This window comes from Chaetodon trifascialis, chromosome 13 (genome assembly GCF_039877785.1).
Source record: "Chaetodon trifascialis isolate fChaTrf1 chromosome 13, fChaTrf1.hap1, whole genome shotgun sequence".
Classification (NCBI taxonomy): domain Eukaryota; kingdom Metazoa; phylum Chordata; class Actinopteri; order Chaetodontiformes; family Chaetodontidae; genus Chaetodon; species Chaetodon trifascialis.
Window position 1 is genome coordinate 14,810,868 of NC_092068.1, and position 144,179 is coordinate 14,955,046.

The following is a 144,179-nucleotide window of genomic DNA, read 5'->3' on the forward strand; positions in this document are numbered from 1 at the left end:
ATGTACACCTGTGTTTTTCCTAATGTGACATGCTGAAGTGTCCTGTGGAAAAGGCCTGTTTATTCTTTCAGTGTTTCCATATAAACATGAAGCAACAATTAAATTATTGTTCGATGACTGTTTGACTGAATGTGGCCTAAAGATCAGCGCTTTGACAGAAAAGCATTATTCTAACATAATTGTGGGGTGACCAAACTGGTTTCTCTTCTGGTGAGTAATGAGTCTGTTTATATATTTCAAATGACAATAGTCTTTGAGTTAAGTTCTTTTTTTTTTTTTTTTAGGTCAAACCTTACTTGAAACTGTACAAAATCTGTACCCTGTGAGATTCCTATATTTAACTATATTCCCCCGTTTCTGTTACTTGTGATAAACATGCATTAAAAAATACATGTTTAATATCATTTAATTGACAATAAAATGCATATCACTCCAATTAATTATGGTATCAAATCATTACCTGCGACATTAGTCGTGGTTAAAGGTCATTCTCTGTGTGATTTTATCTGGGCCGTTCAATAATCGATCAGGCTGTCCTGTCCCTTTAAGACGCTGCTCGGGGTGGACCCCGCGTCGCGTTTGACGCTCAGGAAGTGGACCAAACCACCAAAGATTCCCGCAGATTCGCTATCGGCTGTCCCGAAACAACGAGCGTGTTCGCACTAACCTAAACCTTTGTTTGATTATTTTTAGTGGGATATTTCGAGACGATAATGCTGGATGGTTGCGCTCATGAAATTCACCAGAGATATATGCCGGCTGTTGGGACTCGGGAGCGGTAAGAAACATCCCAATGTTCAAAACTTTCTAAACTCAACCGCGAGTTCAACTGGTTCCGTAAACGGTAACGAAACGCGTGTGAAAATGAAAATGGGGTGAAATGCGACGCCTGGGTTATTAGACGATATATTTGTGGTCGTGCTTCGGCTTTGGGGTACGGGTCTTTGTCGTGAGGTTCAAACTGGGTTCTTGGTTAAACCATGAAATGTCGCTTCTTCCAGGTCCACCCTTGCTTGCACCGCTTCCAAGTTCGCTCAGTCGCTGCCAAGAAGTTGTAATAACGCACCAGAAACACACTTAAACGGAGTTTTACCTTCACGGAACCAATACTAAGTAAACTTTAAACCAAAACCTTAACTACCTGCAACCAAACTGTAGCAGGAGATGTGCCTAAAAGACTGAAACTAGCACAGATTAGAGGTACATTCCCTCGTGCATGTCGGCATGATAACAATGCTTCAAATAGGTGGTGAAAGCCCTGAAGCTCAGGACGAGCTCAGCGGTACGTTTCGAGCATCAAGTTATGTCTGTGAATTTGTCATGTGCTCACACTTTGTTCCTCTTCTCGCTTCTCCATCTGTGTGTTGTTTCCTACTTGAGCAGGTTGGTTGTGTTAAAGCGTCATCAGTTGCTGTCGAGCATCCCAGAAGAGCTCTTTCAAACGCCTCTGGTCGGGAGTGGATGACATGATCTGCCTCTTTTTGGGCTGTTTTCCTTCTGGTTTTGTGATGAAGGAGGTGTCACTGTCCGTGTATATTAGCATAGTGAAAACTCAGCTCCATGCTTGCAGCCTTGCGCTTTGTGGGTTGAAAGGCTGATGATTCACTGAGCGTGTTACTGTTTGGTCTTTGGTCACCACACTTCATTCAGCCTGGTAGTGACCGGTGTAATGATAAGGTTAGATTCTCTCTCTCTGTAATGCTGAGCTGAGGGAGGGCAAAGAAAAGGAGACGTGAAGCTGATTTCCTGGTTACAGTCCACGATGGCACACTGTTATTTTGCATTCCTGTGGAAAGAGCTCACCTTTCAACTCAACACTAATTTAAGCAGTCTCCTTGAAAGGGAGAGACAGAGACTCTTTTGTTGCGTTTGTCCACGTATCTTGTATCATTTCTGTGTTGGGAGGGTGTTCCATTCTAGTTAAGATTTAACGAAAAGTCAGATTCGGCTGATGGGATGGAGCTGGGCTTTAGCTGTGGTTGCGTCCTCACATATGAGGCGTAAGCCAGACACGGACAGCTGAAATTCTTTCCACTTCATGTGTATGTTTGGAGACACCGGCTCCATGCAATGGCAGAACTGTAGACTCTTCACAGTGCCAGACTTTGTTCAAGAGATTAAAAACATGTACATGGATGTTTGGTGTCAGGGTTAAAAAGTGACTTTCTCTAATTGTATGTTTAATGCATTTCACAGCACTGTCTCAAACGTTAGCCGGAGGCCCTGTACCCTGTAAAATATAGAGAATGAGGAAGTCCAGTGGCAGCTTGTCTTTTCGCCACAAGAGACGTAGAATGCAGCACATAGAGCAAAACTGCGCTGAGTAGCAGGAGAGCTGCAGTCACTCGCATCAATGCCTCACGAGTCACAACATGAGTCACCGACCAAGTATGAATTTGTCACTACTCTGGAGATCTTTGCTGAACAAATTGAAATCTGACACCACATAGATTCCTGCATGGTCCGGTGTTTTGCTTCCCTTTGTCTTGCCATTTGTTTGCTGCCATTGGGCCCAAATCAGTGACGGGGTCCTGGTTTGATCTGATCTGTGCCCTCCCCCCAGAATACAAACATACACACACACACATATATCCCACATTCAGGGCAGTGGTTGTTTTGTCTGTGTCATCTTCAACCTAGTTTCTGAGGTAAGATATCGTGTGTTCAAACAGCAAGTGCCCGAGGCAGCTGTGTGTTGCGTGTGGAAAAGTCGAGTAAACATGCCTGTCTTAAGACCGAGAAGAAACAACTTGAATCGATCTTGCTGAGCGGTTTTCTCTTCCTTTGTCTCAGGTCGTGCTTTCCTGCCTTTTTTTTTTTAATAACAAAGCCTTACATCATCTTTCCTGTCTCCACCCAGTGTCACTTAGAGTTTAGCTTTTTATTATCAAAGCTCGTAGCGGTTAGACTTGGATGTGAATGAGGTAGGAGGAACATGTTGGTTTACAATTCAGACAACCCTCATTTCTCCTGGGTTCTCAGGTAGGGACTCTTACAAAGGTCTTAGTCAGCATGCATGTGGATAAGCTTTTTGTTCCTTTGTCTTTATAACATGATGGAACACAATGTACATAAATAAGGACTTTTCCTCTATGCTGCTATATCTTTTTCTGAAGAATTAAGACATTTTCTTGTTTGGAGCAGTAACATATCTACTTCCCAAACACTGACAAAATTGAAGGCAGCAGTGCAACAGGGTTCTTAAGAGCAGATGTGCTGTGTGTCTCCCACCAGGCCCCCCTGTCCAGCAGCAGGAGGAGCAGATGGACTGTGGTGCTGCAACCCCTGACCCAAGTGATGATGCCACTTTGTCACAGGTAAACAAATAGTGTCAGACCGACAGGGCATTGTTAGGGCCGCAAGGGTGAAGGTACAATGTGCAGTGTTCAACTGTGTGTGTTTGTGTAGGATGCATTAAATGGAGAGGAGGACTTGAGTGAGGAGGAGAAGGTCAGACGGAAGGCAGAGAGACGCAAAGCCAAGAGGAAGGTGAGCACACAAATCCACTTGATGTACTTTTAATAAGGTCTGTTTTTACTATAAATGATGTGTTCTGATGTGTCATCTCTTTCAGCGTCGTCGAAAACGAAAGAAGCAGGAGCAGGTTAAGCCAAACGAGAGTACTGAACAGGTGACGATCACATTCCTTTCCTTCTAGAAATGCACTCTACATTTGACCGTGATTAACTGGATATATATGTATGATTCTGCACATTAGGATGATGAAGACGAAGATGGAGGTGCAGAGTCTGAACTGGATGAGAGCGAGTCAGAAGCAGAAGTCGCTGCTGAGGAGGAAAAACGAGTGCAAAAAGTGGAGGAAAGTGAGGCAGCGGCGTACGTTGCCACTCCAGTCATGCCTCCGTCAGGAATCAAAGGACAGAGGGCCCAAGCCAGATCCACTGAAGAGGTAGGGGCACTACATTAGAGAATCGCACATGTATGAACCTCCAGTCAAACATTAAGTGTCAGATCTCTAGTTAAAGTCTGTGAATCAGTTGGTAGAGTCTCTGTTGAATACGAACGCCTGCATGCTTGTATGCCTGGATGACAGGATTATCGGACTTTCTGTGTCCCGCAGGAGCCTGAGTGGGATGTAAGCAGTGCCTTCTTTGCTAATGCTGCTAGCCATATCAAACCCAAAGGATCAAGTCGCAAGTCCAAAGAAAACAAAGAGAATGAGGCCAAGAGAGAGGTGAATGAATACGAATAGATAATGTAAGATGAGTAGGAAGAGCAGGAGCTCCCGGCGTAACTGTCCACTATTTTTCTTGTGGCAGCGGTTCAAAAGTCCGATTTGTGGAAAAGTGGACTCTGGACCATAAAAGCCTTTACAACAGTTGCTGAAATGTGGGTGCGTGCGTGCGTGCGTGCGTGCGTGCGTGCGTGCGTGCGTGCGTGCGTGCATGCATGTGTGACTTACTCTATCTCAGCTGTAGGTGACGCTTTGACCTCAGGCATTTGTGCAGCGAATCAAGCCCATGCTTTATAGTTCGTTTTGTCAGCAAATGCAAATCTGAGTATTTCCTGTTGAGAATGTTCAAAACGTGATGATCAAGTACATTTTCACAGCTGTGAATTATAAACAGGTATTTTTCTTACAGACGAATGGAACTGACAGCATGAGCAAGAAAAGCACGTCACTGACAGGTGAGGAATGATTCCTACACATCAGGGGACACGGTCATCCTTTTAATTAGTTATTAACTGATTACATGTACGTTTTGGACAAGCGAGTCAGCGTGCAGCACTGCAGGCAGTGCAGCCCGGGGCGTCCACCTCACCAGAGAATTATTTACAAGCATTTTTTTCTTTCTAGCAGAAAAAGGGATCAAGCTGGTGCAAGAGGGGCAGTACGCACAAGCAGTCACTATGTTTACAGAAGCCATCAAATGTGATCCAAAGGATAACAGGTACATCACTTGTGCTCATGACTGGTTTATTATACAGAGGGTGCATACATCACATGACACATGTAACAAATTCCTGTTGTGTTTTTAAAATGACATTCTGCAGATTCTTTGGGAATCGTTCCTATTGTTATTACTGCTTGGAGCAGTACCCTCAGGCCCTGGCAGATGCTGAACGCTCCATTCAGCTGGCTCCAGACTGGCCCAAAGGACACTTCCGCCAGGGCAGTGCCCTCATGGGCATGAAGGTGGGCTCACGCTACTGTGTGCTTGTGATATAGTTTATAGTCAAAGAAAATTCTGCTGAATAGCTTCACACGTAAGCCTTTGTGATAAAATTAGCCTTTATGTTCTCGTATTTGTGGGTCTCTGTGTGTGTTGTAGCGGTACAGTGAGGCAGAGAAGGCTATGGAGCAGGTGCTTAAACTGGACAAAGACTGTGAGGAGGCTGTCATTGAACTCTTTGACTGCAAAGTGCTGCAGCTGATGGTAAATAACACTCGTAAACAAAGTGGCAAAGGTGTTTCCTGTAAAACTTTGCAGCTGTGAAGGAAAATAACCAGAGCGTCCTCTGAACTTTGCATTTTGAGAAGCGACATGTTGCTGTTAAACTAGTCATCCTGACTTAAAACTTAATATCTTTGATTGTATTTTCATGACTAGCTACTCATTTTCCACTATTCTTTCCTCAGGAGCTTGGTTTTGAAGAAGGGCAGAGTGTCCTGCTGCTGGAGAAATTTTCAACTGTGCAGGCTGTTCTGTCCTCTTCTGATGTTCCCAGGGGTAAGATCACATGCGCATATTTTCTTATTCGATAGAGAGGGCTTGTGTTTTCATACAGATGCATTATGCTTAGTGGCTGTCCGTCCATACGTCCGTCTACTCTCACCTAGAGGGAATTTCTTCTAATTTGTCACAACAATCACTTGGACTCAAGCATGAACTGATAAGACTTCGGTGGTCAAAGGTCACTGTGACCGCACATGACACGTGTTTGACCTTAACTCAAGAATCCACACACCAATCATGACAAAATTTGACACAAATGTCTCGTAGAATAAAATGATGGCATTTTATATCCCAAAGGTCAAAGGTCGGCTTCACGGAAATGTCATAATTTTCTGCTGAAACACTTTTCTGGCCATTATTGAACACCATAACTCAGGAACAGAAGGAGAGATTGTGACCGTATTTCACATTTGGTCACATACAGAGTTGCTGACACTGATCTCGGTGTTCACCTTGAAACTGAGCTGATGCTGTAGATCTTCTTTGTTGAAGATGAGTGTGAAACATCCATGTTTTACAGTTTGTAGCTTCTTTGCAGTAACATCCATATTTGAAACACTGTAGTCCACCGTAAGCTCATTGGTTCTGCTGATATTGAGCTTCAGGTGATTGTCGTTGCACCATGTGATGAAGCTCTCTATCAGTCCTCTGTCCTCCTGTAAAAATGGTCTTTAAGTGAAGACAGCATGCTTCTCAATAGAAGTGATTCACTGGAAACATACATGTCAATATAGTGCAACAGTTAACACCTTTTATTAAACTGCTTCAGAGTTTTCAACAACCATGAGGTGGTAGCTGTAGTTCTACATGAATATTTTATTGATGGAGCTCTTTTTCATTTGCAGCTTGGAGCCCAGATCCATCCGTCGTGCCACCAGGGTAGGTGACCACTTGTTTGCCTGATCAAAGCGAGGGGTCAGAGGGGTTTGCAGCGTCTCATGTGGCTAAAATATGTTTTGTTCACTTTGGTGTACACATTTGTCTGTATAGGCTGTCGTGCATGTAGTGTTCTTTGGAGGTTTCAACAGTTGATCTCAGTTGTGGTTTTAGTTGTGGTTTTATTGCTTTCAGTTACGTTCTCTTTCTCTTCCCTTCAGAAGCCCTTGTCCGTCTCTGTGGGTGGGAAACGTGACAACTGAGCTAACTGAGAAACACCTTTGGGACCTTTTTAAGACGTATGATCCTATTCCAATAAAACATTTGATACTTATTTAACTTACTGACTTAAAGTGCCAATTTCAAAGATTTCTGTCCTGGCTGATTTGATGACACCTGTTGTTACTGGTGAGAACTGTAAATGCAGTTCAATACTGCAGGTCACATAATTCTCAGGGCAGCAAAACAAACTCTTACCATTTTAATTAAGTAATCAGGCAATAATTGTCCTTATTTTCATTATTCTGTGAGCAACTGTGATCTGATTTTATGCTGCACCCTGCAAACAGCAGTGCACAGTGAAAGGAGTCAGTGACCTTGCTGAGAAGTTGGTATGCAGCCTGTCGCCTGCAGCTCTTCATCCAAGAGCTCACTGTGGCTGCTCCTTCTTGTTTCTGATCTGCTGTCAAAAAATGACAAAACTGACAACTGACAGGATTTTTGATGAATGATAGCAGTGAGTGCAAAGCTTGCTGACAAACTCATTAAAAGTCAACTTGTTTCACCAGTTAAATTATCTTAGTGTGAAGCTGCAGCAGTAGAAAATGTTTGGTTTGCATTAGCAGTAACTTACTACAGCGTTTTTTCCAGGAATGTCGAGCAGTTTGTTAATGCTGCCATTATATAAATCTGCCAATGCTTTCATCAGTGGGCCATAGGCTCAGTCACCATCATGTTACCTCATTTGATGATAGTGACTTTTTGAGATTGTAACTTTAAAGTCAGTCTGTATAATCACAATGTTCCTGTCCCTAATTCACTAAGTGGAGAGGCATTTCAGCACTTATGTACCTCTTTGAACAGTTACATTGAAACCTAACCCAGGTGGTCACTGACTTGTCTGTTAAATTGTTTGCTTGGCGTTGTAGGTATGGTGAGATAGAGAGTATCCGTGTGCTGCATGAGAGATTCTGTGCCTTTGTCAACTTCAAGAATGCAAACATGGCTGCCCGTGCCATGGAGAAACTAAATGTGAGTACTTACCTGGTTTCCCCCGCTCAATCTTTTGTCGTTTTTTTCAAAGAACATTGTTGTGGACTTAGATCTGCATGTATGCTTCCTCTCACAGGGTTATTGTATCGAGAACACACGTTTAGTGGTGCGCTATCCTGACCGTCGCACTCAGAGGGTCCTTCCCATTCCACTTAAGACCTGTCTCCCTGTCACACAGCAAGCAGGCGCGGCTGCTGGGTAAGCCTCACTTAAGAATCTCCTTACGTCACTGAAATCATCCCACAGAACTGCAGTTTTAATTGCTTTTATACGTAATATGCTTTCTCTGTTCCCTGCTGTGTCTCCATGTAATTTTCCTCTCTGCACAGACCGCGACGACGTGGCCCAGTAAACGGAGACGAGTGTTACTTCTGGAGAACAACCGGCTGCCATTTTGGGGACAAATGTCGCTACAAACACATTCCTGATCAGAAAGGCAAGGACCGGAAGCCCTGGCAGCCTTGAACTTGGCCTGCTCTCTGCTCCAGTAGTGTGCAGGAAACTAGGATGCACAGACTAAGCCAAAGGAGCCGGCACTTACTGGACCAGGTTCCTTGGGCTAAAAATATTTACTGTAGCGGAATGGACTGGAGTAGTCACAGGTTAGGAGCCAGCACTCAGGCTCCTGGGCAGGGATAGTCATACATATGCCATAAAAGTCTGGAAGTATTAAGGTCTTTAATTCAACCCAGGACTAAACTGAGCAAAATTGCTCAGTAGTACATCAACCAGTCTCTGTTTTGAATAATAACCTTTGTTATCGTAGCACTTCATGGCACAAAGTGACCTATTCCTGCTTAAGGGGATACAACCTAATGTCACAGGCAGACAACACGACTAGTAAGTGAAACTGCCCTGGTCGCTGTTGAAAAAGGAGTAATGGCTCTGTCATATACAGCAGTAATGAAAGGACTCAGTATGGATTTTTTTTTTCAGACCAAGGTTCTTTAGTGACGGTCATGGGGACCTTCCTTCTTTAGAAATCCCATCACAAAGCAGTGTTCCTCCCCATTTTTAAAGTTCACTCACTTGACTTATACAGTTTAGGTTTTTCCATGGCCCTCAACTGCTCACACCAGTCTGCAGTTCATACTGGGGCTCTGTTTCCCACTTGTTCCTGTGCCAATATGTGCACATTGTCCAGCAGACCAAAGACATACAGTACCAACAAACGAACTTGACATTTCAGTACCTCCTCTATGCAGATGAGGGTTTTCTTTGAGCTAGTAAGCTACAGAGACCCTGAGAGGTGCCTTTTAAGATGACCATATGTGGCTAAAGAGACAGCAGAATTGAACGTATAAATGCATGCAGTAGGTGTGTATGTCATTTAATTTGCTTATTGGCTGCCCTTTTGTTGAACAGTTGGATACACACACTGCATGCCTGTTCAGTTGTCCTGACAAGTTATTGAGGACTCATTGTACTTCAGAACCGTAATTGTTGGATATGGAACACCTGACGATATCATGAAGTTCAGGACAACACTGCCTTTATGAAGGCTGTAGTATTCAGTTTTTGGCGAGACTGTCAGATTTGAGGCCACGGTTTTTGGTTTGGTTGTATTACATTGTATGAAATGTCAGGTGTGGCGCTCGGTTCTGCAGACTTTTCCCTGTTTTTGTGGACTATAGGAGAACTGATTGTGGCACTGGTCTGCGCATGCAATGCAAGTGAATAGCCTTCCTGAGTTTGTATCTCAGCATTTCCTTATGAAATATGCTTTCCAGGTACATCTGCGCAGGAAGCATCACAGTGCTTTATGTCTATGCAAACTAAAAGTGTGTTTGACAGACACACCTACGACCTCTGGCACAAGTAGTCTGTTTTCGTAGGTCAATGTCTGTGACCAACGGGGCCATGTCGTTGGTAAGGTAGTTCATACTACAGGACATTGCCTTTCAAAAATTCACACTCAGTCATGTGCATACATGTGTAACGTGATCCGCTTGAAGAACTTATGAACCTTGAAAAGCAGTGTTTTTTTTGGGGGGGGGGTCTCCTTTTCAGTATTTCAGTGAACCAAAGAATGCTTCATCTGATGAACCTGCACTGAAAATAGCTTCAATCTTTCATGAGTTTCAACACTAGACAGTGCATTAAAGCCCATTGTCATGTGTCTGTATCATCCATTAGATAACAATTACATCCGGTTCAAGTCCACACTACGTTGACTAGCACACTATGCACAGCACAGTCAGAGTATTTATTTTCCTATTTATACCTAAGTTTTTTTTCTATTTCTTTTTTACAACATACCATGGGAGCTGAATACAGCTTTTAAGTCTTTCATTCTTTGTCTTTTCACTTCATGGTAGGTTAAAGAAATGTCCCCTCCTCTGTGTTTCTGGCTTTAAGAGACTAGCATTATTAAGAACCATTGGTGCAAACACTGTCTAATGCCGCACTTCCTCTTGTATTACTCTCGGTCTTACAGCTAAAACTTGTGAAACATGAATTGAACACAACACCTTAAGACTTCACTTGTCAATTAAACAGACTTGTTTCTTCTTTGACTGGTGCTGTTAACTATGGTTGCGCAGTGCATTTAATTTTGCAGACTAATAACGTGTTAGATGTCGCCATAGCATATTTTGATTTCATCTTGTGGATATTTTAAAATTGGACAGATGCAACATTTCCCTGAGTTTAATCTTATCTATTTGGCATGTTTTTAGTCGTTATACCTTGTTTCAAACTATTTGAGGAAAATGGATTTTTAATCGTGATGTACACATTGATAACCAGAGCACTGCAATCCTGTTAATCTTCCAAATATTTTGTATTATCGTTACTGCACTGCAAAAGAGTCTTTTATATTTAATAAATGTATTTGAACCACCTATACCACATATTTATGAGTCTCTACATGAGTAATGGCACAAACTGGGGGAAACATGTCTGAGGTGTGAGGTTATGCTGCTAATGTCAAAGATGGGAATGTTCTGGAAGCTGTCTGTTGGTGTCCCCCCTGCCACAAGGCGGCAGTGTTGTACACGAAAGCTTCTCACTGAAACATGTCCCCAACTTAACCAGCCAGAGATGAAACGAGGATGAATGTATACGCACTGCATAGTAGGTACATTCATCTTTTTTGATCTCCAGGAACCAAGACGTTGCTTTAAGTCATTCCTGATGCTTAAAACCCCGAAGATGTAAATCAAAGCAGACCAGACTGGTGTGGGGGGATATGGTAACCCTCTCATCACTTGTAGGAGACACTTGTGTGGCCAGCATGAAAGATGCGTTAGGGACTCCCAGACCAGTGGAAGATGGAGACATGACTAACGGTGCTCAGAATGTGTGGGAAAAGCAACCATTAGGCCACAGATGACGTTTTGAGGAACTGCAGCCTGATCCCACCTGCGTGTGCTTCATGCAAGTGTGAGATGCTGAAAAAGGAAAGGAGCACTCCACAGATTTTACATGTACACATGAAGTAAAGTTCACTCATCAAACTGAACTGCATGGTCTGTGAAAACGTGTATAGCGCCTTCCACGGTTTCAGAAATATCCCAGTAACAAAAAGGCTGCATTCCAAACGAGGCGTGGAGTTTGAAAGAAGGGAGCAGGGGTGGTCTACTAAAACATGTTTTAGGATATCACGGCCTCTGCTGCTTTGGAAATTCCCCTGCTTATGCAAATGTACATTACTGAATTGGTGGAGTACCCCTTTAAAACGGCATGAAGCATTTAAACGTATGGATTTTAGGCAGAATGAATATATGATAAAGGATTTTCAACCATTTTTTTTAATCAGATTTAAGAGGGCATGGGAAGACATTCATTATAACTCTTAAATTTTAACCTCATTTTAAATATTTTTGACCTCACAGTCAAATTTTAGCCCACCTTCTTGTTAAAAACGGCGATTGATGCTAAATCTAATGATGTCGACCTCCGTGCGCAGCTCCGTCGGCCCTCAACCTGTGCAGCACATCCTCCACACACCACATGCCTACATGCTCCTATAGCGAGTTTGAAAGTAAAAGCATTATGAAAGCTGGAGAGACGGCCATGGGGGTGAGTGTGAGGGGGTGCTGTCGTTTGAAAAAGCACTTGTTTATTGTTGGAGAGCATGTATTTATTTCATGCCTCCACAGATTGTGGGTAAGGGCAGAGCCGGCTCGGTCGGCGTAATTAGAGAGGTGGAGAGAGAGAGAGAGAGCTCTGCCACAGAGAGCTGCTTCGCTCAGATACTCTCAGCCATGTGAGCCCTCCGAGACCTTGTAACGCACTCTCACTGACACACACACCCACTGAGCTGTTAAATATTGGCACAAGAGCAGGGACACCTGTCTAGTCTAGTTTAATTAGTCTGATATGCAACAGTGCGTCAAGTTATAATGGAAGGATGTCACAGAAAGCAATGATAGTTATATTTTTAAACCCCCTTTTCCTTTCCTTTTTTTTTTTTTTTTTTCTCTCACACATCTCTCATTCCTCTCCCTGTCGGCCTTGGAGATCCCTCTGATTTGGCCCCGGTAATAGGGGGTCTGCTCTTCCTGTTCGGGTTTACCAGTCAGGGAGGGACCACCATCCTGCCACCCAGTCGCACCATCTCTGGCACACACAAACATCTCAATTACAGCTTCAAAGTTTACATGTGTGCACACAAATACACACATATGTAGCATATGATTTTTTTCCCTTCACCCTGTTAGAACTCGGCTCCACACGTGAGTGTTTTTACGGCCGTGGTTGATGTTTCAGTTCCTACCTCCCCAGTCATGATTGTAATTTTTCATGTCTATGAATAAACCTCGCTGCCTCAGAAAGGTGCCCACTGAGGTTTACATGAACACTGAAATACAGTTTATCAACACAACACCCCAAGGCCAAAAATGTCCCGCTAAATGCTAAATATGTCCCGAATCCTCCCGAAATGGCTCAAAAAATAAATAAACAAGTTTCAAACATGTAGAAAGGCCTGAGTAGACATCTAGTGGAAACCTAAGTGGGATCAGGACAGAGCACTGAAGTGACCCCGGCTGGAGAGCCGTAAGAGGAGGAGTTTTTCCTCATTTTTTTTTTATCGGGATCCGCACTGCTTAGTTAAATGTTCATGCTTTCTGTACCATGATGACAGGTTAGACTACAGTAACGCACTCCTGGGCAGTATAGCATATTCTCATCAGTCACATTCACCATGGCTACGGTGAGGCTGGGCCTATTTTAGAGTTGGTGGTTTGCGGCCATCTCAACAAGGAAATATCTACCCTGTGGTATAGGGAGCTTCTTTGAGACACTTGGGACTTGGTGTTTGAAACTATTCTGAGTCCTTCCTGTTGGTTACGTATACACACGTTTGCTCTTAAAGTTTCGTAACGCTCTCGAGTTGCTCAGCCTATCAGAGAAGAGAGGTGTAAAGAGGCCAAATCAGAGAGAAACACTTGATTCAATCATGAAAATGGGTTTCATAATGTATGACGTCCATTTCTGCTAAGGTATTAAACATCCTGTCCTGAAATTGATGAGTTTTGTGTTTGCTGGAGACAAATTTCTCAAACATTCACTGTCAGATTCATTTATCTGCGAGGACTGGCTGCCCTATGTTGCGTCTCAGAGCTCATTCAGCAATGCATAAAAGTATTCCTCCACTATTATACAAATGTCAGCAAAGAAAGGAACTTAAAATGACAAATCCTCCATCAGTGGAAGGAACCCACCACTCTGATATTTTTAGATTTGATAGGAACTTTATCATGACAGTTAGGTTGCAATCTAATGAACCAGCTTTACATTTTAGCTTTTGAGTGGAATCAAAGCCTCCATATGAGAGAAAGAGAGAACAGGAGGAAAGTGGGAGGGAGGGAGGCAGGGATATATGGAGAAGGAGGGAAGAAGGGAGGATTGACTAAGGAGAGCTTTTAGTAGACACACTCCTTCACTCAGTCATTCTCCCCTTGCCAGTGACGTCCACCACTGCAAACATTTGCTGCCTGCCAGGTGAGTGAACTTTCACCTTCCCCCTTTATGCTTTTCTTCCTAAAGAATATTTTATTTTCACTTGCTTGCTTCTCAGTTATTCTTATTTATTTCTTTATTTTTTGGTACATCTGAGTGTGTGTGTTTGTGTAACAGGTGTTTTAAGAGTTGAGATGCTTTTCTCCCCTCTGGATACTTTAACCAGATTAATTTAAAAAAGAATAGAAAAAAGCTGTTAGCTATAATGTTATAATGTTGCCAAAGTTGACACATTTAGAGGAAAAACTTGTTTGACATTTTGTTGTTACTCTGTATCAAGCAGAAAGAAAACATACAGAGTATAAGTACATAAGGCATTATGCAATACATGCTACATTTACTCACTAAGATTTACTGAGGCCCGTCTCCGTGCTTGTTGCTGGTTTGTTGCTTTGTAATTTTATCATCACAGCAGACAAACAGATTTTGTGTATTTTATGCTCAGTGTTGTCCTGTGGCCTGCCGTGATTTAATGTTGCAGCGTCTGCCTCCACCACTGCGTTCTTGTTTGCCTGTATCTCTTGTTAACCTCCAGTTAAAACCTGCCTCCTGCTTCTGTCTGCTTAGCCTTGGGGAATGGTAATTCACATCAATTGCAACACAAAAGTGCGCCGGTGTAGCTCTAATTATATGCCTATGTTTGACATGAGTGAAAAGCATTCATTTTATGTGTTTAGGCTTCCATTGCATGGCTGCAAGAAGTGATTAAAATCAAATATGGGACGATGAAACAACTTTCATGTCTCTGATTGTAAGCAGATAAGCTACCACTGCAATGGCAACTGTCTCATTTACACAACTCTTGATAACACTGAAGTGCACCAGCAGCTGAATTCTGCCTCCAGGACTATTTTGTCCAGAGGATGTCACCGTTGGGCCGTTTAATATTCAGGCCCCTGGGCTGCCTCCTGGCCGGCTGTTTGATTGACTTGTGTTAAAGGGAATTACTCAGTCTTAATGCACACAGGATGTATCTGAAAGTGATGATAGATGTTTCTCATCAAGAGAAAATTAACCCGCAGCTCTAATGTGGCTGCTTAATTGACAAGCCAGTTAAATGACTCCACTGGTCAATTTAACAGATGTGAATAAAATTACGTACAACATGGTCAAATTTAGGAAGAAGAACAGGCTGACTCATATAGTGTTTCGACCTTTGTCTGCAGACGGACCCCCTCCTCTCAGTCACGATGGCCGGCACCCTCTGCTTGAGCTTCCTCCTCTTCTTCCTGCTGCTGACTCTCTCCTGTCCCGCTCGCGCTGAACCGCGACGGACCACGACCTCCCAGCGCAGGGCGGCTCGCGCACCAGCCGCCAAGGTGCGTTTGGCCGGCAACTATGCGCGAGAACCGAACGAAGGGCGCGTGGAGGTGCTGCACAACAACACCTGGGGGACCGTCTGCGACGATCAAGTGGACATCAAATTGGCCAACGTGGTGTGTCGAGAGCTGGGCTACCAGGCTGGTGTAACGTGGGCACATAGCGCAAAGTATGGAGAGGGAGCGGGTGAGAGCACTTCCTCTACCAAATTACAATGGAGAGACTTTTGGTTGTTCGAATTTTACTGAGCAAAGGTGAAATGTCACCACTTGCTTGTAAATCTGACTTTACAATCTGACTGGATGTGTGTGACAAGGTCTTGACATGTTGACATGTCATAGCAGGACAGCCACAGGTGTAATTAATAATATTAATAAGGGCTGCAGCCCATTTAGCTTTTCGAGCCTCAGAGCGCTGCTACTGTGCATTCTGGCTCACTGACAAAACTTACTGACATACTTTATTGGACCAGAGTCATTATTAATTGTATTAATTACACCCGAGGTTTTCATGCTATGCTGCGAAAAGGCCCATTAGATTAACAGTCATTGATTATTCATTATTATTTAAGATGTCTTATACTCAGGTAGCAGGTAGCCATATTGGATCAGTTTATCCAACCTGTCTCCTTCAGAAACTTCATTTCTTCCATGTACTTGCCCCACTACAAACTATGTGTATGGCCTTATAAAACGTCAACTGATTAAGACATCCAAAATAACTAACATCATAAAGTGACAAAGATAACTTGTTGTGGGACTGGAGTCTACACCTTGTTAAGGTCTCCTGGCAGGCTGGTAGAGCAAATATATGGGCCAAAAAACAGCATTTGTTTCAGAATAATGACGGCATTCGCTTGCCAGAGTTGTGCAACACTTGCTGTGGTTTATGTACGTTCTTTACTGCTGCTTTTAAATCCAAATTAAAGAGAAGGTTGAGTGGATTCAGGGAGCAGGATCTACAGCACCCTGCCTTGTAAAGCACCGTGTATCTACATGCCGCTAAGGTGCAACCTTAAATCAGCACACCAGTAAAAGTCAAGTGTTAGGTGTTTAGGACCTGATTCGGGCCCTTGTGTAGATGCACTGCCCAGTCTGTCTATTGAACAATCAATGAAAATCACAATGAATAAAGTAATGAATTGTTCATCCTTCCACAAGGCCCAATATGGATGGATAATGTACAGTGTGACGGCACAGAGAGGTCCTTGAAGGACTGCAAACACAACGGTTGGGGGGTGAATGACTGTAAACACTCTGAAGACTTGGGGGTGGTCTGCACCACTGAGCGCAGGCTGGATCAGACAGTCAACAGAGGCTACACCGCCGCCGCCAGGCCCAATGGCAGCCCCGCACCTCAGTGGCAGGGCCAGGTGACTTCCCGTGGGCATCCGGGATATGGCTATTATGGAAACGGACACCCACATGAGATCCCGAGGTTCCAAAGACACCATCACTACCCGGTATAGCAGTTTACTTCTCATACATTTCTATGTTTTTCTTGGAAAGACATATAACAGTGGATGTGATGCGCATCTTCCCCAAGGGTCACAGTAAGGTGCAAATCCAAGAGGTGCGTCTTCGTCCCATCCTTATGGCTACCAAGAGGAAGAGCCTGATTTCAGAGGGTGTGGTGGAAGTGAAGCATGCTGGGAGATGGAGACAGGTTTGTGACCTGGGTTGGAGTCTCAACAGCAGCCGGGTTGTGTGTGGGATGCTTGGCTTTCCAGAGGCTACAAAGCACAATGTCAAAACATACAAGTGAGTATGAATTTTCTGTGCTAGCTGCACTGAGAGCAACACAATTCACCTTTATGAACAAAAAATATTACAAAACACCGGGTTGTCGACTGTAGTTCAAAAGGGCAACACGGTATGTCATTCATCCCATTGTTAAGTGAATAAAAACACATCCTGGAGAATGAAAAACAACAGTGGCATCCCATTTAGAGCCACTTTGAGTAAAGGACTTCTTTTGGGCTTATCTTCCTCCCCCAGCCACTTCTTCCCCATGTCCCCTTTATTCCCCCTCCCTTCCTCAGACTCAGGATGATGATAAAGGGATCCCTGTCCCCTCTCTACTGCCCTTTCTCTACACCCCTCTCTAGGCAAATCACCTCTGCTCACCTCATTACCTCTCTCTCACTCTCTCTCTGATGCTATCTTCAGCTTGCAGCTCTCAGACAAAGAGCCTCACTTTAACTTTTAGATTCCCATGCTGAGGTGTAATATCACTGCTGATTGTGCTTTAACTCTCCCATCGATGCCATGTGTGAGACAGAGGTAGCTATTGGAGAACGGGATGAGTGTCTTTGTGAAGCCACTCGTCTTATTGGCAGGGCAGCCTCTGCAGGCTTGAGTCAGCCATGCATCTCTTCATTTCCACATCCTGCTCCACCACTCCAATAGTGACATGCTGCCTGTGTTTACTTGGATGACTGCATAGAACAATCGTGCCAATTCATCATAAATTTTGTCTCAAGGCAAAGTAATCAAAACAAAAGTTTCCTAGACAAAGCAAACTCTAAAATCAGGTTGAATTTAAAGGACAAATGTACAAGAATGACCAAGTATCCAATACCTGATTTTGGTGCTTTTGGCACATTTTGATACTCAACGTCTGCTTAGAGGAATACTTTCACATTTTGGAAAATGTACAAATTTGCTTTCTTGCCAGGTGTTAAATGAGAAAATACGTACTGTTCTGATAGCTGTACGGTCAGTGTATAGCTGGAGCCGGCAGTGGTTGGCTTAGCTTAGCACAAAGATTGGAAACAGGGGGAAACAGATAGCCTGGCTCCTTCCAAATATAACGAAATTGTCCAATATTTTGTTTGTCTAATCCTTAAAAAAAAAAAAAAAAAAAAATCCCTGCAGTCCTAGCATGCACGCATGTATACCCTCATGCAGACACTGTTCCAGTCAGACATGCGCTTAAACGCATTATATTTAGGTGTCTCATTTTGCCCCTTTAACACAAATCTACAGCACTTCTCCCACTGAAAAAAAAAACAAAAAAACACTGACAGTGGTTTTTGGGAAGGCTCTGCTCTTAAACCACAGGAGGACCACACATTAGCAGAGAATTGCTCTATTGCTATTATAAGAATGAATAGTGTCTGACCATTCGCTGTCCTTAGTGGAACGGGGACCCAGTTGGATCTCACTGCTGGAGAGCTGTCGGCTCTAGGTGATTCACAGTTTAGCTATTCCTTCCCTCTCTTGGCCGCGGTTATTCTGACTCAACTGGCGACAGACCGCAACATCTGCTCTGAACTGTAGGTGCTAGATTCTTCGTGCTACCGAAAGGCTGAAACTGTTGAGGGCTAACTTATTTGTTTTATAGACTTTTCGAACTTTATTGTCTTTACAAACATGCCCCTACTGACAATGACTCACTGAAAGTATTTCTGCATTGCACTTGAACCAAGCGTTCTCTGCTGAACTCTGTGTTATTGGGAACACAGTGATGCTATAACTGGATTCTATTGTCGGAGGAGGGCATCATCAGGCCTCATATCTTCAGTAATAAAAGAATGAGGTGTCATTGAACAGCCCGGCCTGACTCTGTACACCATCTGTACAGGATCATTTATTAGAGCGTGGCTTCCCCGCATTGCAGGTGTGATGCTTTTCATGCTTCTTTTCGATTTTCTATCGCAGCACAGCTTCGCCACTTAATGCAAAGATCGGTAGATGAGAAGTACAAGCAGTCGTTGAGTGAGGAATTAGATGGGTAGATTTGTATGACTGCAACATTAGAGATCTGGCGGCTCACCAAGAAGTGGGATGTGACAGAGGAGGACAGGACTGCTGTAGCTTGAAGGGCTTGGAGTGAAGCCTGCAGGGAATATGCTCACTGGCTGTTTCAGGATGTTCTTTTTAAATCTCCCCCTAAGGTCAAGGAAAGGGAACTTTAACAATAGCATATATATAGTATGTTTATCCAGCGTATCTGCTTATAAATTTACAGTGAAAAGTTTGGGCGAGCGTATGCTATTGTGTTGATTTTTTTATTGTGTGTGTAAATTATACGGCTCTGGCATGGAAGCGGTCCTGACTTCATCCTGGTTTGCTGTCCTGGCTATGACCTGGTGTTTTGCTGCAGCCCCAGCAGCTGTGCTGGTCTGAACCACCATGATGTGTTTGTTTCCAAATCTGTACCTGTTTTCTATCTCCACAGATGGATATTTGTTCTCTCCCAACATGTGTTTTTGACTTCGAAGTGGTTCTAGGTGCAAACATGCGTCTTAGCTGCCAGTGATACACTCGAGTTCTTTTACAGTATTTGGTTTCTAAAATCAGGATGAAACCCTGTCTTTGTTATTGTATTGGGATGTTTATATATAACCGGCAGTTATAAACAGAAGAGTCCTGGAAATGCAGGTAATGCTATTTCAGCCTTGACTTAGGGGTAATTGTAAGGATTGCACGCTGACTGAAACTGCCACTGTAATTATAATTACAAAATGTGAGTAGAGTCACAGAGAAACAATTGTGTTTGTGACAATATGATGTTCAGTTTTCATGTAACATCTTTCACTCCAATGGTTGCCAGAAAAGCTTCGGATTGTATTGTACGGTTTATCCAAATTTAGCCAGTGACACACCCCCCCGTTTCTCCACCTTGCTCCAAGTCTCTCAGTCCATTCTTAGAAATCCCGGACCATGCCATGTCTCTCGGCTCCCTGTGTCTCTTGGACGAGACTCTGAAGATGCTGTAATTACAGGTTGGTCAGGACCAAGGCTCTCCGGGGTTTCTGCTGAGAGTGAAAAAACACCCCCAATTATAGCTGTGTGTGTGAGAGAGAGAGGGAGTAAGACAGAGTTGGCGATGGAGGAGGAAGAGAGTAACAAGAGAACGAGGAGATGAACGAACAAGAGCAGCAGTCAGATGAGCCAGATTTTCGCTTGCTCGTGTGAAATATGTTCAATTACAGCTGCAGTTTGCAGTGCAGCCCGCTGTGTCAGCAGCTGTCTGTCTTCCGCTGTCACCATAGTGATTTGGGGACTTAACCGGCATTTTATGTTTAATTACGTTTCAGATGAAATTCTTTTACGTTGAGGGTATCATTTTCAGGCTTTTGGGTGACATTTTGTGTGACCGAGTCTGGTTTTCCTGTCTGATGTCTATGTGATCTTCCTCAATGACCTTCTCTATAATTTATTTTACCATCTTTTAATTTCTGTATGCATGCCAGTGGCTATTTTTGTGGCCCGGAACAGACTGTGGAAGCCAGCTTTCCGAAGTGAGTTGAACTGAGCATAGTGATTTCTATCAGCTCTCTCAGGGCAGTATGGAAATATTTTGCAACTATTTGACATGCGAGATCCTTTTCATAGATACTTGATGTAGGACAAAATGAAATCTTCTAAATTATAATGTGTTGCATGTTCTGTGTCATTTTTTTTAGATGATCATGAGGTCCACCCTTATGATAACTTCTGGTCCTGAAGAGAATATTTTCAAACACCCTGATGCCACCTAACAGACCAAATAATGCCACAGAAAAACCTTGGAAATCAAAGTTTAATGGTGGCTTAGCATTCTCAGTTCACCTGTGCAGGATATGGAAGGGCCAGCATTTCTAGGTTTTGCTCATTTTCACAGCAATAGATAGTGAATTTATTTGAAAGGAGCTGAATAAAGTTAAATATCATACTTAAAATAAGGTTTATACTGTGATGAAATATTCCCTGCTGCTAGAAAATACTGTTCACTATTCAAACAAGGTCTCCCTGTGGTCAGAACAGCTAAGAACGTGTCTTTAGTAGTGCAGGTGGTATTTCTCAAATCTGATTTGCACCCTGATCATTGATTTTTAAGAGACATTTTCCATGATTTTTAAATGAACAATAGATATAATGATATACTTGGAAATGAAGCCAGTGAGCAGTGTGAGGGTGATGAAACCCAAACAGTGGTGTAATGCTTGTCTTTTAACAGGTGGGTGGGACTCCCTATCATTACGCTGTGTTCTGTCGGCTCCACAACATGTGCTGGATACACTGTTTGACTGAGTGAGCGTGACGAATGCTCAGGAGGTCGAAAACAAACTTTTATATATATATATATATATATATATATATATATATATATGTGATAGTTATATCCTTCATAACTAAGAGAAAGACCTAAATGTTACCTGTTTGATTTTATATATTAGAAAAGTGCCAGTTAATGCCTTTTATTTCCCTTGAATGAAGTTTCATTAACAAACAGTGCCGTAATTCAGTCAAATGAAAGACCTGAAACGATCATTTATAGCCTGTGTAGTAGTCCTGTTGGTTTCTGAAGAGGGAAAATGGTTAGCTGATTGGTCTGTGGTGAGGTCACAGTCACAGACATGTTTGCCTCATGGGAAAATGTGTGTGTGTGTGTGTGTGTGTGTGTGTGTGTGTGTGTGTGTGTGTGTATGCTCCTCGCTGTCTATCCCTGATGATATGTTCCTGCAGAGCCACATGGTAGACACATTTAAGATATTTTACAAGTGTAATTCAAGACACTGTAAAGAACAAGTGTTAAATTCTATACAGTGTGTCGCAATTTACAGCAGGTCTCGTGACATCGCATGCAGCTTTATTTAGAGGCATGCACGTGTTGTAAAATTATGGGATTTTTTTTGTATCAAGTCAAATGTTTGATATAGCTTTGGAAGACTGTTTAAGCTACTGAGATTTAATTTACAGATGTTCATAGTTTAAGAACTTCATTGAGCCCCTCAGAGCTCAGTTTGTCCTTCAGATGGGCCTGAGCAATGACATAAAGTCTGTTTGAAGAGTGTTATTTAAAAATAGCATCTGCAATTAGCAAAATGCCTCTATTTGCTAAATTTGCTGAAAGTATACCTGTTTTTCTTACTAAATGCTAATGTTTTTGATGAGAGGTCTCTTCTGGCTCATTTACGTCTTACAACATCAGAAAACAAGTTGTTATGTGATTTTGGAAAGCGTTCAGTCAGCAGTCCATGACTTCACACATAACATCATGTCAATGACAATGATCCTGTTCATTCCAACATCCTCAGTTTGTTTTGCAAAGGTTCATGTCAGAAATTCAAATATTGACTCGCGTGTGCTTTTATGTAAATACCCTGAGACAGATTTGTTTCTTTAAAGGGGAATGCTGCTGAAATCAGGTATTTTCTAATGACTTTTTTCCCTAATGTGTCAGCAGCCACAAAAATGAAAACCCTTTAAGTCTCCCACATGTGTGCTGCCATGCTGTACATGTACAGCTTCACATTAAACTTGAAAACACAGATTGTGTGTGGGCTTTGCAAGATGTTTTAATTCAATTAATGTAATATAAGGGCACCTCACCAGCTCATTTTAAGAAATGCCAGTTGTAAGTGTGCACGTTTTAGAGCCTGATAAACAGCAAGGGCTACATATTCTGGACATTTGGTGGATGATCCACATGTTGAAATGCAGGACACTGAACCTCAAGTTGCTACTTATGGTCAGGTTGCCTTGCATCAGGGCTGCCATCAGGGTGTAAATAAGTGAATGAGAGGTAAAACTGAAGCTTTGGATAATGTCTCTAAATTATTTGATGCATTATGAACAGGACTTTCTTTTTTGTCCATTAACCATGATGATGCATTTTTGGCACCACCATAATATCTGTGATATAATGTACCAATAGGCTGATATATGGCTGATATTGAGCTCTTTAAAGTAGGCAGGAGTAGGCATTTCTGGCACAACGCGCCCTATTTCCACGGATGAATGCATGGAGAAAAGTCTGAGGAGGGCACAACTCCAGCCATGCTTGTAGTATCCGCAGCTTTTTTTTGTCAAACCGTTGTCAGTCAGGCTGTAGCGTGTGTATCTCTGAGTGTTTTGGTGTAATTGATGTGAATGTCGGTGATGGTGCATGCACTTTGCAGTGGTTTGAGGATGTCCTGACATGGTCTGTGTGGCATGTCTGCTTTGCGTGTCTGCCAAGAGAACAGAAGGCTTTCCTCTCCGCTGCTTTCCCGAGTAAGCCAGCCTACTTGCTGCATAAATCTTTATTTGGTTCTGGCATTTCTCGGACGTGCAGCGCAGCATAGTGCCAGAGTTTTTGTTTGTATATCGTGCTTGGTCAAACCCTGTTTTCCCAGAAATGTTGTACATCATTGATGTTGAATGTCGTGATTTTTTTGGCTGGTGTGTGGCTTGGGAGGTTAACAACATGGTTCAAAATATATTGCTTTTTTAAATCCTTTTATAGTTCTACATCCTGTAGTTATTTACATTGCAACAAATAAAGACAAGTACATTTTGTTTAATGTAAATATGGGTAATTTGGATAAAAATGAGCCAGCGGCACATTCCTGTTGACCATTTATTCTTATGTTGGTGACAGGAAGTAGTTCACCAACATGACACTGGCGACAAGCAGCCCACAGTCCAGATGGAAATATATGCTACTGAACCTATAAAGCAAGAAAGAGAGATGGAAAGTGAAGTTGCTGAAAGAGAACAAGAACAGAACATTCTTCTTTAAACTGTACCAGTCATCACCATCAATAAGCCTAATTTTACACTCACGGCAAAGCCGCATGCACAAGTCACTCTGATTTTATATACAAAAGTTCTATTTGGAGCTTTATGATTCTTTTTTTTTTTTTGATAAAGTCAGCGTCTCAGCTGTAAGACAACCTTTTTGTATGTGTTTGTGGCATAAATCCCTCCTGTGTGGCCAGGTTACATATAAAACAAACAGCAGATGTTACAGCATATCCTCCTGTGTCTACATCTTTGCATGAGAAACTGGTCACCCAGGTCACCTCACAGGGTGATGTCAGTAACCTCAACAAATATACGGATGTTGTAGAACTAACGTCCGTCTCTGCTCTTTGTTTTTTTTTTAAAGGAAAATATGGGATACCAAGGTTGCGGATCCTTCAACAAGGTAAGATAAATACAATTATTCCTCATAATGCCATATTTTCTTGTTTTGTAAATCTGTGAGATACTGGCAGACCTGACGAGTTGAACTGAGCTTCTTTTTGAGTGATGGGGTCCAATGTGAACACATGACTTTCTGTCAAAGTTTTTACATGAGAGATTTAGAGTTCTTGTCTTTTCTTTTCTGGCTTTAAGTGGGCAGAGCTCACATTTTTGTGCACCAATCAGAGTTTAGCAACATCTGAATCAAAGTCTGATGAAAGTTGGAGGGGAGTTGTTTGCTTATGTTGCCAGCACGGTCAGTCAAGTATGATCAAACCAAACCCACACAGTCCTGAGGAGGTAGATCAGAGTTTTTTGAGTGTTGAACTCATAATAAACAATATCTATGTATGTTTTTTCTTTAATTTTGATGGTGCTAATTTAGTTGAAGAATGCATTACCAAAAGCTTTTTCTTCTTTGTAGATTGAGCCTCATGTCAAAGAAGAAGGGATTCTGGGTAGAAAAAGTTCACTGTCGGGGCACTGAGAACACACTGTCAGAGTGCCTTGCTCAGCTGTCAATCCCCCGTAGTCCCACCCCTTGTAAGAACGGGAGACATGCAGTAGTCAAGTGTGTACCAGGACCTCAGTTTGCTCGCATCTCCTCAGGAAGACCTCAAGCCCCATATCCAGTTGTGGTAAGATTTCTAAAGTTAGGGCTACACATTCACATAGTGTGTTTATGAAATGCATGTAAGCTGAGGTGTATTCTCTTTGCTGCCCTGTACAGCCTGTGCGTCTGAAGGCCGGCCCCAGGCTGGGCGAGGGTCGCGTGGAGGTGCTCAGAGAGGGAAAATGGGGGACCATCGTGGACCACATGTGGGACAGAACTGCAGCCAGCGTGGTGTGCAGAGAACTGGGCTTCGGTACTGCCAAGGATGCCCTGCAAGGAGCCTTTATGGGTCAAGGTGAGAGAAAAGTGCTGTTGCTCAGAGCAAAGGCTTTCACACAACTGAGGCTGGAAATTCTGGAAAACTCCACATTTAATCTTACTGTTTTGAGTCTGCAATTTGGTGTGACAGTGTTTATCATACGTCATGGTATTCGAGAGAAGACAGGAAGACTTTTGCAGCGTTTTGCTTATCTTTTGCTTATCTTAGAGGCCGCACCCGTCTGCCCTGCCTGATCAGATAATGTATGGGCTTGTGTGTTTGTCTGTCTGTGTATGTTACCTTGTGAAGCTGCAAATGTGTTGATTGCAGTATCTCCAGCTGTGATTACATGAGCACTGCGCCAGGCCTACCAGCTGCCCAAACACCATGCAAATGTGCATACACACACACTCTCACACAAAGTGTAATACTATAAGCTATGGTGGTTAACATTGGCATTTGGTAACTAAATCCACAGACATAATCTTGCTAGCTTCGTGCAGACTTTTCATTCATTCACTGAGTGCTGTGGTCATTTTTTCTAGGATTTTAAATTTCCAGCTTTGGTGATGCACAGATTCAGTCAGTCTCCAGCTGCGCCAGTGGTGTCTCCACCCTTACGAGATGTGAGAACGGTCTCCCCACGCCTCAGGCTAGGGTGTAGTCTGTAATCATACTGATCGAGATGAAATGTGGGATGACAGTCTGCTGGTTTAGCTGATCATACAAAGGATATTTTTGTATGTGTTGGATTAGTCGCTTTTACTTTTTAACCTCATATATTGATTTTTCTGCATATGATGTCATTCTTGCTACCTTTCTTTTTGATGAGTCCAGCAGAACTCAAAACTGGGAGACACTAAAGAGATTTATTTTGCACCAGGCCTCACACCCCATCTTGTCTGGTTTCAATCAGCACCTTTAGCCGTTGGGTCAGTGTTCAGTTTCATCTTGGTTCCAGCAGTCTGATGCAGAGGTGTTTAATTATAGGGGACAAAAAAAAGACAAAAAAAGCTTTCAGTTTTCATCCTAAAATAGGCTTTCCCTGATCTAGCCACAAAGCTACATTTGTGTATGTTCGTGTGCAAGTGCTAGCGTGTACTGTGCATAGACTGTCTAAGACGGACATAGTCTCTGAGACGTCACCCATAGGCCCCTGAAGAGCCAGTGTGAAGTTCAGTGACTTTGGCTCCAGTTGTCACCATCTTGGCAGGGTCTGACTCCTCCAAACTCATGGCTCATCCAAAAATGTACAAAGAAGTGGAGCTGAAGCTGGCCGAATGAAGCCTGGTTGTTGAAACCTAGCAGCTAACTGTCACTCAAAGCGGCCATGCCCATAATTATGCAGAACCTAAGGCTTTAATATAATTCAAACACGTGAGTTATATAAAAATTCTTCCCCTCCCCCCCGGACAGTCATGAACACTGAGCCAGCCCCAAGTGGCCATTTGAGGAACTACAGTTTTTAGATGTTCTTGGAGGTTACTGCTTGATATTGTATGGTTGTTAGTGTGTGATAAAATCATTCTCAGAAATATTAAGATGTGACTGTGTTTGATTTGACAAATGACAGGCTTACCCTGTACTTCTGTCACAACACTTCTGTCTCGCTCCTGGAAGTGCAGGTTTCCTATGCCGTGCTTCCTGGCCCTATTTTTGTGGTGGCAGCACACCCAGTGCAGGCAGCACTCCAACAGTTTGGTATTTTCCTGATCTTGAAGTTGCATTTGCACGCCAGTGTGGTATTTTGATGCCCAGCACAGAGCGCTCGGTGCACAGATGAGAACAAAGTCGGTTCTCACACGGGTGGGATGTGTAAATGCGTAGAAATAAGGCAATAATGCATAAAATGTGAATCAACAATTTTAATTAAGCACTCTGTCAATCAGTTGCTGCTCTGAAATTGGCTTGAGAAGTGCTACACCCAAGTGCAGTGCCATTATGCACAGCGTCCACTGTGTTTAGCTCTTAAATTACGTGGAAATGACACCAGGCTGCTCCAGAATAACTACACACACCTCTACATACTCATCAGACTGGTATTTTACCCATTTATGTGAGAGACATTGGATTAATCCTGTGCGTCACATCCTCATTTAAAAAAATGAGCTGTTCATGTTTTATTCTTGAAATCTATTACAAAGCAAATGCTGCTGTGTCACATTTTAAGTTATGATGGGACCATTTACAACATGAAATACAGCAGAATTCTGACTGCAATAGCATTGGATTGATGCAATCATAGAAACTGCTTCACCAAACTGTTTTTTATTATTTCCTCCTGTCATCATTGTACTAATTAACTGTTAAAAAACCCCCACCATCTGCCTCTGGCTGCAGATTTGTGGTCCTGTGTTCACACTGTGCTGCTCTGCACCATCCACTCAACAGTGTGGTTTCCTGAACAGGCATCTCTCCATTTGTTGACCATGCATCACTGTGATTGGCACAGCTGTTCCAGAGCAATAAGACCAGCGATGTGACAAGCTGAGAGTGTATTTATTAATCGCCAGACCCTTCAGATGTATATTCACCTTCACTCAACAGCCCGTTTGCACTTTGCTTTGCTGCAAAATCCCACACAGTTAGTGTGCAGAAGATATGATGCTTTGTGATTGTCCTCGCACAATTAAAATAAACTTCACATACATATACTTACGTATACACACCCATCTGCATGCACACATACATTACAGTAATCTCCCTCCATGTCTGTCATATATGCTGCCATTGCTGGTTGACTGGACTTCAAAGTCCTCTCACAGCTTCCTTTGTATAACATGCAGCCTGTTAGACATTTTACTGTGACATATAATTTTCCATGTGCTCGAACCCACATAAACACAGGCCTATATGTCGTTGGAAAAGGCCTAAATTAAACTCTTTCACAGAGCACTGAAAAAAGATATCCTGAAAGGGTGGTAAAATGTAGATTTGTATAAATGTTTAAGTTGTTCAAGTGAATTTCTCTTTAAAATCATTAGAGATAGACTGTAATACACACGTCATGCACTTGCTTTTTGTCCACAAGTGAAAAAAAAATCCTCATGGTTTCGATCAAATCTTTCAGTCAGCAGTCTGTACATGAGAGCGTTGAATTATTTCAGATGATCAAACATAATGTGATAAAGGATGTGGTCAATGGGCTGGTGGATGTGGTCTCACTCATCAGATTTGTTGAAACGCTTCCTTGCACATATGCACACTCGGAAGTGTGATGTACATGCACACACAAGCCACATTACCCTCCACTGCAATAAGTGAATTGTCATCATATAAATTGTTAGCCAGCTTCAACATCCTGTTGACAAAGAAAATATTACTTTGGTGCTAGGTGACTTCTAGCATGTAAAAGCCCACATGCAGACAGATTTGTTAGAAATGTACATGAATTTAGCAGTTGGCTAAGACGCAGATCTTTCTGATGACAGACGTTTTTGTTCGGGGCATAGAAAGAGACTTTCTTGGAAAGAAAAACACTACACACACTGCATTAATGTGCCTAAAACGGAGTGTAATTTCAGAGAGGAAAAGAACTGGGTTTCCCTTGTAACCGCTAACCAACTATTTGTGCTATTCTCAACAAGAATGCAACCAATTTAACCCTATTTCCATCCTTTAAAGTCAATTTTTTAATCTGTCCAAATGACCTGTGGCATCTGCCAATTCTAATTATATGGCAACACTTGTAAATACTGACTTTAAACTACCACATTTATATTCTCTCCTCTGTGTTGCTCTCATAGTTGTATCTGCTGTCAATCTTAGACATTTAATGTTGAAGTTCTTGGAAATTAATGTCAGGGAGAATGAATGAAAGTGATAAAAATATTCTAAGCTCTGTTCAGACTCCATCTGCCAACCCTCTAAGTCCCATCATCATTGCGTTTATCATCATCATCAGTGATTTAAATTAAAGGGACGGTGTTTCTATTTTCTTTCTTGACCAACATTGTTATTTTAAAGTGTAATTTTGCCATATACGTGTAATGCACCATACGTACAGAAGGGAGCGAAACACCCTGAGTGCCTGCACTGTATGTGTATGTGTGCATGTTAAGTGTGTGTGGCCAATTTCTTGGAATTTATTTTGGGTTTCCGTGGATTACCAAAACTAAGATTTAAATACAGCATGTCATGATCCCTCAAGTCGGCCCCGTGTTTGTCTTGATAACTTAAACAGCGGGAGTTTGGATCTAGTTTGTGGCCTTTACCATACAGATAGAGGAAGTGGTTTGGATGTGTCTTTTTCATACGTGTGAACCCACGCTTGGTGACCAGCATGGAGGCAGGCCTACAATCTACCAAAACCAACACAGAGACCGATTGGGTTTGGCTGCAATCTGGTCGCCACCATTTCAGTCATCTTCTTTTTCACCCTTCTCTCTTGGTTTTCCTCATTTTCCCCCAGCTTTAGTGGCTTTGGTTGTGTTTATTTCAATACAACCTCATTGGCAAGTTTGTTGTTTGTGCCTTTTGTTTTAAGAAAACACAGAAGCCATAGTTTGCTCTGTGTGCTCATATGCTGCCATCATGGCAGCAGCTGTTCCTCTCACAAAATCTTAAGCTTTTTTCCACCATCTTCTATGTTGTTTAGAGATTATCTGGTTCTAAGCAAATGGTACTAGCGAAAGTCTTGTATTTTGTTGAGGCAGATTTGGTCTTGTTTGCTCACCCAGGGTGGTGGACTACACACAGTGTTGTTTTTGTTGTGCCTAAAGCAACAGAATGATGGAAATGAGGTGTGACAGATCCCCAAAGTAGATGTTGGTGGTTCTTCTGCTTGGCTTGCAGGAGTGTTTGTCATGACAACTTTTCATTGTTGGTTTGGTGATAAAGTCAAGAAAGAACATTTTAAAGAGTAAAGAGTCTTTTATGTGTGTGTGCTCCTTTGCGTGATAAAGTCTGCTAATCTTATTGTGTCTATGGTGGGCGGCTCAAAGCAGTACACAAGAAATATTGCTCTATAGTTATGTCCATGTTCTTTTGGTATCTGTGTTTTCCCTGCTTTATTTTTATCAGCGGAGTCTTTAAATGTACCACATCTCCTCCTCCCTCTCCAGGCACAGGACCTATCCATATGAACAGTGTCCAGTGTATGGGGTCAGAGCGCTCCATCCTGGACTGCTACTTCCAGGAAGTCCAGCCGTGGACATTCAAACACAGCCAGGATGCCTCAGTACGCTGTAACGTCCCGAAGACTGGCATAGAGAATACGGTATGAAGACTACACGATCACAAGACTTTCATCTTTCACCGATAGCAAATCACCCATTTAATCCCTTTAATCTAATGGATTCCCAGGTGCGGCTAGCAGGTGGTAGAGTGGCATCAGAAGGCCGTGTGGAGGTGTTGATGGAGGTTGGGGGTCGTAAGCGCTGGGGCACTGTCTGTAGTGAGAACTGGGGCATCAACGAGGCCATGGTGGTATGCAGACAGCTTGGCCTGGGCTTTGCTGCTAGTGCTCATCAGGTAACAATCCCCCGACTGACACAACATCCGTAACTGAGGTGAAGGTGGCAGCAAGCGTGCCATTTGATCTCTGATTGTAGCGCCACCCCTTAACCTGAGTAATCTGAGTAAAATGACTCAACATACACCCAGCAGCTTTTCAGATCATCACTAACTTAAATTATGGGCATGGTGTCCTGATGGAACAAACAAAGCAGCTCTCCCAGCTCTCAACCAATCAGTGTCATTTTGAAAATGTCAGATAACGGCGGTCAGACGCATCATTTCTCCAAGATTTGTCAAAATCCCATCAGCAGTGTCTGAGTTATTGATGAAAAAACAAACAAAAGATGTTTAAACAAATGAGCACATGGAGGCCAATCCATAGTCACAACCCCAGTATTCACTGTGGTGGACAATGAGCTATGATACTGCTCATTGATAGAAAACCTGATGTCCTGTAACCCCACCCCCACACCCACCCTTTGACAGGAGACCTGGTACTGGTCCGGTGACCCAAATGCAGCTGATGTGATTCTCAGTGGAACTCACTGTGTGGGCACAGAGTTTTCGATTCAACAGTGTCGCCGCAACAACCACGTGCATTGTCCTCGAGGAGGTGGAAATAAGGCCGCCGGGGTCAGCTGTTCAGACAGTAAGTCGAGCTATCTTACTGCAGCTCCCCATCTCCACTGCTGCTTCTTAATCTGTGATTCCTAACCTCTTACGTCTAACCTGCTTCAGCGGCACCTGACCTCGTTCTGGATGCCCAGCTGGTCCAGGAGACAGCCTACCTGGAAGACCGACCCCTCCACCTGCTGACCTGTGCTAATGAGGAGAACTGTCTGTCCTCGTCTGCTGCCAGGATGAACTGGCCTTACGGACACCGACGCCTGCTGCGCTTCTCCTCCCGCATCATGAACCTGGGTCGGTCCGATTTCAGACCCAAAGCAACAAGAGAGAGCTGGACGTGGCACCAGTGTCACAGGTAGAGTCTATGTAGGCCTTACGTTGCTTAGGTGTGTAGGTTGCTGCAATGGAAAAAACTGTTGAAATACTTGCTATTTGTGGGATGTTGTGGTTGCCCTTGTGGTCATTCCAAGTGTTTTTTGGGAAAACTGTGGTTTAGAGTGTCCTGGACACGGGTGAACTGTGTCAAAAATATTCTGCCAAACACCTGTTCCTCGTGCTAAATTGCTCGTACATGCATCAATGACATAGCTCCCTCCACGTTGAGTAATTTGAGTTATATTTAATATAATTGCATTCAATTGCTAGCAGGAAAGAAAACATACTGAAGTGTGATCTGTGCGCCAGTGAACATATGGTTTGACGAGGGCTCTGCAGGTAGCATGCAACACGGGCATAAAACACAAGAGCCTTTGTCTGTCAGCTCTCAGCAGCATTTTGTCCATTCGCTTTAAATAGATGAAATATTGTCCCCAGGTCTGCTCTTAACACATTCCACTCTACCTCCCCGTTTGCTCCCCTCAGTAAGTTAGTTTCTTGTCAGATGACGAGAGCACTTTCAGGCCTGTCGTCATGAGAGAAGAAGGAGCCGTTTGAAGGCCACAGTATTGACTGTGTGAGATGTGTCCCTGTGAGTTACGGGTGGCCTGAAACAGTGTTGTCATCTCTTCTGATTCATTAGCCGCCCGGCAGCACGTGTCTGTGGAAATGACGGTTGAACCAATCCAGTTACCACAGGGCGGGTGTAATACAAGGGACAGGGTAGCCCATGCTCGGTCAGGTCCGCCTCAGTTTGTTACAACAACACTTCAGAGCTATGGGTGTGTGTTTCAAAGCCTTCCATTCACTCTGTATGAGTAAACAGCTCAACCAAGCTGGCGCTAAAACAAGCTTCTGTGAGAGGTGTTACGGTGACACCCACACTCGTGTTCGAGCAGTGAGGTCATTAGGCGACAAGCCATAGGGAGCCAGTGTTCAGTTAGCGTAAATACACACACTCATGGACATACAGACACACACACTTACACACTCTCACTTGGATTTTCCCTTCTGTCGTCTCAGGCACTATCACAGCATCGAGGTGTTCACCCATTACGACCTGCTGACTCTGAACGGCACGAGGATTGCAGAGGGACACAAGGCCAGTTTCTGTCTGGAGGACACATACTGCCCTGATGGTAATGCTGTTCACCACTATTCATGAGTCCCAGTAAAATACTGCTTCCCATTAGTGACAGGAAATTAATATCAATATTTCAGCTGTAGCTATTTTTACTTTGTGGTTAATGTATTAGATCACTGCTGCTGTTGTTCGTTCACTCCCCATTTACTTGTTATATCATGGATGAAATAACTCATGAAGAAGAAGTGTTCATGTAGTCAACACAATCCAGGAAGCTAAAGGCTCTGAGAAATAACAGGGAGTGCTGAGCATCAAATGAGCTTTGATGCAGTGATTGATAATGTTGCTGGTCCGTGTATGTGTGTTAGGCCTCCAGAAGCGGTTCTCCTGCTATAACATGGGTGATCAGGGCATCTCCGTGGGCTGCTGGGACACGTATCGCCACGATATCGACTGCCAGTGGATTGATGTGACAGATGTACGGCCAGGAGACTACATCTTCCAGGTCAGAAGTCATTTTGTCTTCCTCATGTCTCCCCTTTTGCAGTCTGGGTACATTTCAGAAGAATTTTTTTTCTTTGATTTTGTTCCCTTTGGACAGAGCCAGACTTGCTGTTTCCCCATTTCCAGTCTTTTTGCTAAGCTAAGCTAACTGGCTAAAGATTTATAGTTAGCATACAAGGATGAAAGTGCAATCAGTCTTCTCTTCTAATACTCAGCAAGAAATCAAGCAACATATTTCCAAGACGTTAAACTATTCCTTTAAGACCGAAATTGAGTTTATGTGAGAGATGTTCACAGGCTCTTAAGGTGGACTTCCTCATGATTCGTTGGGGTTACTGTCTATTTCAGTACACCCTGCCTCATCACAGTCATCACCTCAACCATTCCTCTGTCTGTTATTACTTTGACCAGGGTCAATCAGCCGAGTCATTGTGGCTACCACACTAAAACACATCAAGGACTCGATCTCCCGTTATCCTGCATTTGTAGTTCAGACGACACCGTGGCATGCAGCAGCTCTCAGATGTCATGCTGCCAATTACCCCGCGGCTGTGCAGGACTGGTTACAGTGCACCTCACTGTCTGATAAGTACTGCTGTTGTCTGAGAGGTCACAATGTTTGTAATTACACTTCTCTGCTCTATTGAGGATGGATTTATTTTATTTACTCTTAACAGATGTGACACAAACATATACGTGCCGACTGCATGTATTTTAAGCATGTTGAGCGGGGTGTAATTATAAAGAAGTACATTGCTGCAGGACAATGTGGAGGCAGACAGAAGGAATGATAGAGGAGGAGAGAAATGGAGACCTGGAATGTGAAAAGGTCAGGGTTACATGAGGAGACCAGCACTAAAGGGACAAACCCAGATTTAACTGAGAAGAACAAGAGAGAGAAAAAAGAAAACACGAAGTAAGCCAAGGAGGGTGTTAGTTACTCACCAAGGCTGCCGAGTTGGAAAAATACAAACATCTTTTACAACAATGCTCCTTCTCTCTGCTGTGCTCTTTCATTTATCTGGTAAAGTGCACATGATGCTTGGCTCTTCTGATCCTGGGCTTTACAGAAACGTTCAGCAGGCCTACCCTTGAACCACCCACTGCTAATGAAACACACCAATTACCCAGATTAACTATTGCCTCCCTTTAGTCAAACAGCAGCAAGTCCCCCCTTCCATTAGGAACGGCTAATTTGCCACCAAGGAATTCCTCCTGCCCTGTTTTTATTTTTATTGCCACTTTCTCACTGAGCGACACATTCTGCTACTGAACCAGCCCTCAGCAAAATCCTCACACACTCTGGTCCAACGCTGTAATTTAGCCAGAAAAATTAAGAGACAGGACTTTTTGTGCATTCACTAAGTTTTTTAAAGTTATTTTTTTCGTGCAGTTAGCCTTCTTCTCCCTGTAGCTGTTTGTAACATGTACTTAAAGTGGGTGTAGCAGTTTACAGAGCAGCTATTAGAGTAAATGGCTTCTCAGTATTATCACCAGACCAGATTAAGAGAATGGTTGTATCAGCAGTTACAGAGCTGCTCAGCAAATGACAGACTATTAGTACAGTGTATGGCAGCAGTCGGAATAAGACTGATTTCAGACATATAAACATGCCTATGCATAACAACTCTATTGCAATAGACTTCAATTTCAGACTAATTCACTCCTTATTATTGCATACCTACAGTGTGTTGGTATGAGGAGCAGAGCACATCTCTCTGCAGAAACTGGGGGCTGCACTGTGGTACAACCACATTCCACGAACTTCAGCTGTAAAGTTGCACAACCTCTTATGCAGTTAGTTATCATGTTTTGTGTGGGAAGGCGAGTCTTTGGGACATGTTTTCATGCAAGTTATAAAATATTTTACGATGGGCTTTCCTTAATCTACCAGTATGTTTCGTGCTTTGCAGAACAAATGTTAAAAGCAAGTTTTTACCGTGTTGTATTCAGTCCATATGCTTGGCTGTAGACTACCAAGTGCACATAAGTCCATGAGAACGGAGGGTATAGTGTATTTATCTTTCCAAATAGGAATACTGTATGGAAAAGTCATCGAGCCTTTTATAGATGAGAAAAGGATTGACTATAAAAACAATACCAGCCTCTAGCGCTGTTTAATAACAGGCCCTCTAACAATTTTACATTCAACTGCTCTTTATTGAAATGGGTTTCTCACTGTGTGGAGAGAGAGGAGACTCTTTCCTTGTTTGACCATGTACCCAGCCAGCTGGGGATACAGTATTCGATTAAAGTGAGAACAACAAGGTGATAAATTCTCCCTGTTTCCTAATGAATGTTTGTTGCGATGAAGTACACAGCTGTACACAGCTGCAAGTCGTAAGGCCAGAGACGTGTGCCATTGTGATATTGAGTCAGTGCTTGCTGTCAGCAGATGTTGAGCATGACGGTGTGTTTTTGCAGGTGGAAGTCAACCCCTCAATGGACATGGCTGAGTCTGACTTTATGAACAATGTCATGAGATGCCGGTGCAAATACGACGGCCACAGAGCTTACATGTATGGATGCCATGCAGGTGAGGACAGAAAACTCTATTCCTCTTTCTCACTTCATCCCCCCCCCCTCTCCAGCCACTGATAGTTTTTTTCTTTTTTCCTTACAGGTGATGCATACAGTGCAGAGACTGAAGACCTGTTTGAGCACCAGAGGCAAATCACCAACAACTTTGTGTAGCCCCTCCCAGGGCCCAGTACGAAGGCCTTCCAGTGGGGCCCAGAGACTACTCAGGGTGGGCTGAGGTCGATGGCCCCAGGCCCTTGGGACCATAGGACCCACAATAACAGAGAACACACAAAAATGGCGCCTGTTCATCTCCTTGGCAGATGTGGATAAAATATCATATCACAGCAGCGACCATCGCAAAGACTCCATTGACAACAAGAGCAGAACAGGTGCCAGATGGCTCAACGTGTTTTTTTACTCTAATTAAGAAGATATTTTGTGAATGTGGATGACTGGAAACTTAAATTAGTTATTCAAAACATATACGCATAGACCTATAACTAATCTGTCACCAAGACAACGGAGAAGTAGGTGCTGTTAGGAAGTCTCATTCCCAGCCTCAAAAATCTGAGAAAAAAAAAAATATTGTGAGTTTGTGTAATTTCTGTTGCTGATTTAATTCACATGTAGCAAAAGTACTATAATTGGCAAATTCTTTACTTATTGAATCATTTGTAACTTGCGCTTTTACATTACTTCAATATTGGTGCTCTTTAACAATACTGTATGTCATTATATTAACCTCACTACATTTCAGGTGGACAGTGTTGTACAATTCACTCTGTTTTCTTTTACAGTTAATTAGGTATTTTAAAATTGCTTTGGTTTGAACGAAATCATTGTTTTATAAATTGAGCGACAAAGTTTTTCTTCTCATCTAGAGTAGGTAAGAAAAGGTCAAATGATTTTTAATGGAACAAAGCACTTTATCTTTTAAACAGCAGTATTCTAGTTTTGGCCCCACAATTTCTTAATTAGCTACCAAAATTGACTTTTCAGGGTGTTTATCTAAAGAATGCTCTACTATGTTTTACATTTCAGGAAGTGAAATATAAGGTTTGTGTTTAGTTTTCATATACAATGTACTATTTATGCTGTAACTTTATTTATTCATGGTCTTCACACATACTGTTAGCTCGTGTTTAACAATACTGAATTTTTTTTGTTTTTCTGACTTAATAACCAGGGAGAAAGTGATGTCGCGCAGTAGTTACAGAGCATAGTATTAGAGCGTTCCCATGATGCAGATGAATAACTGTTGATTTATTTTAGTTATTAAAACAACTGTAACTGTACAGTTTTCTCCTCCAGCCTCTCTAATGGGAGGGAGAACCGGCATGACAAAACCGCAGTATTGTGGTAGGCAGGCAGGCTGGGTTTTGAGAGCATATAAAAAGCCTTTTAATTACGTCTGTTTGGGTTAGACTTAAGGTTACGGTTAAGGTTAGGGCTATAGCATGTGCTTTATAAAGAAACACTATGGATTTGTTGCTTGTTGAAATCAGGGAAAGAGCAAGAATCCGGATTTCTATCTTTACACAAAGAAAGAGTTTCTGAGAGATTCAGTGAGGGAGACGGCAATAGAAAGAAGGAACGAGAAAGTAAGACAGAGGAAAAGAAGGGGATGGAGTTTGGAGAAAGACTTATGCAGACATACAGTTTTTACTACCAGAGCTGCCTTTTTGTAGGCAGCCATACAGAGACCACAGGCTGGCATTCTCAGCTCCCCAACGAGAACAACATGTTTGTCTGGGAGAAAAAATAAACTCCTCAATTCATGCTTCAACACCGTAAACAGTGACCTTATTTTCACTAAAGCTGGGCTTGCTAAAATATATCTTTCTGTCTTAACTAACTTCTTAGCTCCACACCAAACAATGATGCAACTCCATTTTCTTTACAGCATGGAACTTGTGTTAATCATGCTGTTTTACCCCACTCGTGTGTTTGATGTGTTGGGCTTACTGTCTGAGTGGTTAAACGTGTTTGGATGGTTTTCTAATGGACAGTTTCCAGAACACATTGTGGAAAGGACACGTCACTCATTTAGACAACTGTAGACTTCATTAGTTTCTTTAGCAGATCGCCTTCCTCCTCACTGGGCCTTCATCATTTTGACTCCACGAAGAAAGAATTTGCAGCTTTTTACAAGTGTTGAAGATACAAATGTCAGAAGATAGACCTGAACATCTAAAATGAGTGTTTGCTGATGTGCTTTTCTGTTGTTTTGTACGTGTGTACAGATGCTATTGACATATTACCATGGTCTGTTCTTTGTGTTATTTAAAAGTATATATCTTTCCATAGCTTAAGTTGGTTCACATTCACCACTCTCATCACATTACTGTATTTGTACCCACAGCACTGGGACAGTGTCTGCCATGGCCAGTCATGCTTTTACTTTCTCCTTAAAGCTGAGAGTGTGAGCTACGTGGTGCTTATGTACAATCACATTCATAGAAAGCTGTGCTCTCAGGGACTTTTAACTCATCTAAAGAGTAAAAATTACATGTCATTTGATGTGATTTAGGTTGCTTTTAGCTGTGATGCATACATGATGACACCAAATGAACTGCAGCTGTATTTTTTTTGTTTTTTGTCAGTGCTATTACAAAAAGTATTCTGTACCCACGTGTTTTATTTTGCAGGTAAAATTTTAAGGTTGTGTTTTTTCCTCAAGGATAACTGGATAGACACTGACTGAGTCAGAAGCAAATTTCAGTTACAGAACAAATCACAAGCCATTCATTCATCATTACTGTGAATCAATAAAACTTCATCACTCTGCTTCCTGCCTCCTTCTTGCTGTCAATTCCTGACACCGCACAATCTTTGTTGATGAGAAAGTGGCCTGAATTTTATGTTTTCTCTGCATCGAGAAGCAGCGTTTTCCCTCCACCTGCTCTGATACATGTGAGCAATTTGTCCAAACTGGTTACTCAAGGACTTTGGGTTCTTGGTTTCAGGACACTTAACGGCCGCTGGAACATTTTTTACAAGGTTTCCCCTAAAATGACTCGGCTACCCAAAGACAACCCTTTCAAGCTGTTAGACTTTCTGTGACTTAATCCTTTGCAAATACTGCCCCTGATGGGAACTGAGAAAATCGCCGAACCATTTCAGCAACAAAAATACACAAAGTGTCCAGGAATTAATGACTAAATTCAAGCATATCAAATCTGGTACAAGTGGGTGGAGTAATCAGCTATGTCTGGAAAGGAAATTTACTCTTAACAAAAGTCTGATTTGATCACAGCTGACAAGTCCACCCAGAAAGAAAACAGAGGAGCTGTGAAGTGGTCACTCGCTGGGATGAAACAGCTGCTGGGCAAACAGGAAAGGAGTACTTGAAAGCAGAGCACCTGGGTTCACGGCGTGTACTCCCTCACATTCAGCATCCTTTCATGCACTTTCAGCATACTTTCTTCCTCTAAACACACATGCAAACACACACATACTGTAAGCAGGCACAGTGGACTTCACAGATTATCTTGACTTTTATTAGGCCTTAAAATCTTTTCTTTTTATCCTTTTGAACTTTTGAACCTTTGAAAGTGCAATCCAGAGATAAAACCACTGAAAACATATCACTACCATGGAAAGAGCTCAAATTATCTCATCATGCTGGCAGACACCAGATACTAGTGTCTGGAACTTGCTTTAAGAGAATATGATTTTGTAAGTCAGAACTTGATTACATCTCCTGGAAGACTCATTCTTGTGCAGCGTGGACGTGTGTGGACCCATACGTCCAACGTTAAACCCAAGCAAATCACTCCATCAAGATGGATCAGAATAGGAGAAAGAAAACAATATGTGAAACAAAAAGAGAGAGTTGAGAAAATAAGACCAAACTCTGTTCATAAACACTCGGCCATGCAGTTCTCATTTTATCCTTACAGGCCCACTTCCTGTTTGCAGCACGTGTTTTTATTCGGGAGGCCCCATTGCCACCCCACCCTGACCTGATGGGGACCACAGACGGCTCCACAATGGAGACTGTGTGCACTCTCTGAATGACAGACCTGTCCATACAGGCTACAAGGAACCCCCCCCCCCGTCACCCCCACCCCGTCACACACGCATACAAACAAGTGGACTGCAGAACAGGTTTTCTCTTTTGGGAGCAGTGTTCCATGGTTTATACGGCAGACAGACATGATGGAGGATTTCAGTGATCAAACTTCAGATTATTGAGCAGGAATGTCCTCGCTGGAAGCCACGTGGCAGCTTTGATAATAGAAGCTGTCTGGTTTCACTTGGCCCCCATGATGGCTTGCTTTTTTATTACGTTCAGCGTGATGAGCTACTACTGTATAATCTACGAAGCTGATGAGAAGGCTCATTAGCGCGTTCGTCCACATGTAATTGGTTTACCTGCCTTCATTATTTTGTATGTGCACAGCATGTGAGTGTGTTTCCATGCGCTAATGGATCATAAGCAGACCACCTGACATACAGGCCCTAACTCATCACCTGGGATTGTTAATATTCACTGATAAGGATAACGCTCTCCTGAATAATGAATTCATTTGCATAACTGTGCCACCCTGTTTAGTGAAAAACACATTATGAGACGCATTCAATTTCCATGTCTGGCCCGTTGCGAGAGTAAATGAATAAGCAGGGAGATACAATGACTCACAGAAGCAAAGCGAGCACTTGCAAATTAGTACAATGTCTTTTCTTAGGTGCTTGAACAATTTTATCCACTTCTCTATTTGTGTACTCTATTGTTTGAGCACTGTGTGTAAGTGAATGTGTCTTTACATGTGTGCAAGTGCTTGCGTGCACGTACATACCCCCCACCCCTCTCCACCTCAATCCTCTCCTCTCCAGATTTATTGCAAAACAGCCCTGTGAGAGAGTACACATGCTCTGCCCAGTCTCTGTACTGCACCCTGACAATTACTGCTATATATACCACTCCAAATGAGAGCCATGAACTGGCGTGATTATAGGGTGGAGCAGAGGCAAAGAGGGAGAGGGGGGAAACGAAAGAGTGAGACGAGTTGGGAGAGAAGGGGAGAGAGAGGGAGAAAGAAAGGGCGACAGGCAACACCAGTGGAAGTGACTGAAGTCTGCTGTAAATTGTATTGTGCATCTTTCGTAAATCACAGTGTATAAGACAAGCTATGTTTTAGTCTGAAAAGCTTCCTTTTCAGAATTGTGAGGATGAGATTAAAGGGCTTGAGGAGCATGTAGGGAATGAGCAGCAAAAGTCAAGATGATGACCCCTGTCTGCATACTTCTCCTCAATAAATTACACAGCAGAGCTTTCAGCGCAGGAATACTGTAGAATACGGCAGAGGTTACAATAACATTTGGTAAAGAAGTGCTGCCCTCTTCTGGAAGTGAGCGAAACCAGATAAGAGGAATATGAAAACTTCAATTTAAAAAAAAAAAAAAGTGACAACAACCGCATTTCCTCCCGAAAAGATTTCAGATTTAAATCACCGTGCTTGTTGTGTAGTGTCCACAGTACAAATAGAGAGAGGGATTTCTGGATGCCTGACAAGAAATAGACATAAAGAAGAGAATAATGTTTGACACAGCCATCCTGGTAGGTGAAGAAGCTTCCACCGGCTATAAACAGTCAGTCTCCATACTGATTCCTCATCCGTCTCTCACTTTGCCGGTGGCTGTCCAACACTCAGCTTGTCACTTCAGCGGAGTGACAAGCTGCTGTCAGTCACAGGGCTGCCCTGACTGCACCGTCACCTCCACCCCGCTGTCTGATGACATCACGTTGCCTAAAGAGAGGCATCTAAAGAAAGATTGATAACACAGGAACTGATGTCACAGCGAAAATTCCTACATATGATGTATGGAAGTGCTGGATGTAATAGATGCAGGTTGTTGCAGAGCTCAAGACCCGGTGATGAACCATTTAGTAAATAGATCAGTCTATCATATGGGGTCATGAAACTGTGGGAAAAGTGGTGAACTGGGAAGTGTTGAGTAGAGAAATGGCTGAGTGGAAACCATCCCTGTGGGAGGGGGGAGCAGCAGGATCACATTATCCACAGACCAGTTTTCATCGCACAAAAACCCACGCTCTGCCTCACTCCAGCGGCTCGCATAATTGGAAGCATCTTGGCATGAAGATAGAGTCAAGGTGGCATATCAATGGGCGCGTACTCCAAGGGCATGCAGATAAGAAAAGGCTGCTTCTCTTAACAGGTCGTGTCCATGATAGGGTCACTGGCCCTCCCTAAAAAGACAGCAGGCTGGGTGTTGACTCACATACAAATAGCTATAGCTGATCATCGGTGTGGAGCCTTGTAGTACAATTCACTCCCAGTGGTGCTCATCCCAGACACCAACAAAAAACAGTTACCAAGCCTTGTCTCATTGTGTATGCATGCACAGCTGCAGAGAATTCCTACGGCACATGATAAAGAAACCAAGTGATGAGATGACTGAAAATCAGCTCTTATGAACATTAATTTGCTGCTGTTTGTTATTCCATTACACCAATAAGAGCTGTGCATAGAAGAGGTTCTGTAACTGACCTGCACTGTCATGTCAAGCGCAGCAAGACGTCAGCATGTACAGTTTTACGAACATTTTTGAAATCAATTTCAAAATATCAAAGCGCTGCTGTAAGTTGACTTCTATACTGTAAATATATGGGCTTGAAATGGACAGAAAAAATGGCACAAATCGATGCAGCAGAGATCAAGATATCCTTACTGTTGGTCCCTTGTATGGGTCAAGCTCCAAAAACAATGATCCCACATTTCCCATAATGCAACTCACCATCAGCATCTCACCTTATAATTGTAAATAATAGTTCAGATACCCATTTTGCTAGCTTTTATTTTGTAAAACAATGAATCTGACCAGCTCTAAGTCATCCATCGATTCAGCCCTGCATAGTATCTCTCATTGGCAGCAACAAAAATGGTCAGTTCCTCTCTCTCCCGCCTGCTTCCTCTGTCTCAGCTAAGTGTCCCCCATTGCGCCGCTGCTTCTCCTCCTGTAACAGTATCCACTTTGCTCTACTTCCCTCCAGAAGGGGAGAAGAGCAGGACTTCTCTGCCTCCGCACAAATAAAACTGTGTGCCAAGCCGCATTAACCCTGCACCCTTATCGCCTTTCTGACTTGAGACATTTTATGAGCGGGAGTTGTCAGCCCCCGTCAGACTCAAACAACAAGAAGAGGCATGCTTTATGCACTGCTGCATCACTGTTTACTAGTCACCATTATCATTTAACTGCAGATACACTACGAAAGGTCACATTTTGGCCTTCAATTTATCACATCTCATTATATGATATATATTTATATATATAATGTCACTTCAAAGCTGTTCTTGAGCTGGATGTAGGTAACTCTGAGGAAAGCTGAGGTGAAGTTACACACAAACACAGTTATGTGTACACACCTAGCTGAGGCAAAAGACCTGCTGTGGCCTCTGCTGCCGGCTTAAACCAGCTCTCCGGACTCTCTTAAAGTTTCTGCCCACACAAACACTGACCGCACAGGCTCTTGCTGTTTCTGAAATAGTCGTTTCTGCTTACTGAGGGGAAAATGACTCAACAGCATGCCGGGAATGTGTGCATATTTCCACAAATATCTAAATAAAAGTGTAAAATCGTGTGAAAGTATCTAATTTTAAAACAGTGGCATGTCATATATTGGTCAACACGCTCCACCAGGCCAATTTCATTTCATGCTCCATGTCTGATGCTTTTTGCTTTTCTGTATGCATCCACTGTTGCCTGAATCAACATTTCAGAGACATCGCTCCGGCTTGCATACGACTACAGCATTAGTATATGCAAAACCTCATAACCATGCTGTGGCTTTGGCCCCTTGTGGTTTCTATAGCAGTGACTTAATTCTGCTCCACTAATCATAATAATTATAGATATTACAGTGGCCTTGGTAATTACTGTAGTGCACTGGCTCCTATCCTTTAATGGATGCTTAAACAAACAGATTTCAGATAAGTTTGGGAAGAAAACTAATTTATGGCCTCTGAGGGAGATCAATCAGGTGACAGTGTTGGGGTTGGGAGGGATGTAATAGGGTGGGGTTCAGTAATTAATACAGAATGCAGCAAGAGATGGAACCTGGCTCTTCCTTTTTTTCAATTCTGCATCCCTTTCATCCCGTCCGTGCCTGTGCCACATTATTTATCTCTGCTGTCACACCATTGTTGTGATTATGGATGTCATGCAGCTGTAAAGCGCTCCACGATCAATAGGCCTGAAATTAAACCAAAAAATGAATTTCCGCAGTGTCGGCCACATGCACTCCTGAGCAGGAATTACCTCGCAGGAGAACGCCTGATTATCCCGCTGAGGAGACAGCAGCAGAAACACAAGCGGAGGGAAAGTGTTCGACTGAGGCTCGCAGCAATGGTAGCCAGTGCAAGGATGGTTTTACTGCTTTTTTTTTTTTTTTTTTTACAGCTGCAGACCACAGAACACATGGCTTAGATGTTGATACTTTGCTCAACCAAGCCCTCAACCACCAGCTTTAATTCAGCTAAACATCAGAATTGTCATATTGAGATCATCTGATTAAGCAGAAACTGATCTGCGCCTTGACAGATATTCATTATGCTGCCAACATCACATATCACAGCTTAACAATGTTGAGAGATTGCTAAATGTCTGATTTAACAGAACAAGTCTGAGTTATTCATGATGACACAGGCCAACTACGGAGATGATGTAGTCATTTCTTCCAGGAGATCAATACACTATTAGATGTGATGAGATGAAAAGTGCTCATTACTTCTATCGTAAGGTCATTTGGAGAAGTGCAGAACGGGACTCTGGTCAGGCGGCAAGACCTCCAGTGATTACAAAATACAATACTTAAATTAAAAGCATGAGGTGTAGGACAAAGTTCATAAAGGCCACAGAGGGAGGAGTGTACTAAAGGTGCTGTGTATTTCATCAGTGTTACACACCAAATGCCTTGACAGTCTTTTTGGAAAGCGCACTATGAAACCTGCAGCTCTGTCTCTGTCTCCGTCCACACCAGCAGTTGCATCTGACATGGAGCTGCGGAGAGAAGGCGGGGATATCAGGGGAAATGTTTTCAAGAAACCTTGTGGAGCTCTCTTACACCAGCCTGCCTTCCAGCATACACTTCGCCTCTGCACATCCCTCCACCGGAGATGGACGCTTCCGTTTGTTTCTCACTTGTTTCCCTTGTCCCTCATTTAGAATCGATTTGCTATTAATGCCGGAGCATCACAGAGGGAGGGTGACAAGGGGTCGAGGTGGCTGCAGCTGCTTGACAGGCTTCTTCATCTCCGAACAGGAAGTTTGGTTTACATCAGCCGTGGGGCGGGAACTGTCATCAGGAGACCTCAGGGCTAATGGGCTGGATTTATGCGCTCCTCTCCTCCTCTCAGGGTGGACTGAGTTGGAAGAAGCTGAAGTCACTGATCTGAAGTTTTTAAATTGTTTTCAACTAAGGTTGCTCCTACGATAAGCTGTGAAATCTGAGCTTGAATTCAGAACAGTTGTGACTTTAATGATTTTATATAACATGGGCAAGCACTTCACCTAAAGTCATTTCGTTCCTTTGCCCTAACTTGACATGTCAAAACAAATTTGACTCATCACTCAAAGGAGCCTGGTGCTGGGCAATAACCACAGTTTGGTTTTCAAATCAATTTGACAAATCTTCAGCGAATTGCACAACAGTCTTGGAGCAAATAATGGCCTGACACTCTGCATTAGCAGAAAAGATATGACTCACGACTGAAGCCTAACCATGTGGCTTCTGGGTTCACAAAGAAACATCGTGCTCTGTCGCTTGTGACATTGTGGTAAGATGTCGATAAAGGTTAGCACTGTGAACACACAGAGTACAGCGATACCTGGAAGCAAAGAGTAGTATAGCTCGGCCACCAGCTTCACTGAAACGTGATGAAAACATCATGTGACTTGTGCCCTGACTTCAAACTCAAAGGACGCGAAAATGAAAAGTTGATTCTAGCAATTAACTCTGTCTGTGTGAATGATCTGAATTAACTGTTTGTATCACCTCAAATGTGACAACACGCATCTGATAATCAACTTCTGTATCGTCCCTTTTCTCTTGCTTTCCCTTCCTGTTCTTTCCTCCTCACTCCGTCTCTCTCCCATTGTGAGCAACACAGTGACTGAACTCATTCTCAACTATTTATTTGCTTTATTTCCTGAGATCAGCTATAAAGAACAAACACTATTAAGCCAGCCAATCAATAAGGGAACATCAGCGCTGTTATCCCCCCTCCGCAAAATAGATTTATATCTTCTGCCTGAGCAACATAAATCACATATTCATACATTAAATTAAAAATGTGATTGATAGCAATGCGGAGAGTGTGTACAAAACCTCATGATGTAAAAAAACAAATATTAGTTGGGGACTGTGGAGGGTGAAGAGAAAGCAAACATTGTTTTCAAGTGCAATTCTTCACAGCCTTGTGAGGACGTCCAAGCTCAGGAGATGAGTTGCTGCTTTAGGAAAAGGAAATCTGACACTTGGCAAAACTGTGGCCACAGAAGCAGATCATGTGAATAACTATCAGCGTCTGAGCTCAAATACAAACGTAGTGTTACTCGACAGTTCTCACAATGGAAACACTAGCGCTAAAAGGCTAACTCGTGGTCCAAGAGACATTTATCTTTACTTTAAAGGAGCTGGTCAGCCTCCAGCCTCTACCCTCTGCATGTCATTCTGCAAGGCGAGCTGCGTGTGGAGAAACAGGTTCATTCACAAAGTGACACTTAATGGGATATATACAGATTGTGTCATGCATTATAGGGCCCAGTGGTTATGGGAGCATTCCAGAGGAGAGAGGCAGAGAAATATGGCAGCATCCATCAGAGGCTTGGCCACAGAGAGAAAAAGGTGCGGGAACAGAGAGGGAACGAGAGCTGGGGGTTGGGGGGCTGCCAAGGACATTTAAGAGAGCTGTCAGGGGAGGCTGATCTATGAAGGACCCTGTTGGCTAAACCTATACCCCAACATGTGTGTGTGTGTGTGTGTGTGTGTGTGTGTGTGTGTGTGTGTGCTGCATAAGTGCAGTCACACCGACACATGCAGTAACACACTCACACCCTGGAGGCTAAAGCACAGCAGAGTAGTCTCAGTGCACAGGTTCAAAGATCAGAGCAGAACTCATCCACACAGAAAATCAAATGTTTTCAAATGTGTATTCTGAGCATGAAATGAAACAGAGAACAAAAAACAGGCGGATGGCAAACGCCAGAGAAACTGCTCAACTGCAAAAAAAAAAGTGCATTTGATGAAAAGTTGGAGTTTAGTTTTAGTTATAGTTATTATTGTGTCATGCGGCAGTCAAGGTAAGACACAACGTTTAACAATGATAACAAGCCAGATGCAGAATACAGCACTCCATTTGCATATGATGCCACAAAGCATCCGGCAACAGCAGCTCGAGCATATCAATTCATGTCTGCAACAAAACTCACTACAGATGAAGCCTTTTTCTAAACATCAAAACTAATTAAAAAATCCATTTAGACTTTTTTTGTGGACAAAGTATTCTTAAAATGAGACAGAAAACAACAACAAACAGCTAACACAATCTATTTTCCTCCAGAACATTTTCCACCACCCACGCTCAATAGTTAGACAGAGAGATATTCCATCTTAAAAGTGCTCCGTTGACATCACGTGTAACATTTCACACAGATACTCTAAAAGGAAAGAGTGCACACACACAAACAAATGCACATTATATACATAATCAGAATCAGAACTGTCTTTATTGGCCAGTACAAGGGATTTGACTCTGGTTTTTCATTGCCCTCAATGAGCATGAGCAGGAATAGAAATACAGCTAAGAGCAAGGACAACAAGTACAGAACATATAGAGGCAAAGAACGGGAGAGAAAGTGCAAAGAAATCTTGAATGAATGTGAATACATGGAGTGGATGATGTATACATGCGTTCAAGATTTAGACTGAAAATGACAGTACATGATGATATGTACATGTTAAAAACTGTCACTTGAAACATTTTTAAAAATCTGTAAAAATATGAGCTATAGTGGAAGTAAGATATGAACGGTATGGTCCTCACTTTCAGACAGACCTTCAAAGGACTGTGTGAAGGTTAAGACTTGGTTTTAAGGATTAGGATTAGGTTTAGAGTTTAAAGTTAGGGTCAGGATCAGGGTCAGGGTCAAGGTTAGGGGTTATACAATGTATTATATCAATGAGTGTCCTGATAGGATAATAGTATAAATATGTGTGGTTGTTTGCACATATATGTAAGTATATGTATATATATGTGTGTGTGTGTGTGTGTGTGTGTGTGTGTGTGTGTGTGTGTGTGTGTGTGTATGAACACATGTCCACTGTATGTATTGCATGCATATTTTTCATGTGAGACACAAACGCGCAGGCTTAGATAACAGATCTCGCTCCCGCTACAATAAAAATGAAAGACTAAGACGGGTCAGAGGGCGTTTGACTCAGTCTGTGTTGTGTCTGGAAGTGTTACACTAAATCACTCTTTCAAAACATCATTAACTACCATACATCACGTACAGATTCTGTTATTTTGTCATCCAAGTGTTTGAGCTGCTCATAATAATAGTGGAAAAGCTTGATTTCATTTTGCGCTACTTGGAATTGTAACAATGGTGGAATGTGACAAAGCACATTTATTCGAAATATTGTACTTAACTACCAATTTCAGATACGTATATTTGATTCTTTTGTTTTCATTCTACTTTATACTTCACTGCATTTCAGAGGGAAATATGACACTTTTTACTCCATTACATTTTACAGTACAGCTTTAGTTACTTTGCAAATTAAAATTTCTCAATTTTACATTTTCATGTAAAAACTTTTAATGGTTCCCAGCTTCACAAATTCTGCTTTTACTTTTACTTATTTCAATAATCTTAATATATTTTTAACCATTTTGAGGTTTGGACTGTTGGTTGGTCAGAACAAGCATTACTGTATGAAAGCATCATAATCTGTGACATTTTCCTACATTCAGTACCTTTAATGCTTTAAGTACATTTTCTTGATTATACTTATATATTACAGTGCATTTACAATGTAGTTTTAGTACTTTTACTTACACCAGTGGAGTATAGATATATGTTTTCTCAAAATGTCAAAAGCTGGGGGAAAAAAAAGCATTTTTCTTGCATTTTTTTAAGCTTCACGTATAAAACAAATGTGACGAGCATGCATTCTAGATCTAGCAGCTCCACTAAACATAGCTCCAGGAGGCTGACTCCTCCTCAGCTGCACAGTATCTGAGGTAGATCAGCAGCAGCAGCAGCAGCAGCAGCAGCAGTGGCAGCAGTGGGAGACTGTAGGTAGCCGGCAGGCCTGTTAGCCAGAGGAGTGAACGCCAGGCAACCCTGCCAGAGGGGACGCGGCAGTGGGACCATTACTAAAGCTTAATGATATGAGAAGTGTTCTCCTATCCACCGCGGAGGGGATTCATCATGATGCTGTAGCACTATACATCTTTCAACAGCCCCTAAAGAGGAATGGGGACATTTCTTCATGCTGTAGTAAAAGCCCCTCCCTTCCCCACTCTTCCCTTGAGCTTTCTTCACTCCTCATCTTCACTTAAAGATCCTCTATTTTAAGATCATTGCGTGTACGGAGAGGGGAGGGAGCACGACCTTGGCAAAGAGCTAGGGTGAAGTAAGGTGGTGAGAACTGCCGGATGAGCGTGTGTAGCCGATGGAGACAGTCACAAACCACAACATCTTGTCTGGGATTTGTCCCAGTGTGCCCCTGGGGAAGGAATACAATTCACTTTCCGCCTCAAAGTCACACCATACACTGTCACTGGCTTCAGCTGAGTGCTGATAGATGTCTCTTTGTCCCCTCATAAATAAAAACACTCTGGTCTCGGCTGGGAGAGACTGTAGATCAGCGAGTAAATAGCTGAAGGTATCATGCGCTGCAGTATGTCAAGCCCGGAGGATTTTCTCTTTCTTCTAACCCTTCACATTTTGCGGCCGTGTCAGAGAACTCTGCGACCTGTAAATCAAATTGGGCAGATAAACTGCAACACAACAGCAATCAAAATAAGTAAAAGCAGTGTTGACTTTGGGTCTTTAACTTAATTTTATGGCCTGCAGCCAATATGCAGTAATCACAGAATGGGAAAGCTTAACACTTCTGTTCTGGTATTTGCATTGTTTGAGTTACAGCCACCTGCCTGCAGATTTACACCAGTAGATCACAGACAATAACAGTAAAGACAGAAGTGCACTGGTTTATGACTTCAGCACTTTCAGTTTGAAGCCTTCCAGCACCAGTGAGTTTAAATTATGGTGGGAGACGTCCTTGGGATGTGAACATCTCATTTCACCAGGCTGTGCGCAACAACACACACACAACACACACACACATACACACACAACTCATTTCATTGGGGGGTCTCTGGGAGGCTGGACTCAGTGGAGCATGACATAAGAATTATACATCTGGCAGCAGTAAACCTGCAAACTCTCTCTCACACACACACGCACACACACTTGTGCCTGTTATGAGACAGAACACTAACTTTTTGTTCATCAATCTGAGAAAGAATTATTTATTATTCTGGGGGATCATTGCTATTGATGCTTGTAATGCTGCTTTATGCAAATGCGATGCTGTTACTTTGTAACTTTTATTCCTCAAAGAGAGCTGAAACAGCTCTCTGGCTCCTCTTAGATAAAGTCAAAAGGAGGCAATTTAAGAAGCCACCCTTTCCCTTGAAAGTGTGCATTTAATTACTTTAATTAACTCGTTGTCATTGGTTAGCTAATTGATGCATCAAAGTCAAAACCTTAAAGGGCCAATAAGTCGTTTTTTGCCTCTAGAAATAAGAACATTCACATATAAATTTGACATTTTGAGTTTTGGGGGATTAGACCACACAACTGCACAAGCGTCCAGATTTTTGCCCAGAAAACCTTTAATGAGTTTTGACCTGAGCTCGTGGCGAGAAGCTCAGAAATAATTTAAGTCTAAAAAAAAATGTAGAAATACATTATTTCTCTCATCTATTACTGGAGCTAGTTTTTATTTATGGCACTTATTATTCCTTATTGTTTATTTTAAAAAAGACGAAAGGAAAGAAAAAGTGAAGACAAAATAAAATGTATGATCGCACGTGGATGGGGCAGGAGTCAGCATCCCAGCTGGACCAGCTCCGCATCCCCATCCCGATCCCAGCTGCGCCCCACTGCCGTGCCATAATGAACACCTGGGGACACGCCCACCCACCGGTTCCCAGCCCTGTTATTGGTTACGTGTTTAAACATCTCGCGAGCTGTCCGGCGATTGGCTCAAATGCCACACAAGTCATTTCATAAAGCAAATCTTTTGGAAGTTGTGTAAAGGGGATAAGTGGGAAAAAACCCTTGAGATAACTGCGGCATCCGCAGCACAATTAGCCGACGGTTCCTCTCTTTTCCTCTCTCTCCTCGCTGTCAATCGCTGGAGGATTTTGTCGGGAGTTCCCGTGCGTCTCTGCATCTGTGAGTACCTGAGTTTGCTTGCTGCTGAAGCTGCTGCCTTCCCCCGCGTTCAGGATGACCGTACAAGCGCTCCGCTGGGATCCGCTGCCGATAGAAAAAGTTGATCTCCATCCTGCTTTGAACGCAACTTTCTTGTCAGAGCAAATCATAAGTTCCGAGTCAGACGCTTGTTTATCAGTTGTCAGGCAGATAGCTCGTGATGCTGTTTGATCATCACCTAAAGTAACGCCACGGATTAAGTGCGGCTTCACACAAAGTGGATTAAAAAGGAAAAGAAAAGAAAAACAACCTGCCGATGAGCAGAGAACAGACCGCAGCTTTCTCGTGTGCACACTGTTCATTGTAGCAGCTATCCCTGATTCAAAAAGATTTTTCTCTTGGTTGCACATTTCTTCTGATTATTTTTTTATTTTGAAATATTTTACGCTTTTATGATGATTTAAAGTTGTGCATTTTATCAACCTTGCATGAAAAATATGGAAGACTATAGATTTATTATTACTACACATGATCATAAATCTGAAAGTTTGCAGTTTCATGCATCATAAATTCAAGAGTGTAACTTAAACTGCCATCATTGTTTTCATCCTGAGGTTTTGTTCCTGCCATGTCATATGTTTTAATCTATTGATAAAGTGTTTTGCTGTGAAACAGATGGGGCGTTATAATGCGCTGTTGCACTGTGTGTCTCTGCTGGAATGAGGTGTTTTATTGTCTGATGTTCACTGTGGTAAATGATGGATGAACTGGAGCTTAACATTAATGGCAATTGTTGATTGTTCAGAGTGACTGCTAAGTGTAATTCACTGGCACAGCACTTTTGTGTGTGTGTGTGTGTGTGTGTGTGTGTGTGTGTGTGTGTGTGTGTGTGTGTGTGTGTGTGTGTGTGTGTTCTGCAGTGAGGGTGTCCTTCACAGTGAAGAGCTTCTGGAAGTGTGTGTTTGAAACTGAAGATGTTGCTGGCTCTTTGTCGCAGTGTTATCAGGATCAGAGCTGGGCTTGAACGCTCCAGAAAGCACATGCTGATGTTGCACGCTGTGGTAATGGCCTCTTAATGCCAACATAAATAACCACATTGAAAACATTTCTCTGCCTCAAACAACAGTTTTGTTTTTTTCCGGGGCTATTTCATGGTCTTTGACTGTTTTAGTACAAATGACTTCATTTGATGCTTCATATTCTTAGAATACAACGGCTTGTTGTTGACCCTGCAGACGTTACATAGACCCCAGTGAGTGCATCAATTGTTTTGTGAATTGTCGCTTGTAGAAAAGTCACATTGCAACTTTACTTGGCGAATGAAGAGGGGGGTTACTGCAGTGAACGTGGGGCAAAGTGGCTGTATGTCCTTGACTGGATAATGTGGTACCCCACCATTTTATCAAGCTGGGACCCAACAGCTTCAAGTACTCATCTGTCCTTTCTCGACATTCCGCTTCGATCTCGTTACCACTTATTATGGCTCGATTATTGGGAATACTTTACTTTTTCTCTGTTTTCAGACTGGTGATGAACTGAAATATGTCCACTGCTCTGGTGCAGTATAATAGAAATAAAACCCGTCTTATATTTTGTCATTTGTGCGGATGTTTAAGTTCAACTGTGCACCTGTGAGTTTGCAGTAGAAACTGTACCATCTAAATGTAGGTGTTTTGTCCCCTAATTGTCTATTTTAAAAGGATGCTCCAAGTGCATGTTCACATAAAAATATATCCACAAAGAGCGTCACCTTTCCCAACACAGTCTTCTTTTCACTTTTCAAGTTTCCTTATCCTCCTCCTTTTAATGTATACCTCACTGCCCCTATCTAACATGCACGATATGAGCAAGCCTGTAAAGCTGCCTTGTGTAGTCTGGAACCTCTCAGCTCATTTGTCATTACATCCTCTGCTAATGGGGAGAAACTCCCTCATCTTGAGCTCCCAGTGTTGTTAATTAACCCTTCTTGCAAACAGCCACAGTCTACATCGCCACCAGCCAGCGTTATCACCACGCTGCCTGCCAGGGGAGCTAGCATTAGCTGGCCATATTTTTGCAGGTGTCAGCAGAGGTGCTTCCTCTGCCTGCCGACGTTCTTTTGAGAGTATTACTCAAACGGCAATGCGGTTTTATCTCAAATTGAATTGTTGAAGGAGATGTTAAAGAGCCATACATCACCTGGACACTCGCAGCAGAAAGGGAGAATCTGCAGCGGTGTGGAAGCAGGGATGGGTACGGCTCAGTGGCATTACAGGTGCAATGAGCACTATGACGAAGGCGGCGTCCATAAATCCACAGGCAGAGCAAATCAAGTTGTCAGCTTGCAAACGCCATTTTGCGTGTGTGTATTGTGTGTGTGTTAAGTTTTTTTGCAGTGCTGCTGCTGATGAGTGTTTTGCTTTAGTCTTAAGGAGATGACCTTCCCTTCTCCCCACAGTCATGATTCTCTTCCCTCTTTTCGGTCTGATCATCAGGAACCACACCTCTACCTGCCTGCACTTCACAATTCCATTGGATCAATTCCTCTATGTTCCCCTTTTATCGACTGAGCGCTAAAAGAACACATCGCAGCCCTTTTATCCCCAAAAGAAAAGCTTTCCCAGCTTAGAGTTGGTCACCGTCTCTGAGGAAACAGCGCCTCAGGTCATCTTGGTTTCCTCTGTGCTCACTTGGCCTCTGGCTAATGCCCTGCTCCACGTATGGATTTTCTGTCCTGCATTTCCTCAGCCCGTCTGCCTGTGATGGGTTGTTCAGATCTAACCCTGCAGAACGCTGCTGATTGTGGTGGTATATCTTCATCTTTATGTCTGAGTATAGCAGAACGCTCTGCCAACGATCTGCTGATGTTTGCCTCACGATGGATGTTGAGAATTAGCAACAGCGGCATGTGTTGCAATCTGCAAGTGTATGACTTAGTTTTTATTTCATTCTCCTTTGCCTCTGCGGCCTGGACCGATGCTTGCTGCAGTCCAGTCGAAGAGTGCTGATGCTCTGGGTCGCATTGTTGTATTTTTTAGTCCAGACTTACATTATTGCTACACATATGAAATCTGTGGGGAATTCATTTGAGAAAGAAAAACTGTGGAAGGTTTTTGAGGCTGTGATGGTAGCTTACCTCAAACTCAGGCTGTTGCAAACGGTGTGTTTTTCCCTTCAGGTGAGGATGTTGTTGCGGCTGGTTTTGTTCCTGCCTGCCCTCTCCTCGGCTCAGCGATCGGAGCCCATGTTCTCAGCCATAACCAAGACCGTCCTTCCTCCCGACTATGACAACAACCCCACCCAGCTCAACTATGGCGTGGCTGTCACTGATGTGGACGGGGACGGAGACCTGGAGATGTTTGTAGCTGGGTGAGAAAGGGGGAGGCAGGTTGTGTAAAACAGTTTTGTTTCTCAAAGTTACTTTAATTCAAGCCTTGTGAATCCTAAAGCCCTTATGTCCCCTTGCTCTTTTCACAGTGTTACAAGCACACCAATTTTTTTTTTCATCACGGACAATTAGAGCAATTAATTAACCGCTGAGTAATATCTAACTCTAATCGGCGGCTAAAATAAAAGTGCACTGTCATTTACCAAGCTAAAGGTTGAAGACAAAGGCGAAAGACTAAAAGACCAGAGACAGTAAGTGCGCCCTGAGGCTCACTCAGCTGATGAAAATGGATGTGATTGGATAGTGCGCCTATGATGGGAACAGTTTGGCAAGCCTGCCTATATCCAGTGAAGCAGTAATGAATTTCCCAGTGCTTAACAGAATATAGAGGGACCAAAATGACCCTGCTTAATAAACGTCATTTAGCCTAGATATCATGTTCAGCAGTTGTCCTGGACAGGGGGCATCACAACTTCAGCGGGGATGAGAGGAATCTTAGGATGCAGTGTTTTAGTTTACACCGATGCTCTTTAGCTTCAGACTGTATGGCCGTATTAACCGTCAGAACAGAGGAGAGTGTTGACAGATCAGATTTTCACCCTCCTTGAGGCCTCTTTTCGGTGTCACTCAAAGCTTTTGTAAGTGTGTGGAACTTCAATAATTTGACAAAAATGGGTTTTGACTACAAGCTGTTGCTTCACCCACATTGCAAAAACAGGATGATGGATTTAATTTGTACCCTGAAGATAATATAGAATTTGTAGTGAGTTACAGCTATGCCAATTATAAAGACCTGACTTTGTTCTCTTGGATTGTAGAGCGTAAAAGTGGCACTCTGTGATTTAGATTCCTGCTGACAGTCTTATGTAATGAAGATGTAACAGCTTTCCATTGGTGCCTGTCGACAGCTACAACGGCCCAAACCTGGTGCTGAAGTACGACAAGGAGAAGAAAAGGCTCGTCAACATCGCTGTTGACAACCGGAGCTCCCCGTTCTACGCCCTGAGAGACCGTCAAGGCAACGCCATCGGGGTGACAGCGTGTGACATCGATGGAGACGGTCGGGAGGAGATTTATGTCCTAAACACCAATAACGCCTTCTCGGGTACAGTACATTCTTTTACACACATATATACGCTGTCATAAGAATACTTGACAAATGCATTTGCGCACACACTCTTTTGTCCCTCCTGTCTCGCGCAGAGACAAAGCAGGAGAATCAGTATGCAGATATTAAGCTTATCTCATCTGAGTCCTCATCAGATAACAGATAAGCTTTGTGCTGCTATTAATCAATCCGAGAGCTGCAGAGCGTGCACTGCCAAAACTACAACACCTCACCTCTATCATTTTTATAAAAATGTTAGAGGTCACCCGCAGCCACTGCAAGCTGCTCCTCTGCTTCCAATCACCCACGGTTCTTGTGTTGCATAACACCTCTTTACTCTCCACACAATCTTTGCCTCTCCTGAACTCTGCATCTCTCCACATCAAGGTCGGGCAACATATTCTGACAAGCTGTTTAAGTTCCGTAATGGACGCTTTGAAGATCTGCTGAACGATGACATTAACGAACACAGAGATGTAGCCAACCGTATGGCTGGGCGCTCAGTGGCCTGTGTGGACAGAAAGGTACTACAGGCACACACGAACACACGCAGAGACTAGAGTATATGCAGATCCACACCACATACACACACACACACACACAAACACACACACACGCACACACACAAACTCCCCAGAGTGTCTTCTGCGTACATGCATGGGTGCTTCTGTTTGTTTACCAGTGATAACTCATGCCCTGCCTACGCCGCCCTTCTCACCATGTGCTATGACAGTTCATTTGGGGGAATGGTGTGCCATTTTCTCTCTTCTGTCCATCGCACCAGTGTAATTACAGGAGCCAGGGCTCGTTTGTTTTATAGAACATCGTACGAGGGGAGGAGTGATGACTGCACACTACGGCTTTCTACCGTAGCATTTTCCGTCTTTCTCTCAGTCCCTTTCCTATTGTTTTCTTCTTCTTTCCACCTCCTTTACTCCCTGTTTTTCCTCTCTCTGACTGACACGCTCACGCTGTTTCTTTGTCTCTTATCTTGCACACACGCGTACAGTTCTCACTTCCAATCAGGAGACGGGATAAAGAAAGTAATAGTGGGAAGAGGACAGTAGGGATTACAATAGATTTTTTAACCACAGTCCCATCTCACTGAGCACTGATAGGTTGTGCAGCTGCCAGACCGATTGGAAAGATATCTGCCTTTAATGGCATAATGCTTTTAGAGGAAGCCAAAACCCTGATGTGTGCTCTTCCATGCTCGTTCCAGAAGAGTAACAGAGAGAGAGAAAACATTTTCCTATTGCTGAGCAAGTTTTATTAGAAGAGCTTTGGAACAGAAGGTTACATAGGCCAAAATCAACGCATGTTGCATAGTTGGATAGCTAGCTATTGTGTTCTGCTTTGCTCATAAATAAAGTGTTATCAGTCAGGAAAAAAGAGGGATAATTATTCATCCAACTGTTTCATCCCTCCCAGTCTCCTTGAAAGCGACGTCCCATCATTAGTCTTATACAAACTGATGAAGTTGACATATTGAGGGGTCTCGCACTGAACTGATGGATTGGCTTTGCACTGTGAGGCAGGATGGAGCTTCTGAGAATAAGTGGATTTTAAAAGCCAGAATAATTGAAATATGGTTGATAAAACGCACGATGTATATTTCCTTTGAAAGCAAAATTAGATTATTGAGGCTTTTCGGTGATAGCAAGTAAAGACTGATGTAAAGGGCATGCAGTCACGTAGCCCTGCACCAGCATGCACTTTGCAGGCATGCATGTCACACTATTCACGATGCCAGTCCCAGTGACAGAAATTAGCCTTGGGTGAAGACTTATTGAAAAATCATTGACTTTTAAGTTTGTTAAGTAACTGCCAGTGGCCTTCAGGTCTTTCATTGTAGTTCATTCTCATTTTGCCTGTGTGTGTGTGTGTGTGTGTGTGTGTGTGTGTGTGTGTGTGTGTAGGAGCAACCCACTCCACTCCTCCACCTCAGCAGGCCATAATGTGACACCTTATGACATTTACATCAACTAGACTCATTTAATTTTCTTGTCCTGTGAAAACAGTAAAGATATCACAAATGGTGAAATGGTGGGTATGTGTGTGCGTTTGCATGTGTGCATGTGTTTGTATTGATTGAAATATGTAAGGCCTGGTGGGAAAGCTCATTGGAATCGAGTGTGTAGTCTATTAGTGTGGTTCCGTCTGTGAGTTTGTGTCTGCAGGGACTCTGACTGATAATGGAGTGTGAAATTAATCTCCAAAGGGAGGCAGAGGAAGGAGTAGGGAGAGAGGCTGAGGAAAAGGGGGTAAAGGGTAGGAAACAGGGTAGAGGGAGATAAAGGGGAAAGAAAAGGTTGGATTGGGAGAAGGTGAAACTGTGCACAATATTCACAAAGATAGCAAAAGAATATAAAAAAAAAAACAATGGTTATAAACTATTCTCATGTTTTAGAATAACAATGCAGCAGGTAGTGCGCGTGCCTCACAGCAAGAAGGTCACAGGTTCAATTCCCGGGTCGGGCCTTTCTGTGTGAAGTTTGCATGTTCTTCCTGTGCATGCGTGGGTTCTCTCCGGGCACTCTGGCTTCCTCCCACAGACCAAAAACATGCTCATTAGGTTGATGGGTGACTCTAAATTGCCCCTAGGTGTGAGTGTGAATGGTTGTGTGTATGTGCCCTCACTCACTCACTCAGACACAAATTATCACCTGAATCTGCAGCTCCCCTCAACTTTATGCAGCTTTATAGTGACTTTCAGGTCATTGTTCAGCTGTCCAGCCACAGCTTTACTGTTTTGATTCACTCTCACTGCTCTCACAGTATTGTTTTTGGCAGCAGCAGGCGGCTGTTTTCAGCTAAAAAGCTTTAAAAACTCATCAACACGACCTGTTCAGCACCAAACAGCAGACAGACACAGTTAGAGACTACCTGGTGAACAAAGTGGAGCATTTAGCAGCTAAAGAGCCAAAGATTTCCCTCAGGAGTTGGTAGAAACCAAGAACAGAGCTAAAAGTGGTTTAATATCATACCAAATGAATGATTATGTTGCTCCCATAGACGGTATAATAAATAGTGGACAGAGCCTCTGGGATGTCACCCACTGGTTTGTGGACAGTTTGGCCATCGCCATCTTGGTTTTATTGATCCAGAAGTGACCGTATATAGATAAGATGGTGGAGCTGGGGAAGTTACACATGGCTACATATCTATCCTGAATGGATCTGACTGAGAATCTGAGAACACGCCACGTTGGCGACCTGTCAATCAGAAGGTAGCGATGCCCTAAAGCATACCCTGCTTTATGGTCTATTTTAATCGAAATGGGACCATAATTTCCAAAATGAACATCATGCTGTGTTGAAGAAGAATTAAGATTAGTGATTGAGACACTCTGTGTTCCTCACTGTTTACTGAGGAAATAAATCAAGTGAGAAGTAGAGTCATTTTCTCATAAGCTTACATACAATCAGCCTAATTTTGGCAACCAGTGGAGTCGCCCCCTGCTGGCCATTAGAAAGAATGCCTGTTTAAGCCACTTATATTATGTCAGTGGTTTCTCGTTAACCGCTGGATGTGTAAATAAACAGCTGTTTGCTGACACGTTTGCTATATTAACTTACATTTCTGCTGCCCCCAAGTTGCCAAAAAAAGAAACCCAGTTACTGCAGGTTTACATGGAGGAATATGTTCATGACCACTTTTTAAAGATTTGCATATTACATTTTTTTTTTGTCACTGGTGCTGTTGGTGTTATTGTGGTAAAATATTATTTCTAAATGCTGTGAGCACCACAAATTAAATTCTATTCATTTTCAGTAAATCGAGTGAACTGACTGTTTAAAGGTTCAGCTGAATCATCAAATGATTCATCATCTCCCATCCAGCCACAAGCCATGCCCCTGCTATCTCATTATGCTAAGTATATTAAATATATAAGCACAATATATTAATATATATATTAATAAATGCAAACCACATTTGTTTTTTCCCAGGGAACAGGCCGTTATGCCATCTACATAGCGAACTACGCAAGTGGCAACGTGGGTCCTCATGCTCTCATAGAAATGGATGAGGTAGCGAGTGACCTTTCACAGGGCGTCATCGCCCTCTCCAACGTGGCAGAGCAGGCTGGAGTCAACAAGTTCACTGGTAGGTATGAAAAAGTGACTGTGTGTGTGACGTACATGCAGGCTTTAAGATCATTCAGCACCACAGGACCTTCAGTCTGATTTACACAAACGTCTGCAGAGGAGCAAGTGCTTGTTGCTTGTACCCATAGAGTCTGAAATATAGGACTTCAGTACAGATGGAAGGTGAGAAAGGGAGAGTTGGAGGGGTGCCAGGCCAGAGAAGGAAAGAAAGAGAACATGACAAGTGTAAGCGTGAGGGAAGAAAGAGGGGACAGGAGAGAGCGAAGGAGAAGAGTTTGTGGGCTCTTTTGGCCCTGTCAGCTGTTTACTCCAGTCAAAGTCACAGGGAAGCGAAGGACGACACACACATACATCAGACCAGCTCAACGGCCCAGAAATGGCATCTATCACAGCCTGCTGTGATTCCCTCAGACTTCTGAAGCTGTGAATCTAAGTATGCGCACGCCGCTACAGCGCTTTGTATTTTATGTGCAACCAGCTCTTTAAGAGACACCAGAGAGGGAACAAAGACTGCATTTTCTGCTGCTGGTGTTATTTTATAGACAGGTCATGGAATCACTCCTGACCCTCCCACTGATTGGTTTGTAAAGGGATTTAAGAGCTCAAAACAGGAAGCATGGCAACAGTGTCAGACATTTATAGTTGGCCAATCACCCAGAATCCATCTCAGCAATCCCACATTATCCTCTCTTTAAAGATGATTCAGACTCCTGGTACAACAGGATCAAATTTCCATTTATTCCATGTGTAGTAATTCTAATTTATTCCATAAATCACCCCCACCAAAGCTGAGCACTTACTTGCTGCAGTTTTTATCTCATTGACCGTTTGTTCTGTTTAAACTGTGTAATTGTCTTCATTTTAATGTCTCCTAATGTCTTTAATTTTTAATGTGTTTTTATGATTTTTTTTTAAGATGCCTCGCTGTAAAATCTCTCGCATTTGTGGCAACGTAAAGATCTGAAGTGAACTGAGCAAAGGAATTACTTTGATCAAATGTGATATCTAAATGCTTTTGGAACTGAGATTGATTATTTACTTCAGACATAGCACTGGAATCCACACCTCAGCCCACTTCCCTTGCTTGGATCAACACTTGATTTAACCCTATGATAAATATCTCCGGTATAGAAGAGGAGGATAATAAATGCCAAAATGAACGATTTCACTGTGATCTGTTGCTTTGATGATAGATACCACTGTGAGTGAAAAATGCTGCCTGCACGGTACTTTACTGTTACCACTGAAAAGTCCTTGACGCTGATGTCCAAGTAAGTTTTGGAAGTGGGAGACGACTTTGGATCTGAGCATAATAGAATCAATCTTCATCATCTGTGGGTCCTTTTGCATGCAGGATGTCATCGAAGTCACTGGGGGGGCAGAGTGGGCTGGTCCAGAATCGCTGTGAGTGATGGACGGTAGATGGCTTTGTCATCAAACTGCCGTTAATCAGAGCAGAGGGACAGTCATTGAAGTTGTATATCTAATGGTTACATATCTCTGGAGAGACATTAGTGGTTTATGACCATAGGGGGCGAGTGATATTTGTCTGGGCTGATGGAGCGGGCCAGTAAATCAGGAGCGAGTCCTGACTCACGGCACTGACTCTGCATAGCGGAGGGCCAATCACAGCCCTTTCAACTCCATAATTAGACTCCGCTGGTCTCAGATGAGACACTTCACTTTATAGATGTCATTGAAAATCCCGGGGTGATACAGAGAGAGTGTTAAACGGCCACAGAGATCTTTTCTGGGGAAAGTTGGGGTTTTTTTTGTTTTTTTTTGGGGGGGGGGGTTGGTCAATGCAAAAGATTCTCAGTGTGTTTGTGTTTTCGTATTTGGTTGTGCCTGTTTGCGTCTGTGTGAAGCCCATCAGAGTCAGTGTCTGTGTCAGCAGAAAGACCTGCCCTGCTTAGAGGAAATGGCCTGGAAAGACAGTAATGATCTCTCGCCGTTCACTTTTGTTATGGAGCTGATCTCTCTCTCTCGTTCCACCTGCCCTGCTTCTTTTGTTCTTTCACTTCCTGACTCTCTCTTACCACTGAGCGTCGTCTCTGTCTCTGTGCAGGAGGGCGAGGTGTCGTGGTGGGGCCAATTGTCAGTCAAAGCCTGTCTGATGTGTTTTGTGACAATGAGTATGGACCCAATTTCCTGTTCAGGAACAACGGAGATGGAACTTTTACTGATGTGGCACAGCAGGCAGGTGAGAGGAACAGTTTCTAGATCAGTTCTTGTGAATCTGGTGCAAAAACAAAACAGGAGGCACATTTTATTGTATAACAGTTATAAAACTTTGGTATTTAACGACCTGGGAATGAGAACAGGTTGGTATTACCATACTCCTACAGGTGTGGAAGACCCCATGCAGCACGGCAGAGGGGTCGCTCTGGGAGACTTCAACCGTGACGGCAAGACAGACATCGTCTACGGGAACTGGAACGGACCTCACCGTCTGTACATACAACTGAATAACCGCAAACAGAAGTTCAAGGTGGGACCAAACAAACACAGAAATGTAATGTATCCACGTCAGTTTTAAGGCCTCAGGATCCTTTAAACAAACACTGAAGTGTTGAAAGTGTAAATATGACCCAAATTACAAAATACATATGTCACATACGTCTAGTGATATCTAACCGTGTAGAGTCTTCTACCTAGTTCACACAGGTGTTTGTAAAAAGTGTGTTTTTTCTCCTTCGTTCTCAAACAAAAATCCCATCCACACAAGCACTGTTTTTTAAAAAAAACACAAAAACACAACTGAAGCACTGTAGAGAGCATTTCAAACCGTCATATGGCGATCTAGCTCAAACCTTACAGCCATGTTGGCAAACCAGAAACCTAAAAAAAGCTATCACGAGTAGAACACCTGCTACTAGGAGTCTGATCCTGCACAAAACCTCCTCATGCAAACAAAGGAGATAAGAAACACTGGAGCGTAGTGGCCAAAAGCTCTGTTTCCCCAGTCTACACCACAACACTGCAAACAGAGTTTCTGAATATCTTCACTCTGGAAGGAGTTTTCCCTAAGCTCTGTTGTCAGTGACCTAAAACGCACATAAAAAGCTGCGTCTTGGAAAATACCTGTGCACATGTGGACTGCAGGCAGTCGAGCGAGGCCGTGCCTTTCTCTTCTTCTCCTTCTTCTCTCTCCAGAATCAATGACTAATGAACGAGCAGCACAAAGACAGCAAATCTCACCCATTAACTCTGTGAATCACAGTTATCGATGCTAACGGTTGGCTAGTGAATTAGCACTTGTCAGTGCTGGCACACTTTGGGACTGAGTGGGATTTAAAGACGGACGGCAGTGATTTAATGAATCCCTGAATATACACAACTCCTGTGAGACAGCCAGCAGTGTACATGTGTTTGTGCAGTACAGTTAAGAGCGGCAGAGACAGGGACGATCTCTGCTGCGTGTAAATCTTGGAGTTTCGTGCTCGGTGATCTATTTGTCAGCACCTGCGGCTGCATCTTTTACCAAAGAGATAAACGTCACAGGAGACATCTTTATAGGGGTCAAAGAAGGGGTTAATATGTGATGCTTAGCCCAGAGACAATTCCATCAACGTGACACACACACACACACACACACACACACACACACACACACACACAGAGAAGACAAATTGAATTAGCCAGCCGATGTTTTTTTCTTTTTTAAAGATTGTTAAATCACAAGCCCACAACACATTTTATACCCCTTTCCTCCACACTAGCTGACACTCCTACTAGCCGTGTTGACCTTTGGCATGCATAATGAAGCTGTTGTATCACTCCAGTAAACCGCTAATTAAATTGGGCTGAAACAGCAGCTTGCCTGGGCAGTGGAAAGTGCCGATTAGGCCTGTTTGTGCTTTAATTAAAATCTATTGCTCAGGTTTTCTTAGCAATAGGTTTAACATGCACACACACGCTAAAACACCCCCACACATATCTAATATGGATTTAAAGAGAAGGAGAAGGTCTCAACTGGAAGTTTTCCTTTCATCACGGTAGCAATTAATATACATGTATATAAATACACACACATATGAATTTGTGTGTATCTGATAAGGAGGTTGAGTTTAGAAGAACAATTATTCCAAGTAATCTCATTTTTGTCATAAAACATTGTAGTAAAATGTACTAAAAGTACACAACTAAAAATACACAAATGTACATAGTATTTGTATGTTAAAAACAATCAATTCCTTGTCATAAGATGTCTGAATAATTACCTTTCATGTTAAGATTATTATTATAAAATCAAACTACTTTTTCTGAAACTTTCTCTCCTTTTCCTCTAAATCTATATATATTTGTTTTGGTGATAGTGCCTTTCCTTTTCCTTATGGCACATCTACTCATCCGCCTAGTAATATAGTAAATTTAGAAGGGTCCCTCCCTCATGGCCTCAGTTGGCCATCCCCTCTCCTTCACCTGAGAAGCAGAAGGTCACTGTTCGTCCTCCCCCCGACCGGCTTTATGAGCCTTATAATTAAAACAGGGAGTAAATACTGAAGGGAATGAAGGGCTGCTCTATAACTCTTCCCCGACTTATCGCCGTGTCAACGAAGCGATGAGATATCCGTTACTTTCTCGTGCAAAAGCTCCTCTGCTGAGGAGACTTTTTTTTGGGGGCAGGAAAGCTGCAGTCTAGTTCTCTGATGCCCGAGGATGTGAAATGGGCCTTTGTTCTTATTTTTAGGCTTCAGATGAAAGTCTCGTCTGGGGTGACTTACAGTGAGATGACAGATCAGTGCCTAACCCAAGTACTGGATTATTGATGTTGTGTGTTGTTGAGATGAACTTGTGACCTTCGTGTTAGGGAACAGTCTCTCCAGCCATTGGCTCAGCTCGCACCACCTGCCCACATGTTGGACTGAACACAAATAGGATAACAACAGGTTCAAGTGAGACTCCTTACTTTGAGGACTTCACCTGCAGAAACACGACGGTCTCTGTGGTGTTCTTACGCTGCACCTCGAGGACTTCACTTCAATGCATCTTTTTCTGTAGATTTTCTGCAACAGTGTAGTGTTGATCAACAACCATCTCATATTTCTCATTAAAGACAAAACAAATTCCTAACTTGCATTTAATTGAATTTAGAATATGCTGTCATCAGCACACAGGGTTGTATTACTAAATCGGGCTCTTACCCCCCAAATACAAAAACACTAATTAAATTAAAGAGGACATAACTGTCCCTGTGCACAAATACGTGATGAGCATGCCAATAAAGACTGCTGCAGCACAGGTAAACCTGTGCTCAGAATTTGTTTAGACTTGTGATTGAACAATTATGATTGTTTTGTGATGTCTGCTGCTGAATATTCTGCTGCTGCTAAAAAGGCATTTCAAGCATTTCCCCCCATGGGAAAGATAACAAAACAAACCAAACAAACTTGTATTTGCGAGGGGTGTGATTGTGTGTGTGTTTCACTCATGTTTTTGTTTTGCTCTCAGGACATTGCATCCCAGAAGTTTTCCATGCCGTCCCCGGTTCGCACCGTCATCGTTGCTGACTTTGACAATGACAACGAGCTGGAGGTCTTCTTCAATAACATCGCCTACAGGGGCCCCTCCGCCAACAGGCTCTTTAGGTATTCATCCAGACAGACACACACACACACACACACACACACACACACACACACACACACACACACACACACACACGCACGTTGTACAAGTATGATGGTAGGTTTTAATAGGAGCTTGGTGATGAGCTTAATGAACTGCTCTTGTGTCTTGATTTAATATCCTAAAACTGGGCTTGAAAGCTGAGAAGAATTTCAAATTCCCAGCCAAGGATACTTATCTAGTCTGGCATCCCGCCTCCTCCTCCACACATGAATGAATCTTTCATTAAGACAGTTTTAGGTCTCTTTTTGGCTCACGGTTTGGCTTCCTCTCTAGATAATATTAATGAACTCAGCCCTGTATATGATACATATCAATTATTGGGACTTAATAGTAGAATAAACTCATCCCGTCTGAATGAAAATCTGATCTGGCATATTTTTCTGAACAGGATGCAGACGTCATGGTGAATGTTGCCATGAGCTGGTGGGTCAATTCATACTGAATATCAATAATCAGTGTAAGCCCCAGAGATTCCTGGATCAGAATATTCCCACACAGCAGGTCACTGGAGGAGAATTTGGCTTTCTGGACACAATGAAGGTCTGACAGGGGTCACGGCTCCACAGCCCGTGGCCCTGCCATTGTCTAGTACGAAGATGAATCAGCTAATTTAACTCTGCTTTCTGGCACTCAAAGAAAAGGTTCAAACTATTGTGCCTAAGCTAATTAATTCAATACAACTAATCAATATTTAGCTGAGCTGAGGGGGTTTAACAGGCAGGATCAGCACATTAGCGGACTGTGAAAAGAAATTATAACTTAAAGAAACTTGGGAATAGAAATACTTTGTGACTGAAGGCACATGGCAGCTGGCAATGTAATGAAGTCAATTTATTCATAAGGCACAACTAAGAGGTTTTGTTTACAGAAAGATTGCAATCAGATAAAACCACAAAAATGAAAAATCACTAATACATGAATGAAAACATTATATCATGTAATCAACATTTCAATACTGTAGCTGGTCGAGGGGACCTGACTTTACCTACTTTATGTACTGTTGGGTGCTTTATAACAATCCATCATATTTTATTCTCTGATCATTGTTGTGAATGTTCAGTCTTATTCTGCAGAGTAACTCCTGCCAAATTATTCCAGAATAAATGCAGTGGAGTTAAAAAGTGAAATATTTCTCACTGAAATGAAGTGGAAGTATAAAGTAGCATAAAATGGAAATACTCAAGTAAAGTAAGTACCTCAAAATTGTACAGTACTTGGGTAAATTAGCTACTATCCAACACTGGTATTAATGCTTTACAACGATTGGATGGGTAATTGCTGTGATGTTGATTTGACAGAGTAAGCAGGAGAGAGCATGGAGACCCCCAGATAGAGGAGCTGAACGTCGGGGAGGCGTCAGAGCCTGAAGGACGAGGAACTGGTGAGTGTGGCAGAACAAACTCATGAATCACGACAAGTATCTGCTATTCCTACATCTCAACATTAGGTGGCACCAAAGTTCCACAGAGGAGTTTCCTCGTGCTTCATAAAAGAAAAAGGCCTTCCACATAATTAGTTCTAGACCATGTCTCCCTGCACGAGGATAATAAATGATGTGCAGGCTGTTTCCTGAAGTGTTTATCTGCATCGTTACTCTGATGGCTCTCCAGGTGCTGTAGCCACAGACTTTGATGGTGACGGGCGTCTGGAACTGCTGGTGTCTCATGGTGAAAGTGCAGCACAGCCGCTCTCTGTCTACAAAGTCAACCAGGTGAGTGTTTTGGAGACTTCTCAAAAGCCTCAACATCTGTTTGACAGTGTAACCTTAACCCAAACCCTCCATTTTCTCTTTCTGCCCGTGTCTCAGGGCACCACTAACTCCTGGCTGCGAGTCATTCCGCGCACCAAATTTGGTGCTTTTGCCAGAGGAGCTAAAGTGGTGGTTTACACTAAAAAAAGCGGCCCACACACACGGATCATCGATGGTGGCTCTGGGTACCTGTGTGAGATGGAGCCTGTAGCCCACTTCGGCCTGGGTGAGTTTTTATTTCAGATATTGAAAAGTTTGCCATTTTTTTCATAAAAAACACACTTGTTTGTTGTTAATCGATTAATTGAGAAATATTTTCAGCTCCTTGCTACAGCTTGGTAAGGGACTGACAAACAAAAACGGAGAGAATAGTGGTGGCGAGAAGGAAAGTGGAAGTTCTGAAAGCATTGTTTTACTACCTCCAGCTTGATTAGACACCCATGGGAGACTGAGCTGTGGCAGGGAGCTGAGTGGACAAAGCAGAGAGAGATGGGAGACAGGTGCTGCGGCTGGAAGCCAGCCTGGAACCAGCTCTCTCTGCCCCCATAGGAGTGTCAGCTGGTGGTCGTCCAGGCCTGGTACCTGGGACATGGTCCAAGCACAGATCATCCCACTTTTACTGCCTGATTACTCATAACACACTCTGAGAGCAAACTTTCCACTTGCAAACTGCTGGACATGTGAGATACACTCCCCACCGCTTAATGAGAGGGCGTCATGCGGGAGCAGAACAGGTGAAATGTTCTTTGGCTCTCAGGCAGAACACCTGCTGAGCAGATCACTGTCTGGCAAGGTAACTCAAGATCTGTTTACATTAGAAATGCCACTTTAATTAAGGCCCGCAGAGGCCGTCTGGAGAGGGACTTTCTCTATGCCTGATTAAAATAGTTAATGGAAAGAGGAGAGTGCCACACTGTCTGTCCAAAGGAGAGGAAGGAGAAAGTTTCTACTGAACTGTGTGAGCCCTTGAGAATCGCTAAAGAACGTATGTGTGTGTTATGTGTGTGCTGTGTGTCTGACCAGGTAAGGATGTGGCCACCAATGTTGAGGTGTACTGGCCAGACGGCCGTTCAGTGGCCCGTCCCCTGGAACCTTCAGACGTCAACTCAGTGCTGGAGATCCACTATCCAAGAGATGAGGAAGAAGTCACTCCCACTGTGGAAATAGAGGTACAGCAGCTCTTCATATTAATACTATTATTATTAATGTGACTATTACTAATATTATTAATACTAATATTCATACTCAATTCTTATCATCCAAAAGATTGTGAGGTTTTATAAAACTGGGTTAAATACGATGTACAGAATCTTAAAATTTCCTACTTTGGTGCTTCCAGCAATAACATCGAACAAGTCACTTTAAACAGACACACTAACCAGACAGCAAACTGCTCAGAGGTCCCAAAACTCCCAGTTTACAAGCTTTACACCTTGATTATACAAGTTTTGTTCTTTCACAATTCACTTGTGTTTAGTCAAATAACAACACATCAAACCGGAGATCAGGTAGTATTCATGTGCAGAAAGAGTGAGAAGAAAATGGATTTAATAGGGACTAGGTTAATCCCATGCATAGACCTCACTAATTTTCACTGAGATTATGTAATTTCTCTATAAATGAAAACCTTCACCATCACATTAAATTAAAAATTCTACACGTGGGTGACAAATTAAAGGAAGACCCAACAAATGATGTGTAGCAATAAACCTTTTTAAGGATCCAAACCCTGCCGGCAAAATGCGGCTGAGTGGAAGCATCTGCATTAGTTATGTTTCTCTACTCATTTAATCAGGTTTTATAGTTTTATAGTGGGTTTAAAGGATTTTTATTAAAAACCAGTCTTGTTTCTTACAGTGTGGTCATGGGTTTGCCCTGAATGAGAATGGCCGTTGCACAGGTAAGTTCGTAGATTTTATCCGTCGTCCTTGCTCCATACTCGTGTCCTTCTTAAGACAAAAAGTGTCTTTCCTTCCCTCACCTCCCCCTCCCTCAGATGAAGATGAGTGTACCCAGTTCCCCTCTGTGTGCCCCTCTGACCGCCCTGTCTGCACCAACACCTATGGCAGCTATAAGTGCCGCGCCAAGAGGAGATGCAACCAGGGCTTTGAGCCCAACGATGATGGGTCAGCCTGTGTGGGTGAGTGGTCCTGGCAGAGTCAAGGTAGACTTAGCTGGATTACCACGATCAGGAGAACAAAGGAAGCACTGCCAGAGAACGAGAGACCTTAAGCTGCCTTAATTACTCTGGTTTTGAGTAAAGGCTTAGAGGTGCTAGCATTCCTCTGGCCGTGTCCCCTCTCTGCACCCCGCTGTCTTGCATGACTAACTCCCCCATGTGAATGGGCTCTCTTTCGGCTGTAAAGACGCAGATGTTGGCTAACTTTTCCCTGCCCTCTGTTTTGCCTCTCTCTCTGCAGCCCAGGTGGCTTACTTTGGGGGGACGCGGTCTTCTGGGGAACGCAAGTGGTCGGGCCTTTCTTTCTGGCTGCTCTTTGCCTCTGTGCTACCACTCATTTCAACCCATCTCCAGACTGGACTACTGTAACTGTCGCTGTCTTCTCCCCTTCATAACTCTCTCCACTGCTAAATGGGGATGTACAGAAACTCTCGGAGCAAACTTTTCACTGAAACATCAACTCCCCCTTCTCCTCTGTGGATTTCTGCTATCTTTTTCCACCAGCTATTCACAGTCTTGCCCCCCGCTCACCGCTGCTATGTGTCACCTCTTGGCTCCCGGCCCCCTCTGGACTATAAAGAAACACACAGGGAGCATGCTCGCTGGGAGCTACGGGGTTCAGAGCTAACTGTGTCACACCCGCAGAGCCCTCACGTCATCACCTGGCACTTATCTTAGTGGGACCTGAACTGACGCCAAGTCAATAAGTGGAGCTGCAGCTTATAAACCACCGCACATACTGTACAGCAGGCCGATCCACTGGCTCCACAGACCACATTCATTAGAGACACGCTGAGACCCCATCTGTATCTCCACAATGCCACTATGCTAATCCTTACAATGTCACTCTCATTCTTATTATGGTCTTACTGGGATGCTGAGGAACTCCAGGTCTCCAAACTTTAGGTTATGTGTGTGTTTGTGTGTGCGTCCAAAGAGGCACTCGGCTAGAGGAACATATGCCAGACCATCTGTCTCCGATGGTAGGTTACATTTTGTTACCGAGGAATAATACAGCAGCACAGTGGAGAGTATAAACAGTGTGTGTGTGTGTGTGTGTGTGTGTGTGTGTGTGTGTGTGTGTGTGTGTGTGCGTGCGTGCGTGCGTGTGTGTGTGTGTGTGAGCACAAGAATAAGTACAATTTAGTACAGTAGCTGGAAGGTTTATTTGAACCCGTCATAACTGACTGAGCAATTTTTAAATAATTTTCCACTTAATGTAGAACTTTAAGTTGTACATTTTAAATGAGCATCGGCTGCTAACATTAATCGCTAAATTAGCTTTTTTTAGGTTTAGATTTTCTCAAACAAAAATTCACCCATCCATTTAATGTGATGAATTTACTTTAATTTCCTTGTTGAAGCACAGTAGCTGGAAAGTGTACTTGAATCCATCATTTATTTAACACATTTTTAAAATTATTTGCCACATAATGTAAAACTTTAAAGCATAAGGCTGGTGATATTCTAGACTTTTGTTATTGTCAACAAATCACATAAATAAATAAATAAAAAATCAGTGATGCATTAGCCTCTCGGCCGCTCCCTACGCTGTCTGTGGCATTCTGACTCCAGCCCATCGGTCCCTACTGAACGCTTTGCAAACATATTCACTTTTAAAACTTCACATCTTAATGGATGATTTCCTAAAACAACTGGGGATGGTAGTTTTTAGCAAATAATTCAAACAAGACTAAATAGTTTCTTTTGGGTATTTAGAGCTGTGGGACTGTATATATAACTCATAATGAACTGCGCTGCTCAGGTTCATTGTAATGAAGGAACATGTAACTCTGTGGCTCACTGATGTGTTTTTAATAATGTTTGAACAACAATTTAGGTCTGGCACAGTGGAATAAATGATATCATGCTTTGCGGCAGTACTTGTTAGTAATTGTGGATTTTGGTCTTTGAAAGGGATTTGTTGACAGTAAGAAAAATCTTAAATATCTCATGAATGTGCATATTAAATAAACATTAACTCAAATATTTGAATGAAATAAAGATCAAGACACAAAGAAAGGGAAGGGGGGGTTGAACATCTGGGGGCTGTGACTCTCCGAAGTAAACTGAAGCAAACTTTACTTTTCCCAATACTCTCATGTGCATGAGCTGATTCGTTTCTGCTTTTCTTTGGTTCATGTAGCGTTCGTGCTGAAGGCCTCGATTGAGTACAGCAAAAGGCATAAAACACATGGGACCCTTTATTTCTGACTTAACGCTCATTGCCACATGCTTCTTGAAACTTTTTAGCAAATTAATAAACGTTTTGGCAGAAGAGGCGAGCAAGAAGTGGAAACCGTGTCCTCCACGAGATGCTGACTGACAGACTTTTGCTTCCACATTATTCTGCAGGGGAGCATCAGTTGACCTCGCAGAGGTCCCAGAGCACAAACTGCACAACTCGTCCAGTTTTAGATCATGATCACTGTCATGTGGGGGTAGATTCATCAACAACAAGTGTTGGCCTGTACAGTCCTCCAGTGACTGTGTGTGTGTGTGTGTGTGTGTGTGTGTGTGTGTGTGTGTGTGTGTGTGTGTGTGTGTGTGTGTGTGTGTGTGTGTGTGTGATTCATAGATTTCTCCCTATTCACTCGCTGAGGCAAGTGTTATATTTTTTGGACATTTTTAGCCAAAAACCTCACACATTCCATTTAAGATAGAGCACCAAACTCGGGCCCTTGACATCAGTCCCTGAGCTTGCTAATGAGTTGGACCCAGACCACAGATGCCACCTGTAAATATCAAACATTTCAGCTGAGATTTAGAGACTGAACTTCTTACTCACAGAGACATTTTTAATGAAAACTAAGAGGCATCAGAGCATGAAAAACTAATAAACAAACGATGATGGATGTGTTAAAGCAATTAAAATTACTCACCACGGATCTCTGTTGGATCCAGGCTGACGATGTTGTCATGCTCTCTGTGCAAGCCAAAGAATCTGTGGAGAGTGAGAGTTAGCAAGGGTTCAGCAAGATCGTGTCCACTCAAGTTAAATATTTGAATATGCTCAGCTCGCTCAGAAGTTTTCACCGGAAGGTACGTTCCCGAGGTTCAGCCGAGGATGCTGTAAAGATGTTATTGTACGGACAGAATGGAAACCTTTCTTGCTGTTTGAATCACACTCTTCAGTCAGACTTGAACTGCATCACCAAGGACTGACATGTAAGCTCACAGTTTGCATGACCATTAAGATTCATGAGTGTTTATCAGAATTGCACGCATTAAGAGGACATACAGCTGTTTTAACCCTTTTGTTCACATTCTCCTACTTGATCTCCACAGTCCTGAATCAGTGTAGTTCCTTCTTGTCAAAGACATGGTTGTGTGAATCCAGTTTGTATCTTTTCCTAAAAATGTGTTGAAATGGTTTGTGGCATTTCAGCTAATTCTGAAGCTTGTAAACAGAGAGAGGATACCACTGAAGGTTGATTTGACAACTTAATGTACATGCAATGTGCGACTATCCATACTGTGTACAGGATTCACTGTATCTGCTCTGCCCGCTCAAACATGCAGGAGCCGTCTGAAAATCCAAGTTTTCACAGTTTTACAAGACTCAGATATGAAGCTTCTCTGTGTCCAGTGAAACTGGAGTTGATTCAAAGTATGAGGAAATGCTGAAGAAAATAAATGAAAATGCAGTATTCACAGTGATGGATTACTTCGCTCAGCCACTTTAGACATAACTGGAATTGTAATTACACATAAATGGGGTTGAGTGGAAGAAATGAACTGCAGAAAGGTAGAGAAAAGACACGTCATCAGCAATTACAATGACAGACTGGACTCCACCAAGGACAAGGTAAGCTTTACAGGAAACTGTGTACTATTGCTGAACAGTGTGACTGACTGATGTCCAGTGTGTGTGTGTGTGTAGGTGTGTGTGTGTGTGTGTGTGTGTGTGTGTGTGTGTGTGTGTGTGTGTGTGTGTGTGTGTGTGTGTGTGTGTGTGTGTGTGTCTGGCATGGTTACTGCCACGGCATTGTTTGCGTCCCAGAAGCTCCAGCTGTGTTTCTCTCTGCTGAAATGAACCGCTGAGATGTCCCTGTGAAAAATAAAGCCTGGAACACAATGCTCAATGTGTGTGTGTGTGTGTGTGTGTGTGTGTGTGTGTGTGTGTGTGTGTGTGTGTGTGTGTGTGTGTGCGGCCTGTTTGCGTGTGGGCATGCGCTCCGTGTGGAGAAATAATCCGAAAGCCTTTTTCTGTGCTTCAGACCACTAATCACTGAATGTCCCACACACAGCAGTTGCACAACGTACACACGCCATGAACCGGTCACAGAAAGTGACAGAGGATCAGATATGGCAGGATATGTCAAGAAAGTATTTGCACTGCACGGAAATGACCAGAAGAACGGAGCGGTTGGAGAGGAGAAGAAAAAGATGTGTAATTGTGGATGTATACGCTTGAGTGGCCATTTTTTTTAGCTGCAGCCAGAGAATATGTTCTGTGTGTTTATTTTCTCTTTTTCTTTTCCCTGATGTAAACAACCAAGCCTGTTTTTCAGAGCTTCATGAGCAGAGTAGCGCTGTGTGCTAACTCTGGTCTCCTGTGTCTTCACGGCCGGTGCGGGCCTGATTCCAGTCAAAATGCATTGGGGTTCACTGCAGCATGAGATCATATGAATGCCTCATCCTTCCTGTTTCTAATTGCCTGAGCACACCTCAAATTAATTGATTCCAATTTATTTGACTAATTTCACCATGCCTGAACACTAAAACAAGTCAATGACATTGCAGATTAAGCTACTTCAACAACCACTTGAGCATGAACGGCATCGCGCACAACAGCTGGCTGTTAAACGGGTTGTAGGTTATGGTGATTGCAGCTAATTACAACCTATTTTTTCAACACATCAAAGATAATTCAGCAAGTGGAAACAGATAAGAAATGCATTGTCATTCCTTTTCTTTACCTACAGTGTGACAAGGAGCTGGAACAATTCCCAGTGTGCAATGGGCAGAAGGCATGCAGTTCAAGGAAAATTAAAAAATCATTTTTATTCCTTTATAACATCATTGTACTCACTACAATAACAGCTGAAACGTGGAAGCAAGGTGACATCGCTACAATAAAGTCTGAAGGGAGAAACAGGAGTCTGATGATCAGACAGGTTGCAAACGGTCTGGACAGATTATCTAAACATCCAAAATGTTGGTAACATTCCCTCATTGCACAGAAAAACTGTGTGCAAGCACAAAGGTGGCACGTAGAGTCAGTGAAAGTTGAACCAAGAAGTCCGTTTGTTATTATTCATTTTCACAATTTGCCTTCGACTTCTCTTCCAAATAAGTTGTGTTAACCTCAGGGATAGTTTGAAACGTGTGTGGTCTTCTGACGCCTCATGTTTCCTCCCCTGCTGGGCTTCTTTTCTGAGATGTTTCCAGATGTCAACACTGAACTTTAACGTGACTGATTATTACCCTTTTAGAATAAAGGCCAACAGCAACAACAATAACAAAAAGAAGACGAGTGCCATCCACCTGACTTACAAAGACATGAACATGCAAACTCAGCACCGATAAGCTCAACCCAGTGTTGCTTTCAGACAAAATAAGTCTGTATGTGGATTCTGGGACATTGTATGGTAACACACACACACAGTGCCCCAGCTTTTGGCTTTGTGTCTCTTGTCGGGTGTAGAAAACAATGTTTCAGAGCTTTTCCTCTGTGATATTTCATCCCTGTTTCTGTCAACATTTAGAAGTAGTTAGAAGGGCAGTGATGGACAGGGGACCATTTATTTGCCGTTAGTAACAGATCTAAAGAGAATGACAAACAATAACCTCTGTCTCACAATTAACTGAGGTGATCACAAGTGACAGTTTAACTGGAACCACACGTTTCCGGCAGCGGACGCTAAAGACTTGGTTTTCATGTACATTATGGCCTGCACTTGGGGGAGGTCCAGCGGCGAATACAACACAAGTGCTGTCAATCACACTGAGGTTAAGCAAACTGAGCGGATGTTCATGCCAAAGCCAACAGGCTAGTAGGGGAAAAAATCGATTGAAAGGAGAGTCTCCAAAACTGGGCTAAGCACAATAAATCAAGTGTGGCCAAAACACAGACAAATCCCGCATTTTCCAACATGTTTTAGCTCTTCAAAGAGCATCTCTGCGCTGTGGTTTTCACAGCAGAATTTCAAAACAAATGTTAAAAATCAAATACAACATGCAGTAAGCCAAAGGGTCCGTGTGTGGGTGGGGTTTTGTGCACAGATCGTCTGTTTTGAAGGGAGCAGTAGCACTATACCTCTGTTTCAACACAGCGGTTTAATGCACAATCATAACGCACCGTGATCTTGAATTTGGGCAGATGTGGATAAATGTTTGGTGGGCCTGAGCGAGCACAGCCAGCGTTGTGATGCCTCGTGAGACTCTGTGGCAGACTGCCGGAGTTAACAAATTATTTCATTTGACTGAATTCCTGTTGTTTGGTTAGTTTTGTTCAGGGACTTAGCAAACGTCTACTTGTGAGTGATTCCAGTCCCAGATGAGCGTGAGTGAGTGAACATCCTCCTCATCACAACAGGCCCGATTTTTCTCTGATGCCAAGAGCTTCTCCTGAGGGGCTCCGTGTTTGAAGCATTACATGCAAGCACACAATTGTAAACTTCACTATAATGACTTCTCTGCATTTTGCCAGGCACCGGTGCCAGTTAAAATATTTTTGGAACACAGAGGCAGCGGTGGGACTCTGATTTTTCTGTCATTTGTAGGAATAAACAATTTAACCAATCAATACCAGAAAGTGCATTTTTTCCCTCCTGGATATCCGTGACTCAGACGGAAATCTTTGGAAAAGGTAAAGTAGGCCACTTTTTTCCTGTTTAGAGAACAAGGAATGAAAGAGCAGGAAGGGTGTGGAGGAAGTAGAACGGACAGACAAAGTGTCGTGCAGCCAAAGGACGAAGAATTTTAAAGCTTGGAAACTCAAAACAATTGCAGCAACAACCTGTAGCAGAAGGAAGGGGGGGAACGATTTTCAGGAACAAAGGAGGTCTGTGTGGAGGGGGAGAGCAGCTTGTTAGCGTGAGACTGACCTTTCCCCACAGGTGTTGAGATGTTTCTTCACTCCTCTGCTGTCTTTGACAAAATATCAGCTCACTCTCAGTGCTCCTCTGCCATCTTTACTCCTGTGATCTTCACTAAGCCTCAGTATCTGCCAGAACGTTATCACTAATTTTTAGCTTTATGAACAGGCTATGATGGATCTACTGTACACCTCTTATACACACACACTCACACACACGGTCACACATACACAAGGATACAAAAGGCAGCCACCGCTGCAAAAGATGGTCAATAGAACAAGTTGGTCTAGAACTAAAAAATGTTCCCTGAAGCTGACGTTAATGATATGTTGGACGCAAAAAAACATTTGCATGTTATCACCTTATACAGTTGATATGGCGACTGAAAAAATGTAACAGTAATGGAACAACGTTATTATTTATTTGGAGTTGTTTTTATGTTAACCTGATGGACTTAAGGCCCACATTCATTCTAGCATCTCATTCAGCTCTGTTTTGGTCTCCACCACCTCTAGAGGGAAATATCTGTCTGTTCAGCTTCTTTGGATAGTCGTTAGCTTTGTCTGGGTAATGTTTGGCGTTGAGCAGATAGCTTACAGCAGAGTTTCTCAAAATAATGCGTCCCTCCTCAGGGGGGTGCAGTAGTGGGTTGCAGGGAAGGGTGCTGTTGGAGAGATGTGGGCTGGAGTTAGCGTCCATATTTTCAAATTCAGTATGATTTACACTTTCCAAGCACATCTGCAATGCAAATGAAGGTCCAAAAATGTGCTTAGAAATCATTTCAAAAATATGCCTTTTATAAAACCAGAACTTGCCTGAGAATCATCATGTTTTTAAGTTTTCTTCACTATCAAAGTAATCTAGTGACACTTGTCTATACATGGATTAGTACATCACAAACAGGAACTGCTAATAGTTAATTCGGCATAGTTTAATGGTGACAATTTGCCAAAATGTTAACAAGTTGTGTCAAATTTGAGAGGTGGTTGATCATTTCAAACTGCTAAAAACAGCTGCATGGTGCTCCTTACAGCTATGAGTGACACCTTTCACAGTACAGTTATTGATCCATTGCTAATATAAAAATATTGATTACAGTGGTAAAATTACAGTGATAAAAGGACAGTTTTTGAATTTAATTATTCTTAAATTCAGGGTATAAAATGGAAAGAAAGGAAGAATATTGTCTCAAAACTTTTATTAGCAATAGAATAAGTTTGGTGGTCCATTAAGCCAAAAACCAAACTCAATTATTTTCACCTTTAGATCGGCAAAATGTAATTAAAACCATCAGTCACAAGGAGAAATACTCATTGTGCATATTACATGCTCTCCTTTGGGTTCTTTAAAACTTCTGCAAACATCATTGTCCCCATAGTGAACTTACAAAACAACTGCTGTGATGATAAGGGTTGATTAGTTATGGACAATTATGTATTAGTCACACACCCTTTGTAAAATTGTTTGGGTGATGGAAATCATGCTGTTTACAGAAAGTGATCCATTTGTGAAGTTAGGTTCTAGTTTTGGTGGTACTTGATATGAAACCTTTTGTTCTCTATAAACCTAAACACAGAAACATCTCAATAACTGCTTTTCTCCTTCATCTCATGTATCATCTCATGGTAGGAAAGAATCCAAATGAGTCATTAAATACACCAACAAATGCCCTCAACGCTATAAGGCTGTGAGTTTAAAGCTGCTATAATCAAAAAATATGTTTTAATAATGAGTCACATCACTAAGCATATGTGAAAGGGATTGCTTTAAAGCCACAGAGAATTATCATCTATGGAGCACTTCTGCATCTCTCAGCTCATTGTTTTGGTTTTAGGTCATTCTCACTGCTCTCATCTGCATCATTTCCAGTAGCAGCAGGTTGCTGCCAGAGAGCTGTGTTCAACCCACTGTACACTACCTTCCCAGCATTAGTCGGCCATTAGCTGGTGAACAAAGTGGAGCTAAACTTAAAAAACAATCTTATGTCAGTGTTGTGTTTACAACTTGTTCTGCTGCCCCCAAGTGGCCAAAATGTCTCATGATTTTATCCCACAGGCAAATGTTCTCCACTTGCTTAACAGAAATAGGAGTTTAAGACTAAATAACTGGATTAAATGTCTTCAAATGAAATGTAGATTTCTTTGCAGTACAACCACTTTGCATCCAATCAAAGTCTTTTGCAATATTCAACCAGTGATGCATTTATGCACATAAGGAAACAACAGAAGTCTGAGGCAGCTGAGGCACATGGCCCAACAGTTTACCTTCTAGTGCCGTCGACCTGGAGATAACTCAAACTCATAACTCACTGCTTTGTTTCCTTTTGTAGATATCCTGAGAAATATGTGCAAGAGAAAGAGAGAGAGAGAGAGATCCCAACCGCTGCCTCACATGATTTCAGAGCAGAGACACAGCATGGGTCGAGTTTCTAAACAACAGCACGAACTGAACCTTGCTGGGCACCAACAGCAGCCTGCAGTCACGATAATTCTCTTTCCAACTTCATCAGACACTTTATTCATCTCTAGGAGACAGTTCAAACTCGTCTCCCCAGGCTTTGAATAATAATCAGCTTTAAGAAAAAAAATACATGAATCCATTTCAATAAATATGTAAATAATCTGATATAAACACATAGATAACACCAAGATAAGATAGAAATTCCTCTCTCGTAGCAGCACAACTGTGGGACTTTGTTGATTGGGGATTTCGGTTCTTGTCATCTGGTACTCACTTTGTTTACACACACATCATGCAGCATTAAACATCAGTGCAGTTTTAGTCTCCTTGAGGCACAACAGCTCGCAACTCAAAGGAACTCAAAGAGGCTGGTACCAAGACTCTACACATCTTTCACATTTCAGGAAGACATCATATTGCACTATGAATAATCTCTCACTTGTGACAGCATAACACACACACAGTATCTGGACTTACCCATGACTCCATGGACTTGCTGCACTCTCAAAAAAAGCACAGGATAAATACATGACATGGGATTTTACATAGTGAAATGGACTGTACATCATCACAGAGTTTAAAATCTGCTTCTAAAGACAAGTTGCCACGGAGGTTATCTTGATAGTCGGCGTGACAGAGGTTCAAGGACCCCCTGTTTAATCTGCTCCGTGATGATGTACTCATATCTCAAAACACATCTTTTCACAAGAATACATTTAACACCATATCATAATCTTCACTCTCTTGGATGTCTTCATTAATCAAAGAAGTCATTCCTGGAAAAACAAGCTACATAACGCCTTATTATGTGGCACACAGTGCTTCTTTTCACCTCAGTCTTAAAGGATAGGTCCAGATTTGTTCAAATATATCTAAATGCACAACACACACACACCTTGTTTTAAGACAAAGTTAAAACAACACTACGAGTCCACAGCCATGCTAACAGATCTGAGGCTCCTCTTAAGCACAGTGGTGCTTTGAGCTAAATGCTAATGTTAGCATGCAAACATGCTCTCAGTGACAACAAGCTATTTTAGCAGGTAAAATGTTCGCCATGGTATTTTAGCATGTTCACGTTTACTAATTAGCAGTAAACCCAAAGTACAGCTGAGGCTGGTCCAGAGTTTTGGACAAACTAAGATTTTGGTGATGGCGCAGGATGAAAAGCTGAAACCTCAAATGTCAACTTCATGGTGGCGCTAGAGGAAGAGTCATCTCCAAGTCAAGTCATCTCCTGGCCACCATGGACAAAGTGGTGTACCAACAGCTCAACATCGCCATCCCAAAAGCTGCTAGCATGGCTGAACATGTGAACCTATCCTTCACCTTCACCTTCACCTTTGACATTTGGCACATTTTACTTTCCCCTGAGGATCAGCATCATCACCCTTCATTTACCTCCACTATAATAACTGACATCATCATTTCTATTAACAATATTATAAACTACATTGTGAACACTTCAAACACTATTTTGGACAAAATGTCATCTCCATTTTCCAGGAGATACTACAAAGCAGCCGACAGCTGTACAGACGATATGCTTTCATAGCTGCTCTGTCACTTGATGCCCAAATTAGAGAGGATATCAAAACATAAAAATGTATTTAGGGACTAATACTGGGCACCTGTGTTTTTTGGAATTAAAAAGCATTATGACATTTCCATCCACTTCTTTACACTTCACAAAATCAGCATGGATAATCATTGACAAGCATGTACACTTCTGTTCTTCTGTACAGTTCATACACGCTCCTTTTTTTTCTTTATACATTGTCCAATGAGCTGCTTTATTTGCTTATTGGCAGTGTTGAGTCTTTTGTTAATTGGTCAGTCCATCAGCCCCAGGTTGGGTATCCATTCCACTGGGATGAAACATGAAGGCATCAAAAAGCACAGGAGGCTGAACACAAGCACAACTGAACTCAACTGCTGTGGTAAAATGTCTCTGTGGGTTTTCTCATTATTCCAGGTATTAAAACATTGAGTTGAACTCAAACTATCCACTGGGCTGAAGCAAAGCGTCTTCAGTTCTATGATGACTTTCCAGTGAGTAGTTTAACTTCAGCTGGACACTGCTCTGGTTTAAACACACAAGGCTGGTTGCAAGGCAGGGACTCTGTTGAAGGTTTGTCTACAGCTAACTATGTGGTGAAGAAGAGGCAAAGGGCTACGCTTCCAGTTAGTTAATGAAGACATCATGTTGTGAGGCGAGTTTAAAGAATACAAAACTGAAAAGGGTAAAAGAAGAAACTGTGGCGACAGAAAAAAAAAAAACATGCAGACACTGAAACAGGGCTTAAGTTTTTTCAGGAGGTCTTGTCTTTTGTTAGATGTTGTGTGGGTGTCCTGTCTACAGTTTTGCTACATAATGATCATCTTTAGCCTCATCAGCCTCTACACACACACGTTAGTCAGACAGGATGCACCAGTTCCCACAAAGGGACAGAGAACTGACGCTCATCAGATTCCATTGTCGTGTGCCTACTGAAGATGTTGCATTGGAAAGGCACCTGCAGAGCAGTACAGTGGTGTGAATAAGCAGCGTTAGATTATGTTTGTTAAGTAGCAAAGAACGGTTTGAGTCACGCTACCTTTTGAGTGATTTTCTGTCAGAACTTCCTCAGTCAGACCCTAGAGGGAGCTACAACTGTGGTCCACTGACAAAATGACATAAGAACTGATTCCTATCATTCTGATAATACAAAACAGACAAATGACAGCTGGCACTGATGAACTCAAAGACTTCGATGATAAATTAATTAAATCTTTTCATTTCTTGTCGTGTGCAGGTTGTATACAATACATTCTAGATGTCTACTCAGTTATTGCTGTTTTGATTTTAATTAAAAATAATGTGCAGACAGACTAATAGAGGTTCGGGTCTTGAACGCTGTGCAGGCTGATTCTCCTACACACACTTCTCATTAAACCCATTCTGGTTATCAACATACATAAAAGCAGCTGCAGAGACAACAACCCACACTGTGTCAGCTTACTTATAACCAAATATGTCAATGTGTGTTTGGTTCTCCTTTAGGGCACTGATCCTTGTTCTTTGACGTCTCCTTAATGATCAGAAAGCTTTCATCTCACACTCACTAAGGCCTGAACTGATGGCACGGACACATATACACCCACAGCACACCAGATACATACACACGAGCAGAAACTATCACAGCCTTACAGGGCTGGAGTTTGCTTGCGTTCCCAATGAGCTGAGACCACAGAGTCTGGCGAGGTTAACTCCACAGCTTCACATCTGCCAGCATCTGTGTGTGCGTGTGTGTGTGTGTGCAGGAACGCATGGCCACAAGCCACAAGTGTGTGAATGTGTATACACTACATGTGTGTGCATGTCTCTGCTAGTACATGTCTATATGAGCACTATGGGACACGGTTTTATGCATGTGTGTGTGTAGGAGAGTGAGAGAGTGTGTGTGTGAGTGTGTGTGTGTGTGTGTGTGTGTGTGTGTGTGTGTGTGTGTGCATGTGTAGGAGTGTGTTGACCTACAGCTGTGATGTGGATCACCAGTATCCACTATTGTGAATGAGAAGGATAAATAATCCAAGGTGCTCTCTGTTAGCAGTTTGATATTGAAGCCAAATGCATGTGAACAGAGCATAGAAGCAAGCAGTCCCACAGCAGGCCCAATTTGCCAGCATTCAAAGCGCCTTGACCTCAACCCACCTGACATGAACGCAATCATTCAGCGAGACCGGAGAACATTGGGTCTCCCAGAAGGCTGGCAGTTTTCCTCCTCCCAGATTTCAGAGCTGCTGCACAGACTACACTGCAGCAGAGAGCCGTAGTGACAGTGACCCCCCTGAAAACAATCAAGCATTGACGTCCCATTTAATGAAGGGTGAGCCTGCTGAATCAGCTGTGAGACAGAGATGGTGTGGCTCATGGAAACAGACGTGATGGAATGAGAGAAAATGTGAAAGGAAAATTGGAACAAAAGAAATGATGATTATTTTGGTTTGGACGGCTCATGGGGAGTGACAGATATTCCCTCACAGACACTCTGGATGTTGGCTTGTACATGTGTGTGCTGCACATGTGCGGGTTCTGTTAGACTTGTGTATGTTCTGGATCTGGTGTGTTTGTGTGAGCCAGCTCCTGTTCTCGAGGTGGTACGTCGTAGGCCCCAGCAGGGAGAATGTGGATGCTGTGGATCACCTCCTCGCCTTTTTCTCTCGTCTTAGAACCTGGTGCTCTCATGTTTCAGCATGCGGATGTTGGTAAGTGTCCCGCTGCCCCTGTGGTGGTACCCGTAAGCCTGGCGCTGCCCCTCCAGTCACCGAGCGCTGCTGCCTGCCGACGACATGCTGCTGCTGGGACTGGAGCTGCCCGAGCCCCGGTCTTCGAACACACTGATCTCTAGCTGAGGATCACCATGTCAAGGATCACCATGATGGAGAGAGTATCAAAACGCAGGGGTGAGAAAGTGCTGGAGGCGAAAAGACTCAAAATCTGGAAGTTTCTGCTCTGCTCGCACTACATTTTTCACCCCAGAGTGCTGTCATGTTAATGTGGGGGGTGTACAACCTAAGCAACTGATCTCAGATGAGGTGTACTCATGAGACGTTTCTACTTGGAGAGATCAGTGACTGGCGTGAATATTTCCTCCTTCTCCTCCCCGGTTTCCTGTTGCTTTCTCATTGGATGCTGCCAATTTCTCAACTCAGACTTGTCTCCGAGGTGCTCAAATACCATCAGATCTTGTTTTTGGCTATGATAATATCAAACACGCTTGAAAAGGAGAGATGTAGCATCTGGAACAGCTCGTGACAAGGTCAAGATATGTGTCAATATCGATCAAACTAGATGTGAGGATTTGCCCACTCAGGGGTTTTCTGACTCACATCTCAAATAATAGTGGGGGACAGGCAAATCAATGCAAAAGTCATTTTGTTTGCACGAGGCTTTAGTTGCATCCAAGATGGATCACTAGCCCTAGCCTTATGGGTCCCAATATGAAGAACAAGACCAGTTTCAAAGCTCAAAATAATTTACTCAAATTGATGATATACTAATGATAAAAAAAATGTTACAGAGGTTGAAGCTAAGTGAGATGTGCTATGCTGTTTTTTTTTAGGAGAATGAGGTCTCTAACTAGCCTTCACACACAGAGGCCACAGTGTAAAGAAGTGTATTGACTAATAAGTGTTGGTAAAAGGTTGGCCCTGTGACTTGGAGCCTATTCGTTCAGCCAGCCTGGGCCAGGCCTGTGTGATGGTCCACTGGACACATCCTCTCTCTCTCCTTCTGCCTTTAACTACGCGAGGATCACCGCGACTGCCGCAGCTTAACTATAAGTCCACAGAATGGGCTCCTCTTATGGTCTCAAGGTGAAGAGCGAGCAAAGAAAACACATCACAAGTGCACATACACCTTAAGCTGCTGATTCATCATGTGAGTCTGTTTTTTTTTTTTTTCAAAGGACATTTGACAGTCATGCTTTTTTCAGCCCTGTCCTGCTTCACATTTACTCATGGGAGTGATAGTTGGCCACTGAAGTGCTCCTCTGCTGCAGCTGGAGTTTAAGTGCCTTTTTCAAGGACACCTTGACGGTAATGTATGAGGAAGAGGAGGTATTTCTTATTCATTCCTCCAATCCAGATGTTGATAGCAGTTCCAGTTATTCTAACTGGTGACCTTCCACTCATGAAGCCTGGTTTCTCTGACCTCTAAAGTGCTGCCACCTCCTATCAGTCTTCAATATGTCTGCCTACGGTTCATTTGCTGTTTTTATTTCTGTTTTACACAGCGCCCCAAATTTTTTGGAGTCAGGGTTGTTCTGTATTTTAGAGGGCAGCAGCTGATGAGCCAAGGATACAACCCTCATTCCTCTCTCTATGGGGTCTGTGAGCAGCAGACCTCTCGGGGCGTAGATCTTCTCATTCTGCTCCTGAATGTAGCCTGATATCTTCTTCAGCACCTGGAATAAAAGAGACGAGCGGAGGGGGGTTAGAAAAGGACAGATGTACATTTGGAGCTAATCCAGATTTGATTAGAAGCACTGAAGGCATGATGAAAACCTGGTAAAAGCATAAGCAGACCATGTGGTCTGGCAGAAAGTAATGTGAACAGACGTGACCTGCATAGCACTTTTCAAAGTGCACTCTGGGTTACCTGTAATAACCACGTATCTTTAAGAGGCTAAACATGGGCAGGCCTGCAGCCTCATGTGCTGTTTTGGGTGGAAAAAATGAAATATGGAAGAAATGAGTTTGCAGTCTTTCTGTGCATAGTTAGCATACGGCATATGATACTGACGAGTCATTGGCCGTCTTTATTTTTCCTGAACGTTATAAACTAAACTCAAGTAATTCCATTATGCTCTAAGTACGGCAGTTATTTTTATACTTCCCAGCCACTCATGTCAAGCAAGGCTGTATGAATTACTCAAATTGACAAGCCTGAGCTTTTCTCTTTCTGAAACTTTCCATTTGGAAGCTTTAGTTCCTAATTCCAAAGATGGCTCTCTCAGGCTAAATGTCATGCTTTGGTTTACTGTACTGGAAACACTCTAAAATATGTGAGGTGGACAGTTTATTTAGATTGCACTGGTGCTGGACTTATTTCTCAGTTTTGCAAGTGCATATTGCATCAACTGTGTGAAAACCGCAGAGCAGTGGTGTGAAGCTAAGCACCAAGTTCAGACTACGTCTTGGCATACAAATTCAAACAAGCATGCCTGTATACATTATCCTACGCAATACAGCTACACACACAGTTTGCCCTGGAGACTGAGAGTGTTTAAGAAAACCTAAGCACTGAGATGTAGTCCCAGGTCGCTGCTGATAGCAAGCAAATGACTGCTGACTGATGAGCAGTGATGCTAAATGCACAGATATTAAGTAAAGTGGCATCATTAGAGCAGCTTATGCAGCCTCAGCGAAGCCTCTTTGGACACCAACGGAGCTGATGTGTCACGCCTCCCCTAAACTCTGCCTAACCATGTCAATCAGCTACATCACGCTCCACTGGGCCTCGTGTACACAAAAAGGATATGCAATCTTCAGCACATCTGCGTGTCTGTGCTAAAACAACACACATTTGTATCACTTTAAGACAAAATTACAGCATTGCATGTTGTTTATTGTACTGTATATTTAACAAAAACCTCTGGTTTGCTTCAACTTTGGGCCTATTTTTATAGCTTTAGCAGTCGTTTCTACTCTCTAAGTTAATTGAGGAGACCTGGGAACACGGCAACATTACTAAAATTCAACTGGATGAGAAACATGAGCAGTCAGACGACCAGAGAAGTTGTGCAGAAGCAAACAGTTCGGTCATATAATCTACAACTTTATTAGGAGCTAAAACGGAAACTGACTACACCTGAAAGTCTGGCTAAAGAAGCGGTTTGTTTAAAACATGTAAGACTGTCTGACCACCAAAACAGGATTCAAGTTACAAGATACAATTATCCTTTGAAGTACGCTGCACTGGGATGCAAATTCTGTGGTGATTCCTTCACTGATTTATTCAACATGACAGACTCACATCCTCTTTCGTAAGTTAACTAAAGGTCACTGCAGCACTCTCAGCCTTGAGAGATTAAAACAATAGAGACTGAGCAACACACTGCGCAGCGCTCCTCTGGGATGTCAAAGGCCTGTTACAGCTGCAGGCACAGCTGGCTAATACAGTGACCCCTGCTAGTGAAGACTAAACCACAGAAGAATACTTCTTTCTCTCCCATTGGAAGAGGAAGAAGAGACTCTTGCAATGTAATGTCTGGATAATGTTACAATCGGGGAGCAAACACGACATGAAATTCCTGAGTGAAAAGCCATTTAAGAAGCCATCAAAAGGCAGTGGTTTGCTCCATTGGGCTGCTTTAAATCAGTCAGATCTGTGTCAAGTGTACCTCAGCAGAAAGCAATCAGTATTTGGCTTGGAACAATGACAGTATATCCACACATTTCTTAACACAATACAAACTGTGTCTTTTGTTAAAAACTCCATCAAAGGGAATCAAATATCGCAGAGAGGAAGCAGAGACTCACAAGGCAGAGGCCTGACTAATAGGTTTATTGTGGTGCAGGGAAAAGGCCAGTCTTTTCACTGCTAGCAGGCTCTCAGGGCAGCTCAATCCTCTTCAGCGTAACAATATGACAGTCAAGTATACAAGCTGTGCTTCTGTTGTACTGGCATGTGTGTGACAGCCCCTCTGGGAAAAGCTTTGTGAGTGTGTGTGTGTGTATATCATAGAAGAAGCGAAGGTGTCGCGGTCTGTTTCATGTGCATGTTACTGTACTCCACTGCTGGAACGACAGTTGTCTATGTCACAATGTGCAATATAAAGGGAATGATGTGCGTGCTCATGTGTCTGAGTGAGTCCCATATGTGCAGCCACATTCTTGAGAATAATAGAAGAAGAAAAATAGGAGGTGGAGGGCTCATGCTATGCGTGAGGAAAGCTTTACGAATCTGTGCTGACATGCTGGGAGCAATCAGTGTCCTTTGATAGGGTGAGATATAAGCTTCAAGGGCTCTGGGTGCTCCAATGAATGTGAACGCTGATCCACGCTCACTGGTGTGTGGCCTCTTTATCAGCACACACTAACACACACATCGACTTGGGTGGGTATATTTGATCATCGTCACTCATAACATCATTCAGCCAGGATGATTAACTTAAACAAGTAAATAAACAACTCTCCTGTGGGGCTGATGGCATCTCAGCGTCTCAATGGAGCAGGACCCAGCTGACAGGGAGATGAAAGGAGCCTCAGACCAGGCCATTTCTGCATGGCTTCAACAGAAATAAGTCCTTTTGTGCTTCTTGGTCAAGCTCCCAGTACCTCTGCACTGCTTCGATAAAGAGATGTTTACAAAACGTAACAAGACCAGGGAGATGAATGTTGTGGGTGACAGAGATCAGAACAGAGAGGCATGCTGGGACTTCACACCACTCCAGCTTCAGGTACCCACACAGTCACAAGAGGATTAATCAAACTTGCTGTGTGTGTCTCTGTGTCTGTGGTTGTGTTAGGCATGTGTGCGTTCCATCTCATGAAGCGACAAGCAGGAACACAGTTTAATCACCTGCCCTTTCGCAACATGGACATCTCGGTGGCGCTGAAGGTGAATGTCATGTCACAGTCGGCGTACCATGCCTAACCCACGGACACACAAGTGCGGGCTTTGCAGTGGGTTTTTACGGTGGACGGACAGCTGAAGGGAACGCTGTGCAATCAGATCTTATCTCCTGGTTTTGGCTCTGCCGTCCCGTGTGCGTTTCTGCGTGTGTGAGAGCTGGCTTCCAAATAAATGGACAAATATGGCAGTAAATAAGACTTGTGGATGGGCAGCGGAGTTTATAATAAGCAGCTGTGAATGAATATTGAGTTGAAATATTCCAACGACAACATTAATATTCTACTGCACACTAACAGGATCCAGATCTTTTCAATCGCCCTCATATCTTTAATATTGAAATTATTTAATATTTCTCAGAGGGTCCCGGGTTCAAACCTGCTGCCCGCTGGGTGATTTCAGTGTGTTCTCCAAGGGCCTGCACTGGTTTCCCAGGTGCAGGCCCTGTGGGTGTGAATGGTTGTTTGTCTATATGAATTAATGGAGTGAAAGACTGGTGACCTGATCTCTCTCAATATAAGATAGGACAGACTCTATAGCCACCTATAACCCAGATTAGAAAAAAAGATCATAATTTTTCTATATTTATTCTATTTTTTTTCCATAAGGCTTCATCAGGTTCTGTGATCAATAATGTATCAATATTGCACTGACAGTCTGTGTTATGCAACTTTGGCCTTTCAAATAATTTTTCGACTTTCTACAGAAGGTCTGTTTTAGCTGCAGAAAGAACAAAACACACAGTAACCATAGCAAAACAAGCTCTATAAAAAGCCCAGCTCGGTGTGCTCTAAGGAAATATTAAAGCTGTGGAGGCTTTAAGGAGCAATTAAACATTTTGGGAAATACGCCGATTTGCTTTCTTTCCGGGAGAAGATGAAAAGGTCGATAAGTATGGAGCTGGAGCCAGGAGGCAACAGATTCATTTCCACAGGAGTCTCGTTTTCACAGACTCCTTTCAAGTGTCCCAGTAAGCCATGAGAGTGTGACAGTGTCAGCCAGAATACAAAACACAGGACCCTGAAACAAGTCTGAACTAGCAGCTGCTGTACATGGAATTCAGCCATCATTGATTGTGTTATTTACACCTGCGCTTTTCTGTGCCAAAAAGTCTTCCATGAAAAGGCCCTGTGGCCGTCTTAGTGTAAAGACTGGAATCAGGGGAAAACAGCTAGCCTGGTTAAGTTGAAAAATGTGCCTCCCGACTCCTCTAAAGCTCACTAATTAACACAGTTTATCTTAATGTAAAAATGAGAACTTGTGGCGTAACCACTTTTCAATGCACAACAGTTTGCCCATCCATTGTTGCAGCACGTAACACCCTATAAACCATCTGAATCTGTGTGTGCACAGGCTAAACAAATGAGATATAAAGTGTTGATAAGCTGTTAGAGGTTTTGAACTTGGAGAAACAGGCTAGCTTTGGCTTTTTCTCCCTATAAAACACACAAACGTGAGTGGTATGATCTCATCTGACTCACAACAGAAAACAAATAAGTGCATTTCCCAAAACTATGTGTTTAATTCTGGTCCACAGATGCTAAACGTCCATCCTACAAGCTAGAATGTAGTTGTGTGCAGGTTTATTACCTTCTCATAGCGTGTCTCCATGCAGAGGAAGATGATATAAGCTGTTGCACAAGCCAGACATCCTTCCAGGTACGACTGACCTCCTATTTTTTCGGCCTCCACATAGTAAGAATTCAGGGTTTTCACCGTCTCCTCAAGCAAAGTTCGCTCGATCTACTTACGGACACAAACAAACATCCAGGTAGAGATGTGGAGGCATGCACACACCATAAGGCCTGCGAAAGTGAGCTGTGGGAGCAAGCTGTTCAGCTATCAAGCAGCCTGCCAAACGTACCAGCTGCATTCTGCTCTACCCAAAACACTCCGACTCTGTCAAACAATTTGGAAACACACCTCACTTGCAGAATGAAGATGAAGAATTACTCAGAAGTGTGACAGCGTCGGGTAGCGGGCTGAGCATCTGAGAGAAGTGATTCTGAAAAATGTTATCTAATGGTCCTTTCACACTGACTCCCACTGCTCTCTGTGTGTGTGTAAAGTAAATTAGTAGAGTAAAGTAGTTGTATGGGTGCTGTTTCAGGTGAACTGGGGTCTCACCATGTTACATTTGCTTGGATGTGCATGTATGAGTGTGTCTTTGTACTCACCCTGTTGTCCAGCTCTGAGGGGAACTTGGTCAGGAAGCGGCAGACGGTTCCCTCGCTGTAGTCTCTCTGTATGAACACCTTTGTTACCAGCGACGCACTCTGCCTCAGCTCCTGAAGGTTATGGAACTAAGCACACAACAAGGGAAAAAGCACCCGTTAAATTCATTTATACTGATGTAGGTACAAGAGCAGCAGATCTCTCTTTGCTTGTTATCCAAGCGCCGACAACTCAGGTGCAACAGGGCTGCACAGTGAGGTGACAGTTCCATGTTACAGCATCACCAGCAGTGCAGGCTCAGTTAGCACTCTCACTCTTGCATCAATCGCCCAATTGCAGCAATTACAAAACATGTTGAAAGACTCCCTTTCACAGCACTTTGGTGCTGAGTGGTGTGTTTTACATGCAAGCAGTCATTCCCCTGAGAAGCATACAGCAGCAACCAAGTGGGCCAATGTAACTTGTCCCCTGCTGATCGAAATTACTCCCCTCAAGACGATGGCAATTAGAGATACAGTGGAGGTGTGGAGGGAGGGAAGGAGGGAGGGAGGACGAACAAAAAGGGGCTGAGAAACAGAGAGAGAGAGAGAGAGACATGAGGCTTCTACTCATTTTAGAGCCTCAAATAATTTAATAGAAACTCCATGTCTCGCAAAAATGTACCAATTCTTTGGCTATGACAGCCAGGGTTTGGCTAACTGCTGCAGTGTTGTTATTATTGAAAGCAAGCACAGTCTGTGTTTATGAGGTTACCTGCATGTATGAGCCAGAGAGAGTCATTTCCATGTAAGCAGACATAGTACAGTGCCAGGCTTTCATCTCTATACAGGGTGTATCACTCGCAACCAGGAATAGCATCCAAGCTGCTATTTTCGTCAGCTAAAAGCCAAAATCATCTCACAGTCACTAGATCTTTCTGTCTGCCAGAGCTTTTCATATCCTTCCTTTTGCCTTCGTCTCTCTTAAACAGCCCCTCTCCTCCTCCCGCTTGCTACCTTCAGGCCATCATGATGAACAACAAGTCACTCTATTAATAGAAGCAATTATCAGCACGTGATTTAGCATCATTTATCTATGTTAGGATCAGTTGGCCGAGAGTCAGGTTCATCAAGATTGCTCAAGTCCATTGTTTGTGTGTGTGTGTGTGTGTGTGTGTGTGTGCATACATGCAGGTATGTGATGCTGTGGTGCATTTACAGACAAACCTGTTTACGTCAAACAGATATTAGCAGTAAAATGTACTCAATTATCCAAGACAGGAGTTTGTTGTTTGTCAAAAAAGGAAAGAATGGGCTCCCCTATAGCTCAGCTGGTAGGGTGTGCGCCCCACGTGTGTCTTCCCCTCTCTCTCTGCCCCCTTTCCTGTCATACCTTCGGCCGTCACTATCACAAAGGCTAAAAAGCCCAAAAATATAATAAAAAAAAAAGAGGAAAGAATGGAAGTAAGATGGTAAGACCAAGAGATCAAAAGCACTGGAAGAAATACATGAGGACACATGGAAGTAACCAAGGAAGGAAAGAGGGAAACAAGGAACATAAGGAAAGGGAGAGGAAAAGTAGGGAGGAAAGGAAGGTGGAAAAAAGATAGGAGATAAGGAAAGGGAAGAAAAAGGCATGGAAATAGAGGAAGAAGACGTTTTAGTTGACAGGAGTCCAGTCCGGAGGCATCTGAGTGAAATGAGTCACATGCACAGCATTGAGGCCAGTGGGTCGTCTCGGTGTGTGTTGGCCTGTCATTGTTGACCTGCTGACCTCGGCCTTACATCTCCGTGCTGCATGTCGCCTGCAGCTGAGCAAAGCCGGCAGGAGTCATGTGTCTCTGAGGCCGCCAATCAAACACTGAGTCCATTTATTTATCCAGGCGCAGGATCACAGAGGATATCTCTCCCAACACTCCTCAGATTTTAATGAACAGGGAAACTTGTGGTGCAGAGTTTAAAACTGATTGGCCTAATGGGGATGTCGTGGTTAAAGGTCAAAACCGATACATCTGACAACGAGGGTCCAAAAACGCTTGAGCGCTGACGTATTGTGACACTCCGTTCCAGGAGACAGAGCGAGACTGCGAGTGAAACTTTAAGTGTCTGAAGCTGAAGCCAACCAAAAACAGAGTGTGAGATTTTTTAGCATGTCTGAGGCTGTAGTGCGAAACCAAAAGTACGTGAATTGCATACTATTTACAGGGAAATGTTACAAGATGCAAGCACTGCGGTAGTGCCAACAACAACAACACAGATGGGCTTCCTCAGGTACACAGGACAGTGTACGTCTCACACTACGTCCAGGAGACAGACTGACAGACCGGAGACTGTTGGGATGGGTTTGGGGGGAAATTGAGGAGTTTGGACTAAAATTGCATTTTTATCATTACGAGTCAATTACTTTACTGCTACACTCACACACACATAACATGCACACACTGGGGAAGACACATTACATTTTCATATTAGAGCATGTATATGTAATATGTTAGATACTTCTCTGCAGCTCACTATCAGTTGTTTACCTTCAGCAGCCCCTCTCTCCCACCTCACCCTGAATAACCAGGAGGCTCGCCCCCCGGCCTTCAGTCACTGCCAAAGTCCTCCAACAGCTATTCTGCTTTGATACTAGAGGACTTCATAAAATGTTTCTTCAGACACGTGGTGTTTATGTTACTGGCAGACTGGCCTTGTCTGTGTCCGTTTAAGCCTTAAAGATGAATGCTTTCTGTTGGCAGAGTGCTGATGTTTACTTTCCTGTGTGGGAGATCGGGGTTCAAATCCAGCATCTAAATATAGCACCCGAGCAGACAGCAGTGTTAAAGTGTCATACTGATCACACATAGGACTCTGTTAAGAAGCTCTGCATCGTGCTGCACTGTCTGCCCTCTCCCTCCGCCCTCACATCTGTTACTTTTCGTTCAGTTTACGTTTGTTTGGCGGGTTGATTAAATGCAGAGGTGACATAAACACAGCGAGAATAAGTTACAGAAGGAGGACGCGTCAGTAGGGCAAAGATTCACAACTTTCAAAAAATTTAAATTCACATACATCCATCCATCCATTTTCTATACCGCTTATCCCTTTCGGGGTCGCAGGGGGGCCGGAGCCTATCTCAGCTGTCAACGGGCAGGAGGCAGGGTACACCCTGGACTGGTCGCCAGCCAATCGCAGGGCACATACACACAACCATTCACACTCACACTCGCACCTAGGGGCAATTTAGAGTCACCAATCAACCAAATGAGCATGTTTTTGGTCTGTGGGAGGAAGCCAGAGTACCCGGAGAGAACCCACGCATGCACGGGAAGAACATGCAAACTTCACACAGAAAGGTCTGACCCGGGAATCGAACCGGCGACCTTCTTGCTATGAGGCACGTGCACTACCTGCTGCGCCACCGTGCAGCCCATTCACATACATATTTTGTTAATTAGTTAACAAAACAGAGATTCAACCTGTTCCCAGCTCATTAAAAAGTTTTCCCATGCAGGATTTTCCAGGTTCTGTTCATGTATTTCATGAACAGAAACACGCCGCTGGCTGAGCACACAAATGAAAGCTGCAGTAAAGTACGCATTACTACGTTTAACATATTTCTGTGTAATTTCCTACTCTGATACCCTCCCCCCAGCTTGGATCTGTGGGTCCTTGTGACGCCATAGCCATGACATGTTTCCGAGTTTAGTCACTCGGACTCAAGGAACACATAGCGACAGCACGGGTGAGTGCTGCCAGTGGGCAGACAACGCAAAGGGCACACGCACACAACTACAGCACGCACAGTAAAGTCACTCAGTTGGACATTTCGTTCTAGTCTCACAGCTCTTTGAGCATTTTTCTTACTGTCAGCTCTCCCTTTTCATCTCTTCATAATATAACTGGTTTTCTGCCATTGTGAGCAGCGTTTTTCACGTATACTGCCAAGCTGCGCGGGCCAGAGCTCCATAAATCATTGAAGTTTAGACAGTGTTGACAAAACAGTCACGTTTCCATGACATCTAGGTGGAAGATCAGTGACTGTGGGAGCAAAAAGCTGGAAAGAGGAAATCTTTTTTACTGGATAAAGGTGTAGCATTGTTTCAGTAGAGCGCCGAGCCTTTGCCAACCTCTGAGATGATTGCTGTGCTTTGACACATTATTCGTCAATAGTGAAATACTCGAGTCAGGGCTAGTCTAGGCTGAGAGGATCTGGCAATAGTGTGACTTAATGGATCCAGAGACCGCTCCTGCTGCACAAACAGTCAGCAGTATGAGCTGATTATTACTCAAGTCACTTAATGTGGTCATTTGCTGACTTGGCATACAATAAATGTCATAGATGACTTGTAATATAAAATGAGACAGGGAAAGAGAGGAGGAATAAAAGCATGGATGGGAAGTAAACTGTGCTGCTCATCTCAAACTCCAATCACTGACGCTTACAAACAGCAGCAGCCTGTTCACATTAAATATGCCATGGATAATTGATGGGCCTTGGACATAAAATCCATCCTGTTTCCACACACTGTAGGTGCTTGTGCGCATGAATGCATGTGTGTGTATGTATGTGTGTGCTTGTAATTGACAGGCCTTGGACAGGGATTCTGGCAGACCACCAGAGGAAACCAGGGCTGATCTGCCAACATCTTGCAAGCTCAGGATAAAAAAAACAAAGCAAAACAAAAACATAATCATGAATCCTGCCCAGCTTGCTGTCCGCCGCACCTTTACCTGCAGCACCATTAGGCTTGAATTACAACCTCACTCACTCCTAAATTGGGAGCTTTCTGGCACAAGCACACACAAATACTGTAAATTTGCATTCAAGCAACATCGCCTGCATGAGTGTAAGCTGCCCTGAACTTGCACCTTGCACCAAACTAATGGCTGTCTCCTCTAGTGAGATCATTATTATGATAACTAAGGCAGCTATGTCTTCGGCATTATGATGATATCACCAAGGACACAAAGGGGGGGAGAGAGGAAGATGTGCTGCTGGCCTGAGAGCTACCAGGTATTACTGAGGCTAAAAATACATCTGCAAACGCTGCTGATGCTGTCTGGAGTAACTACCTCTACAATGTGGCACTGCCTGAACAATGTCACGTCTGTCATGGACGCTCTGCATCTTCTGCTTGGGGCTGTGTAGAGTGTCCAATCATGAGAAGTACATTGATTAGAGGCATGGAGAGAGGCTGGCACCAGAGAGCAGAGTGTGGGCTCATTTAAAATGCAAGGACAAAGCCTTGTCAAGCTAATTTGAAAGTATGACAGAGGGCAAGAAAGAGAGAGAGGCTGTCCCTGTCCATGGTGCTGACTGCTCCATCATCATCACCGCCACTCTCATCAGTCTCTCCAGCCTTGAGCCGGCTGGGTATTCTCCACCTGGATGACCCTGGTTTCTGTTTCTCACCACACAATGCATACCAAACTATTTAGAAAAGACAAAAACTGTCAGTTCTCCATCTGAGGACATCTGTCTGCAATCACAGAGCTCACAAACAATGATGCAAGTAAGTGAAACTGGAGCTCGTGGATGAAAAATATGTTCTTGCATGAAGAAAACGTTGCCTGACTCGACTTCACATTCATGATAAGGCAGCCGTTTGATTGAATTAAGGGAACATTCAGCCGCGATAAGCCAGAAATCCGAGGCACAACAAGCAAGATATTCAGTTTGCAAGACTGCATTTCTCAACCTACATTTCTTTAAATAATAATAATAATAAAATAAAAAACACACATACAAACGGAGGCACTGAACCATTTGGTTTATAAAACACTGAAGGGAAAGGCAGCGAAAGAGCCGGATTTCTTACCTCTGTCGCCATATTGCAGTAAGAGGGTGCAGGATCTGTCCCGTGCTGAAATCGGCAACCGTTTGCTCGCGCTGAGTGGGACAAGTCGACTATAGAGCTTGGCAGGAAGACCGGAGGCACGAGCGCGCGTGCACGTGCGATACGGGCGCGCGCCTCCGAGTGTTATCGCGGTATGCTAATTACACAAGAATTTCTATTAATGCTTGAACCCAAGAATAATTTGCTCCCAGAGTCAGTCCGCGAGGCGAGACTTTGAAAGCGCAAATGAGAAGATTTTCCATGTTTCCGCGTTTTATTGAGGCCGAGTCTTTCTTTTGGTGGGCTATTAATAATTTCATTGATTATTAATAATTCACATGAAGTGCCTTGGTTTCCGCTTCTATTTGCGAACAGTCCCATCCAAGCACAATAACAACATCTCACATTTCTTCACGGAGAGTCAAGACACGTGCAGCTGCTCTCAGGCATGGAAATAATCAGATGTTCTGATCAAATACACACACGTGCGCAAACGCAATCCTGCATACAACATGTATCCTGTATGTTAATGCTGAGCTCCCATGGGAAAATCAGCTTGAATAACTTGTAAGAATAACATCAAAGCAAAAGTCCACGTAGCTGTAAGAAACAGCTTGAAAATCTATTGAATTATTATTAAGTGAGTGACAAAGAGTCGGTAGTGAAATATTAAAGCAAATTTGTTGTCAAGCATGAATCACTTGTTACTGCCAGCATGCTGTGAGGCTCTAGTTTATGCAAATTGAAGCCTGTTTCCATATTTAGGCGACACTGTACAGTCACCCAGTAGGTGTTTACTGTAGCCAGCACTGCTATCCTTCTAAAGCCGGTTGGCTCTGGTGCAAAGCGGTCATGCTGCGGTGACTCATGCTGTAGCCCATATGTTTAATGCACCATCAGAAGGTGCTCATATTAAACATTCATCAGAGCCCACTTGGGAGTACGATATTGCCACTTTTTTCCTGTCAAGAATAGCAATTTCCTCCAGTTCACAAAAACATCAAGGTCTTACTGGGTTTGAATTTTTTACAAGGTTGACTAAAGCCAGATAAAAGCTTGTGTTTTGTGTTTTTGACACTCCCAAGGACGGGAAAATGTTTTTGATCAGATAAAAGGGACTTTTAGGGCAAGTGAAATCACTTTGATGGGGCTATTTTGAGGTCAAACTCTCATTTCTTTGTCATCGTGAGTCATGACATGTGCTGAAATGAGTCCCTTTCTCTATCACTACAATACACATTTCCCGTGGTATGCTCGGATCAAATTTCTGGCGGAGGCGCCCGAGTGCACACAGAGGCTCGTAAACAGACACAACTATATCCACAAAGACACAGCAGCATCCAAGTCTTGTGAATGGAAACAGAATCTAAAAATAAGATGGAAGAGCTTTAACAAAATGAAAATTACGCAGAACTAATATTATTTGCCAGGATCCTGCTGCTTGCTCCAGATTGCTTGAAAAGATGCGTATCTAATCACCCACTGGCAAAGAATCCTTTGGGGTGTGTGTATTTATATTCACATTTACGTGTGTGTGTGTGTGTGTGTGTGTGTGTGTGTGTGTGTGTGTGTGTGTGTGTGTGTGTGTGTGTGTGTGTGTGTGTGTGTTCGTGCACATGAGTGTGTGTGAATTCCCCATTTGGCATTCTCAAGTGTATTTTCTCCTCAAGGCTTTCAGTCACACATTAACACACAAACAGCACACACTCATGGCATCACATGAACCTGAGCCTGAGGAACCTATTCGACGGATGTAACTCATTATCAGTGTTTATTTATGTGCATCATGTCAAGGAAGTAGAGTGTAATACAATGAGAGTAAACCTCATGCAATCATGTGAAGCTGTTAGTCTCATTACATACAAGCAAAAACAAAAATGTTGGATCCATGTTAGACTGTTTAGATTCTTTGCACTAGTGGGGTAAAAGAAAGAGTGATTTATGCTCCAAAAACGCCAATGTTTTCTGATGCGACCCTCCAGCAGGACATCTTTAGTCAGTACCTTCCAAAAAACATCACAAATGACGGTCACCAGAATAAAATCTGACTGTTTTCTGATCTGTCACTGCTAGGTTGAAGTTTGGTTGGGGTTGGGCATGAAAACTGCTTGGTGTGGGTGAGGATGAGATCATGGTTTGTGCTGAAAAAAACAAAAACAAACAAACCCCAAAACACCTGGTTAAGGTTATGAAATCATCCATGTCATGGTTCAAAGAAGAGCTACTTGGTTCAAGTTTGGGAAAGATCATGGTCATCGCTAAGAGGAACCACACGCTTTGCAGAGCCGTCCATCCTCCGCTGCCTACCTACAAGCGCAGCGCTATGATTTCATGCTACATGTTTGCTCATGACAGGGAGACAGATAATTCACTCGGCCACGAGAGCAAAAAGGAAGTCATTTTAACTAAATATGAATTCTGTTGTTTCACTTAGACAGCACAACTTTCACATCTTTTTTCATATACATGCTCACGTTAGCATGCTGTAGTTAGCATGTTAGCATGTTAGTCATCATTTCAAAGTGGCTGAATCCGACGAGAATACAGTCACTTAAGATGTTTCCTGTCATCAACTTAAGTCACTGAGTCTAAGCAGTCATTAGGATTTTACCACTGGGGACCGCAGATCTCTGCACCAAGTGCTGAACTGATCCCTGAAGCCACGCTGATAGCATGATTAAGGAGGAAGTATGCTGTAGGACAGTGGTATGACAAAGGGCACAGCTGGGGTCTGCAGTAAGGCTATAGGGTGTGTGGGTGTATGTGTGTGTTTGTGTGTGTGTGCAGTTTGTTACGAGTATTAATATTTGGTCACAAGACTGATACAGATATGTATATTTGGTTATAAAGTGTGTTGACTGAAATCGGAAAGAGACTGGGTCTGGGCTTTGGGTTGGTCGTCTTTTGGGCTACCAGTGGATGTTAACAGACTGAGGAAAATTACTGGGTTGTTAAATTCAAACTTCCATCATGGCTGAACATATGCATTCCTATTCATATTGAGAATGTAATGAAAGAAGAAGCCTTCATATTACATCGCATTCTGGTCTTCCAGTGTGTCTGAATCTGCACTTCAGCAGAAAATAATAACTCTGCCACAGCCTTAAATTATCATAATGACCCACTGCACTGTGCACACACACTCTCTCTCTCTCTCTCTCTCTCTCACACACACACACACACACACAGACACACACACACACCACACACCGCACACAAATATTGCCTTTTCACATTTCAAACTTCATGAAATATTTATTTCAGCAAAACACTCTTGGTTTCCGCTTCACTCCAAAACTGCCACTTTCTATTTGAAGCCTGTGCTGTGAAATGTTTAAGATGGTGATACTGACCCTGCAATGAAAGAAGAACTAAAGAAAACACGAACTGTTACTGTGGTCTCTCTGCTCTTATGTCCTTCGACGTGCAGCGTTAAGGTGGCATTAAGCACTTTGTCAGGGTTTCTTGGTTACTGTGGTTTTAACTTGTCAGGTTAATCAAATCATCGCCTGTGCTGTGGAAGATTGTTCATCTGTCCAGCCCAGAGTGTGGACACAAAATAAAACAACTTCTGCACCAATACTGATAACTATTTGCATTTTTCTCAGCTTATTAAAGACAGATGCCCACAAACAAATAAACAAACAATGTTGCCATAAAATCTTTTTTTATAGGAAGTTTGGTTTGTGTTTTTGTGAGCAGGAAGCTTTTAGAAATAAATCCACATGAGCTCATGAACATATGAGGCTATTATATTCCTGTACAGTGTCAGTATCAGTTTCGCTCCAGTTGTTTGTGACCATGCTGAACAACAGATCCAAGATATTTTGGCTCTTTACAAAGAACAGAGCAGAGACACTGAGGCGGCTGATGGTCACCCTCAGTTTGAATGACCGTGTGTGTTTGCTCACATGTGTGCAAGAGGGTTAAGTATCGGATTAGATATTCAGAAATGAATGCGCTCTGATCCAACATTCCCCACAATGACACAAATGTGTTTGTTTGCGTGTTAGCTCGCTGTCAAGTCTTGTCCTCATTTGTGGCTTTGTGTGTGAGCATGTGTGTGACTGTGCCGTGCTGGTATGTTGACCTGTCCCCCTTCTTGGCAATCAAATCAGAGCTGAAAAGAGCAGATTGTATTTCCTGGGAGCTTTGCATTCCTAAAGCAGACAGTCTAAATTATCTTCCGATGGTAAGATCTGAGCACTGGAGCACATTTGTTTATGTAGCGCAGCTTGTATGTGTCATTCAGTGTCATCAGCTTCTACTTTTGCATGCACATGCTACCTGTTCAAGAGGGTGATGCATGGGATTTGTGCTCATGCATACTGTGTTTTCTATCTCCAAGTCGTCTGGGCATTGTGCCATAGCAAACAGCCTTCTCCTATTGACTTAACCACAAGTTGAGAATCTCTCACACACAAATACGCAGATACTGTCAGAGGAGCACACTGAAAGAGATCTTGTTCTCTTCCAACATGACAGGAAATGAGAACTCTCAAACCAAAATAATGAAATAAATATATATATATATATATTAACTTGGAATCTTTAAAAGTAAATAAACTTCTCCTCAAAGGCCGTCCAACATTTGGATAGCAAAGCCGGGCTAAATAAAACTCCACGTCATCTTTTTCAGTGGGGTCTGCCACACATCCTCCATCTTTCATGGGTACAGGCTGGATTATTTAATGTCTTTCTGTGCATCTGTGCAGCCTGTCAACAGTTGGCCTGGCCTTGCAGGCACGGTGATCCGTCCCTCTTGCTGGCAATCAAATCTGAGTTGAGGACTTTTCATTTTAGAGCCAGCGGATGTTCCCGTTTCTGGTATCAGAGCGGGCTGGTTAAATGTTGCATACCAGCTGGGATATTAGTTCAGTTTGCACAAGACACAAAGCAACTTCATCATCTTGATTCACACGTCATGACAGCAACAAACCTCGAAGAAGAAACGAGAGGAAGACATTTGGTGGAAAATAATCTGCTCGTACTGATTGAAGAGCCACATCCAGAGCCGCAAAGAAGTTAAAGAGAGGAGCTGATGAAAAGGATGAATAAATGGCAAGAAAGAAATAGGCTAATTATAGCATATTTAAAATGGAAAGGGATGTAGGACAGGAGTGCTTGTTTGTTCTTACTAAGGAATAACAGGGAAGAGTTGGCTGACACATAAACCATCTCTGTATGTTCCTTATTATGTCTTACACGGGCCAAAACACAATCAGAAGTAGTGAAAAAACTTCCTCTTTATAATAATCCACATATGATTTCATGACTGTTCTCCAATCACAGCTGAAACGTGGGGGAAAAGGGCACTCACGGGCCTGAAAGGGACAATGCCAACCGAACTGTACATTAATCCAGCTGTATAGATATACAGCTAAAAATATTAAACTGCAATTGAATGGGACAGCTGGAATGGCAGAGCAATGCGCCGGAGGCAAAACAGATCCTCCTCTAATAACTTTCAGATTAGGGGAGAGACATCAGCGGGATTTAGTTCCTCTGAGCTATCACAGGCAGGGGATGCTAAGGAAGACGAAACGAGAGGGGAGGGGGAAGAGAGATAAAAACAGAAATATAGAAAGACAGAGAGGATGTGATTTGCGCCATGAAATCCCTTGTCAGCGACAATATAGTTAATTCAGCGGCAAGGATGATAATAACATGCAACAAATGAAGTTCTCCTGCCACTTCGAGGTACTTTGTGGATCCAGGAGGGACTGACATTATGCGGATTTTGCAGGAGAGTAGATTAGGAGTCAAAATGACACCGATTTTAAAGCTTTTGTCACGGACTGACCTCAGCTATAAGCATAGAAATATAACTGTAGCGTCTGTTGCTCACTGCAGCGTTGAGGAGTCCTTTATACACTTGGTATTCTTGCTTTAATAATGACAAATGATGAGCAATGGTTATGACTCTATATTTTGATAAAAACTGACACAAGCGATTAATCTCGTTCCCACTTCAAAATGCCACGCATTGTATTCCTGCAATCCCTTCAGAAAGATGGTTCACAGGCTTTTCACTGTCTTACTGAATAATAATATTCTCACTGTGCGCTGCGGTGACAACTGTGGTCCTTCAGTACGCCCAGTGCCAGAGGGAAGGGGATGAGAGAAACGAGATGAGCCAACAGATTCCTGCCTGGATCGTTCGTATGCACACTGCTGCGCTGCCACATAAAGACACATCCAGCTTTGTTTAAAGAGACGCAGAAAAGAGAATAGCCTGTCCCTCCTCGCTGTAGCACACAGTTGCAGTGTCAACCTGCACGTCTTGGCTCATCGTTATTCAGTGTTTATCCAGCTTTATCTAGAGCTTTGTAAAATCATGAAGCTAGATTTGTAAACAAGCTTAGAGTGCAGCGAAACCTCAGATCCACAGAGCTTGTCTTCCCACTTTAGACTCTAATGAAATGATGACCTTGCTAGAGCTGCGGAGAGGATACGACTTTTCCTTAACACTTACTATTCAGGTACAAAAATTCCCCATAAACCAGTTACTTATTAGCATGCATACTGGTAGCATTTTGTTTTTTTTATGAGTCAGTATGAAGCACTTATTAATGCCTCATTCTGCATTAACATATTCTACAAGTACTAGGCCATTAACTAAGAGCTTTCCCTCAATCACATCCCAATTACTGATTATTCATAGCGAGTAAGGAAGTTGTTGCATATGAGTTAGGATCTCAATAACCCTAAACCCCAAAATAAGGCATCAATAAGTGCTTTACAATGATTAATTAGAGCCATCTGCACCTTAAGAAAAGTCTTTAATTTCACTTTGTTCAGCTCTTTAATATAGCCGGCAGGCCTTTGAAGCTGCTGCAGGTGAGAGATGGACACATGTGGAAAGGCTTTTATGGCAGAGAAAACATCCAAGTCTGCTGGTGCACTGACACACACATATCTTCCCACTGAGCTAGTGGAACTCACAGCACGCTTACCTACGTATATGTCTGGTTTGTTGCCATGGTTTCACTCACCTTAGCGCCTGCTACTGTGTCTCGTAGAAAAAAAAGTCCCAAAAATAAAACTTGTTACTGAGGAATGAGGGGATTTTTCCTTTTAAAAATAGTTCCCATTGCTGTGGAACTAGTTTGATGAATAATCAATGAGCGTCAGAGAAACATTCACTCCGGTGTTGCTGTGACTTCACACGCTGTGCTTCTGTCTCTTTGTCTGCTCAGTTACACTATTTTCAGCACTGTTTGATTTGAGCCATAAGAACTAAAATAAACGCTTTGTGTCGGCACTGTCTTTGCTCGGGTAGCGCTGCTTGATCAAATGCAACACCAGGGTCCCTCAGAGCCTTAGCATCAAAGCTACTGTGCATGATTATTAAACAGCAGCCACAGGCTCACAAAAAGCCACATTAACAGCTATAATGCCATGATGTGATTTCATGCTTTGGTTGGGGGATTCTTAAGCTTGTAAGTGCTAATTGAGGCTTCAGCTACATTTGCTTTTTGCCTCCTAAACGGATGGTGTCGGCTAAATCTGCTTCTTATTTGCAAAGCTGTGTGATCTGAGGAAGCTGTTGTGCTGAAATGAGTCAGGTTGGATTGTTTTGAATTTCTGTGCTGTTTGTTCTGGATTAGAGAACGACGATTATAAAAAGCTGGTTTGGAGAAACAAAAGATGGAGCCTGTGGAGAGAGAGATTGTGAAACATAGCCCAACAAAATACAGCTTGTTAGGCTGTTATTGTATTAACATGAAGTAACATCTGTCGTTTCGTCTGTCACACTCTTTAGGACAGTATTTTTCACCACGGTTGGTACGAGTGTGTTCCACCACACAAAAGTAGGGCTACTTCACATTTCTGCATTTTTTTACAGAAATATTTTATATTTGGTTACATGAAATTCATTGAAAATTTGCACAAAGGTTCTAAATAAAAGGAGAAAAATAAGCAAAAATGAGTAAGTACTTCTTATTTCTTCAAAATGTAATAAGAAATAAACCCATCCATCTGGTCACATTATATAAATTTAGACTGAATTTACAGAAAATGGGCTATATCATGATATGCATCATTACCTGAATATGAAATTGCCAATTTTGGGATATGAAATATTGCACAGCCATACTTTGCAGATTAAAAGCATTAAGAATAATTTCAATAGAGCTTCCATACATCCGGCTGCTGGTATTTACCCAGATTATGGTCAGCACTATTGATTTTGATGACAGGAAGTGAGTTCTACTCACAGTGAAGTGAAAACATGTCAGGAAAAAGGGCCTTACTTCAGTAATGAAGAGAAAGGGTCCTGCCAGGAGGCAGATGATGCTGCATTAGTCTACACTGCCAGGAAGGAGAGATGGGGGAGAGAGGGAGAGGGAGAAAAAGAGAGAAGACTGTGTTCTTCTTACATAATAGGTGATTTTAAGAGTATTGAGACTCCCCTGTCCACTCCATCTTGAACAAATGCTGGGGTGAGCAGAGGACACAAAAGCTGAAATAAAAGCGTTCTCACTCGGCCGATGACAGTCTTGGCTTTTAAGCATTTTGTGTACATAGAGCTCCTGTGCTCATATGGTGCTCTGAAAATATTGGCAGCACACACAGCACACAGTGAGGCACCACACACAAAAGGTTGACTTGTTAAACATACAGAATTTATGAGCTTTCAGGACTTTGCACAGTAAAGCCCCGTCAGTGATACTGACAGCAAGGAGTGTGAAAGCTGTTGGACTGAGCCCCATGATAGAGTATTCTGTAATGTAGTGGAGTGTAATGATACCACCACCAGCAGCCGTCCTACTGAGAGAAGAAAAATGAGCCTGTCAGTGGGAAAGAAAAGAAAAAGACAGAAGAAAAAAAAAAAAAAAAAAAATCCCCCCTCAAAGTTCTGATGTGCTGTTTGGCTGCAGATCAGCTTTTCGCAGCCAAGTCTCTGCACAGATTAAAATGCACTTATTTCATCAAACATCCAGAGAAGAGGCCTGCCAGTTATCTGGTGGCTGTTTGTTTACAGGGTGGAAGGATCCAGCTGAGGACTGAGAGCAGCCAATGCTGTGGCATGCATGCAACAAGAACCACCAGGTGTGCAGCTGGTAGACCAGAAGACATCTTTTATTACTGTCATGGTAATGGTCCTTAACTTTCACAACATGAGCCTCATAATTGAGAGTAATCAGGTTCCAGAGAAGCAGACTAATGCACATCTCCTGCGTTAAATCCAACAGTAACACTGCTCTGACTCTCGCCATATGAAAACGGCTGTAATCATAAATGAAAGTGAGAGTTCGGGCTGCATGCCAGGTTTGCCTTGTTCTAGCCTTCAGTGAGAGCAGAATTTCAGGCTGTTGGTAATTTCTTGCTGTGGCTGAAGTACAGAGCAGGCTGGTGGAGTCTATAGTAGAAGGTAAGATGAAGCCCGCCAGTTTCCTGCCTTCAGATGGCAGAGCAGATGGCAGAGTCCTGAGGGCCGATGCTACAGCCTGTCATCCAACTCTCCATCAGAAGCACTCACTTCCTCAGTCTCCTGCTAGCAGGTATGACTGAGCACTGCTTGCATAGAGTGCAAGCTGTTTCCTGATTAAAAATACACACAAAAGCACATGCAATAAAGGTTGAGGCCTGTTCAAAGCAACAGGCATGAAACTTCAGTTCTGGCAGCTTCCACTGTTACAGAGGTATCGAGTTAATCTTCCGTTTTTAGAAAGAGCAGCAACTCGGATTCAGGGTCCTCCAGGCAGGACAGGTCAGCCAAAGATCAACCGTGCCCACTGCGCCTCTCTGGTGGACGTCCACAGATGGCAGAGTGGTGAAAATTAAGTAAAGTTGAAAGAGGACAAGCAGGATGGAATGAATGCAAGTTTATCCCTTTTGCTTAGAGCATCATTGTTATGAGGAGTTTTGGTTTGGGTGTTTTTAAAAACATAGTACAGATAAAGAGAAACTTAATCAGTGATTCATTATCTGATTCGTAATGTCTGCAACTCTTTTTGCATGCATCAGTGTTTGGGAAATGAGACTAATAACGGAAAGAACAGAAGGGCTCATATTATTCTATCATCTGGGCAGAAATGCAGAAGGAACTTAATACAGCAACAGGATTGTTTTTGTCTGTTTTTGATAAACCTCCATCTTCCGTTTCAGCGCCGCAATTAATGTTTTCAACGATTTGATCAAAACATACATTTTGAACGATTAAAGGGAAACAGTGCCTCAGCTCTGAGGGTGCGTGTGAGCCAAGGACACTGGAGACTTTGTTTGACCAGTCAGCACATTTGTGTTATCAAACTTTTTCTGAAAGGAAGCTGGGAGGGTAGATTCTGACTTTTGTCCTGTTGTACACCCTTGAGAGCCACTTCTGAGGAAGCTCTTATCAAATCAGTCAGAAACACTGATGGAGAGAACGACAGATAAAGACTCACCTGAGCACAACAACACCAACTTGCAGGCTCTAAAAATGAAATGACGAACACTAGCTGCACTATCTGTTAGGAAATGAATGTCAGGCCTCATTACACACACACAAACACGAGCTTGTGAGCGCGAATGAATGAATGAATCAGTACGTAACAATGCGCACAAGAACACCCGCAAAGATGCACACATGCACACAGGGCTTGTATTATCACAGGTACCTGGAAGCAGCCACACAGAGCAGAACAATGGCCACTTCTTCCCAGAACTGCTGGCCACTTTATTCAAGCTGAAGTGTGTGAGTGTGTGAGAGAGACGGCAGAGACAGACAGGACAGACATGCACATTAACATTTATGGTAATTTCAGCTGTGTTTTAATCATCAAAAATCTCCATAGAACCCAGAATAATTTACCAGAAAGCTTTAACTAATCATATGAACATCAGTTCTGACAAATGCAAAGAAACATGATGCAGGGAAACAGAGAGAAAGAGCAAATCAAGTGAAAAATAATAACTTCAGCATGCAGTGCAATTCAATTTTCCTCCCTTCTTCTGGCCTTCTCTCCCTCTTTCTCTCGCTGTGTGATTTAGAGATATTCTTCTTCCCTTGTTTCCCTCCATGTGCTGCCTCTCCCTCTCCTCTATCTCCCCAGCCATCTCGCTGTCTTTGCCAGTCTTCTGTGGCTTTGAAGTGCTTTGTGCTTTCCACACTCAGACAGCCTGCCTGCCCTGTGCTGAGCGCTGGCCCCGGCCTGACAGGGAAAGGCCAAATGCAGAGATGCTGCTAATTACGGCAGATTGCGTGCATGTGCCCGTGTGTCCAGCCGCACATGTGTACGATCTCCATCCTCGCTATGTCTAACTCCATCATGTCATGTCTTCTGCTGTCACTCCCGGCTCCTTCTGATTCCTCTCGCTCTGTTATGATGATACATAAACCTGGCCGTGTAGTGCCACGGTCCACCCACCAAAGCAAGCTACACAGGGTGGCCCCCGAGCAGATCACAGAATTTCTTGGCTCAGGTAACTTTAATCAACCAGCCATTTTCCAAGCTGTAAGCGTGAGCCTAGATTATTTTTAGAGCCCACCTGGGTCTTAGATGCAGGAAATTACACCTTCTCCTCTTCTCTGACTCAAAGGAACTTGAGCTCTAACTGTCCTCCACATGTCCCATCACCTCCTAACAGTGATGGAGACAAACTAACGCACTCGTCACACATCAGCAGAAATCTATTTGACATTTTCGGGGAGTAGAGGAAGGGAAAAGAGAGGTGAGACCACAGCGGGAGAGAGAGAGAGAGAGAGAGCTGAAAGGAAGGAGGAGACAGATTGGTGCAATAATGTTCTGGCAGCATGGCGTCGGCGTCCACATGTTAAAAAAGCTGGTATGCATTTTATGGACGAGAGTGGCAGGATAATGCACAGAAAGGGTGGTTCGGCCGTCGGAGCCAGCGCTGAGGCCATTTCATCTGGAAGCATACAGAGGCCTTAATAAATTTGTCTGGGATCTTGCAGAATATGAAAAGAAGTTATTGAATGTGGCTGTGCAGGGGTTCGCATTGCGCCAAGATTCCACTTTGAAAGGCCTGCAGTGAAAGAACAGAGTTTTTATAGAGGGGAACGCTCCGTTTCCAGCAGCGATGATCGATCTAATCGATTAAGTTTTCCAGACGTCAGAATAAAATCGAAAAAGAAAGTACAAGAACCAAACCCATATGCAAATGTATTTCTGGTTTATCTCCAGGAAAAGGAATTTTAACCTTAATCTATTGACGGGCATATTTGGTTTTGAACAAATGAAAGTGTAAAGACAGTACAAAGTGGTTGCTGTATGGTCTTAACTCCACAGCGCTGTGGCTAATGTATAATACACCAACCCCAGTGGAAACAATTAGAGCTACAAAAAATCCATACACACAAGATGACAGCAGTCAGGTTCAGGAAGGGAGGAGTTTGTTTTGGGGGAAATTATAACTGTCAAATGGCACAAAATGTTTCCAGACTGCAACAATAATCAGCACAGTGACCCAGGAAACGAACACGGAGACGATCACAGAAGGACGGGGTCAGGGATGAAGGTGAAGAGACAGATCAAAAGAGAGGAGCATCTGTCAGCACCCAGTGTGGACCTGAATAAATGGAGGGAGGAGAGCAGCTGTCTTGTGACTCAGAACCTGCCCTCAAATCTGCTGTCACGAGAAGGACACTTGTACTGTCACCAAAAAGAAAGAGAGAATGAGAGAAAAGACCCAGAGGATACAGCGTCTAATAGCTCTTCCTTGTAGATGAAACTGAAACCATTTCCCATCTGGATGGATTTAGATTAATTACAGTAAGTACCCAGTTTAGCCTGCTAATCTAAAATGACACTGCACAGGGAGACGCAGAGAGAGTGGGAGAGGGAGAGAAATTCTTCAACTTTTGTCTGGGAAATGCCAGCAGTGCCACGATAGAAGCTATATTGTAATTCCATCCAAAACCAGTGTATATTGTATGATCTTTGGCGCTTTGGAGAGTCTGTTTCTACTGTAGGGGTAACCACAGCTGCTCAGGTTGTTTTCTCACCTCGCTGAGACAGGTCTGTTTACAACCAGCACTTCTGGCTCACACACATTAGAGCCTGCAGCGCTTTCCTCTGCATGGACACACTGCATGGACACACTGCGGTGACTTTCTTGACTGTAGGCTCAGGGATAGGAAATCTTACAATGTGCGTCATTTGGGTCACACTTTTTTGCCAAGCTAAATTGTTTTCTTTATTTTCGAGGTGGTTATTCTTTGTGTTCCCTCCTTATGCGGGTCACCCACGATGGAGATCAAAATGAGTGGGGGAAAGGAAAACGTTAGCGTCTGTTTGCATGAGTATTTGCGTAAGCCCACAAAAAAGGCAATCATACCAGGCGGAGGGCAGTTTGAGTCACAGGACACAATACAGTGTAAAATCATTGTTACCAACAAATACAAAATAAATAAACATAAATATCTGACAGTAAATATTTTCAGAGAATTTCGTGCAGCAATAATTCAATCAACTGGGTCAAGGCCTGAAACAGACGTCGCACCGATCAGCCACACAGAGCGCATCTTAAAGGTCAAGATCTCTCAACATTTACTGAAATGAACTTCAGGATGAAATTTTCTATACCGCCTATCCCTTTCGGGGTTGCGGGGGGGGGGGGGGGGGGGGGGCTGGAGCCTATCCCAGCTTCAACAGGCGAGAGGTGGGGTACACCCCCCTGAACCAGTCGCCAGCCAATTGCAGGGCAACATGCAAAGACAGACAACCATTCACACTCACACCTAAGGACAATTTAGAGTCACCAATTCACCTAATGAGCATGTTTTTGGTCTGTGGGAGGAAGCTGGAGTACCCAGAGAAAACCCACGTATGCACGGGAAGAACATGCAAACTTCACACAGAAAGGCCCCGCCCGGGGATCGAACCGGCAACCCTCTTGCTGTGAGGCATGCGCACTAGCTGCTTGTGCCACCGTGCCGCAAATCCAAATTCCTGTACCTTTTAAAGACAAACTATATGAAGATCCCCAAACACAAATAGAAATAGAAATACATGACAATAGCCCAAACTGGACAGGAAGGTCACAGGATGCTCAACACCAAACCTTTAGATGAGGATTTAAACGTTGTGGTTGTGGCCACCTGAAGAATGCACGTCCAACATTCATGCCCTTTTAGCTCTGTTTTTGGTCTCTACCAACCCCTGAAGGAGATATCTGGCTATTTAGCTCCCAAATTCTCCTATATGTTCACGAGCTAGTCACCAGGTAGCGCACAGTCGTTTTTTAGAGCTTTTTCACTGAAACCAGAAATGGTGGTGTGAGATTGAGTTGCAGAGCAGACAGCTCAACAATGAGTTGAAATTCACTAAAAAGCTACGTAAAGACGAGCGAAGCTGCAGATCCAGGTGAGATTTCCCTATAGGTTCATCCTTACAAGCAACTTCTTTCACACTTTTTTGATACAATGCTGTTGTTGCCAAAATGTTAACTTAAAGCAGCCACAATCTATATTTTTATAATTAAAGGTTAAAGGTGCAGAAAGGTTTTATTTCCTGTAAAATAAGCAAACTATGGCAACTTCATTGAACTTCTTAGTTTAAACTTTCTTCCATATGAAAAAGGTCTGCCCACCCACTAACATCTTCTTATAACTGTGCTTTCTTTCTTTTCTTTATGTTCTTTTTGCGGTGAGAAATTTCATGAAATCCTCAGACCCAGAACGACTAACATACATTTAAGATTGAATAACCCATCCTGTAATGATTGTGTAAATGTTGTTTGGATGGAAACAGAATAAACAGTTGTTTTTTCCATTTCTATTTTGCTTCTCTAATGACATAGTTTCCTAAATATGACAGTATATCTAAGCAGACACTCAATGCCCGGTCATCGAGTGGAAAAGTTTAAGAACTCCTGGTGTACTTTATTGCTTTTTTCATACTTGACACAACAGCATTTGGGTGTGTAAAATAGACCTTTCCGCGCTGCTGAATTCACCCAAGGATCATCTGAACAGCGCAATAATGTTTCAAGTTCTCCTTGTTACACATTTTTGCACCTGTGAAATTGGTTGGGTTGGTGTAGATTACCCTGAATGGGACTTCAGTGAGCAGAGCAGCAGGCACTGCCCTGGAGCCAGCCCAACACATGCCTGTCTAATGGCTGTGATATGTGAGTGGGACAGAGCACGCTCTGCACACTGCGCCTCATTGATGAAGACGGGAAGATTTTCCTCTGACCAGGCATGGAATAGCCAGGTGGTCTGCCCTTGACATTTTTCATCTGTGCAAATTGGTATGTGTGGGGTAATGTGCATGAGAGAGAGACACAGAGAAACACAGTGGGCAAGTGAGAGAGAGAGAGCGAGAGAGAGGAGAGAATTATGCTTTTCCTATTCCAAAGTCTGTGTTGTCCAAAACCAGCATAGGTGTATGGTAACCAGACTGGAAGAGGACAGATGAAGTGGTTTGGAACAGTCGCCTCGCTGCCAATGTGAGACTGCTGTTCTTCCATTAACACAGTACAGTAGCATGTCTGCCCACTGGTTGAGTGAAAAGCACCATTGTGCTTAACAATTAACTAGTTTGTTCTAACTTTCATTTATCTGGGCAGGGTTTGTTCTGCTCTTATGCAATCTGTCACATTCTTTCTGTTATGCACGATTCACTTGCACCTCCCAGTCGTCTACTGCTGCTGGCCACTAATGGCTCCAATTACATGCTTTGCTCAAGGACGGCTAAAACATACAGTAGTTGCTATGGAAGAACATTAGTGATGGTTTAATCTCCGGCGAGGTTTCCCACCGTGCACGAATAATGTGCCTGTATTTTCACTATTCACACGTTAGATTTCTGTGATACTGATAGCAAATGTAAAAACTGTGTGCATGTGCACAAATCAAACTCTTTATTCATGCATTCAAAAATACTGAAGACATGACTATAAAATAACTAGTCTGACTCTGTTATGAAATATTCCTTCGACTGTTTATACATGTTATGAATGGTTGATAGGTGGAGATATAGTTGTTGCATGTTATAAAATCCTTTTGTTTCATTTGTCCTGTTTCAACCATGTAAAGAACTTTATAACTTTATTATGAAGGGTGCTGTATAGATAAAGTTTATTATTGGTCTGTCTGACATAAAACTGGATGTCTCAAATGAGCTGGAGACTTGGTTTATATTTCCCATCTAATTGAGCTTCACTCAATTTCCATCTTGTACTGGAGTGACCCCGAGTGCGGTCACCGTGTCCATAAAATTGATCACTGGAGAACATCCAGAAATTTTTATTGCGACGGCACCATAAAAAGAGCCCTTACTCTCTTGTTTTTAACTTTGTGTCTGAATTGTTCCTGCTGATAAATGTGGACGGTTGTGAAAATAACCTTGTCCTACAGAGTTTAAATAATACGCTGAACTACTCAAAGGAGGAAAGTTGAAATGCGCAGTTACTGCTGAAGCTCTGACATAAATGCCGAGACCTTTTCTCCCGTCAGCCAAAAATGTTATCACGCGATCTTTCACTGAGATAGTGGAAAATCCTCCCCTGTTTGCTGAAACTCCTATCTCTCTATTTCTCAACAGAGGTGAGGCCTGATCCTTCACTGATGACCCCGGCCATTACAGAGACGAGCGGAGAGTGCATGTGGATACACACGCACACACACACACACATCACATACGCGCAAACAAATAGATGAAGAGATAGTGTGAGGAGGAGAAATGGGTCTTCACTGTCCTTGCAGACATATTTGGGTTTGCATGTTGAAAGATGAGCAGATGGATCGATAGACACAAGCACACACACACACACACACACACACACACACACACACACACACACACACACACACACACACACACACACACCAGCAGCAGAAAACAGATCAAGTGACAGGAAAGTGTTTAACAACGAAGTCTGCAGCTCATAAATCACAGCAACAGCCTAAACATACAACTCACTCACACTTGGGTTCGCGTTACAAACGGTGACACTTGGAACAACAGCAAAGAGCCCCTCTGCTCAAACGCTCGGCTGTACAGTAGCTCGCACACGGGTCGCGAGTCAAACGGACGGGGTCAAAGAGGAGCCTGGTGAGCTTCCAAAAGGAGTCGACATCCTTTATTTAAACAAATCAGCGCTTCAAAAAGCCCCACGTTTATTTATTCTGCATATCCAATTATGTGAATGGAGCTGGAAGTGCTGGTGCTCAGCCCGAGCCGTGGTTTGTCTGAGCGTTTAACTTTTAACTCCTCTCCAAAAAGCATTACAGCCCGGTGAGGTTTCACTGCCTGACACCTCGCTGAGCCCCTCTTGAATCTTCAAAACTAATAAAAACTCTTCTTTGAACGGATGCCATGCCATTTTCTTAAAAATACACAGATCAAGCGGTAGAAATGTCACAGGGGAAAGGTTGCTCTTAACTCTGTCCAGCTTGTAATGAAGTTACACTCAATAAGAGTTTCAGTTTTCTGACGACTAGAGTCGACAAAATGTGCCACGACGGGGCTTTGTCAGCCGAGGCTCATGGGCCATTGTTCTCTTCACCTTTTTCATCTTCTCCCTTATTCTCCTCTACCATCTCGTTGCGACTAGTTTACTATGCAGTTACACATCCATACAAAATCAGCATCCTAGGATCAAACATTCAGACGTACGCTGAGACTGGAGCTGACGCTTAACACACCACAGTTGGAAGAAACACATTTTTTCCATGTTCGAGATATTGAACTGGATATGTGAACACGCTCACGCTTACACACATGCACCAATTGTGTGAATTCTAGCATGGTGGTAGGAAGTTTTACCCAAAATGCTGACGAGAACCATCATCTCCAGCCGGCGTTACAATAACAGTCTGTTAGCAGTGTTCTGCTGCTGCTGCTTCTGTTTATATGCATATGTGTGTCACATGATTCAGAGAAGGTCTCCCATCACGCTAAGGCTTTTTACTGGAAGCTGACTAGATGTTGGCCACACACACATACACACACACTAAAAAAAAGCACTCCTCCCCAGTTTGGGTATCCCTTTCTCCTCACTGTCTCTTTATATTGGGTTCCATGACGGTGATCTGGTCAAAGCGCCTTTACAAAGACTCCGATTGGGGGAAGCTGAAGCCAGTTGTAAGGGTTTAAGTTGACAGTGAAGGGAGGTGTGTGTGTGTGCCTGAGTGTGTGTGTGGTGGGTGGGCAGAGGGAGGGTTGTCACATTGTCGGTTTGTGTGACTGAATGTACCTTCTGACCCCGTGTGTGAGCCCTGACGTCTAAAGGAGAAGCATCCGACGCTGGAGGAGGAACAACACACCGAAGCAGGAGCGAAGATGGAAGACAAACAGAGAAAACGAGCAAAATATCCGAGCAAATAACACTTTGGCTGATAGTGAATCTGTGAACAAGAGGGCCAAAGACAGGAGAGAGCAAACACTTGTCAGCATATCTCTTTACCGCTGCCCCGTGTGACAGGCATCTACGGGTGCAGCACTATGTGACTGTGTGGTGCTAAAGTCTTCCGACATAATTTCATCACATTTCAGCAACTATGTGCCATAGTCCCCCCCACCCCCACCCCCCACCATGGCCTGTGGCTCAGTGAACAGGTTGAACTGAGGCAGAAATCAGTCATACTGCACAAGACTGATATTTCCTGGTGTCTCTCAAGCTGCCAGTTTTTTGTGCAAGTCTGTGACATTCTTGGAGCGCTAAAGCTCTCTGCTGATTTATGCTGTTTGTTTGTGTGTCTGTGGACTGACTGACCCTGCTCACGTTGTTTGCAAACAAGCAGGATAAGAAGATTACCCAACAAGTCTTAATGTCTCATGCTGAATGTCAAAGCAATTTTCAACAGAAACATTAAAAGGGAAGAACAGTGGAAGCTACTTTTGGAGTAGTAAAATCTTCACTGTGAGCTGGGAAAGCAGATAAAAGTCTTACTTAATTATAACACTGCTGCTTGAAAAATGATCAGGCTAATTAAAGTCCAAATAATTCCTCATGTGGTATTATTGCAGCGGCTCTTTCAGTGGTTACGCCTCTACCACAGTTTGCATTTACAGTCTCAGTGTGTGTGTGTGTGTGTGTGTGTGTGTGTGTGTGTGTGTGTGTGTGTGTGTGTGTGTGTGTGTGTGTGTGTGTGTGTGTGAGACAGATAAAGAGAGAGAGAAAGAAAAACTATTTGTGGGAGACACTGGTCTGTGTGTTTCACACATGTTTTGACAGTTCTGCAACCTAATCCCTATTGTTGTCTTGCGAGGCTGGGAGGTGTGTGTGGTGAGGAGGTGGGGGTCTACTCTTGGAGAAAACCTGTTACTGCCTCTGCGTAGCCTCCTCCACCACTGATTCGCGTTCTTCTGCGGTTGCATAACTTTGCATGGATGCATCGGCTGCTCTGAATCTGTCTGCTTCCTGAAAAATTCCTTTTTGAAATGTAAAGGGATGCTTTGAAGAGGGGCAGTACCACAGTGTACTGAATCTCAGCCTCTCAGTCTCAATTTCAATGTGCTTTTATTTACTCTGGCTTGAGTCAAATTGAAGTAACAGATTACTGAGCAGTTAAGGAGGTACATAAAGTACAAGGCATTTCTCTGTACTCTCTGCAGTCTGTGTTCAGATTGAGTCAGAGGAAGACAAAATGTGGATGTGTCTGTTCCCTTTCACTCCATCCCCTCCATCTTCTTGTGTGGTTTGGAATTCAAACTCTTCTTGGAGGGCATATTTGGGCGGCTGGCCACCTCACCCACCCCAGCCTTTCCTCTTTAGAATATCCCTGACACACACACACACAGACGCACGCACACACGAACACATACACACACACACACACACACAAACACACGCAAACCACACATACCCACCACCACTATCTCCAAACACACACACTCATACAACTGCTGAGACACTCTTTTCAAACCATACTAAACCTTTAGGCCCAACAATACAGGCTGGACCTAATCTTAAAGCCCTCGTCCAATCAGAGGGCGGGAAACTGGAGAGTGGAATTGATTGGCCGGTGGCCACAGGGGCCAGTTAGGGGAAGGAGAACACGAGGAGACAACCATTGTTGATTGATTACCATGAAAGACACTTTTGTTACCGACTTGAAGGCAGTACACTGCGCCTGTATCAAGAGGAAACGCTAGCGGTCTTAAAATAGGTCACTGCCGCACTAACGTGTATACGAGATACGTCACCGAGATAGTGAGGTGTGCACAGCACAATCTCACCAGCCCTTCAAGAGTAAGGTCCACAGATTATTAGCTGTGAGTAATATTGATTATCTGCAGTGCAAAGGTTAACAGAGCTCGTTTCTGAATAACAAAAGACTTTGGAGAATGAAAGCAGGAGTGGAGTGATGGAAGAGAAGAGGTGAGGAAATACGGTCGATTAGCCTCGGCTATAAACGTATCAAAGCAAACAACGCTTTGTATCCACTCAGCGATGCTTTTAATGACGATGATGACGTTCTAGGGGTGACTTCAGCTCACCGCCATCTCATCTTTCCACGATGCAGGTTATGAAAACTTCTCCAACAGAAAATTGAGCTTGTTTGTTCTGCTGGCAGCGTTTCGATTCCCAGAAAAATCACTCGGCAGTGTCTGCACACAACAATAAGTCAACAGGGATTTGAAATAAAGCTCGGGAAGATAAGGCTGAAACATGTTCAACTCAATTCTCAAGTAAAAAAATGATTTGACGGTGCAGTAATCCTATTCATAATCCTCCGGCTTTGGGAATAAGTGAAAGTGTGGTCAAGATACTATAAAACTATATGGCTGCTTGGATAATGTGGACTCGAGGGTTTTATTGATGTTCCTGGTCGCCTGATATTGAACTGCATTTTTATCTATTTGATTTCATCTTATTGAATTAGATTTTATGGACCGACTGCTGTTTCTGGAATTTTATCTTCTACGCTGCAGGCGAAGAACAATACTGTCCCTGATTCCCATCCAAGTACACCTCCAACTGTTTGCAAAACACACACACTCACTCACTCTCTCACACACACACACACACACACACACACACACACACACACACACACACACACACACACACACACACACACACACACACACACACACGCACGCTTTCCTAGTCTCCTTGTTTGTACTGCCACATACGGATAGTAATAATAATCCAAAATCACATGTCTTTTCACTTCATCTCGGTGTCAGGAGTATCCGGCCGCAGACTGCGTCCTGACAATCCTGCGACATCGTGATAAAATATCATCTCGCCCCAGCAAGCAAACACTTTGTGAACCTGCATTCGCAGCCCATTCACATGAGGACGAGCATTAATGCGTGACGTAGATCAAATGCAAGATGCAAGAACACGCTCCATGTGAGGCACCGATCCCACATCCTGCTCACAATGCTGCAGCCCTTTGAATCTGAATGTGACCCTTCCAGTGAATTTGCTGCCAAGGCGAAGGCCCTCACTGTGTCAGTGGCACTGATAGAAAGAGACAGAGGGGCAGCGTGCCTCTATTCACAACTAACATGCGCATTAGCATAACTCCCATAGCGCGGGTAAACCACCTAGCCACCTGTAAGCTGCACACCACACTTTGAAGCTCTCTTCCACCCACTTCATTCACTTCCCTTGCCTGGATTTCTTGCATAAACACATTTGTGCTTCTGCATGTGTGTGTGTGAGAGAGTAAGTTTTCTCACTGTTGATGCCAGCAGGAGCCCATTATGCTAGACTGTTTTGTGCTAATGACGTGAGCAGGCTTGAATGGCAAGCAGGCATCGTTTGTTATGAGTGGAGCAATGTGCAGGGAGCTTGTTGAACCTCTGATGAATAAAAGAAAAGGCACTGTCTTTGTGTTTGTGGGTGTGATTCTGACTTTAGAATCGTGTGCATATTAGAGAGATGGACATAAAAATACAGCTGGAGGAACTTGCCTTAGTTTGCTCTCTCTCTCGCTCTCTCATGTTAACTTGTTGTAGAGGAGGGGTTTTCTGGAGGATGAGGGGTAGGAGGAGCGTCCTGAAGGCCGGTGGGAGCCTCCCCCAGGGTTGCGATTGGCCGAGGCCGTTGTGAGTGAGTGCAGGGGAGGCCAGTAGGAAGGTGAGTGGTCTGGGAGCCTGCTAGGGGGCAGGCAGCCGCAGAGAGCAGCCACCACTGCCTGTTAAAACCTAAGGTAGTCCTCATTACAGCTACAGACTGATAGACAGAGAGCAGGGGAGGGCTGGAGACAGTGCTAAGAGAGGGAGAGGGAAGGAGAGTGAGAAATTGTGAATAGGGAAAGTTAGAGAATAAGCAGTCCTACTCGTGTGCTCACATATCCTTGACTGCTGCCTCCCCACTCCACTACCTGAGGCACACATACACACACACACAGGGAGGTGTTTCAGGGAGGCTTAGAGGGCTGACTCTCCAGGGAAGAAGGGAATTAAACACTTTTGTTTCCAATCCACCGCGTCCATACTCAGGACACAAAAAGGGATTACAGCTTGTACGCCTGCCCCACTTGTTCCTCTCTTCTCTCCGCATTTTGTCTTCACTAAGTTACTTTGGAGATTTTGGATACAACCTTCTTGAATTGTTGGTTCGAGCTCAGAGAGGCATGGCACACGGACAAAAGAGCCCCAGGTGGGCATTAACCCAGGGCTCCTTCAGCTTGGCACTGGGCCTGTCGCTCTTCTCCCTCCTCCTCCTCCTCCTCACCGTCTCGGCCGCAGACGAGTACGACTACTACAGCTGGCAGTCGGACAACTTCCACAATGGCCGCTTCTACACCAAGCAGCCCCAGTGTGTGGACATACCAGCTGACCTGCGCCTGTGCCACAATGTGGGCTACAAGAAGATGAGACTGCCCAACCTCCTGGACCACGAGACCATGCCAGAAGTCAAGCAGCAGGCGGGCAGCTGGGTGCCCCTCCTGGCCAAACGGTGCCATGCTGATACCCAGGTCTTCCTGTGCTCGCTGTTTGCACCGGTGTGCCTGGACAGGCCCATCTATCCCTGCCGCTCCCTGTGTGAGGCCGTGAGGGACAGCTGTGCTCCGGTGATGGAGACCTACGGCTTCCCCTGGCCAGAGATGCTGACCTGTGATAAGTTTCCCATTGATAACGACCTCTGCATCCCCATGCAGTTCACTGGGAACCACGCGACCCAGCCACCAGGTAGGAGTGCAGCTGTGTGCACATACACCCACTCCAACACACAGCCTCAATCAAGCATACTCACACACATACAAGTTAAAAGTCAGCAATAGTGGGAATAACTTTCATTTTATTACGGCTCCTGAAGAATTGTGTTGAATTGTGGCTTTTATAGAGGGTAAAATGTGTTTTTGACAACTCTACCATCAATGTCTTCTCAAAAACTCAGAATGTCATGTGACAAGCTCAGTAACCACACTCGATTTAAGTTGGATAAATCAATAAATACAACTTTTCCAGCTTAAAAGCAGGCTGTAACTAAATAATCTGTTAATATTCTGTTCATAACATGGCTTATATTGCACAAATTTTAGTTTTTACTCATGCGGTACAACACATGCATATTTGTAAGCAGTATCAATACACATATTAGCGAGTATTTTAAACTGGGTTAAATAATTATAATTAAAAAAAGAAATTATTGCTCTACTATGACTTGGCTTATGCAGCCACAAATGCAAAACACTACTAAAGAAAAGAAAATGAGGAGAAATGTGTCTCTGCATTGCAAATATCAGGGCTTTGATTAACTAACAGGACTGAGACAGATGAGAGTTCAAGAGCCTGCACAGTCAGAAACAGTGAGACCCTGAAAACGCCTGTGAGGCTCATACATGCTTTACCCGCACTGCAATGATGCCAGGAAGTTTAACTGAGACAATATCCAGAGGAGATCAGCGACACAGCCAAAATCAGGAAGAGGCGACGGGGGAAAGTTTTTGGGTAAGTGGACAGTTCAGGACGGCCCCCTGCCATCTGCATACGCCTCAGGGAGGGACAGAGACAGACTGAGAGAGACAGACAGGAGACTGAGAGACTCCGACGGCCAGATTGCTCACCGAGTTAAGATTAATGGACTGTTATGTTAAACACATCTTAACTGAAAAGGTGACACGCATGCACATGCATGCAGACACACACCTTTATCAGCAGACATCCATCAATCAGTCTATCTTACAACTGAGTGGATGTCTGATTTCAAGCTGTCACGCATGCAGCTCTCAAGCTGGTCTGCAGAGTGTCAGTAAATGAAGAATTAAACCCAAGATGGAGGAAATAAGAAGGAAAATTGCTACACTAGGGTTTCTGAGAGGGATTTGATTCACAAAAAATGGAAAATATTATATAATTTTTCACAGGGAGTGAGTAAGAGAAGAGACAGATGGGCCAACAGTGAGCTGTGAGAGGCCGAGTGGGAACTAAATAGAGAGAAATAGGTGTGTGCATGCGTGTGTGTGCGTGTGTGCGTGTGTGTGTGCGTGTGCGTGTGTGTGTGTGTGTGTGTGTGTGTGCATGCATGTGTATGCGCCGCGACTACTTAAGCAGCCTCTTGCACAAAAGCAGTCAGTGCTGAGAGCGGGAGAGAGGGAGAGAGGGAGTTGATGAGGGTCTTTAGACAGTGGAGGGGGACAGTCCCCACTGTGTCCCAGCCTGCTAGGCCTTTGTTGGGTCTGGCAGCCAGCAGGCCAATTAGCTAGAAGGCCAATTACGGAGCTCCCCACTAATTAGTCGACATGACAGGACAAGAGAGGCAGGCAGAGACTGGGAACAGCTAAAGTCTGATTGTCCCTGAGAGAGCCGAATGGAGAGGAGTGAAAGGAGAGGGAAGCGGGAGAGTAAAGAGAGGGAGACAGTGCATAGAATAGGAGAAAAGCTGCTTCCTGCAGCATAAAAAGTGTCTGGCTCTCTGCTTTCAATAAAGACCTGAAGAAAACGGTTTATTATTCTCATTACTCTACTTCTTGCCTTTAACCATTTATTGTCATTTCTTATCTGCTCATGGTGAAATGTTCCCTAATGTTAATATTTAATTTGACATAGCACACAGTAAATGTGTTTTCCTTATCCTCCGCCGTCCTTTAATGCATTAAACGGATTTACTAAAGCACTAAAAATGATTTTAGTCATGTCAATCATAACAAGTCGTGTGACATATCTCTGCTTTTTATCAGTAACATTCACAGTAGACTGATATCTAACTATCTGCACAGATTAAAAAAAAAAAAGAAAAAAGAGGGAAAAGATCGTCTCTTGTGAATTCATGCAGAGCTGACTTATTCCATTAGGGAAAATGGCTGTTCTGTTTTTGTAGGACTGGTATCAACTATGTGACATTTTGGCTTTGCGCAGCCATAACTCATTCTTTCACATGCTCCCTGAGAAGGAGGCAGCTTAAACTTTGTCTGTCACCTCCTCAAACAGGCGACTGTTTGTTGATCCTATCTGATCAAATAATGATCAGAGGCGGCTAGATTACAGAAAGTGGTGCGAGAGCACTGGAAGAAATGCAGAGGGAACTTTGCTATTAAGCAATTTTGTGCAGAGAGAAAAAAAAGACAAAATATGATGAACTAAATGTTTTGAGGATAAATCAACAATTGAACATTGGTTAAGTTTAACAATGGAGTGTGAGTTTGTGTACATGTGTGGCTGTGAGTCTGTGTTTTTCAAACACAGTGAACCCATATCACTTGTAGCCCGAAGGCTCAGTCACTGACATTTTGTTAAGAACCAGAGATTCTCAGATGTGCCGATGAGGCCATCCCGAGGACAAGCTTTTGGCTCTAAAACACACGCGCACACACACACACACACAAACACACTCACACACAAACACACACAGCCAGAAATAATAAAAAAGAAAAGAATTTCAGCTAAGCCCTGTTAGAAGTGAGTTTCCTGGGAATCCTCAAAGGAGATGAACAATCCTCTTCACACAGGATCATATGAGGACTCTTGTGGTAATCCAGGTGCTTCTTGGGGAGTTGGATCAATCGCAGGAATTAAGTGCTGTACTACCTGCTGCTCTCTCTGTCCGCGAGGCCCCGATGCTATCTGGGCTATTCTGCAATTACATGATATAGCACGGTTCGAGGGCTGCTGTGGAAACTAACAGAACAGAGTTAGATTCACTTTCCACCTCTCTGTCATAGCCAAAACCGAGAGGAACACCACCTGAGCTGAGGCTGTGTGTGTGTGTGGATGTGTTGGCATTTGTGCCTGTGGGTATGTGGGTATGTGTGTGTGTTACAGGGGCTGATGGGGGGTGATTATGTGAAACACAAGTCTGTAGATATTATACTAGGGAAGACAAGCAGACTGCTGACAAAAGAGGGCCCAGGCATCCAGGGAGTGAAAAAGGCCAGCTGAGCTCAGGCTGCCAGGCAGAGCACAGTTAATGCCACCCATCAACTCCACCTATAATGAGGCTACCTTTAGCTACTGTCAGCATCAGCAAATCAACAGGTGTCAGTAGGATACTGTTAGAGTCTGCGTGGGGAAAACTCCATTAGCACAAACTGCATGATTCCACACAAACTGTTCTTCAAGACAACGCACACGCTGTCCAGTGGAAGTCGTTGAAATTGCATGGTGTGAAAGATATTGTCTGTCCTCACCGTACTCACTGATGCGGCCAGTGTAAGTTACAACCGTGCTGAAGGAGACAGGCAGCACTGTCAGGTCCCCAGCAGCACAATGGGCGCTACTCATGTGGCCCTGGCTGCTATATGAAAGGGAAAATGTGATCCAATGCTGTGTGCATGGAAGACTGCCTCGGCCTTTTGAGAATGTATTTTCTCTTCTGTATAGGATTCCTACAGATGCAAGGAGCATGCTGTGTTTTAGGGGCCCCGGGGGCTGCCTGCAGGCCACAGTTAAGTCCTCCTCTGTCTGTCTGCATGCCACATTAAAACAGATGTTAGGCCCTCCGACATAAATCACACTCTGCATTTCATCTCCGGCACAGTACCGTTTTATGTCATAAGAATTGCTGCTCATAACTTAAAGGGCCCAAATGAGGCATGAGATAGTGACCCACGCATACTTTAAATGGAACTTTCTTCCCATTAATGTCGCTGTAATCGCCGACTGCAGGGAAGAGGTACAAGACACGTCAGGGGATCGGATGACGACACTGTTAGATGTGGTTATCTTTTGTGTGAGAGAGAGACGGAGAAAGTGAGCAGGAGCATGTAACATTTGCACATACTGCGACTCGGATTACACCCAACTGTAACAGTTGCTTTTAGGCAAAGTTTCTGAAATGTTGCAAACGTAAAAAGTGATTTACAGCGTTTGTGTTTTCAACAGAATGTTTGAAGCGAAGGAAAAGGATTCCTGAACGTCACGTAATGACAAATGGAGTCTTTTCGGAATAAACTGTTTGGGCAAGGCGTTTCTGCTCTTTCAGTCACAAAGTGATGACTATAATTCATGTTGTTGAAACTTTAAAATTAAATGCACATAGCAATTTCCTACTGCACCAACTAATTACAACAAAATGATGATATCATCACATTACTGTGTTGTAATGTTTTTGGAGGGCTCAGCTGGCAAATATAAGTGCACACTGACACTTCTTCATGGAGCGCTCTTTTCCAAAATTATGTCACTGCTTGACAATTTCTTTATCAAGCACATCAAAAGTGTTCATAAGCAAGTCTAAGATGTTTTTTTCTATTATTGGGGAGATTCTGTAGCATCAGCCTCTCTAATTTGTTAAAATACTGAGATGGAAAAGAAGGTTATGTGAAAGAGAGAAGACAGCGAGAGGGGGACGAGAGACAAAAGATAGAGCCGGGGAGAGAGACTGAAATGGAGAAAGTGATATTAACCTCAGAGCTATGACTAAGTGAAGCTGTGTGGTTAAGTTGCTGGACTCTTGCCGTACGTCATTTCCACTCTGGCTTGCTGTTTGAGGATTAACAGCAGGGCTTTCCAACAAGACCACCTCTCTACTCACCCTGCTCCCATCGTGCTTTCCCTCTTATCCTCAATCCTCAACTCCCAATCTTCATCCTCTGCAGCAACGGCTCTGACAGACATTATTATTACATTCGTCACTGTGATAGGGAACATTAAAGTTTCTGTAATAGCCCAGCGTGCAAATGACGAAAAGCAGCACACAACAGGGAGTCAAGTCCAAAGTCAACCAAAGCAAGAACATAATTCTCAAAATGTAATCACGTGGCATGCTGAAAAAAATTCCTAAAGTGCTTTGAGATGATGGCAAAGTACATTAATGACCTAATGTCAAAATATTTGAGTAGAAATGTGTCCAGGGGGGGAAAAAAAAAACACACCAAGCCATGCAGCAGTGATTCCCATCAGAACATGACGGTGATTCCCTCAACAGAGAGCGGAGCGTGATGAGGGCAGTCGTTGCTTAATTGATTCCTCAGCAGCATCCAAATACTGGTTTTTCGGTCCAAGCTCAACGAAGTTTCATGGAGGGGCTGCTTTCTCCTGACGCATGGTCTGGCATCCACGCAGCTGGATCTCCTGCCAACATACCACCCCTGTGAAACCAGAATGAATTACCACCGAGTCTGAATAAGACGTACCAGCTTCAAGGGAATCATTCAAAACAGACAAATCCAGAGCTCTGGCGTCTCTTGATCTGAGTGTGCGTGTTTCTGTGCTCTCGTCCCAGTCTTCATGTCAGCACCAGCCAATTAGAGGACTGACCCCCTGTAGGCCTCGCAGGTCTCCCGCCTGTGAAAGCATGGGAACCCTCAGAGGAGGAAAAACTGGCATTTACTCTCCAAGAACATGGTTCAACTCCCTCCGACACACATACGAGCGCATGCACACACGCACACATGGGGGTTAAGGGGGTTCACCTCCCGACGACCTGAGCAGCGAAGCATGCTAAACTTTGACCCCCTCTCATTATCTACCCAGACGCTGAGGTTTGGACTGGGGTGATAACCTTTGAACCCTGACTTTTAACCCAGGGGCCTGGACTGGACCATGCCAGGATAATCCTGTGTGCGTTTGCACGAGTGCGCGTTTGTAAGTGTGACTCACAGGAATAGAGAAAGAGCAGGGAGCTTTCAGGGGAAGAGATCTGAACATGTTTTGGATATTGCAGAGAGTGAATGACAGAAAATTTTAGCTCCCCTATAAGCAGCCGCCCTGAAAAAGGCGGCATACTCAGCAGAAGATCAGCACTGTTGTCGCTCCAGATGAGTCTTGTCTAATGATATTTATCTGGCCTGCAGCTGTATATACGGTGTGGGGAAGACTTCTATACCACATCCATCTGGCACAAGGCTCTGTTTTGTGGACAAGTGGACTGATATTAGATGCACGCAGCTATAACCAGCCCCTCTGGGAGTTTCTGTTTTGCCATAACAAACTTTTGCACTGAAGAGCCAGAAGAAGACTGAAAGGGATGATGAAGCACGTTCGTGTGTCTGAGAGAGAACAGATTGAAGGCTTTGAAAGCAGGTTTTGTAAAAGGCACAGGCGATGTCATGGTAATTATTTCCACCTCCACGCACATTTTGTCAGTTTTTGCTGTATATTTAAGTGTAGAAGTGAGATGTTTCGGTAGAGAACTAAAAAAGACTTCATGTAAGACGCGTACTTCTCTCTCATATTGAGTTGGAACACAATAACAACAATCAACAAATCAAAGTAAGTGAGGCTAAACATGCTTTTGAGCAAAGCAGGCATGACCATAAATTTTGAGTTAAAAATAAACTGAGCTTGTTGCTTTGGTTTCCCCTTGCTGTTTCACAATGTGAGGTTGCTGTGTGGCCTACATGCTGGCTGCGTCTGTGTACTGAAGCACTTTTCACTGAGTTCAGTTGCTCCTGCTGCAGCGTTTACCTTTCTGCACAGCCTAGACCACGCCTGCACCACCAAAATATACAAGGGCCAGAATAAAAACATTTTGTCCGGTGTAATTGAAGGGCAAACACCAGTCAGCCTGCTGGACTGTATATTCGCACCGCAGCAAATAGCCTCTGACAAGAGGAGGGGGGCTGCAAATAAGTGCCTCAAAAGTGCTCTGGGCTTAATGATTTCATACTGACACGGCTTTGGTTTTGCTGACTGCACTTGACTAACAATGACCTCAATTCAGCTCTTAGATATTATCCAATCTGGCCATAATGGAAAACGAAAGGTGCAGTTGCTAATGACAAATAATTCTTCTGTCCCCTCAGTATCCAAGGTGTGCCCTCCATGTGACAATGAGCTGAAGACAGACAACATCATGGAGCATTACTGCGCCAGTGACTTCGGTAAGTACCAGCCATTAAGATTAAGACTTGCATATATACAGTGCAGGTGAGCAGAGGGAACTTAACGTACAGCAGGGCTGCTCATTGACAGCAGGTGGCACAAAAGTTAAAACTGCAACAGCTACAGCTTTCTTTGCCTGAAGGTGGCGACACTGACTGCTACACTTTCCGAGAAGCGGCGCAGGTTAGCATGTATAAAGCTAATCTGGAAAATGACCAAACAGCTCCCCCTTGTGGAGAATCTGCAACCTGCTGAACGTGAATAAATGAGTTTGTGGGTGCCAGCAACAAAGTATGGCGGCATTGTGCACCATGGATACTTAGCTTATGTTTCAGCCGTTTGCTAGTTTGTCTGTCAGCAGGATTATGAAAATACTACTGGCCCGATTTCATCCATCCAAATGTGACTTTTCTGCAATAAACTCCACCAGACATAATCAAGGAAAAATGTTTTAACTTTACGCTTCACGAGAACAAGCAATAATAAGGGCTGCTCTCTTCAAGCGGCCTTCGAGTTTTGTATTTATTAAATCACAAGTGCAACAGCGCAAACAAAATGCCACAGGCTTAATGAGAAGTTTCAGGCCTGTTTTTAATCAGTCAATAAGAAAATAATAAATAAAATGAATATTGAAATATTGAAATTAAAAACATGAAAGAAAGAATTTTAAATGCACGGGTATGTGCCTTCATGAATAAATTAAATATTTATTTTCATAAATTCAATTTGACTAAATTACACTAAAAGCAACAGTTTATGTCCAGTATTCTAATAACATTACATTATGTTAAATAAGCAAAAATAATAGCAGGACTCCTGCAAAATAACTTCATACACACACACAGTGTTAAATAAAATCAGCTGAAATATTATGCACATACTTGTTTATCAATGTAAAAACTGATGTGCTGTGACTTTACAAAGCCTTAGATTTAAAAATGACACTAACACCAGCTAACTATCAGACATATATCATATATTACACATTGAATTTGGTTTTCTCTTTCAGTTAAAGGGTACTTTGTTGACGGACATAAAAAATAATGAGGCTTGGGCTGATGATGATTTTCATTATATATTTAGTGTTTTCATCTTCTCCCTCTTACTTTAAACCATCTGTTCTGTTAAACCACATGTTGAAAAAGGTCATGTGAGCACAGACATGAACAAGTAAAAGCCACATTAATTTTGCTCTGCTCGCTCTGATAGCAAAACCCTTTTCTTCTCATACACTGATAAATTAATTTAACTGTTTTCAGTCCCCGGTGTCCATTCAACATTATTTTCTCAATTTTCTACTTTCCAGCATTCCAGTTTCACCACAGTAATGACCTGCACGCAAAGCCAGAACAAAATTATTCCATTATTTCTGCTCATCGAGGCTTTTGGCCCATCACACTCTGCAGCAGCTGAATTTCTGCTTGCATGGACTATTGCCCCAGTCTTCAGAGTTAATGATATACTGCACTCTATTTTCTCTGGTCATAGGATTGTGAACACTGAACCTGAAATGGTAACAGGAAAAAAACTCATAACCTTTGGAGACTCGTGAAGAACATGCTCATGTTTCTGAACAGATTAGCGAGAATAGTGTAATTTTAAATGAAATGTGGCCAGGCCAGTGCTGAAAACCATATTTCTATTCTATAGTGTCCCACAGAGGAAATGTCTGCAATTTAAAAGAGACCAAGTTTCATAATTTATCTTCTGGCAACTGCCCACACCTACAAAATATACAGAACATGACCCATCATAAATCATAAATTAATAAACACCCAAGACATCACATCCAACAACAACAACAAAATTCATCTTTGTGCACATTACTCACACTGAGCCGCAGCCAAAATGTAGGCTCATCCCCGTAATTAATCATGACTTTCCCAAGTCACAGATATTTATTTGTGTGATTAATTTCTGGATTACATATCTCAATCTTCCAACATGAGGGTATTTTGGGCTTCAGAAAGCGTTGCAGATTATTTCTGTTCATTAGAATGAAACATGATTAGAGGTGAAAGCGGAAAGGCAGCCACACCAACACATTTCATTGGCTATTAATGTATATGACTGGATGAGACATGGGGATGAGTCGAGAAGTCGAGATAACCATGACGTATGGATTTGGAGATCAAGGCATGAATGACTCCACCGTGTTATTCTATAGGGCGATAGCTGACTACAGCTTGATCTCACGCCTCATGAATGTTACCTATTCATCTTCGGACACTGTTCACCCTCAGAGCATATCGTGTTTTATTACAGCCAACTTTTGATGTCTGATCTCTTCACATTCCTTGTTGTACCATCCGGCAGCTTGGTGCACAGTTTTGACAAGAGTAGAAAAGAAGGGGGGGGGGGGGGGGGGGGGGGGTCTGGCAGGGTACAGACATGAAGCTGACACCGGGCTGGTAGGGGAGGTTGCTTGCTTAAAGAAAACCTGTTTCTTCTCAAAATGACGGCTCACTTCTCTCTCCTTCTCTTTCCATGCTTCTACACCCCCTCTGCTCACTTTAAAGAAAGTCAGCTTGTATAAAGACGTGGGTGCAGCTTGTCACAAGGATACTGGCCAGGCTGCACGGTGGGCCCCTCTGCATCACTTATGACTGAATATGAGTGGGCATTCAAAGTGACAGGGGAGGGAAATTATTTTATCCTTCCTATCTTTACTGAACACACAAACGTAAATGCATTTGTTCATAAAAACACACACGCCTGCAAGCAAATGCGCCCTGAGTGAAGGAGCTGCATGTGAATCAGAGGCAACTCAACACACACATTCCTTCTTGGACATGCTATCACTTCACGTGTGCTGCATACGTATCGTAGTGTACCGGGGGATGTTTATGCAACTGTAGACAAGCAGGCGAGAAGCAAAATGGCCATCTTCCAACCGGCTCGGGTACATAGCGATGCTTCACGCTGACCCTGCGCTCATGCCTGGCCCGTGATTAATTTCACCTGTCAAAATGTTCACCCAGAGAATTCCTCTCTCAAATGCTTGGCAGTTCAATTTTAATCTCTCACATGTTCAAATATGAACTTATAAACATGGAGCTCGACGGGAGATACAAGTCGGTACTTCATTGGGTTGATAAACCAGAGTTTGTCATAGCCCCCCTCACAAAGAGTGAAAGAGGTATCTGTTCTGTATTTTTTGTTTTAAAAATACAGGACTGTAAGCACAAAGTAAGCTCAATATCCCAAGAAGAGCATGAGACGTTAACATTGATTACATCTGACTACAACGTGTGTAAGTGACTGCGGTCCCGTGTAGAAACATTATTGATGTTAAAACCACAGCTGTGTACTGAAGGCTTTGACTCGAATCAGGTTAGGTCTGAAACATGAGAACTTGAGACATGACTTTGACTTGACTTCTGCAAGACCTCAAACCAAACTCCCTTAAAGCTTCACTTGAAAGCAAAAAACATTCAAGTAGCAAGATTTGACATGGATTTCCATGTGCTAAATATTCTGTTTTCTTTGCCCTTATTCTGAAAAAGACAATATTCCTACTAAGCTGTTTACACGGCAAAAGAAAATGAGTATTCTTCTAATAGCTAGCACATTTGAATGATTAGGCCTTTGTACTGAAAGGACTTTGCCTACAAAGACTCGTGACTTGGACTCAGTCTCATCGCATCAAGACTTGATTTAAACTTGCTTCAAAAGACTTTGGTCATAACTCCAAAAACACGTCCTCCTTTTCGCGTATGGGTTTTCCCCGAGTGAGACACACAAACATACTCAGGGCGCAGTTTTGGACGCTGCAGGAGAAGTTAAATGATGATACTCAGGAGAGGTGTAAAATAGCACAGCACAGAGATCAGTGTTGGTCCTGCAGAAATGTCACAGCTGCTACAGCAGAGGGGAACAAGGGAAGTGACACATAAACAGCTTCTGGGTGTAAATATCTGTCTTTTATAGAGTAAAAGTTGAACTGAGGTCAAATATCTCCCTCTCCCTCTCTTCTTCCTCAGCCCTCAAGATGAAAATCAAGGAGGTGAAGAAGGAGAAGGGCGACCGGAAGCTGATTGCAGCACAAAAGAAGAAGAAAGTGTTGAAGCAGGGTGTGCTGAAGAAGAAGGACCTGAAGAAGCTGACCTTGTACATCAAGAACGGCGCCAACTGCCCGTGCTCCCAGCTGGACAGCCTGGGCTCCAACTTCCTCATCATGGGCCGCAAAGTGGACCAGCAACTGCTGCTCATGTCCATTCACAAGTGGGACAAGAAGAGCAAGGAGCTCAAGTTCGCCATCAAGTACATGAAGTCCCATCAGTGTCCCACCTACCACACCGTCTTCCAGTGACGCGGCTCGCTGTGCTATTCGCAGAATCCACGATCGCTCCCGACGTTCCACCCTGTTCCACATAGATCCTAATTCTCATTTCAATAACCCAGATCCTTGCAAAATCTGTTACCAGACCACTACATAGTCCTACAAGGGGTCGCAAAGGTGGTTAAGCTTTTATTTTTGCAGCTTTAAACATGAATCAGGCCGTCAAAGGTCTGATCTGCTTAGATGGACCAGAGATATTAACGTTAGAGAGGGGGGTAAGAGGCACACTCTGCAGCTCCTCTGGATAATAAAAGCCCCAAAGAAACAGATTTTATAAGAATCACAATGTCATTTTATTTCCAAAAGAGAAATTTTGATCTATCCCCCGCAATCTGACAGAATCTTCTTTAACAATTCTACTTTCCTCTTCTGATATAGTAGAAACAATCACTTGTATGATATCTTACAGCAACCTTATCAATTAGACAGTAGCAGTAAGAAATGGGAACCTAAAGATGTGAGGCAACTATTGGAGGGAAAAGGTGTTTGATAATGTAAAGCTTATAGACAGACAGCGGGAAGGCGGGGTTTGTTTCAGCGCAAACGGAGCTGAGAGAAATGAAACGCTGCAGTGCATGTGGGCTGTGCAACGGGCCAGCGTGCACACTGGCACAGAGCTCCCAGGAACAACATCAAAGCAGAGAAATGTAGATGATCCACTTAATTGTATGTTTTAATAATGTAAAAAGTAGGTTATTCAGATGAATACTAGATGATTAGAAAACTGGGCTTTTTTCTTTTATCCCTGCCGGGAAAGAAGACCGATGGAAGGAGACAGACTGACGGACTGGATGACGCTTCCACTGACTTTGTACAGCACCGTTTTTTTGTGGCCTGAGAGAGGGAAACTTGAATATTTTTTGCATTTTCAATTGAAGAGAGAAGGAGGTTAAGGCAGAGAAGTTTCTGACAACAAGTGGAGAATAAAAGAGAAGGAAAGAGAGAGAAAGAGACTCTGGACAGAGCCAACGCTGTTGGTTGATAAGTCTCTGGTACTCGCTGTTTTTCACACTTCAAATGTTTCTTTGTTTTGTACTTACAATTTTTGACTTTGCTTCAGTTAAACTTATATTGTATGACAGAAGAAATCATACATACAGACATAGCACCTGAATTCACTGTCACCGTAGCAATAAAAGATGAAAATTTAACTTACAATATTTTCTAATCAGTTAACCTGTAAGTAGTTCTGTTACTGAAATACGTCTTTGTTTTACAAAAAAAAGTAAATGAATAAAATATATTTGAAATTTTTATAAAGAATATTTCTTTGAAATGTGCCATTTCTTTAGCAGTATGATTTCAACCACAAAATGCGCACTCATTTCTGACGTTATCGCCTGGACGAGATGAGAAAACACATAAATGCACACTGACACACTAAACACAGCTGATTACTCTCCTGACCTGCAAGTTTAATTTTCCATTTGAAAATAGAAAAGTAATTGAAAAGTTTGAATTAAAATAAGATTGCATTGTTCCCCAATCAGATGCACCCAGCCCATAGCACGGATTAAAAAGAGACACTACTCAGATTTTCTATTCTTTTAACAGTCCAAAATCTTAATTTTACATTGATCTACAGATCAATAAATGCAATTTTAGACAATCTAATTTACTTTGAAAATCTTCTATCGCTGATTTTTAAGTAGAAAATGAACCCGAGCAAAGCGTTACACAGATCTGATCTAAGTTGCACGTTTTCCAAAAGCATGAGGCTAATAAAGGATCATGAGAGTGCACATGGCCTGCTTTGCTCCTTCAGTTCTCCTTTCAAAGGGAAAAAAGAGGTGAAACCTTAATTACGCTCTGCGCAAGGCCAAAAGCTTTACACAAAGCCTGGGCTACAAAACCACCAGTATTTAATGTTAAAGAGCGAAAGGGTGACGCAGACAGACAGCAGGCTGCAACGTAACTGACCGACTTTATCGAAACCATCCAGAGCATAATCACTTCAGACACGTACGACTAATTCACTGCAGTAAAAAGAATTTGGCATCTTTGCTCCCCAGAATGCGAGATGGATCAATTCTGACACTGTACAATGTTTATTGTCTTCCACCCACATTTCCCGAAATGTGGAGACTTTTGGAGACCGTTGGAAGAATGGGCGCCAGTAAAGCGATGACCTATTTCCAGCTGATTGTGGAGATAGTGCACACTCTGTCTCTGGACTGTGGAAGGACAGAGACAGGAGGGGACAGGGTTCACGGGTAGAAACGTGTCGGACAGGACCTGCCTTTATGGCCGACTTCAAAACCAGCGATCAAACGCGATAAACGCTGAGCTAGAAATTTAAATTCCACACAGGTGGAGAAGCCTTTGTTGGAAAGTGCCGGCCCCCTCCTTCAGAGCTGAATCAGATCTCACACGGTAGACGACATGCGATGATGAGCAGCTTTCATGAAACAAGATGTGGGGAGTCAGTGAAGTGAAAAATAGAGGGAAGGTGGAAAAGGAGATAGAGGAGAGACTTGGCTGGGTCCCACGACAACCATCAGCACCTCCTCAAAGGTCACTTAGTGTGTGGAGTTAATAAGGGCCTGATGAAGGACCAGCAACACACACACACATACACTCAAAAGACACACATGTTGGAGAGAATATAACTACAAGCTCCCACTGTCTCACTTTCCTCCAATGAGACCTGGGATCGAACGAACATCAGCTCCGTCAAACATACAGTCCGTGCGCTGCAACACTGATTGGCTACAGAAAAGTAGTTCAGAGGGACTTCGCCACCACACACACACACACACACACACACACACACACACACACACACACACACACACACACACAACTTTATTACTTGCTGTTTGTCACTGTCTGTAGTTAACAAGAACAAACTCAGTAAGACTGTTAATATGTCCAGCAAGATTGCGGGTCGACAACATCACAGACTGACGTTGCTTTGTGAGTCCCGAGTGGCGGGGAAAAGGGCGGGCAATCCTCAGTGATGTGTCACACCCTCTCTACAGTGAATATGAGCTGCTACCATCAGGGCGGAGGGACAGGATACCGCCTTTGTGGGCCTCCTGTGCCCAGCTATCCTTAATGCCTTCCAGCATAGCTCTGTTAAACTGGTGGCATGAGGTGTCTGGCACTTCTTGGTTGATGGTGATGTTGCTGTTGTGGAGCACTTTGTTGTTAAATCTTTAATTCAAATGTCTTTTCTGTTGTGCTTGTATTTGTCTGACAGTTGCCAAAGACGCAAAGAGACGTTCCCAAAGAATCTTTAAATGAGAACTAACACACACACACACACACACACACACACACACACACACACACGTTTCCATCACTGTTGGGGATATTACATAGACTTACATTCATTTCCTGAAGACTTATCCTACCCAAGATTTCACCCTAAAATATAATGATTTGCATTATGGGGACTTCTTGGCATTTTGTTTCAATAAGGAAGATGAGTGCCCACAATGTGACTGTGTTAACAGATTTATATCCCCACAGCGTTAGTAATACGCACACACACACACACACACACACACACACACACACACACACACACACACACACACACACACACACATACACACACACACTCTCACAGTAGAAGAATGGCCACATTGTCTGTTTGATTGAGTCTGCTGATAAGCAGCACCTTTTCCAAAGTTGAATAGTGGCTGTCTGTCTGACTGTCACCTGCACACACGCACACGCACGCACGCACACACAGTGAGAAGGCTGCTTCCCACACACAACATTGCTCTTATTTACATGCATATTTGCACAAGCTAAAAAGCCTCATCTTAACAAATCACACACTACAGTATGATACACTCCACATTCCAGGAGTTAATGCTAAATTTGCATTTTCCTTCAACATGCTTTCCCTCATCCACTCTCTTGTTCTACTTAAGTTGGAGATTTTCTACATTTCCCAGAATTTATTGATTAAATCCAGAAAGGTGGGTGTGATCGACTTCCAACTACTTTTTTTTCGAGCATTCAAGAAACTGTTTTCCTTGTATGATGAAGATCATTTGGGAAATGAGCTAATGAAGCCTGAATGTGCATACTGTAAATCAGATTTCTGGTACATTTTTTTTACATATACTGACCATGAAAGTAGCGGCTGTAAAACGCTTCTAGTGATCTCTTTATCACAGAGGTTTCATTGGATTCCTTTATAGATTATTAACAATGAAAGACCAACAAATACAGTGATCCAATATTCAATATTAGATTTTGTAACTGCACTCCAGTTTTCAGGATGGGTGGAGAGAGCATTACAGAGAAACTGTGAGTCTGGAAGGAAGCCCTCACTCTTTGATTCTGGGCACTGACAAAAAGAAAAAAAAATTACTGCTGATTTTTTGAACTTCATTGTCTTTGGAGAAGGTATTGTGCACTGGCAACAAATTACAATTTTGTTAAAACAAGTAAATTGTTACCAGTTGAGTTATAAAAACAAGACAGAGTCAAAAGATCCCTTTGCTACTTTCTAGATAAAGTTCCTTTATCAGAACAAGATGGAAAAAACTCAACATTTAGTTAAAACACTGATGCGGACATCCCACACGTGCTCATACACACGTTATGATTTCGACGAGTCCACCTCAACAGAAAGAGGCCATTATATAACGTCCTGGAGAGTCAGAAGAATTTCTATTAGTTGCAGCATGCCTCTCTCTACCCACCACACAAGGCACCATTAAAACAGCATTAGATAGTTAGCCAGACATCCTTCTGGTCTGAACCACCAGACCACCTGTCTGCAGGAAGGGAGGACAGAGAGAGTTGTACATTCATTTAGAAGAAGAGAGGATGGAAACAGCAGCACATGGGCAGAAGGACTGAACTGGCTCCAAGCCTTGGCCTGCCTCGCTCAGCGAAATGCATTAAAGATGTTGCGTTTTGTTCTGTGTGCGTGTGTGTCTTTGTGAGTGTGTTTGTTGATGTGCATAAGTGTGCCGTGTAGACTCCCTTTAAAAGGCCTAGAGCGAGCCAGGGAATCATTTTCTCCCTATAATAAAGCCAGGGAAACTTTCTTCATGTGGCGCACGCACACACACACACACACACACACACACACACACACACACACACACACACACACACACACACACACACACACACACACACACACACACACACACACACACACACACACAGTGAGAAGGCTGCTTCCCACACACAACATTGCTCTTATTTACATGCATATTTGCACGAGCTAAAAAGCCAGTTTCAGCTAGCTGAGTAATTTTCTCAGTCATGATGAATATGAATGATAAAGGAGGACTGTTTCCGTTAATGTCATGTCTAAACCGCCGAAACGTGGAATCTGAAGCATTTGACAATGCATGTGGAATATGAAACCACTGCTCTTCAGAGCCAAAGGGATAATCTGCCGCTGTCTTGTGAAACCATCACATTCACACTAATGTGCCGTTTTACATCTTAAATGACTTCATCCTGGAGGATGTGGGGCTGAGTGACTGCTTTCCATTCTGCTAATCATGCTTCCTCCCTTCCTTGCTCCGCAGGTGTACAGGTGTGGACGTTTTTTTTTGTTTTTTTTTTACCAGACAGCAATACCCTTTGATCAAAATGTGTTTAAAGAATTAAGTCATAAAATAAGAATTTGTTATTCAGTAACAAGTTAATTATGATTTATTATTACTGTTTTCCTTATTTTTCTCTTTTCTGTTATAAAGATAATAAATAAAAATATACATCTATTTTTCTATTTGTGTTGTTTGTATCTATTATATTGTGCGATGCTCTGATGCATCAATATCAAAAATCATCATTGGAGCAGCTGTCATCAGAGACCCTGTTTACACCCGCCATTAACATACTGCATTGACGAGGTACCTTCCTGTTCTGTCCTTGTAGGGGACACATTAGCGTTTACACTACAAAAGATATGTGGTGACATTCGTCCCAGACCACCTCGGCAAGTGGTTTGAGTGAGCAGAATGCTTCTTGGTCTTGAGTGCTGTCCACTTGTGATCTGATCACGCAAGACACATGTCTACATGTAAGCCGCATGTAAACACTGTTTACACCTGGCATTCTCAAATATGAGTCACATTTGACTTCTGCACACTTGATAGTTCATGTCTCCTCAAAATAATGCTGGTATGTCCCTGCTGGGAGGAGCTAAGACTTGAGGTAGAGTGAAGGAGTCATGTTTGCCAAATAGAAAGCACACACAGAGTCAGCCAGCAAATGAATTGTGACAGTTTTCAAACCAAATGACATATTGGAGGATTTCGAGGAAATGATGGTATTTCACCACCGATGTAACAACGGGCGCGCGCGCGTGTGTGTGTGTGTGTGTGTGTGTGTGTGTGTGTGTGTGTGTGTGTGTGTGTGTGTGTGTGTGTGTGTGTGTGTGTGTGTGTGTGTCACTCCAGATAGTCAATCTGATTGCACCCATCTTGCTTTTCCTGGACTAGATGCACCTGAAACTGCTTGGAATAACTATTAAAAAATGGCAGAAAAAGAATAACTTGCGCTCCATCAGTCTACACAAACACGTGAATCTGTATCAGATCTGAACGCCACAGGGTTGAAATCAATTTGACGTCAACGATGATTAATCAGTGTCACATCATCTGTCAGCATCACAGGAGCAAAAACCCAGTAAATGGATACTTAAACATTTTTTTGTAGAATAGATTAATTTACACCACCTTTACACACTGTGGCACAGAGTGGACACAAATTGCAATCTGATTGCTACGACCAACTGTGAGCAATGGGACTGCAACCCCCCTCTCACGCCTCTTGGCTGCATCTACACATTTTTGGAATCAGACAGCTTTGCATCCACCACAGATGCACGTGAGTGGCTCAGCGTGACAGCAATAATAAGTGACAGTCAAACTGTGGCCTTCCCTCGTCTTGGTACTGATCTGTGTCCCGCACTGACTCAGTGACACAATGACAGTGTGACAATGACATTCAGAGTCTGTCAGCTGGCCTGTTGCATCGGGGTGATGAGGTTAGATCCACAGAACACACACATTTACACACGCACACACATGCACAACAACACCAACCTGGGGAAAAGAGGGCAGGGGGACAGAAGAGGCTAAGGGAAAGAATGAGGGGGAGAGGGGACTGGATAAGAAAACACCCAAGCTGCTCTCAAGGGACTTGGGCTCTCGGAAACAATCACACTGGCCTCAGTGTCTCCTCTGCAGTGGAAAATGAATAAATTAATAGGTGGAGTAGAAGGCCTCCCATGGGCAGGGTCCTGAAGCCATCTGTGAAGGCCATCAGTGTGTCCCAAACCTGCTGTTTCCCTACTGAACTAACATGTCAGCCTGGAGATTTACAGCTGCATGGAAAGCACATGCACGCACACACACACACATCCATGCACAGACACCTTTTGCGCATACACACACAGACATCAGAGAGGGTATAGTCATACTGTATTTGCAGCCAAACACGCATCCACATGTATTTATACAGACGCGTGCCAGGATGCAAAGGCACAGACAAAACAAATATTGGTGCAAACACATTAGCGGAAACAAAAGCTCATACTCTTCACACACCCACGTGCATGAACATTTGGCTGGCGCGGAGATTTACACCCGTTTGGAAAGACAAGCATCATCCAATAAATAAATCCGTTTCCCTGGAGACCTGTTGACCTCCCTCTCTCTCCTTCTGTCACACACACAACAGCAGAGGTCAAGGTCAGGCAGGGATGAGCGGAAGGTCAGAGGGAGGTGAAAGTGTGTGTGTCTGCATGTGTGTGTGTGTGTGTGTGTGTGTGTGGGCATGCAGGCTGATAAAACTGTGCACAGAGTCAAAGACCTCCTCTGTGGCTGTGGGTTAGCAGCCTCCATGTTTTGGCAGTCAGGTCATGAACTCTGACCCCATCAGACCCTGAGAGACAAGGCGGTCTCGTCAGGTGGGTCAGTGACCACTAATTGACATAATCTCCCATCTCCTACTTGTCAGGCTCTTTTCAAACAGACCGGGATAATCAGTGCGGCTCGGGGAGTGTGTGTTTGGGTGGCATTCTGCCATTGTTAGCTGGAAATAGTCTCAGTGCCATTGTTAGCTCTGCCATCAAGTGTCCTCCATCTGCCCGAGAGAACTGAACACAAAGGGCTCTTTAAAGATACACAGATCCACTGTTCAGGGTCTTAAATGATTTTACATTCGATGCAATCAGGACCAATGGTGTATGCAGATTATTCTGTGGTGACAAACGGCTGCAAACAAAAGACTTTGGTCCTATTAACAACTCCAGAACAATTGGCAAAAATGTTTTCAATGTGCCGGCCAACTGCAGAGAGGCTGGTGTACTGTGTGTCCAAGACTTACCAAAACTAAAGTGATTACTGGCAAAGCTAACAAGGCTTTAGCTCAGAGGATGAGAAGGAAGAGAAGTCACTTTAAAAAAAATGCAAATAAATGAAAAAAGAAGTGAAAAGTTTACTGAAAGTTTGTCAGTAATCTTGCAATAAAAGTTTCCTTTTTGGGTTAAATCGAAAGTTCGAAGTTGTTGCCCGCTGACCTCTGTAAGCACAGATAACAGCTGCTGACCAAAGCTTGACGGATGAAAAAATAACTTCTTGTGTTTCTGAATATGCAGAACTGTACAGGAGTGAAAAAGATATTTGCACAGTGAAATATCAGCATGCAGAGTCTCTGAGAGAGCCATCCACTTTCAGCAACGTTAGCATTGTGGCGAAGGTGGCGCCCTTGAGTAAAGGCCACCAGGAGCTCCGGAGAGATGCTGGAACGGGGAAATATTTGCCGTTCTTAATTGATAAATGACTGTTGAGCAATTCACTGAGTGATCCACTTATCCTTTCAGCACTACAGAAAAGCTGTGTTTACTTACACAAGCGTTTTCATCTTAATCGGCCTTGTTGGGCGTTATTTAGGCAGTCTAAATCCTGCTCAATCCTCTGCACCTCTTTAGCCTCAGGCTGACAGAGCTCTCACTCTTCTCATCGTTTTCTTCACTCCTCCTAACCCTGATGACAAGCCGTAGTTCATGATTTACTCACTCTCAGACAATAACTTTGCTCATTGTTTCATTATCACTGACCCCTCTCTGCACCTCACCACATCTCCTCTGCCAGGCTTCGCTTATAATAAATCCCAGGAATATCATCACGTAGGCCACTGAGATAACAAAACACGCATTTGTTCTGTAACTGGAGGACTTGAGATACTCCTCACAGCTGGATACATCCACAGCGTTCAGTTAGCCACCACTTGAAAAATGAAAGGCTTGTTTGGCACAGAAGCTGAAATGATGTGATTACTTCTGTCTCTCAGGTTGACAAAACAAGTGAAATGAGAGTTTAATGATTTGGCGTAAACGCAGCTCCGTATCTCCAGAGACGATGCAGGAATGTGTTTAGGATTTTTAATATACAAATGACGCAGAAAGACCTCAAATAATTTTTACACTGAAGCCTACTGCAATAAATATTCACACAAATCTGCTATAACCAAAGTCCTTAAATGTTCCCCACTGGTATTTGTCCTTAGTGTGAATACAGACTGCACAGGCTTATTCATCTGATTCTTTTCCATGAGCAGACTGCTTGCCCAAAAAACGGTCTGTACTTTACGCCGCTGCCTAAAACAATAACCCCACCAAATGCAGCTCTACCAAGCCAGCTTCAGAGCAATCGCTCCTCAGCGTTTGAAGTGTTTATGGACATTAATGATCCAACATTTCAAAAGAGCAGCACATGTTTGGCATAGAGGAGCACTTGGGCAAGAGGAGAAAGCATTTCCATTTTCAATGGAAAATGTTTCATCAGAGGAGTTGTGTTGTTTTATAGTGTGGGATGTGAGGGTTGTGTGGTCTGGGCTTGGTGAGTACCCCTGGGATGTCTAAACATCGACTGTCCGACTGCAGGCACATCCAACACGTGCGATGATAAACAGGTATTGAAGTGAAGTGAAGACCGATGTCACACTTAGGTCCCATCAGAACTGCTTGAGACACGCCTGCTCCTTCAGGTGATTTACAGTGCAGGGCTGCAGCTGTCAATTGCTGTATTTTCATCATCGATCAGTCTGTCATTTTTTTTCTTCATTGATCGAAATCTTTTAGTCTTCCCACATCTTCAAAACTTACTTGTTTTGTCTGACCGACAGTCCAAACCCCAGAAATACTCCATTTAAAATGATTTAAAACAAAGGGAAAAAAGCAAATTCTCACATTTGAGAAGCTGAAACCAGCAAATGTTTTGCTTAAAAAATGACTTACTTACTTAATAACTTATTAAAATGATTATTAAAATAGTTGCCAAATAGTTTTCTGTTGATCAACCAATCGATAAATCTGCTAACCTTTCAGCTCTTATACAGTGAAATGCAATTTCAACTATTGCAACTATTCTGGTACTTGAGTAATCGTTTCACTTATTTCTCAAGCAAAAATGTCAAAAACACTCATTTATTATAGCAAGTGAAGAGCCTTTGGGTTTTGGACTGTTAGATGAGCATTTTTCACAATTTTCTGACATTTCAATGGCTAAACCATTAAAATAATTGGCAAAATAATCAATAATGAAAATTACCATTAGTTGCAGCTCTTATTGACAACAAGTTTGATAACTGATAAATCATTTGAGTCATTTATCAAGCAAAAATGCCTTTTAATTGCTTCTCAAGTGTGAGGATTTGTTGCTTTTCTCTGCATCATTGTGAGTTCTTTGGAACTGTTGGTTGGATGAACAAAACCATTTAAAGATGTCACCTCCAAGGGCCGTGGGACAATGTTATGGGCATGTTGCCACTATTTTCAAACATCTCCAGAATCAAATTATCAAAAATATAATCAACAGATCAATCGATAATGACAATAATTACTGGCAGCCCTAAACCTGTTTAGACACAGACAAAGAAGGGGAGAAGACAGCTCTGTATTCCACCACGCAGCTCTTGTGGCCGTCTTAAAGGCCTGACCCAGATGTAAATGATTTGCGCTGCTTTTTTTTGTTCAGTTTGCTCAGCTTACATGATTTTGGAAACTTGTGATCCTCTCGAACATGTACTGAACGAAGGGAATGAGCCCCGCTCACTATCTGCCATAGATGGAGTTTTTCTCACATGTTCTGCATACTGATCTCTGGCCAAGACAAGCACCAGGTCAGTCAGTTCAGCGGCCCGATTCTCCGTCCGTCCAATCCCATTTTACTCCATGCGTGTAGCCCCTGTCCAGATCTGTATTTACTTTCCTCTCTCAGTCACTCTGTCATCTAAATGATCAACCATTATCTGTTTATCTATACATCACAGCGTCTGTATCTGCATCTCTGCCTCAGAGATTAGAGTTGAAGGGATGACAGACACAGAGCAGAGCTTCATGGAGATGTTTTAAGAGACAGAGGACACATTCTCACCGCACATCAGTCCACACTGAAACTATGTGAGAGCTGAAGTTTGTGCTTCAAACATGCAACAGTCACGCAGCTGTCTGTTTGTGAATGCATTTTTTCGACATAAATATAACCAAAATGGGCCATGTGAGACAATAAAATAAACAAGCACATTCAGCCCAAGCATGTTTCAGTGATGACACGCGTTCACACGAGAAGGCTATATATCACATCAGAGTGCCACCTCCTTTTCCACAATACATTTAGCATATTTCATTGAAATATGGTCTGATCAAATCACTTTTTTGTGTGTGTGTTAACAACTTAAAAACCCCGCTCACATGTGGTAAAAACACACCAGATGAAACTAATGTGGTGGAACAGACCCTCAGCATGTCCACGTTTCATGTGTAGATAAAGGCAAGTGCAGCTGAAAGCACTTACATCAATCATATAATGATGAAGTCATTGCTCTGTGGATTGCTTAAATAACTCCAATGATATGCAAAAGCACTGGAGTCGGCCCATGGTGACAGAGTTCGTTTGGACCGCGTATGAGGATGAGGAAAAGTTTCTTGCGTACTTCGACATATTGCAGTCTCGCTGAAATAACCATGCAGCACTAACTAACACCATGTTCCTGGGTTTCCTGGTATCATATCATGCTGTTGTGTCTTCAGGTGGGTCAGGATGAAGCTAAATGGGCAGCAAGGATTTTGTAGCTCACATACAATGAAAAGGTGAAGCCCTGGAGGCCGGGTACTGCATATGGATGTGTGTTTTCTTGATGAGCGTGTCTCCTTTAATACATATTTCATTACACGGCATGGTACAGATATTCTCTCCCTCTCACTCACAGTGTCTGCACCCCACCCCTCCTCCTCCTCAGAGGGGTGAAGTATTTGTTTAGGCAGACTGGGTGAGATCGCAGTCACTGAGAGGGAGCGGGTGCAGCTATGCAAACTGCATTTCACTGCTTTTTAATTACACTGCACCGCACAATGCACGTTACGATGCCCTATTAACAGGAGCAGGTTAAGTTATTACGTGGTAGCCACATAAAAACTGCACATATCAACTCTTGAGTCATACTATCACTGTACAGGTAGATGTTGATTTTCCAGTAAGTGAGAGAAACAGTCTTGCTTTCAGATGGACCACCATGTGTCTTTGTGTTTCTCTCTAAAGGGCTTAAAGGGTGTTATGAGGCCAAGGGATCATGGGATCAACATGATCAAGGGATCATTTTTAAAAGTCATACAACAGACTTTAATCCTCCTACTTACATAATGCATATGCATGTGCATAGCTAGTGCTCCCCATTTACAAGACGTTCGTAGAGCTGCTAAGAGGTCCTCCTGTGCAATATTCAAAACTGATCCTCTGACAAAAAAAAGTAAAGGAAAAATGCACAAATCCAGATTAAGTGCAATAACTTAGCATTCCAATCTACAGTAGCTCACACAGTTTCATGTGAGTTGCCTGCACACTTGAAAAAAGACTTTTTGTGCTTAATTGTTTTTCAGAAAAAAAAAAGGTACTACTGTAATTAAGCCTAGGGATGTTTCAGACTTTTTTTCATCATGCTGTTTTTATTATTAGAAAATCTGCACATTTGTTTGTAAAATCCATAAAAATATGTCATACCATGCCGAGGGATGTTGGGATTTGGCTGTTGTGTCTGCCTGTTTCGGAGTGTATATTACATAGCCACACTGTGAGGAAGAGCACAGTCATCCTCTGGTCAGTGCAGTCGATGTGAGTGAGAGACTGATGATGAAACCCTTGGTAGTTTTTGACCTTCAGCTGTCTGAGAGAGCTCCACTGGCTCCTTCATCACACTCTACACAACCTGTGTCTCTGCCTGTCAGCACCAGCTTATAAAGAAAAAGCCGTCACTGGCCAACAACACACATTAATATACACACATTTGCAGACACACACGCAGCCTTGCCTTGCAATGCGAGACACGAGCAGCAAGCTCAGAAGTTGCGGAGTGGATATCTGTAGCTACAGCTGAATGGCACCATTTTTCAAGTGGTGCACTTGCTTTGATGCATAATGGCAGGCAGGAACAAAAGGGAGATTCCTGGGCTATGAATGTGTGCTGCAAGTAAAAGACGACTGTGTTGATCTGTTCCGACTGCAAAACCCACACTGCCACCCCTCCACCTCATCCCTTATTGTCCCTTAGAGCCTTTTCCTGGAAGCACACCCCCCTCCTGACAGACATTCACCAACTAGCCCCTGTCCATCCACTTTTCATTCATCAGTCCAGCCAGCACTGACCGGTAAGTCTCTGTTTACTCACCACCCTGTGCCTTGGATGAGCTGTCCTTGCTGGATGTGTCATCGGCACAACCCAGGGTAGCAACCCTTTGCCTGGAAGGCATGGCGTCAGGTTTTGATCCACGCTAATGCTCACCGCCCAAACATTCAGATGCTGTGACCCGACTCTTTGAAATGTCACTGCTATGAGACACTTCGTTCATGTGTTTTTGTCGTCTGCATAAAACAAATTTCAAAAGAATAACATTTTACAGTTCACTGAGACACATCTTTGTCTCGCAAACCTGTCTACATATAAAATGACCTGGAGTAATTTGGACGATAGCATAGGTCTTTACTTGAT

The 144,179-nt window shown here is 43.2% G+C and overlaps 5 protein-coding genes and 1 long non-coding RNA gene across 9 annotated transcripts; 4 read left to right on the forward strand and 2 right to left on the reverse strand.

The window, feature by feature from the left end:
* Positions 1 to 589: 589 nt before the first annotated feature.
* On the forward strand, positions 590 to 10,701 carry LOC139341719 (stress-induced-phosphoprotein 1). Of its 2 annotated transcripts, none has more exons than XM_070978367.1 (16): positions 590 to 778; positions 3,235 to 3,317; positions 3,409 to 3,489; positions 3,575 to 3,631; positions 3,719 to 3,910; positions 4,082 to 4,195; positions 4,605 to 4,650; positions 4,823 to 4,913; positions 5,017 to 5,158; positions 5,295 to 5,399; positions 5,603 to 5,693; positions 6,545 to 6,578; positions 6,797 to 6,874; positions 7,724 to 7,826; positions 7,924 to 8,045; positions 8,177 to 10,701. In XM_070978367.1, the coding sequence occupies exons 1-16, from the start codon at positions 721 to 723 to the stop codon at positions 8,310 to 8,312; spliced, it is 1,533 nt and encodes a 510-aa protein (XP_070834468.1). In that variant the 5' UTR covers positions 590 to 720; the 3' UTR covers positions 8,313 to 10,701. The 2 variants fall into 2 exon arrangements, with proteins under 2 accessions (XP_070834468.1, XP_070834469.1); XM_070978368.1 differs by having other exon boundaries at positions 596 to 778; positions 6,800 to 6,874; positions 8,177 to 10,690.
* A 3,014-nt stretch (positions 10,702 to 13,715) lies between these two features.
* On the forward strand, positions 13,716 to 38,302 carry loxl4 (lysyl oxidase-like 4). The gene is made up of 15 exons (XM_070976982.1): positions 13,716 to 13,796; positions 14,981 to 15,320; positions 16,295 to 16,596; positions 16,680 to 16,894; positions 23,997 to 24,035; positions 24,498 to 24,711; positions 24,804 to 24,981; positions 30,009 to 30,163; positions 30,250 to 30,417; positions 30,889 to 31,051; positions 31,141 to 31,384; positions 32,428 to 32,543; positions 32,857 to 32,993; positions 35,417 to 35,528; positions 35,616 to 38,302. The coding sequence occupies exons 2-15, from the start codon at positions 15,005 to 15,007 to the stop codon at positions 35,684 to 35,686; spliced, it is 2,430 nt and encodes an 809-aa protein (XP_070833083.1). The 5' UTR covers positions 13,716 to 13,796; positions 14,981 to 15,004; the 3' UTR covers positions 35,687 to 38,302.
* Positions 16,756 to 63,491, reverse strand: LOC139340884 (uncharacterized). Its single transcript, XR_011602970.1, has 5 exons — positions 62,661 to 63,491; positions 61,912 to 62,040; positions 61,616 to 61,815; positions 54,108 to 54,336; positions 16,756 to 16,866 (listed from the first exon to the last, which is right to left on the reverse strand). It is a non-coding gene; the product is annotated as an uncharacterized lncRNA (long non-coding RNA).
* On the forward strand, positions 50,902 to 71,651 carry crtac1b (cartilage acidic protein 1b). 3 transcript variants are annotated; one of them, XM_070976983.1, is made up of 15 exons: positions 50,902 to 51,013; positions 54,150 to 54,340; positions 55,268 to 55,464; positions 55,855 to 55,991; positions 59,418 to 59,574; positions 61,645 to 61,779; positions 61,925 to 62,067; positions 65,031 to 65,167; positions 66,509 to 66,591; positions 66,821 to 66,921; positions 67,018 to 67,186; positions 67,984 to 68,129; positions 68,818 to 68,860; positions 68,957 to 69,100; positions 69,381 to 71,651. In XM_070976983.1, the coding sequence occupies exons 2-15, from the start codon at positions 54,156 to 54,158 to the stop codon at positions 69,506 to 69,508; spliced, it is 1,905 nt and encodes a 634-aa protein (XP_070833084.1). In that variant the 5' UTR covers positions 50,902 to 51,013; positions 54,150 to 54,155; the 3' UTR covers positions 69,509 to 71,651. The 3 variants fall into 3 exon arrangements, with proteins under 3 accessions (XP_070833084.1, XP_070833086.1, XP_070833085.1); XM_070976985.1 differs by lacking the exon at positions 68,957 to 69,100; XM_070976984.1 differs by lacking the exon at positions 50,902 to 51,013 and having other exon boundaries at positions 54,123 to 54,340.
* A 7,035-nt stretch (positions 71,652 to 78,686) lies between these two features.
* Positions 78,687 to 95,776, reverse strand: golga7bb (golgin A7 family, member Bb). Its single transcript, XM_070977891.1, has 5 exons — positions 95,718 to 95,776; positions 89,938 to 90,063; positions 89,351 to 89,503; positions 84,489 to 84,590; positions 78,687 to 83,033 (listed from the first exon to the last, which is right to left on the reverse strand). Exons 1-5 carry the CDS (start codon positions 95,727 to 95,729, stop codon positions 82,947 to 82,949), a joined length of 480 nt encoding a protein of 159 aa, XP_070833992.1. The 5' UTR covers positions 95,730 to 95,776; the 3' UTR covers positions 78,687 to 82,946.
* A 22,027-nt stretch (positions 95,777 to 117,803) lies between these two features.
* sfrp5 (secreted frizzled-related protein 5) lies at positions 117,804 to 131,465 on the forward strand. Its single transcript, XM_070978248.1, has 3 exons — positions 117,804 to 118,786; positions 125,782 to 125,859; positions 129,844 to 131,465. Exons 1-3 carry the CDS (start codon positions 118,228 to 118,230, stop codon positions 130,170 to 130,172), a joined length of 966 nt encoding a protein of 321 aa, XP_070834349.1. The 5' UTR covers positions 117,804 to 118,227; the 3' UTR covers positions 130,173 to 131,465.
* The last annotated feature ends 12,714 nt before the right edge of the window (positions 131,466 to 144,179 follow it).

Coding starts and splice junctions, on each gene's coding strand:
- LOC139341719 (XM_070978367.1), top strand. CDS start 721: ATGGTTGCGCTCATGAAATTCACCAGAGATATATGCCGGCTGTTGGGA. Junction 4,651..4,822: donor GAAAAGCACGTCACTGACAG/GTGAGGAATGAT, acceptor TCTTTCTAGCAG/AAAAAGGGATCAAGCTGGTG. Junction 5,694..6,544: donor CTCTTCTGATGTTCCCAGGG/GTAAGATCACAT, acceptor TTTCATTTGCAG/CTTGGAGCCCAGATCCATCC.
- loxl4 (XM_070976982.1), top strand. CDS start 15,005: ATGGCCGGCACCCTCTGCTTGAGCTTCCTCCTCTTCTTCCTGCTGCTG. Junction 15,321..16,294: donor AAAGTATGGAGAGGGAGCGG/GTGAGAGCACTT, acceptor TCCTTCCACAAG/GCCCAATATGGATGGATAAT. Junction 32,544..32,856: donor GGACACATACTGCCCTGATG/GTAATGCTGTTC, acceptor TATGTGTGTTAG/GCCTCCAGAAGCGGTTCTCC.
- golga7bb (XM_070977891.1), bottom strand. Junction 89,504..89,937: donor CCTCAGAGCTGGACAACAGG/GTGAGTACAAAG, acceptor GTCCGTAAGTAG/ATCGAGCGAACTTTGCTTGA. Junction 83,034..84,488: donor TAGAGAGAGGAATGAGGGTT/GTATCCTTGGCT, acceptor GGTGATCCTCAG/CTAGAGATCAGTGTGTTCGA.
- sfrp5 (XM_070978248.1), top strand. CDS start 118,228: ATGGCACACGGACAAAAGAGCCCCAGGTGGGCATTAACCCAGGGCTCC. Junction 118,787..125,781: donor CCACGCGACCCAGCCACCAG/GTAGGAGTGCAG, acceptor CTGTCCCCTCAG/TATCCAAGGTGTGCCCTCCA. Junction 125,860..129,843: donor TTACTGCGCCAGTGACTTCG/GTAAGTACCAGC, acceptor CTTCTTCCTCAG/CCCTCAAGATGAAAATCAAG.
- crtac1b (XM_070976983.1), top strand. CDS start 54,156: ATGTTGTTGCGGCTGGTTTTGTTCCTGCCTGCCCTCTCCTCGGCTCAG. Junction 59,575..61,644: donor TGGAGTCAACAAGTTCACTG/GTAGGTATGAAA, acceptor GTCTCTGTGCAG/GAGGGCGAGGTGTCGTGGTG. Junction 66,922..67,017: donor CTGTCTACAAAGTCAACCAG/GTGAGTGTTTTG, acceptor CCCGTGTCTCAG/GGCACCACTAACTCCTGGCT.